We start from the raw sequence: 144179 nt of genomic DNA, 5'->3' as shown, positions 1-144179 counted from the left end.
GTCCCCACATGCTTCAAGAGGGCCACCATTGTTCCTGTTCCCAAGAAAGCTAAGGTAACTGAGCTAAACGACTACCGCTCCGTATCACTCAATTCCGTCATCATGAAGTGCTTTGAGAGACTAGTCAAGGACCATATCACCTCCACCCTACCTGACACCCTAGACCCACTCCAATTTGCTTACCGCCCAAATAGGTCCACAGACGACGCAATCGCAACCACACTGCACACTGCCCTAACCCATCTGGACATGAGGAATACCTATGTGAGAATGCTGTTCATCGACTACAGCTCAGCATTTAACAGCATAGTACCCTCCAAACTCATCATCAAGCTTGAGACCCTGGGTCTCGACCCCGCCCTGTGCAACTGGGTACTGTACTTCCCGACGGGCCGCCCCCAGGTGGTGAGGGTAGGCAACAACATCTCCTCCCCGCTGATCCTCAACACTGGGGCCCCACAAGGGTGCGTTCTGAGCCCTCTCCTGTACTCCCTGTTCACCCACGACTGCGTGGCCACGCACGCCTCCAACTCAATCATCAAGTTTGCAGACGACACTACAGTGGTAGGCTTGATTACCAATAACGACGAGACGACCTACAGGGAGGAGGTGAGGGCCCTCGGAGTGTGGTGTCAGGAAAATAACCTCACACTCAACGTCAACAAAACAAAGGAGATGATCGTGGACTTCAGGAAACAGCAGAGGGAGCACCCCCTATCCACGTCAACGGGACAGTAGTGGAAAGGGTAGTAAGTTTTAAGTTCCTCGGCGTACACATCACGGACAAACTGAATTGGTCCACCCACACAGACAGCGGGGTGAAGAAGGCGCAGCAGCGCCTCTTCAACCTCAGGAGGCTGAAGAAATTCGGCTTGTCACCAAAAGCACTCACAAACTTCTACAGATGCACAATCGAGAGCATCCTGTCGGGCTGTATCATCGCCTGGTACGGCAACTGCTAGTGAGGTCTGCACAACGCATCACACTACTACCTGCCCTCCAGGACACCTACACCACCCGATGTCACAGGAAGGCCATAAAGATCATCAAGGACAACAACCACCCGAGCCACTGCCTGTTCACCCCGCTATCATCCAGAAAGCGAGGTCAGTACAGGTGCATCAAAGCAGGGATGCAGGTTTTGCTCGCCTGAGGTAGAGTATCTCATGATAAGCTGAAGACCACACTATTTATCAAGAGAGTTTTCATCTATATTTTTCATAGCTGTCTACATACCACCACAGTGAGCCTGGCACTAAGAACACCCTCAATGAGCTGTGTTCCGCCATAAGCAAACAGGAAAATGCTTACTCCTACCCTGGGACTAAACACCTCCCTCTGCAACTGGATCCTGGACTTCCTGACGGGCCGCTCCCAGGTGGTAAGGGTATGTAACAACATCTGCCACGCTGATCCTCAACACGGGTGACCCTCAGGGGTGCATGCTCAGTCCCATCCTGTACTCCCTGTTTACTCATGACTGCACGGCCAGTTACGACTCCGACGCCATCATTAAGTTTGCTGATGACACAACAATGGAAGGCCTGTTCACCAACAATGATGAGACAGCCTATAGGGAGGAGGTCAGAGACCTGACCGTGTGGTGCCAGGACAACAACCTCTCCCTCAACGTGATCAAGACAAAGAAGATGATTGTGGACTACAGGAAAAAGAGGACCGAGCACGCCCCCATTCTCATCAACGGGGATATAGTGGAGCAGGTTGAGAGCTTCAAGTTCCTTGGTGTCCACATCACCAACAAACAAACATGGTCCACGACGAAACCTATTCCCCCTTAGGAGACTGAAAAGATTTGGCATGGGTCCTCAGATCCTCAAAAAGTTCTACAGCTGCACCATCGAGAGCATCCTGACGGGTTGCATCACTGCCTGGTATGGCAACTGCTCGGCCTCCAACCGCAAGGCACTACAGAGGGTAGTGTGAACGGCCCAGTACATCACTGGGGCAAAGCTTCCTGCCATCCAGGACCTCTATACCAGGCGGTGTCAGAGGAAGGCCCTACAAATTGCCAAAGACTCCAGCCACCTTAGTCATAGACTGTTCTCTCTACTACAACATGGCAAGCGGTACCGGAGCGCCATTGACTCTGTACCGTTACCCTCCTGCAAATAGTCTCACTATTGTTATTTTACTGCTGCTCTTTAATTACTTGTTACTTTAATTTCTTATTCTTATTTGTACTGCATTGTTGGTTAGGGGCTCGTAAGTAAGCATTTCACTGTTGTATTCAGCATTTCACTGTAAGGTCTACTACACCTGATGTATTCGGCACATGTGACTAATACAATTTGATTTGACATTACCAACCCAAACAGATAGGCATCCTTCTTTCCATTCATCAAAGGCGGGCGGCCGGTAATTGGGGAGGACAGGCTCATAGTAGTGGCTGGAATGGCATCCAGCACTTCTAACATATGGTTCCCATGTGTTTGACACCATTCTATTCACTCGGTTCCAGCCAATTATAATGAGCCGTTCTCCCCTCAGCTACCTCCTGTGTTCAAAGGCATGGATATCACAGGTTATCAGTCCGAGGACAGGACTCAAATCATTTCACAGCTGCAATAGAATGGTCGACCACCTGAATGGTACTGTCTCGCACCATCCTACAGTCCTGCAGTGTCTGACATGCTAGAATTCAAATCGTGCTACAAGTCTTGAATGTAGCAGAATGGATAATAAGCCAAAGGTCACACTACACACACACACACACACACACACACACACACACACACACGCAATTACGGATGATCACAACTGCCGCAATTTGAGTTGTAATATCCTCTACTCACGCACTCTCCTTCTCTCCCATTCGCTGTCGCGCACACACCGGCATCTGACGTTGACTTCAGGCGGTCACGACAATCATCACGCCCTCCCTCTAACCAGACACACGCAGCCTGCCTGCTACAGGTCTACATGGCCTGGGAGGGAAACATGAACCGCTAACCCGGGGATAAAAACACATCTGGACCCGGTCAGAGCTACCAAATCAGCATTTCCCGAGCAAATCCGTGTCCTCACGGCTACCAGCAGAGGCGTTGGATGTCAGATCGGTCGGCCCATTGTAGCCTACGTTATAGCATGTGGAGAGGCGGCAAAGAGTCGCAATAACCACAGCGCTATTTAATTGATGGGCTACGGGTATACTGTTACTTCAACCATCTTCCATACGTCAAATCAAAGGCTATTCACGTCACATCACAATCATATCTTGGCACACAACGGGAAATGATGTGCTGTTTACTGAGAGGAAGAGATTGCCACAAAATAACATAAATGTTACTCACAACATTTTGTAATGCAACAAAAAAAAATTGTGATTCCTCAAAAGTCAACATGCATCCATATTTCTCAGGTAGGGTAAATTAGAGCAGGCTACTATCATTTCTCCGTTATCCATATAAAGACAATGCTGTGTCAGAAATACTTCCATTCTAATAGTTAACCCACTATTCACGTACCGTGTTGTGCAGTTTCCGTTATTTCAGATGGATAATATCTGGGGTTAAAAATAGCTTTTCCCTCTCGTGTCCTTGTCGCTTGACAGTCTGCTTCGCCAACCTGCTGGTGTGTTACTAGCGTTGGTGTCCCTTTGAGGTGAAGAGTAAGGAGAGAGAGGGGGAGCAAACGAGCAACGGAGGGGGGAAGAGAAGGGCTGGTTGGTGATTATGGAAACGACTCGTAAAAAAGGGAATAACAAGGATCTATGTCCTCTAGTGGTAGGTCCAGGGATTTGCATGTACAACCTAACGGTACATTTCCAGTGACCGCAACAGTGTGCGTGTAGCCGAGGAGAAGAGTTGGGAAAAGGGAGGACGTGAAGGCACACCGCATCATCGTGACGATTATTTTAAACCCAGTGACCTTGAGAATAAATGATCAATCGAGAGACTCTTGATAGGGACGCAAAGGATTACCGTCGACTGGATAGAATAGAATAGAATTGGATAGAATGGGATAGAATATAATAGAATGGGATAGGATTGAATAGAATGGGATATAATAGAATGGGATAGGATTGAATAGAATGGGATAGAATAGAATATAATGGGATAGGGTTGGAATAGAATGGGATAGAATATAATAGAATGGGATAGAATAGAATAGAATGGGATAGGGTTCAATAGAATGGGATAGAATAGAATAGAATGGGATAGAATAGAATAGAATGGGATAGAATAGAATAGAATATAATGGGATAGGGTTGGAATAGAATGGGATAGAATAGAATAGAATGGGATAGGGTTGAATAGAATGGGATAGAATAGAATGGGATAGAATAGAATAGAATGGGATAGGGTTGAATAGAATGGGATAGGGTTGAATAGAATGGGATAGGGTTGAATAGAATGGGATAGAATAGAATAGAATGGGATAGGGTTGAATAGAATGGGATAGGGTTGAATAGAATGGGATAGAACACTGTCTGTGTATAGTCTACCTGATGGAACACGGTCTATGTGTATAGTCTACCTGATGGAACACGGTCTATGTGTATAGTCTACCTGATGGAACACTGTCTATGTGTATAGTCTACCTGATGGAACACTGTCTGTGTGTATAGTCTACCTGATGGAACACTGTCTATGTGTATAGTCTACCTGATGGAACACTGTCTATGTGTATAGTCTACCTGATGGAACACTGTCTATGTGTATAGTCTACCTGATGGAACACTGTCTATGTGTATAGTCTACCTGATGGAACACTGTCTATGTGTATAGTCTACCTGATGGAACACTGTCTATGTGTATAGTCTACCTGATGGAACACTGTCTATGTGTATAGTCTACCTGATGGAACACTGTCTATGTGTATAGTCTACCTGATGGAACACTGTCTATGTGTATAGTCTACCTGATGGAACACTGTCTATGTGTATAGTCTACCTGATGGAACACGGTCTATGTGTATAGTCTACCTGATGGAACACTGTCTATGTATCGTCTACCTGATGGAACACGGTCTATGTGTATAGTCTACCTGATGGAACACTGTCTGTGTATCGTCTACCTGATGGAACACGGTCTATGTGTATAGTCTACCTGATGGAACACTGTCTATGTGTATAGTCTACCTGATGGAACACTGTCTGTGTATAGTCTACCTGATGGAACACGGTCTATGTGTATAGTCTACCTGATGGAACACTGTCTATGTGTATAGTCTACCTGATGGAACACGGTCTATGTGTATAGTCTACCTGATGGAACACTGTCTGTGTATCGTCTACCTGATGGAACACTGTCTGTGTATAGTCTACCTGATGGAACACGGTCTATGTGTATAGTCTACCTGATGGAACACTGTCTATGTGTATAGTCTACCTGATGGAACACGGTCTATGTGTATAGTCTACCTGATGGAACACTGTCTATGTGTATAGTCTACCTGATGGAACACGGTCTATGTGTATAGTCTACCTGATGGAACACTGTCTGTGTGTATAGTCTACCTGATGGAACACGGTCTATGTGTATAGTCTACCTGATGGAACACGGTCTATGTGTATAGTCTACCTGATGGAACACTGTCTATGTGTATAGTCTACCTGATGGAACACTGTCTGTGTGTATAGTCTACCTGATGGAACACTGTCTATGTGTATAGTCTACCTGATGGAACACTGTCTGTGTATAGTCTACCTGATGGAACACGGTCTATGTGTATAGTCTACCTGATGGAACACTGTCTGTGTGTATAGTCTACCTGATGGAACACGGTCTATGTGTATAGTCTACCTGATGGAACACTGTCTGTGTGTATAGTCTACCTGATGGAACACGGTCTATGTGTATAGTCTACCTGATGGAACACTGTCTGTGTATCGTCTACCTGATGGAACACGGTCTATGTGTATAGTCTACCTGATGGAACACTGTCTGTGTATAGTCTACCTGATGGAACACTGTCTGTGTATAGTCTTCATGGGTCTTCACAGCCCAGGGATCGAACCCGGGTCTGTAGTGACGCCTCTAGCACTGTGATGCAGTGTTTTAGACCTCTGTGCCACTCGGGACGCCCCCATTTATTTCAGTTGTAGTTCCAGCCCTGCTCAGCTGCAGAGAGGGTGGCCCCACACTAGGCACAGATGGCTGCCTTACACTTGACTAACTGGGACACCCGCCGAGTGTAGTACGGTCTGGATACCACTATAACCCACCAGCCACTATCATCTCCTTCCGCTGTTCAAATGGTGGCTGTAGCACAGAGAAGAAGGAAACCTAAATATGTTCCTGGACTGGTGTTTCATGGTTACTGTCAGCTCCTGTCTCCCGGGAACCTCTAGTGCACAATCTGTGCTTGCCTTGCTGATGAACAGACAGATCCCATTAACGGGCTGATCACCCTTGTGTTCCAGTATTGTTATCATTCCATTAACGGGCTGATCACCCTTGTGTTCCAGTCCTGTTATCATTCCATTAACGGCCTGGTCACCCTTGTGTTCCAGTCTTGTCCTGTTATCATTCCATTAACGGGCTGATCACCCTTGTGTTCCAGTCTTGTCCTGTTATCATTCCATTAACGGACTGATCACCCTTGTGTTCCAGTCTTGTCCTGTTATCATTCCATTAACGGCCTGCTCACCCTTGTGTTCCAGTCCTGTTATCATTCCATTAACGGACTGATCACCCTTGTGTTCCAGTCTTGTCCTGTTATCATTCCATTAATGGACTGATCACCCTTGTGTTCCAGTCCTGTTATCATTCCATTAACGGCCTGGTCACCCTTGTGTTCCAGTCCTGTTATCATTCCATTAACGGACTGATCACCCTTGTGTTCCAGTCCTGTTATCATTCTATTAACGGACTGGTCACCCTTGTGTTCCAGTCTTGTTATCATTCCATTAACGGACTGGTCACCCTTGTGTTCCAGTCCTGTTATCATTCCATTAACGGACTGATCACCCTTGTGTTCCAGTCCTGTTATCATTCCATTAACGGACTGATCACCCTTGTGTTCCAGTCCTGTTATCATTCCATTAACGGACTGATCACCCTTGTGTTCCAGTCCTGTTATCATTCCATTAACGGACTGATCACTCTTGTGTTCCAGTCAGGTCCTGTTATCATTCCATTAACGGCCTGGTCACCCTTGTGTTCCAGTCCTGTTATCATTCCATTAATGGACTGGGCACCCTTGTGTTCCAGTCCTGTTATCATTCCATTAACGGACTGGTCACCCTTGTGTTCCAGTCAGGTCCTGTTATCATTCCATTAACGGCCTGGTCACCCTTGTGTTCCAGTCCTGTTATCATTCCATTAATGGACTGGTCACCCTTGTGTTCCAGTCAGGTCCTGTTATCATTCCATTAACGGACTGATCACCCTTGTGTTCCAATCGTCTTATCATTCCATTAACGGACTGGTCACCCTTGTGTTCCTGTCCTGTTATCATTCCATTAACGGACTGGTCACCCTTGTGTTCAAGTCTTGTTATCATTCCATTAACGGACTGGTCACCCTTGTGTCCAGTCCTGTTATCATTCCATTAATGGACTGGTCACCCTTGTGTTCCAGTCCTGTTATCATTCCATTAATGGACTGGTCACCCTTGTGTTCCAGTCCTGTTATCATTCCATTAATGGAATGGTCACCCTTGTGTTCCAGTCCTGTTATCATTCCATTAATGGACTGATCACCCTTGTGTTCCAGTCTTGTCCTGTTATCATTCCATTAACGGACTGATCACCCTTGTGTTCCAGTCTTGTCCTGTTATCATTCCATTAACGGACTGATCACCCTTGTGTTCCAGTCCTGTTATCATTCCATTAACGGACTGATCACCCTTGTGTTCCAGTCTTGTCCTGTTATCATTCCATTAACGGCCTGATCACCCTTGTGTTCCAGTCCTGTTATCATTCCATTAATGGACTGATCACCCTTGTGTTCCAGTCCTGTTATCATTCCATTAACGGACTGGTCACCCTTGTGTTCCAGTCCTGTTATCATTCCATTAACGGATTGATCACCCTTGTGTTCCAGTCAAGTCCTGTTATCATTCCATTAATGGACTGGTCACCCTTGTGTTCCAGTCCTGTTATCATTCCATTAACGGACTGGTCACCCTTGTGTTCCAGTCCTGTTATCATTCCATTAACGGACTGATCACCCTTGTGTTCCAGTCAAGTCCTGTTATCATTCCATTAACGGACTGATCACCCTTGTGTTCCAGTCCTGTTATCATTCCATTAACGGACTGATCACGCTTGTGTTCCAGTCCTGTTATCATTCCATTAATGGTCTGATCACCCTTGTGTTCCAGTCCTGTTATCATTCCATTAACAGCCTGATCACCCTTGTGTTCCAGTCCTGTTATCATTCCATTAATGGACTGATCACCCTTGTGTTCCAGTCCTGTTATCATTCCATTAACGGACTGGTCACCCTTGTGTTCCAGTCCTGTTATCATTCCATTAACGGACTGATCACCCTTGTGTTCCAGTCAAGTCCTGTTATCATTCCATTAATGGACTGGTCACCCTTGTGTTCCAGTCCTGTTATCATTCCATTAACGGACTGGTCACCCTTGTGCTCCAGTCCTGTTATCATTCCATTAACGGCCTGGTCACCCTTGTGTTCCAGTCAAGTCCTGTTATCATTCCATTAACGGACTGATCACCCTTGTGTTCCAGTCCTGTTATCATTCCATTAACGGACTGATCACCCTTGTGTTCCAGTCCTGTTATCATTCCATTAATGGACTGATCACCCTTGTGTTCCAGTCTTGTTATCATTCCATTAACGGCCTGGTCACCCTTGTGTTCCAGTCAGGTCCTGTTATCATTCCTGTCTGATATACAATATGCACATGTTGAAATCACCAGGGAAAGCCTTTTCTGTTGTCTCTATGATGAAGGGTGAAATGCTTCATTTGTGACGGTAAGCTACAATGATGTGGGGCTCCCGAGTGGTGCAGCGGTCTAAGGCACTGCATCTCAGTTCTAGAGGTGTCACTACAGACCCATGAGGTGGTGCACAATTGGCCCAACGTCTTCCGGGTTAGGGGAGGGTTTGGCCCAGCGTCGTACCTACCTCCTCCCCATACTGGTATTTATTTATTTATTTTGCTCCTTTGCACCCCAGTATCTCTACCTGCACATTCATCTTCTGCACATCTACCATTCCAGTGTTTAATTGCTATATTGTAATTACTTCGCCACCATGGCCTATTTATTTCCTTAACTTACCTCATTTGCACTCACTGTATATAGACTTTTTGTTTTCTTTTGTTCTACTGTATTATTGACTGTATGTTTGTTTTATTCCATGTGTGACTCTGTGTTGTTGTGTGTGTCGAACTGCTTTGCTTTATCTTGGCCAGGTCAGAGTTGTAAATGATAACTTGTTCTCAACTGGCCTCACTGGTTAAATAAAGGTGAAATAAAAAATTTAAAAATTAAACTGACCTGCACTACTGACCTGTACTACTGACCTGTACTACTGACCTGTACTACTGACCTGCACTACTGACCTGTACTACTGACCTGTACTACTGACCTGTACTACTGACCTGCACTACTGACCTGTACTACTGACCTGTACTACTGACCTGTACTACTGACCTGCACTACTGACCTGTACTACTGACCTGTACTACTGACCTGTACTACTGACCTGTACTACTGACCTGCACTACTGACCTGTACTACTGACCTGTACTACTGACCTGTACTACTGACCTGTACTACTGACCTGCACTACTGACCTGTACTACTGACCTGTACTACTGACCTGTACTACTGACCTGCACTACTGACCTGTACTAGCACTACTGACCTGTACTATTGACCTGTACTACTGACCTGTACTACTGACCTGTACTACCACTACTGACCTGTACTATTGACCTGTACTACTGACCTGTACTACTGACCTGTACTACCACTACTGACCTGTACTATTGACCTGTACTACTGACCTGTATTACTGACCTGTACTACCACTACTGACCTGTACTATTGACCTGTACTACTGACCTGTACTACTGACCTGTACTACTGACCTGTACTACTGACCTGTACTACCACTACTGACCTGTACTATTGACCTGTACTACTGACCTGTACTACTGACCTGTACTACCACTACTGACCTGTACTACCACTACTGACCTGTACTACTGACCTGTACTACCACTACTGACCTGTACTATTGACCTGTACTACTGACCTGTACTACTGACCTGTACTACCACTACTGACCTGTACTATTGACCTGTACTACTGACCTGTACTACTGACCTGTACTACCACTACTGACCTGTACTATTGACCTGTACTACTGACCTGTACTACTGACCTGTACTACTGACCTGTACTACCACTACTGACCTGTACTACCACTACTGACCTGTACTATTGACCTGTACTACTACACATTCATAACCCATAGAGATGGGCACCGTGACAATGTTCTATCCTCTAGAGCCCAACAGTTACTCTTTATCAAGTCTTCTTTAATGATGAAACAGGGGGCGTGTTCATTAGGCACCAAACGGAAGAAAACAGAGTGAAACGGGGGAGGGATACGAACATATGTGACGGTCATGTGTCACAGCTGCACATTACATACAGGTAACTGCCAAAATAAAGGAAACACCAACATTGTGTGTTTAAAAAGGGGGTGGATCAGCTTTAATATTGAGGAAAGATTGTTACTTGCATCAATGTAATTGTCTGCATCATTTCCATTGACCTGTACTACTGACCTGTACTACTGACCGGGGCGGCAGGGTAGCCTAGTGGTTAGAGCGTTGGACTAGTAACCGGAAGGTTGTGAGTTCAAACCCCCGAGCTGACAACCCCCGACAAATCTGTCGTTCTGCCCCTGAACAGGCAGTTAACCCACTGTTCCCAGGCCGTTGAAAATAAGAATTTGTTCTTAACTGACTTGCCTGGTTAAATAAAGGTAAAATAAAAAAAATAAAAAAAAACCTGTACTTCTGACCTGTACCACTGACCTGTACTACTGACCTGTACTACTGACCTGTACCACTGACCTGTACTACTGACCTGATTCCTTTCCATGCTCACATGTGTCATAGCGAGCAATGGGCGGAGAGAGAGGGAGGGATTGGAAATGATGCAGACAATTACATTGATGCAAGTAACAATCTTTCCTCAATATTAAAGCTCCCTTTTTAAACACACAATGTTGGTGTTTCCTTTATTTTGGCAGTTACCTGTATGTAATGTGCAGCTGTGACACATGACCGTCACATATGTTCGTATCCCTCCCCCGTTTCACTCTGTTTTCTTCCGTTTGGTGCCTAATGAACACGCCCCCTGTTTCATCATTAAAGAAGACTTGATAAAGAGTAACTGTTGGGCTCTAGAGGATAGAACATTGTCACGGTGCCCATCTCTATGGGTTATGAATGTGTTATGAAGTTCTTATGTAGGTACCCACCTGTATTTGTACTATATGTTGTCCAGCTCCTGGTAGCTGATTCCCAGGTTGATACCGATGGATCTACAGGGCGATGGCCAGCGGGTTCGCCTCTGTCAGGTACCCGCTCTCTGTGTCGCACAGGTTCCGCGGAGGGTACTGGGGCTGCTCCCAGTCCATACCACCGTTCTCTGAGTTCCTGGATAGGAGGAGAAAGAAAAGAATGATGAGGAGAGGAGGAGGAGGAGGAGGAGGAGGAGGAGGAGGAGAGGAGAGGAGGAGGATGAGGAGGAGGAGGAGGAGGGGAGGGGAGGAGAAGGAGAGTAGAGGAGAGGAGAAGGAGAGGAGGAAGGGGAGGAGAGGAGGAGGAGGAGAGGAGGAGGAGAGGAGGGGGAGGAGAGGAGGAGGAGGAGGAGGAACGGAGGAAGAGGAGAGGACAAGGAGAGTTTTAGGAGAGGAGGAGGAGAGGAGGATTAGAGGAGAAGGAGAAGGAGAGGAGTAGGAGAGGAGGAGGAGGAAGAGGAGGAGGAGAGTTTTAGGAGAGGAGGAGAAGGAGAGGGGGATAGGAGTAGGAGAGGAGGAGAGGAGGAGGAGAAGAGCAGAGGATAATGAGAGTTTTAGGAGAGGAGGAGAGGAGGGGAGTTTTATGAGAGGAGGGGATATTACCAGTTCTGACCACTAGATGGTGCTACAGACATTGATTGCCTCAGACAGTACTGGGTACGCCATTCCTGTTGCTTATCCTCCTTAAATAACTTTAATATTACTATGGGAACATCAGATTTCAGACTACAGTATTGTGTGAACAATATGTTGATACGAATTAGTAATCCCTGTGATTTCTGAAATAAGCTCATGGTAAGGATTTAAACATGTTATCAGAGGCAAAAAAATAACTGACAGGAAGTTTGAGGTGTTCAGCCATTAGCTGTTGTCAATCAAATTAAATCAAATGTATTTATAAAGCTCTTCTTACATCAGCTGATATCTCAAAGTGCTGTACAGAAACCCAGCCTAAAACCCCCAAACAGCAAGCAATGCAGGTGTAGAAGCACGGTGGCTAGGAAAAACTCCCTAGAAAGGCCAGAACCTAGGAAGAAACCTAGAGAGGAACCAGGCTATGAGGGGTGGCCAGTCCTCTTCTGGCTGTGCCGGGTGGAGATTATAACAGAACATGGACAAGATGTTCAAATGTTCATAAATGACCAGCATGGTCAAATAATAATAATCACAGTGGTTGTTGAGGGTGCAACAGGTCAGCACCTCAGGATTAAACGTCAGTTGGCTTTTCATAGCCGATCATTCAGAGTATCTCTACCACTCCTGCTGTCTCTAGAGAGTTGAAAAATGCTGGTCTGGGACAGATAGCACGTCCGGAGAACAGGTCAGGATTCCATAGCCGCAGGCAGAACAGTTGAAACTGGAGCAGCAGCACGGCCAGGTGGACTGGGGACAGCAAGGAGTCATCATGCCAGGTAGTCCTGAGGCATGGTCCTAGGGCTCAGGTCCTCCGAGAGAGAGAAAGAAAGAGAGAATTAGAGAGAGCATACTTTAATTCACACAGGACACCGGATAAGACAGGAGAAATACTCCAGATATAACAGACTGACCCTAGCCCCCCGACACATAAAATACTACAGCATAAATACTGGAGGCTGAGACAGGAAGGGTCAGGAGACACTGTGGCCCCATCCGACGATACCCCCGGGGCCAAACAGGCAGGATATAACCCAACCCACTTTGCCAAAGCACAGCTGCCACACCACTAGAGGCATATCTTCAACTACCAACTTACCATCCTGAGACAAGGCCGAGCATAGCCCACAGGTATAGTTGAGTATAGTTGTGTCCTTTCTTCTTCCTGGCCACTTCCTCTGGTAGGTCAATGGGAACCTCCCCTCTGGTAGGCCAATGGGAACCTCCCCTCTGGTAGGTCAATGGGAACCTCCCCTCTGGAGAAGAGCGATAAGAGTTCTCCTCTGACCCGAAGACTCTTGAGATACTGAATAGTATTTTTTTCTAACATTATACATTTTAAATCCCTACTTCCTATATCGTCACATTTCCAGCATTTATAAACATTTCTAAGTATTATATGCATTCAAAACTATCTGCATTAGAACCATTTATGATAATATATAAAGCACTTAGAACCATTTATGATAATATATAAAGCACTTAGAACCATTTATGATAATATATAAAGAGCGTATAACCATTTATGAAAGCTTATTCCAAACATTATAATATCTTCTGCGCTCTCTGTCAGTTGTCCCGACCCTCCAATCTCTCACCTGGCCCCGGGAAGTGCCCCTGCTGTCTCTGCGTAAGACATACGTAGTCTCTCACCTGCTTTCTTGGATATGGTATGAGTGGTGTGGTCGGTAGGGTGTGTGAGTGGGGTGGTCTGTCGACCATGAAATATGCCAGGGATATATGTATACTGTAGCTAAGAAAGTAATACTAAGTGTATGTTGTGTAGTAAGATGTTAGTAGCCCATGTGCCTCACCCTAATAATTTGGTCTATTTTCACCTCTTAATTTCACCTACATTTCTGACTTGGTGGTGCATATGTAGCCTATAACCTGTTCTAGAGAAATGTAATCATTGAATATTTTAAGAGCTTTCATTATCTGCTTATATGCCCCTTTATTTATCATACGGTATTGACTTGGTGTACAGGGAGAATACTGTAAGAACAGCCCATGTTATGTCACTATACATTTCAAAAGTTATATTGACTATGTCCATCCTTGTAAGGGCGTTCGTCTGTAGGAGGAAGAGAAGCGGACCAAAGCGCAGCGTGGTGGTTATTCATGTTTTAATAAATCACTACACATGAACAAACTAACAAAAACAAGAAATGTGAAAACGCAAAACAGTCCTATCCTGTGACACCAAACACAGTGACAGGAACAATCACCCACAAAAACACAGTGAAACCCAGGCTACCTAAATATGGTTCCCAATCAGAGACAATGACGAACACCTGCCTCTGATTGAGAACCATATCAGGCCGAACATAGAACTAGACCAAAACATAGAAAAACAAACATAGACTGCCCACCCAACTCACGCCCTGACCATACTAAATAAATACAAAAACAAAGGAAATAGAGGTCAGAACGTGACAGTACCCCCCCCCAAAGGTGCGGACTCCGGCCGCAAAACCTTGACCTATAGGGGAGGGTCTGGGTGGGCGTCTGTCCGCGGTGGCGGCTCTGGCGCGGGACGCGGACCCCACTTCACCATTGTCTTAGTCCGCCTTATTGTCCGCCTCCGTGGCCTTCTCACCATGGCCACCCCTCTCAATGACCCCACTGGACAGAGGGGCTGCTTGGGACAGAGGGGCAGCTCGGGACAGAGGTGAAACAGCTGCTCGGGACAGAGGGACAACTGCTCGGGACAGAGGAGCAGCTGCTCGGGACAGAGGGGCGGCAGCAGCTCGGGACAGAGGGGCGATAGCAGCTCGGGACAGAGGGGCGATAGCAGCTCGGGACAGAGGGGCGGCTGCTGCTCGGGACAGAGGGACGGCTGCTCGGGACAGAGGGGCGGCTGCTCGGGACAGAGGGGCGGCAGCAGCTTGGGACAGAGGGGCGACAGCTGCTCTGGACAGAGGGGCAGCTGCTCGGGCGGCCCCTGGCTGACTGACGGCACTGGCGGCCCCTGGCTTACTGGCGGCACTGCCGGCCCCTGGCTTACTGGCGGCACTGGCGGCCCCTGGCTGACTGGCGGCACTGGCGGCCCCTGGCTGACTGGCGGCACTGGCGGCCCCTGGCTGACTGGCGGCACTGGCGGCCCCTGGCTGATGGGCGGCACTGGCGGCCCCTGGCAGACGGGCGGCACTGGCGGCTCCTGGCAGACGGGCGGCACTGGCGGCGCTGGGCAGACGGGCGGCGTTGGCGGCGCTGGGCAGACGGGCGGCGTTGGCGGCGCTGGGCAGATGGGCGGCGTTGGCGGCGCTGGGCAGACGGGCGGCGTTGGCGGCGCTGGGCAGACGGGCGGCGTTGGCGGCGCTGGCGGCGCTGGGCAGACGGGAAGCTCAGCTGGCGCTGGGCAGACGGGAAGCTCCGGCAACGCTGGAGAAAAGGAAGGCCCTGGTAGCGCCGGAGAGGCGGGAGACTCCGGCAGCGGCGCCGGACAGGCGGGAGGCTCCGGCAGCGGCGCCGGACAGGCGGGAGGCTCCGGCAGCGGCGCCGGACAGGCGGGAGGCTCCGGCAGCGGGGGAGGCTCCGGCAGAGGCGCCGGACAGGCGGGAGGCTCCGGCAGAGGCGCCGGACAGGCGGGAGGCTCCGGCAGAGGCGCCGGACAGGCGGGAGGCTCCGGCAGCGCTGGAGAGGAGGAAGGCTCTGGTAGCGCCGGAGAGGCGAGAGCCCCTGCAAGGATGGGCCGGAGAGACAGCCTGGTACGGGGAGCTGCCACCGGAGGGCTGGTGCGTGGAGGTGGTGACGGATAGACCGGGCCGTGCAGGCGCACTGGAGCTCTTGAGCACCGAGCCTGCCCAACCTTACCCGGTTGAATGGTCCCGGTCGCCCTGCCAGTGCGGCGAGGTGGAATAGCCCGCACTGGGCTATGCAGGCGAACCGGGGACACCGTGCGCAAGGCTGGTGCCATGTAAGCCGGCCCAAGGAGACGCACTGGAGACCAGATGCGTAGAGCCGGCTTCATGGCACTTGGCTCGATGCCCACTCTAGCCCGGCCGATACGCGGAGCTGGAATGTACCGCACCGGGCTGTGCACCCGCACTGGGGACACCGTGCACTCCACAGCATAACACGGTGCCTGCCCGGTCTCTCTAGCCCCCCGGTAACCACAGGAAGTTGGCTCAGGTCTCCTACCTGGCGTAGCCATACTCCCTGTTAGCCCCCCCCCAAGAAATTTTTGGGGCTGACTCCCGGGCTTCCATCCGCTACGCCGTGCTGCCTCCTCATATCTGCGCCTCTCAGCTTTCGCCGCCTCCAGTTCTTCCTTGGGGCGGCGATATTCTCCGGGCTGAGCCCAGGGTCCTTTACCGTCCAGTTCTTCCTCCCATGTCCATTTCTCCAGGTGGTGCAGCCTCTCCCACTGCAGCTGCTGCTGCTCCTGCTGCTGCTGTTGCTGCTGCCTCTGTTTACCACGCCGCTTGGTCCTTGGTAGGTGGGTGATTCTGTAAGGGCGTTCGTCTGTAGGAGGAAGAGAAGCGGACCAAAGCGCAGCGTGGTGGTTATTCATGTTTTAATAAATCACTACACATGAACAAACTAACAAAAACAAGAAATGTGAAAACGCAAAACAGTCCTATCCTGTGACACCAAACACAGTGACAGGAACAATCACCCACAAAAACACAGTGAAACCCAGGCTACCTAAATATGGTTCCCAATCAGAGACAATGACGAACACCTGCCTCTGATTGAGAACCATATCAGGCCGAACATAGAACTAGACCAAAACATAGAAAAACAAACATAGACTGCCCACCCAACTCACGCCCTGACCATACTAAATAAATACAAAAACAAAGGAAATAGAGGTCAGAACGTGACAATCCTAGCTCGCTCATAAATGTCTTAATCGAAATTACGGATTGTCTCTTATCCACTTGTCATCCCCTCAAGCCATAGTTTGTACATCTCAATTGTCAGTAGAAACCACATTTGTTTAAGCAAGTCAGCCATGTTAGCTGTGTTTTTTAAAAGGCAGTAAGTTAGTCTGAATGAACTGTTTGGCTGCCAGACAAGGCTCCACTGATAGCCAGGTGTAGCAGTGGTAAGGTTGGGACTCTGCTGTTGGGATAGCTTTATGTAGGCCCTAACAGTTTGTGTCACCGTTATAGTGCAATAAATGTATTGTTAAGGGTTGTATAGGGTAGTGGCTTTGCTGGCCCCATCAAGATGTACATGCTAAAATCGGCACTGATCTCTTCAGTGTTTTAATTTCCTGAATGTATAGCCTATCGAGGTCAATATTTACACGAAAGTGGTCAGCTTTGAGCACTTCTCACATCAGTTCTATGGATGTGGTCAACGGCTTACTGTAGATCAGGTCTTTCCTAGAGACCATAAAACAGGGCTATTCAAATCCTACCCAGGAGGTACGTAATTTTCTGTTCTACCTGATAATTAATTGCACCCACCTGGTGTCCCAGGTCTAACTCAGTCCCTGATTAGAGGGGAGTCACACACCTGGTGTCCCAGGTCTAAATCAGTCCCTGATTAGAGTGGAATCACCCACCTGGTGTCCCAGGTCTAAATCAGTCCCTGATTAGAAGGGGAATCTCCCACCTGGTGTCCCAGGTCTAAATCAGTCCCTGATTAGAGTGGAATCCCCCACCTGGTGTCCCAGGTCTAAATCAGTCCCTGATTAGAGGGGAGTCACACACCTGGTGTCCTATGTCTAAATCAGTCCCTGATTAGAGGGTAATCACCCACCTGGTGTCCCAGGTCTAAATCAGTCCCTGATTAGAGGGGAATCCCCCACCTGGTGTCCCAGGTCTAAATCAGTCCCTGATTAGAGGGGAATCACCCACCTGGTGTCCCAGGTCTAAATCAGTCCCCGATTAGAGGGGAATCACACACCTGGTGTCCCAGGTCTAAATCAGTCCCAAATTAGAGGGGAATCACCCACCTGGTGTCCGAGGTCTAAATCAGTCCCTGATTAGAGGGGAGTCACACACCTGGTGTCCCAGGTCTAAATCAGTCCCTGATTAGAGTGGAATCACCCACCTGGTGTCCCAGGTCTAAATCAGTCCCTGATTAGAAGGGGAATCTCCCACCTGGTGTCCCAGGTCTAAATCAGTCCCTGATTAGAGGGGAGTCACACACCTGGTGTCCCAGGTCTAAATCAGTCCCTGATTAGAGGGGAATCACCCACCTGGTGTCCCAGGTCTAAATCAGTCCCTGATTAGAGGGGAATCACCCAGGTCTAAATCAGGCCCTGATTAGAGGGGAATCTCCCAGGCCTAAATCAGTCCCTGATCAAAGGGGAATCACCCACCAGGTGTCCCAGGTCTAAATCAGTCCCTGATTAGAGGGGAATCACCCACCTGGTGTCCCAGGTCTAAATCTGTCCCTGATTAGAGGGGAATCACACACCTGGTGTCCCAGGTCTAAATCAGTCCCTGATCAGAGTGCAATCACCCACCTGGTGTCCCAGGTCTAAATCAGTCCCTGATTAGAAGGGGAACAATGAAAATAAGGAGTAGAACTGACTTCCTATGTCCAGAGTTGAATTTGAGGACCATAGAATAAAAATAATCTCTCTCCTTTGCGTAATCACTGTCTCGGATGAACCTTTGACAGAGTTAAAAAACCAACAACAGAGAGATATTTATTATCGTGAAAGACGAAAACATTTATATGTGTGTGCCAAACGTAAGAATTGGTTCTAGTTAGGATTATGGACACTCAAATATCTATTTCTATATTTTCTATTTCTATACTGAACAAAAATATAAATGCAACATGCAATTTCTAATTTCTGATTTTATTGAGTTACAGTTCAAATGTATTAGGCCCTAATCTATGGATTTCACATGACTGGGAATACAGATATGCATCTGTTGGTCACAGATACCTTAAAATAAAGGTAGGGGTGTGGATCAGAAAACCAGTCAGTATCTGGTGTGACCACCATTTGCCTCATGCAGTGTGACACATCTCCTTCACATAGGAGTTGGTCAGGCTGTTGATTGTGGCCTGTGGAATGTTGTCCCCACTCCTCTTCAATGGCTGTGTGAAGTTGCTGGATATTGGTGGGAACTGGAACACGCTGTCGTACACATCGATACAGAGCATCACAAACATGCTCAATGGGTGACATGTCTGGTGAGTATGCAGGTCATGGAAGAACTGGGACATTTTCAGCTTCCAGGAATTGTGTACAGATCCTTGTGACATGGGGCCGTGCATTATCATGCTGAAACATGAGATGATGGCAGAGGATGAATGGCATGACAATGGGCCTCAGGATTAAGCAAACCCACAGTTTCATCAGCTGTCTGGGTGGCTGGTCTGAGACGATCCCTCAGGTGAAGAAGCCGGATGTGGAGGTCCTGGGCTGGAGTGGTTACACGTGGTCTGCAGTTGTGAGGCCAGTTAGACGTACTGCCAAATTCTCTATAACGATGTTGGAAGTGGCTTATGGTAGAGAAATAAACCTTAAATTCTCTGGCAACAGCTCTACAGTCAGCATATCAATTGTACACTCCCTCAAAACTTGAGACATCTGTGGCATTGTGTTGTGTGACAAAACTGCACATTTTAAAGTGGCCAATTATTGACCCCCAGTACAAGGTGCACCTGTGTAATGATCACGCTGTTTAATCAGCTTCTTGATATGCCACACTGTTAACTAGGGATGTAAACAAATTTCAGATGAATAAGCTTTTTTTAGTGCATATGGAACTTTTCTGGGGTCTTTAATTTCAGCTCATGAAACATGGGACCAACACTTTCCATGTTGTGTTTTATATTTTGGTTCTGTGCATTTACATGTACAGGGACATAAAATAAGAAATGTTTTAAAGCAACTCAAATGACTTTGTCTGAAGGTATTCCCATGGTTGATTATGATGATTGACAATCCCTAACAGCAACATTAGTCATAGGCTATTTAAGGATTCAGATTAGAACTGTTTATGGTAATTGGGAACTACTGTATGTGTGTGTGTCACGCCCTGACCTTAGAGATCCTTATTTATTCTCTATGTTTGGTTAGGTCAGGGTGTGAAAAATCTATGTTTTCCATTTCTTTGTTGTTTTGCCGAGTATGGTTCCCAATCAGAAGCAGCTGTCTATCGTTGTCTCTCTGATTGGGGATCATATATAAGTTGTGATTTTCCTTTTGGGTTTTGTTTTCTGTTTAGTGGTTTTTACAGAACTGTGCGCTTTCGTTTTCACGTTTGTTATTTTGTTTGAGTGTTTTTTTTAATATTAAAATCATGAACACTTTCCACGCTGCGCCTTGGTCCACTCTTCATTCAACAAACGAGAGCCGTTACAGAGTGTGTGTGTGTGTGTGTGTGTGTGTGTCACAGAAGTTTGGTTTCATAATATGATATATTCATAGTGTATACATATGATATCATTATAGAACATATTGATATTCTACTACTACACACACACTCACACGCACGCACGCACGAACACACACACACACACACACACACACACACACACACACACACAAACACACACACACACACACACACAGACACACACACACACACACAAACTTGAACAAATACATATGCCAGTCTGGGAGATGGTTAATAAGGAGAAACAAACAGATGTTATGATATAATATGTTGTTATTCTTGGCAGGAATGTATTCCGTGAATGTCCTAAAATTATCCATTGGAGAATTGCAGCCACGTTACTTCATGATGTGGTAATGTTTTTCCAGGGTTTTTTGACAGTTGTTCACAATTGTTTCACAAGATACAAATATCTTCCCTACACTCTGTTCTTTCCATGTCGTGAACAACACTTAAAATATTGAGAAAAAAAAAAGGGATATATACTGATGAATAAATCATGCAAATTGAGTTACCTGGACCCATACATAACAGATGTTATCGCACTATAAGTAAAGCACAATGCCGTTTTGGATTCTGGCAAAGGTGTCATGGAGGAAAGTTGAAATCAAACAACAGACTTTCTGGTTTGTTGTTTATTTCATGTTTTTCTAGTGGTAGCAGACACTCTACACTGTATTGTTCGTTGTTGTTTGGAAGTAATAGAAAAAACGAAATGTAAACCAAAGGAAGCACAAAATAAGTGTATTATTTGCTTGATAAACACACAGTGCCATCAAAAGAACACTCGTTTTTATGTGGGCCAATGGCTATAAACAACAATATTATTGTCAATTGCGTCTTTAAACTATGTAAACACATTCCTACTGAGGTGGAATATTTTTTTTTTTGTCCCTAGAGGTCTTTGTTGACAATGTTTAAAAAAAATTTTTTTAAATAAATAATTTAACCTTTATTTATCTAGGCAAGTCAGTTAAAGAACACATTGTTATTTACAATGACGGTCTAGTCTATAACAGACAGTTTAATAGCTACACAGCAATTAGATTCCTGAGTATGACGAGAGTATGAATGTATTCTTGTCTCAATTTAAAATAAAATTATGTAAGTAATCTGTTGACCAATTTCATTCAAGAGTAAGAGAAGATATAGTCGAAATGCGACAGGGACAGGTGACAAACGGGGACACCGAAAAGCCCCTCTCAGAAAATCCAAGATATTCTGAGTGACGGCAGATAGAGGGTGAGGAGACCGTCACATGGAACTCAGCCACTGACAGGACGGGTGTTTCAGGGATACAGATTCTGATTGGACATTGCGATTAAACATCACGCCCTTGCTCCTCGCTGTGTACACAAATGCGACCGAGAAGAACGAAAGTGCCAGAGAGGGGACACAGCATTCAATGACAGATGTTGAACAGTTTTCACCTGGATAAAGTGATTGTTTTTTGGACAAATACGTTACTATCGAACAACAGGCAATTGCCTTACAACAAGAATAAACGTGTGAGGAAGGGAATGGTGAAGATGTCTTCAAGAACAGAAAGACAATCAACTTGTTGACAGTCAGTCAAGTGTTGAACTATATGAAAACAAACAGATCGCTCAGGGAACGACAAGGGGACAACAACTACCAATAGCTGACATTTTTCAAAGACTGTGGTATTACCAGCACTTTAGATAACTAGTTGTGAACTTTTGCAGAGCTTTCTGTCTTTTCAGTCGACTGTCTCTCAGATAGTGGCTAGCTATGTTTCCTCTAGATTCTACGTGGAACATTTCCTTTGCAGGTTGTGGTTTCTTGGGGATCTATCATATTGGTGTAGCGAGTTGTCTACTGGAACAGTGTCCTTTTCTAGTCCACAACGCCCGCCACATATACGGGGCATCGGCAGGGGCGCTCACCGCATCTGCGCTGGTCACCGGAGCGTGTTTAGGTAGGCAGTGCTGAACTTTACTCTAATTATTACATAATTTGACTGTGTGTGTGTGTGTGTGTGTGTGTCAGTTTCGTGCTTGTTTTTGCTGTCTGCCCTGTCTTTGCATGTTGATTGTCTACTGTTACCCACCCTGTTCTGCTTGATGGCAACCTTGTGAAAATGATACACATTCATGTTTTTCCAGTTGCCAACAATAGAAACGCCCATTATGACGTCACGACATAAAGTTACCATACACGCGCAGGTCTAATGATCTGTGACCTACTGTATAATAACAATATTCTGTCATCTTCTTGATTCCTCATCAGGTGAGGCAGGCGCCAACATCATTGATGTGGCTAAGGATGCCCGGAAGCGTTTCCTGGGTCCTATGCACCCGTCTTTCAACCTGGTCAAGATCATGCGTAACATGCTGTATAAAACCCTGCCACCCGATTCCCACCACAGAGCCACAGGGAGGCTGGGCATATCACTGACCAGGGTGACCGACGGAGAGAATGTCTTGGTGTCCCACTTCAACAGCAAGGAGGAGCTGGTGCAGGTGAGGGTCTCAAAACATGTTCTGATCGGAATAAATTACCATTGAGACACATAGGACTGGTTTCCCAGACACAGATTAAGCCTGATCCTGTGTAACAGTATAACTTTAGACCATCCCCTCGCCCATACCCGGGCGCGAACCAGGGACCCTCTGCACACATCAACAACAGTCACCCACGAAGCATCGGGTTAACCCAGAACAAACATTTTGGGTAATTTGTCAGATGGTTGATTAAATTCTGGGTCCAGAAGAGATTGGAACCGGAACAAGGGAGCTCCACCCTCTCTCTTTGCATGTCCCCTCCCCTTCCAAAAATTTAAAGAAGCTAACAGCTAACAGCACCTGAACTAATGCTGCTTGTTATCTGACCGTGGTGACCGTATTACCGCCACACCGGCGGTCACGAATCATGAAGGCAGTCAAATACCACGTTCACCTGTTTAGTCACTTTAATTAGGCTTCTTCAAGCTTTGATGTTGCTGATGGTCATTAGTATCCTGCCAAACTGGCTAACTGCCTGATACTCAGCACTCTGTTGTCCCTCTAATCACTCTGACATCACTGCAAATGTAATCGTAAATCTAATCGAACATTTCATTAGAACCCATGAGCTCATGTTGCACAACATTTCTATAGGCTATGCAATTGCACGAGAAAACAGAGTGATGGCCTCTAATAAAAAGAGGAGGATCCCAACAGATACAGTACATGTTCTATATGTATTTCTCAACATTACTAATATGAAGCACATTGCTTCTCTTTACAACAGGAATATAGCCTACCTGGCTGGCATGAAAATGAACAATGGGAAAGCGTCCTCCATTCTCTATGTACAGTGGGGCAAAAAAGTATTTAGTCAGCCACCAATTGTGCAAGTTTTCCCACTTAAAAAGATGAGAGAGGCCTGCAATGTTCGTCATGTGTACACTTCAACTATGACAGACAAAATTAGAAAAAAAATCCAGAAAATCACATTGTAGGATTTTTTATGAATTTATTTGCAAATTATGGTGGAAAATAAGTCAATAACAATCTCAGAACAACAGCAAAGGACCTTGTGAAGATTCTGGAGGCCACAGGTACAAAAGTATCTATATCCACATTAAAACGAGTCCTATATCTACATAACCTGAAAGGCCGCTCAGCAAGGAAGAAGCCACTGCTCCAAAACCGCCATAAAAAAGCCAGACTACGGTTTGCACAAGATCGTACTTTTTGGAGAAATGTCCTCTGGTCTGATGAAACAGAAATAGAACTGTTTGGCCATAATGACCATCGTTATGTTTGGAGGAAAAAGGGGGAGGCTTCCAAGCCGAAGAATACTATCCCAACGGTGAAGCATGGGGGTGGCAGCATCATGTTGTGGGGGTGCTTTGCTGCAGGAGGGACTGGTGCACTTCACAAAATAGATGGCATCATGAGGTTGGAAAATTATGTGGATATATTGAAGCAACATCTCAAGACATCAGTCAGGAATGCTACCAAATACTATTTGAGTGTATGTAAACTTCTGACCCACTGGGCATGAGATGAAATAAATAAAAGCTGAAATAAATCATTCTCTCTACTATTATTCTGACATTTCACATTATTAAAATAAATAAAGGGAATCCTAACTGACCTATGACAGGGAATTTTTACTAGGATTACATGTCAGGATTTGTGAGAAAAAAAATGAGTTTAAATATATTTTGCTTAAACTGTATATTATTTAGTATATGTAAAGGGGCGACAGGGTAGCCTAGTGGTTAGAGTGGAGGGGCGGCAGGGTGGCCTAGTGGTTAGAGCGTTGGACTAGTAACCGGAAGGTTGTGAGTTCAAACCCCCGAGCTGACAAGGTACAAATCTGTCGTTCTGCCCCTGAACAGGCAGTTAACCCACTGTTCCCAGGCCGTCATTGAAAATAAGAATTTGTTCTTAACTGACTTGCCTGGTTAAATAAAAGGTAAAATAAAAAAAATGTAAAGACAAGATTAAATCAAGAATAGTCTGATGGGAGATAATATTAGCCCATCACTTGTGAATTATATATTATCACTTGTGAAGGATGCCCAGCAAAAAAAACAATGCCTTTTTTTGTTGCTACTTGGTTCAAATCATAGTCGCACACCTCATGAAGCCTAACCCACAGACCTATACGTTTTAATAAGGTTAGTATCACACCTCATGTAGCCTAACCCACAGGCCTATATGTTTTAATAAGGTTAGTATCACACCTCATGAAGCCTAACCCATAGGCCTATATGTTTTAATAAGGTTAGTATCACACCTCATGTAGCCTAGCCCACAGGCCTATATGTTTTAATAAGGTTAGTATCACACCTCATGTAGCCTAGCCCACAGGCCTATACGTTTTAATAAGGTTAGTATCACACCTCATGAAGCCTAACCCATAGGCCTATATGTTTTAATAAGGTTAGTATCACACCTCATGTAGCCTAACCCACAGACCTATACGTTTTAATAAGGTTAGTATCACACCTCATGAAGCCTAACCCACAGGCCTATATGTTTTAATAAGGTTAGTATCACACCTCATGAAGCCTAACCCACAGACCTATACGTTTTAATAAGGTTAGTATCACACCTCATGAAGCCTAACCCACAGGCCTATATGTTTTAATAAGGTTAGTATCACACCTCATGAAGCCTAACCCACAGGCCTATATGTTTTAATAAGGTTAGTATCACACCTCATGAAGCCTAACCCATAGGCCTATATGTTTTAATAAGGTTAGTATCACACCTCATGAAGCCTAACCCATAGGCCTATATGTTTTAATAAGGTTAGTATCACACCTCATGTAGCCTAGCCCATAGGCCTATATGTTTTAATAAGGTTAGTATCACACCTCATGTAGCTTAGCCCATAGGCCTATATGTTTTAATAAGGTTAGTATCACACCTCATGAAGCCTAACCCATAGGCCTATACGTTTTAATAAGGTTAGTATCACAACTAAAGTAGCCAAATAACGTATTACATTTAAGAACAATAATCTGCTTTACAACGGAGTGTAGAGCCTAATTTGGCAAACATTTTTTTTATTTTAATTTTTAATTTAAACTTTTTTAAATATTGTTTCGCGTTTAGGGGAAGATAATGTGAGGTCAATCGCATCCCACCACTGTCCCAGAATATGTTTGGAATATTTATTTCTCGCACAGAATTGAATAGGTCGACTTTTGTCCTATGGGTGACAGTAGATTGACATAGACTAGTGCTTTTGCTGTTCGTTAGGTCTTACTCATCTTGTTGGCTGACGAAAAATACATCTTCGATATGTGCTACGGAATCGGATAAGGACGCGCGCGGTTGTAGCCTGTCAGAAAGACCCAATCACATGACGGAGAGCCGCGTTTTAGGGGGCATTGCGGCCACAAAGGGGATGCCACCGTGATATTCGACGCATTATCAAGGGTTTGTCAAATTGTGAATGAGTGACTATTGGAGTGTGCACAGCCTGCGCAAAAAAAAACTAAGCAGAGCTCACGCCTTTCAAGCGACTTTTTTTTTCTAATTATCATTAGAGTCTCATCGTGCAGCCTTACAATGTATTAAACATCTAAACATATAGGCCAACGTTAGTAGAACAACTAAAGTTACATTAATAACTTTAAATGAAGCATATAGCAGTACCTATTTCTCTCGTAACCGCTTCAACACAGAATAGCCGCAGCTGCACAATCCCTCAAATCGTTTGGAGAAAATATTAAGATTTTATTCAGCTTTGTTCAATTGTATTCTTCATAATATAAAAATAATAATATAAAATAATGCCATTGAATTCTACGCAAATCTTGTCTGCTAAATGAACTGGTGTAGCCCACAGCCATATGGCCAGATCAGCCAGATCAGGACATAAAGACAACTCAGAGTATGCTACTCTGTTCTGTTAGGCGACATTTTCTATTATCATGCTTCTTTAGACCGGTCTAAAATAAATAATGGGTTTATTGTGAAGGTGTAGGCTATATTACATGGATTTATTATACTTTTTAAAGTGGCTTTTAGTCTATGTCTGTCTGTGGAGTCCAGGAGATGCTAAATGTGTTTATGTTAATTAACGGTCAACTACCGTGACACTGACCAGTTATTTGCTTCACAATCACCGGCTGATGAAATTTCATGACCGCCACTAGTCAGGACAGTTCTATGGTAACTTCTTTGTCAGTCTGTCTGAGACATTACTATTGGAAGGGATTTTTTTTAGTCCAGACTAGCTTTAACTTCTGTTTGGGAAAGCGGCCAATAGAGAGCTCGTTTTGAGACTGACACGAAACATCTCATATTCATAATGCTAAGTGCAGGTGAGAGTTTTGAAACATTGACTTGCTGTATAAAATTATCTTGTGAATTGAAGCTGATTTGCATTAAATACTTAGAAATGTAGGTAACTAACATTTCTAACTGTTATTGAGACAGACATAGATCATTAAACATCTCATAGCCATATAACCCAGATATCGATACCAACACTCCGACTGACTCATTGATCCTAATGCACGTGAGTGTCTCAAGTCCTCACCTAGAGCCAAAGTATCTTCTGAACTGAAACCAGTAGGCATTAAATACTGAGACGTTCCATTACGATGTCACCGATCGAGACATTGACACACAAGACCAGGAAATTGTGCCACAAACACACACACACACACACACACACACACACACACACACACACACACACACACGCAGGCACGCACACACACACACACACACGCAGGCACGCACACACACACACACACACACACACACGTTTTCATTTGTGTTGTGATGTTGTCTAACAATAATAATGTGCGTACGTGTGTGTGTGTGTGTGTGTGTGTGTGTGTGTGTGTGTGTGTGTGTGTGTGTGTGTGTGTGTGTGTGTGTGTGTGTGTGTGTGTGTGCCTGCGTGTGTGTGTCCTAGACTCATAATAACATGTTGTGTTCTGATCTAGGCCTGTGTCTGCAGTGCCTACATCCCTGTGTACTGTGGACTGATCCCCCCGACACTGCAGGGTGTGGTGAGTACAACTCCCTTCTTATTGGTTGTCACTATCTGGCCAATGTGCAAGCCCGAAGTTTTACAATTTCTCTTCTTAGAATCTGATATTTAAACCCTAACACTAACCACACTGCGAATCTTATGCCTGCATTTGAACCTTTAAATTAAGACCAGAAAAGTGTATTTTATTATTTTGATGTTTACGATATAGCCCATTCTGATTTTCCATCTTGGCCATATAGTGGGAACTCTTCTTATCATTTATCAAGTGGGATTCTACACAACACAAACATACGGAGTACCATTTCAAAACAGATACTTTTCTGTTTCCAGGTGCAAAACATGAGTTTTGAGAAAGCACAGCTGTTGTCTGTAGTGACCGTTTTAGAACAGATGTGATCGTTTTCAAAATTAATTGTTGGCTCTCCCCTCTCCTTGACTCTTAATGGTCAAGCTCTCCCTTTTCCTCACTGTGATTGGTCAAGCTCAAAGTTCGTCCAGCCTATTGACCTTTAATCCCGTTCCCTGACTATGGTTTCCTTGTATTGTTGTTGTCCTTCTTCCTTGGCTCACGGAGAGCCAGTTCTCTACCCTCCTGCACTCGCTGAACCCTCCCTGTCTGTCTCTTTTCCAACCTCTACCCTCCCTCTCCTGTCTGTCTCTTCTCCTCCTCTACCCTCTCCTGTCTGTCTCTTCTCCTCCTCTCTCCTCTCCTGTCTGTCTCTTCTCCTCCTCTATCCTCTCCTGTCTGTCTCTTCTCCTCCTCTCTCCTCTCCTGTCTGTCTCTTCTCCTCCTCTACCCTCTCCTGTCTGTCTCTTCTCCTCCTCTCTCCTCTCCTGTCTGTCTCTTCTCCTCCTCTATCCTCTCCTGTCTGTCTCTTCTCCTCCTCTCTCCTCTCCTGTCTGTCTCTTCTCCTCCTCTATCCTCTCCTGTCTGTCTCTTCTCCTCCTCTACCCCTCCCTCTCCTGTCTGTCTCTTCTCCTCCTCTACCCTCTCCTGTCTGTCTCTTCTCCTCCTCTACCCCTCCCTCTCATGTCTGTCTCTTCTCCTCCTCTCTCCTCTCCTGTCTGTCTCTTCTCCTCCTCTATCCTCTCCTGTCTGTCTATTCTCCTCCTCTACCCCTCCCTCTCCTGTCTGTCTCTTCTCCTCCTCTACCCTCTCCTGTCTGTCTCTTCTCCTCCTCTGCCCCTCCCTCTCCTGTCTGTCTCTTCTCCTCCTCTCTCCTCTCCTGTCTGTCTCTTCTCCTCCTCTCTCCTCTCCTGTCTGTCTCTTCTCCTCCTCTCTCCTCTCCTGTCTGTCTCTTCTCCTCCTCTACCCTCTCCTGTCTCTCCTCCTCCTCTATCCTCTCCTGTCTGTCTCTTCTCCTCCTCTCTCCTCTCCTGTCTGTCTCTTCTCCTCCTCTACCCTCTCCTTTCTGTCTCTTCTCCTCCTCTACCCTCTCCTGTCTCTCCTCCTCCTCTATCCTCTCCTGTCTGTCTCTTCTCCTCCTCTCTCCTCTCCTGTCTGTCTCTTCTCCTCCTCTCTCCTCTCCTGTCTGTCTCTTCTCCTCCTCTAGCCTCTCCTGTCTGTCTCTTCTCCTCCTCTACCCTCTCCTGTCTCTCCTCCTCCTCTATCCTCTCCTGTCTGTCTCTTCTCCTCCTTACTCCTCTCCTGTCTGTCTCTTCTCCTCCTCTCTCCTCTCCTGTCTGTCTCTTCTCCTCCTCTCTCCTCTCCTGTCTGTCTCTTCTCCTCCTCTATCCTCTCCTGTCTGTCTCTTCTCCTCCTCTCTCCTCTCCTGTCTGTCTCTTCTCCTCCTCTATCCTCTCCTGTCTGTCTCTTCTCCTCCTCTCTCCTCTCCTGTCTGTCTCTTCTCCTCCTCTATCCTCTCCTGTCTGTCTCTTCTCCTCCTCTACCCTCTCCTGTCTGTCTCTTCTCCTCCTCTACCCTCTCCTGTCTCTCCTCCTCCTCTATCCTCTCCTGTCTGTCTCTTCTCCTCCTCTCTCCTCTCCTGTCTGTCTCTTCTCCTCCTCTACCCTCTCCTGTCTGTCTCTTATCCTCCACTACCCTCTCCTGTCTGTCTCTTCTCCTCTATCCTCTCCTGTCTGTCTCTTCTCCTCCTCTATCCTCTCCTGTCTGTCTCTTCTCCTCCTCTCTCCTCTCCTGTCTGTCTCTTCTCCTCCTCTATCCTCTCCTGTCTGTCTCTTCTCCTCCTCTACCCTCTCCTGTCTGTCTCTTCTCCTCCTCTCTCCTCTCCTGTCTGTCTCTTCTCCTCCTCTATCCTCTCCTGTCTGTCTCTTCTCCTCCTCTCTCCTCTCCTGTCTGTCTCTTCTCCTCCTCTCTCCTCTCCTGTCTGTCTCTCCTCCTCCTCTATCCTCTCCTGTCTGTCTCTTCTCCTCCTCTATCCTCTCCTGTCTGTCTCTTCTCCTCCTCTATCCTCTCCTGTCTGTCTCTTCTCCTCCTCTATCCTCTCCTGTCTGTCTCTTCTCCTCCTCTCTCCTCTCCTGTCTGTCTCTTCTCCTCCTCTATCCTCTCCTGTCTGTCTCTTCTCCTCCTCTATCCTCTCCTGTCTGTCTCTTCTCCTCCTCTCTCCTCTCCTGTCTGTCTCTTCTCCTCCTCTCTCCTCTCCTGTCTGTCTCTTCTCCTCTACCCTCTCCTGTCTGTCTCTTATCCTCCTCTACCCCTCCCTCTTTCTCTCTTGGTGCCTCTTGCTCTATTTCTGTAATGTTAGCTTTCTTTCCATGTGTTCTGACTCTTGAATGACGTGACATGTGACTTGGCTTTGACTATGCAGCTCAATCATTGTCAATTTAGACTAAAGTCATAAAGGCACAGTTCCACACCGTAATGCTTTGGCCAGAACCCTAGCTAACTTTCTAACAAGGATTAGATTACATTTGACATCAGTGTTTCTCTTTGGCCTTTGGGAAGTGTTAGTGTGTGTGTGTGTGTGTGTGCGTGTGTGTGTGCGTGTGCGTGTGTGTGAACTCCGGGCCTGAGCACCAATGTGACAGTGCCAGATTCATGAGTGTGTTGGCAGAGGTCTCAAGGTTGTCCTCTGCTGGCCTCGTGCTGGCGGGACATTGGGCCCGACGTCACTATAGACACTATCAATTGACATCACATCACATGCCTCCCACAAGCACTTTTACCATACACACTCTAGTATGCTGTTACCATATACACTCTAGTATGTTGTTACCATATACACTCTAGTATGGTGTTACTGTTACCATATACACTCTAGTATGTTGTTACCATATATACTCTAGTATGGTGTTACCATATACACTCTAGTATGGTGTTACTGTTACCATATACACTCTAGTATGTTGTTACCATATACACTCTAGTATGGTGTTACTGTTACCATATACACTCTAGTATGTTGTTACCATATATACTCTAGTATGTTGTTACCATATACACTCTAGTATGTTGTTACCATATACACTCTAGTATGTTGTTACCATATACACTCTAGTATGTTGTTACCATATATACTCTAGTATGTTGTTACCATATACACTCTAGTATGGTGTTACCATATACACTCTAGTATGGTGTTACTGTTACCATATACACTCTAGTATGGTGTTACCATATACACTCTAGTATGTTGTTACTGTTACCATATACACTCTAGTATGGTGTTACCATATACACTCTAGTATGTTGTTACTGTTACCATATACACTCTAGTATGTTGTTACTGTTACCATATACACTCTAGTATGGTGTTACCATATATACTCTAGTATGTTGTTACTGTTACCATATACACTCTAGTATGGTGTTACTGTTACCATATACACTCTAGTATGGTGTTACTGTTACCATATACACTCTAGTATGGTGTTACCATATATACTCTAGTATGTTGTTACTGTTACCATATACACTCTAGTATGGTGTTACTGTTACCATATACACTCTAGTATGGTGTTACCATATACACTCTAGTATGTTGTTACTGTTACCATATACACTCTAGTATGTTGTTACCATATACACTCTAGTACAGTGCCTTGCGAAAGTATTCGGCCCCCTTGAACTTTGCGACCTTTTGCCACATTTCAGGCTTCAAACATAAAGATATAAAACTGTATTTTTTTGTGAAGAATCAACAACAAGTGGGACACAATCATGAAGTGGAACGACATTTATTGGATATTTCAAACTTTTTTAACAAATCAAAAACTGAAAAATTGGGCGTGCAAAATTATTCAGCCCCTTTACTTTCAGTGCAGCAAACTCTCTCCAGAAGTTCAGTGAGGATCTCTGAATGATCCAATGTTGACCTAAATGACTAATGATGATAAATACAATCCACCTGTGTGTAATCAAGTCTCCGTATAAATGCACCTGCACTGTGATAGTCTCAGAGGTCCGTTAAAAGCGCAGAGAGCATCATGAAGAACAAGGAACACACCAGGCAGGTCCGAGATACTGTTGTGAAGAAGTTTAAAGCCGGATTTGGATACAAAAATATTTCCCAAGCTTTAAACATCCCAAGGAGCACTGTGCAAGCGATAATATTGAAATGGAAGGAGTATCAGACCACTGCAAATCTACCAAGACCTGGCCGTCCCTCTAAACTTTCAGCTCATACAAGGAGAAGACTGATCAGAGATGCAGCCAAGAGGCCCATGATCAGTCTGGATGAACTGCAGCGATCTACAGCTGAGGTGGGAGACTGTCCATAGGACAACAATCAGTCGTATATTGCACAAATCTGGCCTTTATGGAAGAGTGGCAAGAAGAAAGCCATTTCTTAAAGATATCCATAAAAAGTGTTGTTTAAAGTTTGCCACAAGCCACCTGGGAGACACACCAAACATGTGGAAGAAGGTGCTCTGGTCAGATGAAACCAAAATTGAACTTTTTGGCAACAATGCAAAGGTGGCGCTACAAAGTATTAACTTAAGGGGGCTGAATAATTTTGCACGCCCAATTTTTCAGTTTTTGATTTGTTAAAAAAGTTTGAAATATCCAATAAATGTCGTTCCACTTCATGATTGTGTCCCACTTGTTGTTGATTCTTCACAAAAAAATACAGTTTTATATCTTTATGTTTGAAGCCTGAAATGTGGCAAAAGGTCGCAAAGTTCAAGGGGGCCGAAGACTTTCGCAAGGCACTGTATGTTGTTACCATATACACTCTAGTATGGTGTTACTGTTACCATATACACTCTAGTATGGTGTTACCATATACACTCTAGTATGTTGTTACCATATACACTCTAGTATGTTGTTACCATATACACTCTAGTATGTTGTTACCAAATACACTCTAGTATGCTGTTACCATATACACTCTAGTATGTTGTTACCATATACACTCTAGTATGTTGTTACCATATACACTCTAGTATGTTGTTACCATATACACTCTAGTATGGTGTTACCATATACACTCTAGTATGGTGTTACTGTTACCATATACACTCTAGTATGCTGTTACCATATACACTCTAGTATGTTGTTACCATATACACTCTAGTATGTTGTTACCATATACACTCTAGTATGTTGTTACCATATACACTCTAGTATGTTGTTACTGTTACCATATACACTCTAGTATGTTGTTACCAAATACACTCTAGTATGTTGTTACCATATACACTCTAGTATGTTGTTACCATATATACTCTAGTATGTTGTTACCATATACACTCTAGTATGTTGTTACCATATACACTCTAGTATGTTGTTACTGTTACCATATACACTCTAGTATGTTGTTACCATATACACTCTAGTATGTTGTTACTGTTACCATATACACTCTAGTATGGTGTTACCATATACACTCTAGTATGTTGTTACCATATACACTCTAGTATGTTGTTACCATATACACTCTAGTATGTTGTTACTGTTACCATATACACTCTAGTATGGTGTTACCATATACACTCTAGTATGTTGTTACCATATACACTCTAGTATGTTGTTACCATATACACTCTAGTATGTTGTTACTGTTACCATATACACTCTAGTATGTTGTTACCATATACACTCTAGTATGTTGTTACCATATATACTCTAGTATGTTGTTACCATATACACTCTAGTATGGTGTTACCATATACACTCTAGTATGTTGTTACTGTTACCATATACACTCTAGTATGTTGTTACCATATACACTCTAGTATGTTGTTACTGTTACCATATACACTCTAGTATGTTGTTACTGTTACCATATACACTCTAGTATGTTGTTACTGTTACCATATACACTCTAGTATGTTGTTACCATATACACTCTAGTATGGTGTTACTGTATACACTCTAGTATGTTGTTACTGTTACCATATACACTCTAGTATGGTGTTACTGTTACCATATACACTCTAGTATGGTGTTACTGTTACCATATACACTCTAGTATGTTGTTACCATATACACTCTAGTATGTTGTTACTGTTACCATATACACTCTAGTATGGTGTTACTGTTACCATATACACTCTAGTATGGTGTTACTGTTACCATATACACTCTAGTATGGTGTTACTGTTACCATATACACTCTAGTATGGTGTTACTGTATACACTCTAATATGTTGTTACCATATACACTCTAGTATGTTGTTACCATATATACTCTAGTATGTTGTTACCATATACACTCTAGTATGGTGTTACCATATACACTCTAGTATGTTGTTACTGTTACCATATACACTCTAGTATGTTGTTACCATATATACTCTAGTGTGTTGTTACCATATACACTCTAGTATGTTGTTACCATATACACTCTAGTATGTTGTTACCATATACACTCTAGTATGTTGTTACCATATACACTCTAGTATGTTGTTACCATATATACTCTAGTATGTTGTTACCATATACACTCTAGTATGGTGTTACCATATACACTCTAGTATGTTGTTACTGTTACCATATACACTCTAGTATGGTGTTACTGTTACCATATACACTCTAGTATGCTGTTACCATATACACTCTAGTATGCTGTTACCATATACACTCTAGTATGGTGTTACCATATACACTCTAGTATGGTGTTACTGTTACCATATACACTCTAGTATGCTGTTACTGTTACCATATACACTCTAGTATGGTGTTACTGTTACCATATACACTCTAGTATGCTGTTACCATATACACTCTAGTATGCTGTTACCATATACACTCTAGTATGCTGTTACCATATACACTCTAGTATGGTGTTACTGTTACCATATACACTCTAGTATGGTGTTACCATATACACTCTAGTATGCTGTTACCATATACACTCTAGTATGGTGTTACCATATACACTCTAGTATGTTGTTACCATATACACTCTAGTATGGTGTTATTGTTACCATATACACTCTAGTATGTTGTTACCATATACACTCTAGTATGGTGTTACCATATACACTCTAGTATGTTGTTACCAAATACACTCTAGTATGGTGTTACTGTTACCATATACACTCTAGTATGGTGTTACCATATACACTCTAGTATGTTGTTACCAAATACACTCTAGTATGGTGTTACCATATACACTCTAGTATGTTGTTACCATATACACTCTAGTATGTTGTTACCATATACACTCTAGTATGGTGTTACTGTTACCATATACACTCTAGTATGGTGTTACCATATACACTCTAGTATGTTGTTACCATATACACTCTAGTATGGTGTTACCATATACACTCTAGTATGTTGTTACCAAATACACTCTAGTATGGTGTTACTGTTACCATATACACTCTAGTATGTTGTTACCATATACACTCTAGTATGGTGTTACCATATACACTCTAGTATGTTGTTACCAAATACACTCTAGTATGGTGTTACTGTTACCATATACACTCTAGTATGGTGTTACCATATACACTCTAGTATGTTGTTACCAAATACACTCTAGTATGGTGTTACCATATACACTCTAGTATGTTGTTACCATATACACTCTAGTATGTTGTTACCATATACACTCTAGTATGGTGTTACCATATACACTCTAGTATGGTGTTACCATATACACTCTAGTATGTTGTTACCATATACACTCTAGTATGGTGTTACCATATACACTCTAGTATGGTGTTACTGTTACCATATACACTCTAGTATGTTGTTACCATATACACTCTAGTATGTTGTTACCATATATACTCTAGTATGGTGTTACCATATACACTCTAGTATGTTGTTACCATATACACTCTAGTATGGTGTTACCATATACACTCTAGTATGCTGTTACCAAATACACTCTAGTATGTTGTTACCATATACACTCTAGTATGTTGTTACCATATACACTCTAGTATGTTGTTACCATATACACTCTAGTATGTTGTTACCATATACACTCTAGTATGGTGTTACTGTTACCATATACACTCTAGTATGTTGTTACCATATACACTCTAGTATGTTGTTACCATATACACTCTAGTATGGTGTTGCTGTTACCATATACACTCTAGTATGTTGTTACCATATATACTCTAGTATGTTGTTACCATATACACTCTAGTATGGTGTTACTGTTACCATATACACTCTAGTATGGTGTTACCATATACACTCTAGTATGTTGTTACCAAATACACTCTAGTATGTTGTTACCAAATACACTCTAGTATGTTGTTACCATATACACTCTAGTATGTTGTTACCATATACACTCTAGTATGTTGTTACCATATACACCCAAGAATGCGAAATGTCAGAATAATAGTAGAGTGATTGATTTCAGCTTTTATTTATTTCATCACATACCCAGTGGGTCAGAAGTTTACATACACTCAATTAGTATTTGGTAACATTGCCTTTAAATTGTTTAACTTGGGTCAAACGTTTCGAGTAGCCTTCCACAAGCTTCCCACAATAAGTTGGGTGAATTTTGGCCCATTCCTCCTGACAGAGCTGGTGTAACTGAGTCAGGTTTATAGGCCTCCTTGCTCACACAAATTTTCATTAGGATTAAGGTCAAGGCTTTGTGATGGCCACTCCAATACCTTGACTTTGTTGTCCTTAAGCCATTTTGCCACAACTTTGGAAGTATGCTTGGGGTCATTGTCCATTTGGAAGACCCATTTGCGACCAAGCTTGAGATGTTGCTTCAATATATCCACGTAATTTTTCTGTCTCATGATGCCATCTATTTTGTGAAGTGCACCAGTCCCTCCTGCAGCAAACCACCCCCACAACATGATGCTGCCACCCCCGTGCTTCACGGTTGGGATGGTGTTCTTCGGCTTACAAGCCTTCCCCTTTTTCCTCCAAACATAACGATGGTCATTATGGCCAAACAGTTCTATTTTTGTTTCATCAGTCCAGAGGACATTTCTCCAATAAGTATGATCTTTGTTCCCATGTGCAGTTGCAAACCGTAGTCTGGCTTTTTTATGGCTGTTTTGGAGCAGTGTCTTCTTCCTTGCTGAGCAACCTTTCAGGTTATGTCGATATAGGACTCGTTTTACTGTGGATATAGATACTTTTGTACCTGTTTCCTCCTGCATCTTCACAAGGTCCTTTGCTGTTGTTCTGGGATTGTTTGCACTTTTCGCACCAAAGTACGTTCATCTCTAGGAGACAGAACGAGTCTCCTTCCTGAGCGGTATGACGGCTGCTTGGTCCCATGGTGTTTATACTTGCGTACTATTGTTTGTACAGATGAACGTGGTACCTTCAGGCGTTTGGAAATTGCTCCCAAAGATGAACCAGACTTGTGGATGTCTACAATTTTTTTCCTAAGTTCTTGGCTGATTTCTTTTGATTTTCCCATGATGTCAAGCAAAGAGGCACTGAGTTTGAAGGTAGGCCTTGAAATACATCCACAGGTACACCTCCAATTGACTCAAATGATGTCAATTAGCCTATAAGAAGCTTCTAAAGCCATGACATCATTTTCTGGAATTTTCTGAGCTGTTTAAAGGCACAGTCAACTTAGTGTATGTAAACCTCTGACCCACTGGAATTACAGAGTGTCCCTCAATGTAGCAACGTTTTAACTGACTCAAAATGGTTTCTACTTTAGTTTAGTATCTCTTTGCCTGACTCTCTCTCTCTCTCTCTCTCTCCCCCTCCATCCATCCCTCCCTCCCTCCCTCCCTCCCTCCATCCTCCCTCCCCCCTCCTCCCCCTCCTTCCCTCTCTCCCTCCCTCCCTCCCTCCGTCCTCCCTCCCTCCCTCCCTCCCTCCCTCCCTCCCCCCTCCAGCGTTACGTGGACGGTGGTATCAGTGATAATCTGCCTCAGTATGAACTGAAGAATACCATCACTGTGTCTCCGTTCTCTGGAGAGAGTGACATCTGCCCTAGAGACCGATCCACCAACATGCATGAACTACGATTCACCAACACCTCCATCCAGTTTACACTCACCAACCTCTACAGAGTGTCCAGAGCTCTGTTTCCCCCTGAGCCACAGGTACACACACACACACACACACACACACACACACACATAGACACACACACACACCTCTACAGAGTGTCCAGAGCTCTGTTTCCCCCTGAGCCACAGGTACACACACACACACACACACACACACACATAGACACACACACACACCTCTACAGAGTGTCCAGAACTCTGTTTCCCCCTGAGCCACAGGTACACACACACACACACACACACACACACACACACACACACACACACACACACACACACACACACACACACACACACACACACACACACACACACACACACACACACACACACACACACACACACACACACACACAGGTACTGTAGTAACTTACATTTATTCATATATACATGCATTTACATAATGTACTAATACTATGATAATACATTAATTTACATAATGTGCTAATGGTATAATAAAATATCTATTCACTTAATGTACTAATGATATGATAATATATGTATTTACATAATGTAATAGCAATAAGATAAGATGCTAATTTACATAATGTGCTAATGGTATGATAAAATATCTATTCACTTAATGTACTAATGATATGATAATATATGTATTTACATAATGTAATAGCAATAAGATAAGATGCTAATTTACATAATGTAATACTACTACTAATAATAATATGATACTGTTGTAATTTACATAATGTGCTAATGGTATGATAATATATGTATTTACATACTGTAATAATATACTAATTTACATAATGTAATAATGTAATAATATAATAATATATGCCATTCATCAGCCATTTTTATCCGAAGCGACAGTACATTGTGTGTTTGTTTTAGTATGTGTGGTGTGATCCGTGCATGAATTGAAACCACGACGAGCTTGGCATTGCTACCACCACACATTCTTACCAACCCGAGCCACACGGGACATTACGTACTGTTATTTACAAGGTGTCTGACGGAGACAGACTCTCTGAATGAGGATATTTACTGTGTCTGTGTTTCTTTGTTTCAGGTTATGAAGACCATGTGTAAACAGGGATATAAAGACGCCCTTCACTTCCTGAAGAAGAACGGTAAGAGACCTTTCTTAGGCTTTGTATTTAATGCTTTAGTATAGACTGATGACCAACCAGACACCAACCAGACAGACTGATGACCAACCAGACAGACCGATGACCAACCAGACAGACTGATGACCAACCAGACAGACCGATGACCAACCAGACAGACCGACGACCAACCAGACAGACCGACGACCAACCAGACAGACCGATGACCAACCAGACAGACCGACGACCAACCAGACAGACCGATGACCAACCAGACAGACCGACGACCAACCAGACAGACCGACGACCAACCAGACAGACCGACGACCAACCAGACAGACCGACGACCAACCAGACAGACCGACGACCAACCAGACAGACCGACGACCAACCAGACAGACCGACGACCAACCAGACAGACCGACGACCAACCAGACAGACCGACGACCAACCAGACAGACCGACGACCAACCAGACAGACCGACGACCAACCAGACAGACCGACGACCAACCAGACAGACCGACGACCAACCAGACAGACCGACGACCAACCAGACAGACCGACGACCAACCAGACAGACCGACGACCAACCAGACAGACCGACGACCAACCAGACAGACCGACGACCAACCAGACAGACCGACGACCAACCAGACAGACCGATGACCAACCAGGTTCGTAACTGTTTTGTTTGTTGATGTTTCAGGACTACTGAATCAACCAGGACCCCACAGACCTCTGATAGCTGACGGCGAGGATGACGAAGATGACATCATGAATGAGGATGATGATGAGGAAGAGCATGAGGAGCATCATGTAGAGAACGAGATCAGACCCAGCGAGGATGGGGTAGTGGTAAACCCCTCCCAATCCAAATCCGCCATTGAGGATCACATCTTTGAACATCTGCCACCCAGACTACACAAAGGTAAGACTAAAGAACAGCAAGTTAATCCCAGTGAGCAAAATTGGTTGAAAAGATGTCTTTTCAAATAAAAATACGTATTTCAACATCTATTAAATGTATTTTAAACATCTTTTACTTGCTAAATAAGGGGTATGAATCGTTGCCCATACATTTTAACATCTTTTACTTGCTAAATAAGGGGTATGAATCGTTGCCCATACATTTTAGAGGCCTACCTCAAGACCCATCTCCAGAACATAGTCTCAGAAAGGCACGAGACAACTGACAAATATCCAATCAACGAGACTGGACTTGAGAAAGGCCTTGTAAGTAAGCCTCGTCTGAGCCAGAACGGCCCATAGGGCAGGAGTCTATCTCCTGTTACTGTAGAGAGGCAGCTTGATGTACCAGAACGGCCCATAGGGCAGGAGTCTATCTCCTGTTACTGTAGAGAGACAGCTTGATGTACAGGACACTAGTCTATCTCCTGTTTCTGTAGAGAGGCAGCTTGATGTACCAGAACGACCCATAGGGCAGGAGTCTATCTCCTGGTTCTGTAGAGAGGCAGCTTGATGTACCAGGACACCCCCTGGACAGGACACTAGTCTATCTCCTGTTTCTGTAGTGAGACAGCTTGATGTACAGGACACCCCTTGGACAGGACACTAGTCTATCTCCTGTTTCTGTAGAGAGACAGCTTGATGTACAGGACACTAGTCTATCTCCTGTTACTGTAGAGAGACCGCTTGATGTACTGGACACTAGTCTATCTCCTGTTTCTGTAGAGAGGCAGCTTGATGTACAGGACACCCCCTGGACAGGACACTAGTCTATCTCCTGTTTCTGTAGTGAGACAGCTTGATGTACCAGGACACCCCCTGGACAGGACACTAGTCTATCTGCTGTTTCTGATGTACCAGGACACCCCCTGGACAGGACACTAGTCTGTCTCCTGTTACTGTAGAGAGACAGCTTGACGCACCAGGACACTAGTCTATCTCCTGTTTCTGTAGTGAGACAGCTTGATGTACCAGGACACTAGTCTATCTCCTGTTTCTGTAGGGAGACAGCTTGATGTACCAGGACACTCCCTGGATAGGACACTAGTCTATCTCCTGTTTCTGTAGAGAGACAGCTTGATGTACAGGACACCCCCTGGACAGGACACTAGTCTATCTCCTGTTTCTGTAGAGAGACAGCTTGATGTACAGGACACCCCCTGGACAGGACACTAGTCTATCTCCTGTTTCTGTAGAGAGACAGCTTGATGTACAGGACACCCCCTGGACAGGACACTAGTCTGTCTCCTGTTACTGTAGGGAGACAGCTTGATGTACCAGGACACTAGTCTATCTCCTATTTCTGTAGTGAGACAGCTTGATGTACCAGGACATTAGTCTCTCTCCTGTTTCTGTAGTGAGACAGCTTGACGTACCAGGACACTAGTCTCTCTCCTGTTTCTGTAGGGAGACAGCTTTATGTACAGGACACTAGTCTATCTCTTGTTACTGTAGTGAGACAGCTTGATGTACAGGACACCCCCTGGACAGGACACTAGTCTGTCTCCTGTTACTGTAGAGAGACAGCTTGATGTGCAGGACACTAGTCTATCTCCTCATTCTGTAGTGTGAGACAGCTTGATGTACCAGGACACCCCCTGGACAGGACACTAGTCCATCTCCTGTTTCTGTAGTGAGACAGCAGATGTTTCAGTAGAAAGGCCTTGTGCTGAACAACTACATCCCCATGTAGCTCCAACGGATCCAGTGTGTAGTGCTGCTGACCTTTGGTACAGTGTGTTCTGCCCTGTATTCAGGAAATGTTTGAGTGAGGGAGTGTCTCTCTTCTCTCTGCTGCTCTCTGTAGGCAGAGTAAAGAACAGCACCTGCTAAATAAAAGCTATGTATTGTTCCCCATGCCTCCCACTGTATCTCCCTCTGTCACTATCTCTTCTTCTCTCAGTATCTCTCTCTGTCACTCTCTCTTCTTCTCTCAGTATCTCTCTCTGTTTGTTACGGTGCGTGAATGAGGACCCAAAAGCGAATCAACTTAAACAGAGCTTCTTTAATTACCAAACATAGGTAGGCTCAGATGGACCGGCAGATTCCGACAGGACAGGACAAGGTTACAGCAAACATGACGACAGTCTGGTTCAGGCATGAATGACACAAACAAACAAGAATCCGACAAGGACAGGAGCAGAAACAGAGAGAGATATTGGGACCTAATCAGAGGGAAAAAAGGGAACAGGTGGGGAACGGGGTGAATGGGTAGTTAGAGGAGACAAGGGACAGCTGGGGGAAAGCGGGGGAGAAAAGGTAACCTAACACGACCAGCAGAGGGAGACAGGGTGAAGGGAAAGGACAGAGACAAGACAACATGACAGTACATGACAGTACCCCCCCACTCACCGAGCGCCTCCTGGCGCACTCGAGGAGGAAACCTGGCGGCAACGGAGGAAATCATCAATCAGCGCACGGTCCAGCACGTCCCGAGAGGGAACCCAACTCCTCTCCTCAGGACCGTACCCCTCCCAGTCAACTAGGTACTGATGACCACGGCCCCGAGGACGCATGTCCAAGATTTTACGGACCCTGTAGATAGGTGCGCCCTCGACAAGGATGGGGGGGGGGGGGGGGGAAGACGAGCGGGGGCGCGAAGAACGGGCTTAACACAGGAGACATGGAAGACCGGGTGGACGCGACGAAGATATCGCGGAAGAAGAAGTCGCACTGCGACAGGATTAATGACCTGAGAGATACGGAATGGACCAATGAACCGCGGGGTCAACTTGCGAGAAGCCGTCTTAAGGGGAAGGTTCTGAGTGGAGAGCCAAACTCTCTGACCGCGACAATATCTAGGGCTCTTAGTTCTACGCTTATTAGCAGCTCTCACAGTCTGCGCCCTATAACGGCAAAGTGCAGACCTGACCCTCTTCCAGGTGCGCTCGCAACGTTGGACAAAAGCCTGAGCGGAGGGGACGCTGGACTCGGCGAACTGAGATGAGAACAACGGAGGCTGGTACCCGAGGCTACTCTGAAAAGGAGATAGCCCGGTCGCAGACGAAGGAAGCGAGTTGTGGGCGTATTCTGCCCAGGGGAGCTGTTCTGACCAAGACGCAGGGTTGCGAAAAGAAAGACTGCGTAAGATGCGACCAATAGTCTGATTGGCCCGTTCTGCTTGACCGTTAGACTGGGGGTGAAAGCCGGAAGAGAGACTGACGGAAGCCCCAATCAAACGGCAAAACTCCCTCCAAAATTGAGACGTGAATTGCGGACCTCTGTCCGAAACGACGTCTGACGGAAGGCCATGAATTCTGAAAACATTCTCGATGATGATTTGTGCCGTCTCTTTAGCAGAAGGAAGCTTAGCAAGGGGAATGAAATGAGCCGCCTTAGAGAACCTATCGACAACCGTAAGAATAACAGTCTTCCCCGCTGACGAAGGCAGTCCGGTGACAAAATCTAAGGCGATGTGAGACCACGGTCGAGAGGGAATAGGAAGCGGCCTGAGACGGCCGGCAGGAGGAGAGTTACCGGACTTAGTCTGCGCGCAGACCGAACAAGCAGCCACGAAACGACGCGTGTCATGCTCCCGGGTGGGCCACCAGAAACGCTGGCGAATGGAAGCAAGCGTACCCCGAACGCCAGGGTGGCCGGCTAACTTGGCAGAGTGAGCCCACTGAAGAACGGCCAGACGAGTAGGAACGGGAACGAAAAGAAGGTTCCTAGGACAAGCGCGCGGCGACGGAGTTTGAGTGAGTGCTTGCTTTACCTGCCTCTCAATTCCCCAGACAGTCAACCCGACAACACGCCCCTCAGGGAAAATCCCCTCGGGGTCAGTGGAGGCTACTGAAGAACTGAAGAGACGAGACAAAGCATCAGGCTTGGTGTTCTTAGAGCCCGGACGATAAGAAATCACGAACTCGAAACGAGCGAAAAACAGCGCCCAACGCGCCTGACGCGCATTAAGTCGTTTGGCAGAACGGATGTACTCAAGGTTCCTATGGTCAGTCCAAACGACAAAAGGAACGGTCGCCCCCTCCAACCACTGTCGCCATTCGCCTAGGGCTAACCGGATGGCGAGCAGTTCGCGGTTACCCACATCATAGTTACGTTCCGACGGCGACAGGCGATGAGAAAAATACGCGCATGGGTGGACCTTGTCGTCAGAGAGGGAGCGCTGAGAAAGGATGGCTCCCACTCCCACCTCTGACGCGTCAACCTCGACAACGAACTGTCTAGAGACGTCAGGTGTAACAAGGATAGGAGCGGATGTAAAACGATTCTTGAGGAGATCAAAAGCTCCCTGGGCGGAAACGGACCACTTAAAGCACGTCTTGACAGAAGTAAGGGCTGTGAGAGGAGCTGCCACCTGACCGAAATTACGGATGAAACGACGATAGAAGTTCGCGAAGCCGAGAAAGCGCTGCAGCTCGACGCGTGACTTAGGGACGGGCCAATCAATGACAGCTTGGACCTTAGCGGGATCCATCTTAATGCCTTCAGCGGAAATAACAGAACCGAGAAATGTGACGGAGGAGGCATGAAAAGTGCACTTCTCAGCCTTCACAAAAAGACAATTCTCTAAAAGGCGCTGGAGGACACGTCGAACGTGCTGAACATGAATCTGGAGTGACGGTGAAAAAATCAGGATATCGTCAAGGTAAACGAAAACAAAGATGTTCAGCATGTCTCTCAGGACATCATTGACTAATGCCTGAAAGACAGCTGGAGCGTTAGCGAGGCCGAAAGGAAGAACCCGGTATTCAAAGTGCCCTAACGGAGTGTTAAACGCCGTCTTCCACTCGTCCCCCTCCCTGATGCGCACGAGATGGTAAGCGTTACGAAGGTCCAACTTAGTGAAAAACCTGGCTCCCTGCAGGATCTCGAAGGCTGAAGACATAAGAGGAAGCGGATAACGATTCTTCACTGTTATGTCATTCAGCCCTCGATAATCTATGCAGGGGCGCAGAGACCCGTCCTTCTTCTTGACAAAAAAAAACCCCGCTCCGGCGGGAGAGGAGGAGGGGACTATGGTACCGGCGTCAAGAGCTACAGACAAATAATCTTCGAGAGCCTTACGTTCGGGAGCCGACAGAGAGTATAGTCTACCCCGGGGGGGGGTGGTTCCCGGAAGGAGATCAATACTACAATCATACGACCGGTGTGGAGGAAGAGAGGTGGCCCTGGACCGACTGAACACCGTGCGCAGATCGTGATATTCCTCCGGCACCCCTGTCAAATCACCAGGCTCCTCCTGTGAAGAAGAGACAGAGGAAACAGGAGGGATAGCAGACATTAAACATTTCACATGACAAGAGACGTTCCAGGAGAGGATAGAATTACTAGACCAATTAATGGAAGGATTATGACAAACTAGCCAGGGATGGCCCAAAACAACAGGTGTAAAAGGTGAACGAAAAATTAAAAAAGAAATGGTTTCACTATGATTACCAGAAACAGTGAGGGTTAAAGGTAGCGTCTCACGCTGAATCCTGGGGAGAGGACTACCATCCAGGGCGAACAAGGCCGTGGGCTCCTTTAACTGTCTGAGAGGAATGTCATGTTCCCGAGCCCAGGTCTCGTCCATAAAACAGCCCTCCGCCCCAGAGTCTATTAAGGCACTGCAGGAAGCTGACGAACCGGTCCAGCGTAGATGGACCGACAAGGTAGTGCAGGATCTTGAAGGAGAGACAGGAGTAGTAGCGCTCACCAGTAGCCCTCCGCTTACTGACGAGCTCTGGCCTTTTACTGGACATGAAGTGACAAAATGACCAGCGGAACCGCAATAGAGACAGAGGCGGTTGGTGATTCTCCGTTCCCTCTCCTCAGTCGAGATGCGGATACCTCCCAGCTGCATGGGCTCAGCACCCGAGCCGGCAGAGGAAGATGGTAGTGATGCGGAGAGGGAGGCGACGGAGAGCGCGAGCTCCTTTCCACGAGCTCGGTGACGAAGATCAACCCGTCGCTCAATGCGAATAGCGAGTTCAATCAAGGAATCCACGCTGGAAGGAACCTCCCGGGAGAGAATCTCATCCTTTACCTCTGCGCGGAAACCCTCCAGAAGACGAGCGAGCAAGGCCGGCTCGTTCCAGCCACTGGAGACAGCAAGAGTGCGAAACTCAATAGAGTAGTCTGTTATGGATCGATTGCCTTGACATAGGGAAGACAGGGCCCTGGAAGCCTCCTCCCCAAAAACAGATCGATCAAAAACCCGTATCATCTCCTCCTTAAAGTCTTGATACTGGTTAGTACACTCAGCCCTTGCCTCCCAGATTGCCGTGCCCCACTCACGAGCCCGTCCAATAAGGAGAGATATGACGTAGGCGACACGAGCAGTGCTCCGGGAGTAAGTGTTGGGCTGGAGAGAAAACACAATATCACACTGGGTGAGGAACGAGCGGCATTCAGTGGGCTCCCCAGAGTAACACGGCGGGTTATTGATTCTGGGCTCCGGAGATTCGAAAGCCCTGGAAGTGGCCGGTGGATCGAGGCGGAGATGGTGAACCTGTTCTGTGAGGTTGGAGACTTGGGTGGCCAGGGTCTCAACGGCATGTCGAGCAGCAGACAATTCCTGCTTGTGTCTGCCTAGCATCGCTCCCTGGATCTCGACGGCTGAGTGGAGAGGATCCGAAGTCGCTGGGTCCATTCTTGGTCGGATTCTTCTGTTACGGTGCGTGAATGAGGACCCAAAAGCGAATCAACTTAAACAGAGCTTCTTTAATTACCAAACATAGGTAGGCTCAGATGGACCGGCAGATTCCGACAGGACAGGACAAGGTTACAGCAAACATGACGACAGTCTGGTTCAGGCATGAATGACACAAACAAACAAGAATCCGACAAGGACAGGAGCAGAAACAGAGAGAGATATTGGGACCTAATCAGAGGGAAAAAAGGGAACAGGTGGGGAACGGGGTGAATGGGTAGTTAGAGGAGACAAGGGACAGCTGGGGGAAAGCGGGGGAGAAAAGGTAACCTAACACGACCAGCAGAGGGAGACAGGGTGAAGGGAAAGGACAGAGACAAGACAACATGACAGTACATGACACTGTTACTCTCTTCTCTCAGTATCTCTCTCTTATTCTCTCAGTATCTCCCTCTGTCACTCTCTATTCTTCTCTCAGTATCTCTCTCTGTCACTCTCTCTTCTTCTCTCAGTATCTCCCTCTGTCACTCACTCTCTCTTCTTCTCTCTGTATCTCCCTCTGTAGCTCTCTCTTCTTGTCTCTATCTCCCTCTGTAGCTCTCTCTTCTTGTCTCTGTAGTTCTCTAATCTTCTCTCTGTAACTCTCATGTATTAAGGTAATGTTTTCAGTGAGTGAATTGTTCTCTATCCTCTCTCTGTAACTCATGTATTTAGGTCATGTATTTAGTCAGTGATGTGTTCTCTCTGTCACTCTCTCTCTGTCACTCTCTCTGTCACTCTCTCGCTCTCTCTCTCTGTCTCTCTCTGTAGCTCTGGTTGAAGCCTGCAAGGAGAGATACAGTCTGGTCCAGTCGCTAAGCAACCTGCTGCCAGTCAGGATGGTGACGGCTATGATGCTTCCCTATACCCTTCCCCTGGAGTCTGCTCTGTCCATGACTGTTAGGTAGGACTAGACCCTATACCCTGGAGTCTGCTCTGTCCATGACTGTTAGGTAGGACTAGACCCTATACCCTGGAGTCTGCTCTGTCCATGACTGTTAGGTAGGACTGGACCCTATACCCTGGAGTCTGCTCTGTCCATGACTGTTAGGTAGGACTAGACCCTATACCCTCCCCTTGGAGTCTGCTCTGTCTATGACTGTTAGGTAGGACTAGACCCTATACCCTGGAGTCTGCTCTGTCCATAACTGTTAGGTAGGACTAGACCCTATACCCTCCCCTTGGAGTCTGCTCTGTCTATGACTGTTAGGTAGGACTAGACCCTATACCCTCCCCTGGAGTCTGCTCTGTCCATAACTGTTAGGTAGGACTAGACCCTATACCCTGGAGTCTGCTCTGTCCATGACTGTTAGGTAGGACTAGACCCTATACCCTCCCCTTGGAGTCTGCTCTGTCCATGACTGTTAGGTAGGACTAGACACTATACCCTCCCCTGGAGTCTGCTCTGTCCATGACTGTTAGGTAGGACTAGACCCTATACCCTCCCCTTGGAGTCTGCTCTGTCTATGACTGTTAGGTAGGACTAGACCCTATCCCTCCCCTTGGAGTCTGCTCTGTCTATGACTGTTAGGTAGGACTAGACCCTATACCCTCCCCTTGGAGTCTGCTCTGTCCATGACTGTTAGGTAGGACTAGACCCTATACCCTGGAGTCTGCTCTGTCCATAACTGTTAGGTAGGACTAGACCCTAGACCCTGGAGTCTGCTCTGTCCATGACTGTTAGGTAGGACTAGAACCTATACCCTGGAGTCTGCTCTGTTCATGACTGTTAGGTAGGACTAGACCCTATACCCTCCCCTTGGAGTCTGCTCTGTCCATGACTGTTAGGTAGGACTAGACACTATACCCTGGAGTCTGCTCTGTCCATAACTGTTAGGTAGGACTAGACCCTAGACCCTGGAGTCTGCTCTATCCATGACTGTTAGGTAAGACAAAGCTCTCTGCTCGTGTCGTTACAAACACACAGGACTACAAACACACAGGACTACAAACACACAGGACTACAAACACACAGGACTACAAACACACTGGACTACATACACACAGGACTACAAACACACTGGACTACAAACACACTGGACTACTAACACACAGGACTACAAACACACAGGACTACAAACACACAGGACTACAAACACACAGGACTACAAACACATTGGACTACAAACACACTGGACTACAAACACACAGGACTACAAACACACAGGACTACAAACACACAGGACTACAAACACACAGGACTACAAACACACAAAACTACAAACACATTGGACTACAAACACACAGGACTACAAACACACAGGACTACAAACACACAGGACTACAAACACACAGGACTACAAACACACTGGACTACAAACACACAGGACTACAAACACACAGGACTACAAACACATTGGACTACAAACACACAGGACTACAAACACACAGGACTACAAACACACAGGACTACAAACACACAGGACTACAAACACACAGGACTACAAACACACTGGACTACAAACACACTGGACTACAAACACACTGGACTACAAACACACAGGACTACAAACACACAGGACTACAAACACACTGGACTACAAACACACAGGACTACAAACACACAGGACTACAAACACACTGGACTACAAACACACTGGACTACAAACACACAGGACTACAAACACACAGGACTACAAACACACAGGACTACAAACACACAGGACTACAAACACACTGGACTACAAACACACTGGACTACAAACACACAGGACTACAAACACACTGGACTACAAACACACAGGACTACAAACACACAGGACTACAAACACACTGGACTACAAACACACTGGACTACAAACACACAGGACTACAAACACACAGGACTACAAACACACAGGACTACAAACACACAGGACTACAAACACACTGGACTACAAACACACTGGACTACAAACACACAGGACTACAAACACACTGGACTACAAACAGGGATATAGTCAAGGCCCGATGGCTCTGTAGCCGCAGTGAACCGCTTACTCCTGTGTTGGGTCGGACCTGTTATAGTTCTGTACATGTAGCTGTGCACTTTCTCTATCTAGGCCTGTGTAGCAAGATAACTCTGTTTCAAATCTTCTGGACTTCCCCCTTCCCCTCAAAGATAAATATTCCATTGACTGGGTCAGGTTCATCATGTGACCAGTGACTGGGTCAGGTTCATCATGTGACCAGTGAATGGGTCAGGGTCATCACGTGACCTGTGACTGGGTCAGGTTCATCATGTGACCAGTGACTGGGTCAGGTTCATCACGTGACCAGTGACTGGGTCAGGTTCATCACGTGACCAGTGACTGGGTCAGGGTCATCACGTGACCAGTGACTGGGTCAGGTTTATCATGTGACCAGTGAATGGGTCAGGGTCATCACGTGACCTGTGACTGGGTCAGGTTTATCATGTGACCAGTGACTGGGTCAGGGTCATCACGTGACCAGTGACTGGGTCAGGTTCATCATGTGACCAGTGACTGGGTCAGGTTCATCATGTGACCAGTGACTGGGTCAGGTTCATCATGTGACCTGTGACTGGATCAGGTTCATCATGTGACCAGTGACTGGATCAGGTTCATCATGTGACCAGTGTCTGGGTCAGGTTCATCATGTGACCAGTGACTGGATCAGGTTCATCATGTGACCAGTGACTGGATCAGGTTCATCATGTGACCAGTGAATGGGTCAGGTTCATCATGTGACCAGTGACTGGATCAGGTTCATCATGTGACCAGTGAATGGGTCAGGTTCATCATGTGACCAGTGACTGGGTCAGGTTCATCATGTGACCAGTGACTGGGTCAGGTTCATCATGTGACCTGTGTTAGGACAGCCAATATCAAACCATTGCAAAAAGTGTTGCTATATGTTTTTCTACAGTGTGCAGTAATGAATACCACCCTGACCATGCAGTGTTATTGACTATCATGACTATTGACATGTTGTTCTGTCTTCCTCTCCTAAACTGTTAGAGTAACAATAATATATTATATATTACTAATGTCCTGTCTCTCCTCCCAGACTGTTATATATTATATACTACTAATGTCCTGTCTCTCCTCCCAGACTGTTATATATTATTATATATTACTAATGTCCTGTCTCTCCTCCCAGACTGTTATATATTATATACTACTAATGTCCTGTCTCTCCTCCCAGACTGTTATATATTATATACTACTAATGTCCTGTCTCTCCTCCCAGACTGTTATATATTATATACTACTAATGTCCTGTCTCTCCTCCCAGACTGTTATATATTATATACTACTAATGTCCTGTCTCTCCTCCCAGACTGTTATATATTATATACTACTAATGTCCTGTCTCTCCTCCCAGACTGTTATATATTATATATTACTAATGTCCTGTCTCTCCTCCCAGACTGTTATATATTATTATATATTACTAATGTCCTGTCTCTCCTCCCAGACTGTTATATATTATATACTACTAATGTCCTGTCTCTCCTCCCAGACTGTTATATATTATATACTACTATTGTCCTGTCTCTCCTCCCAGACTGTTATATATTATTATATATTACTAATGTCCTGTCTCTCCTCCCAGACTGTTATATATTATTATATATTACTAATGTCCTGTCTCTCCTCCCAGACTGTTATATATTATATACTACTAATGTCCTGTCTCTCCTCCCAGACTGTTATATATTATTATATATTACTAATGTCCTGTCTCTCCTCCCAGACTGTTAGAATGGCTGCCTGATGTGCAGGAGGACGTGGGATGGATCGGAGAACAAACGATTAAGATGCTACAGTGTGCTGTGACACGGGCCACCAAGACTGTGTCCAACAGGGTCTCTGCAAAGTGAGATGCCAACCGCACGCACACACACACACCACAAACACCACACACACCACACACTCTGACAGACCGACAGACCGACTCACAGTTTGTACACGTTTGTTCAAGTTAGTTTATTAGTCATATACACCTAATGTACACAGTGCAGTGAAATGCTTCCTTGTAGGTTAACCTCGCGACAACGTAGCAACAATAGAACAAGTCAGTAGCTAAGTGAATGTAGCAACAATAGAACAAGTCAGTAGCTAAGTGAATGTACCAACAATAGAACAAGTCAGTAGCTAAGTGAATGTAGCAACAATAGAACAAGTCAGTAGCTAAGTGAATGAAGCAACAATAGAACAAGTCAGTAGCTAAGTGAATGTAGCAACAATAGAACAAGTCAGTAGCTAAGTGAATGTAGCAACAATAGAACAAGTCAGTAGCTAAGTGAATGTAGCAACAATAGAACAAGTCAGTAGCTAAGTGAATGTAGCAACAATAGAACAAGTCAGTAGCTAAGTGAATGTACCAACAATAGAACAAGTCAGTAGCTAAGTGAACGTAGCAACAATAGAACAAGTCAGTAGCTAAGTGAATGTACCAACAATAGAACAAGTCAGTAGCTAAGTGAACGTAGCAACAATAGAACAAGTCAGTAGCTAAGTGAATGTAGCAACAATAGAACAAGTCAGTAACTAAGTGAATGTAGCAACAATAGAACAAGTCAGTAGCTAAGTGAATGTAGCAACAATAGAACAAGTCAGTAGCTAAGTGAATGTAGCAACAATAGAACAAGTCAGTAGCTAAGTGAATGTAGCAACAATAGAACAAGTCAGTAGCTAAGTGAATAGCAACAATAGAACAAGTCAGTAGCTAAGTGAATAGCAACAATAGAACAAGTCAGTAGCTAAGTGAATGTAGCAACAATAGAACAAGTCTAAAATACACCAAAACAAGCAGAGTGGGGTGGGGTGGGGTGAGGTGAGGTGGGGTGGGGTGAGGTGGGGTGGGGTGGGGTGGGGTGGAAAAAACTAACTTTCTGTATGACCTCAAAATACTCTTCCGTGTCCCTCGTATCCCTCTAGGTTTTCCTACAGACACTTTATAATCCTCCATCAATCTAATGTATTTATAAAGCCCTACTTACATCAGCTGATGTCACAAAGTGCTGTACAGAAACCCAGCCTAAACCCCCAAACAGCAAGCAATGCAGGTGTAGAAGCATGGTGGCTAGGAAAAACTCCCTAGAAAGGCCAAAACCTAGGAAGAAACCTAGAGAGGAACCAGGCTATGAGGGGTGGCCAGTCCTCTTCTAGCTGTGCCGGGTGGAGATTATAACAGAACATGGACAAGATGTTCAAATGTTCATAAATGACTAGCAAGGTCAGGTAATTATAATCACGGTAGTTGTCGAGGGTGCAACAGGTTGGCTTTTCATAGCCGATCATTCAGAGTATCTCTACCACTCCTGCTGTCTCTAGAGAGTTGAAAACAGCAGGTCTGGGACAGGTAGCACGTCCGGTGAACAGGTCAGGTTCTATAGCCGCAGGTAGAACAGTTGAAGCTGGAGCAGCAGCACGACCAGGTGGACTGGGGAGAGCAAGGAGTCATCAGGCCAGGTAGTCTTGAGGCATGGTCCTAGGGCTCAGGTCCTCCGAGAGAGAGAAAGAGAGAGAGAATTAGAGAGAGCATACTTAAATTCACACAGGACACTGGATAAGACAGGAGAAATACGCCAGATATAACAGACTGACTCTAGCCCCCCGAACACATAAACTACTGCAGCATAAATACAGGAGGGGTCGGGAGACACTGTGGCCCCGTCCGACGATACCCCCGGACAGGGCCAAACAGGCAGGATATAACCCCACCCACTTTACCAAAGCACAGCCCCCACACCACTAGAGGGATATCTTCAACCACCAACTTACCATCCTGAGAGCGGGGCCGAGTATAGCCCACGAAGAGCTCCCCCACGGCACAAACCCGGGGGGGGGGGTGCCAAACCGGACAGGAAGATCAAGTCAGTGACTCAGCCCACTCAAGTGATGCACCCCTCCTAAGGACGGTATGAAAGAGCCCTAGTAAGCCAATGACTCAGCCCCTGTAATAGGGTTAGAAGCAGAGAATCCCAGTGGAAAGAGGGGAACCGGCCAGGCAAAGACAGCAAGGGCGGTTCGTCGCTCCAGTGACTTTCCGTTCACCTTCACACTCCTGGGCCAGACTACACTCAATCATATGACCCACTGAAGAGATGAGTCTTCAGTAAAGACTTAAAGGTTGAGACCGAGTCTGCGTCTCTCACATGGGTAGGCAGACCATTCTATAGAAATGGAGCTCTATAGGAGAAAGCCCTGCCTCCAGCTGTTTGCTTAGAAATTCTATGGACAGTAAGGAGGCCTGTGTCTTGTGACCGTAGCGTACATGTAGGTATGTACGGCAGGACCAAATCGTAAAGATAGGTAGAAGGAAGCCCATGTAATACTTTGTAGGTTAGCAGTAAAACCTTGAAATGATACCTAGTCTTAACAGGAAGCCAGTGTAGGGAGGCTAGCACTGGAGTAATATGATCAAATTTTGGGGTTCTACTCAGGATTCTAGCAGCTTTATTTAGCACTAACTGAAGTTTATTTAGTGCTTTATCCGGGTAGATGGAAAGTAGAGCATTGCAGTAGTCTAACTTAGAAGTAACAAAAGCATGGCTACATATTTCTGCCTAATTTTTGGACAGAAAGCTTCAGATTTTTGCAATGTTACGTAGATGGAAAAAAGCTGTCCTTGAAACAGTCTTGATATGTTCGTCAAAAGAGAGATCAGGGTCCAGAGTAACGCCGAGGTCCTTCACAGTTGTATTTGAGACGACTGTACAACCATCAAGATTAATTGTCAGACCCAACAGAAGATCTCTTTGTGTCTTGGGACCTAGAACTAGCATCTCTGTTTTGTCCGAGTTTAAAAGTAGAAAGTTTGCAGCCATCCACTTCCTTATCTCTGAAACACAGGCTTCTAGCGAGGGCAATTTTGGGGCTTCACCATGTTTCATTGAAATGTACAGCTGTGTGTCATCTGCATAGCAATGAAAGTTAACATTATGTTTCCGAATGACATCCCCAAGAGGTAAAATGTATAGTGAAGACAATAGTGGTCCTAAAACGGAGCCTTGAGGAACACCGAAATGTACAGTTGATTTGTCAGACGACAAACCATCCACAGAGACAAACTGATATCTTTCCGACAGATAAGATCTAAACCAGGCCAGAACTTGTCCGTGTAGACCAATTTGGGTTTCCAATCTCTCCAAAAGAATGTGGTGATCGATGGTATCAAAAGCAGCACTAAGGTCTAGGAACACGAGGACAGATGCAGAGCCTCGGGTCTGACGCCATTAAAAAGGTAATTTACCAGCTTCACAAGTGCCGTCTCAGTGCTATGATGGGGTCTAAAACCAGACTGAAGCATTTTGTATACATTGTTTCTCTTCAGGAAGGCAGTGAGCCTTCCAACAGCCTTTTCTAAACATTTTGAGAGGAATGAAAGATTCGATATAGGCCGATAGTTTTTAAAATATTATCTGGGTCAAGGTTTGGCTTTTTCAAGAGAGGCTTTATTACTGCCACTTTTAGTGAGTTTGGTACACATCCGGTGGATAGAGAGCCATTTATTATGTTCAACATAGGAGGGCCAAGCACAGGAAGCAGCTCTTTCAGTAGTTTAGTTGGAATAGGGTCCAGTATGCAGCTTGAAGGTTTAGAGGCCATGATTATTTTCATCAATGTGTCAAGAGATACAGGATTAAAAACTTGAGTGTCTCCCTTGATCCTAGGGCCTGGCAGTTCTGTGCAGACTCTGGACAACTGAGGTTTGGAGAAATATGCAGATTTAAAGTGGAGTCCGTAATTTGCTTTCTAATTATCATGAGCTTTTCGTCAAAGAAGTTCACGAATGTATCACTGCTGAAGTGAAAGCCATCCTCTCATTACTGCTTTTTAGTTAGCTTTGCGACAGTATCAAAAATATTCTGCTCAATTAAGTTGGAAAAATAGGATGATTGAGCAGCAGTGAGGGCTCTTCGGTACTGCACGGTACTGTCTTTCCAAGCTCATCGGAAGACTTCCAGTTTCCAGTCTTTTTTTATTTTTGTAAATTGAAATTTGGTATCGTAAATGTTATGTCCCTCGTATCCCTCTAGGTTTTCCTACAGACACTTTTCCACACTCTCATTTTAAGCCCGTATGCCCTCATAATGTATTGAGTCTCTCTCTCTCTCTAGGTTTTCCTACCAGTTGGAGCTGCGTCACTGCCAGTCCCTGCCTGCCCAGCTCATCCCTGCCAGCCTGCTCCCAAGATGGGTGAGTGGAGGCAGCTCCTCTATCCTGGATGTTATCAGTCGTTTGGACCAGTACCAAAGGCAGCTGCTGCCGGGCTTCTTCTGTGTTAACCTGGACCTCCAGGGTTCCTTCTACACCGGGGGTCCCACAGTCCCAGGAGGGTCCACCAGAGCTGGGGAAGGAGGACCAGGACCAGCCCTGTCTCTTACATCCCCCATCATAAACCCAGAGGAGGTAGAGGGGATGGGGCTGATGATGAGGAGGCTCAGTGAAAACCACAACTCTACTGCGGCTCTTCCAGCCTCACTATAGTAATATAATGTATGCCATTCAGGAGACACTGAGGGCCCCCTGGGGGGGAGGGGGGGGTGACCATTTAGTATTACAGACAGATTCTAATAAAAGCCAGGTAGACAGGTAGAACAGGTATAACAGCCAGGTAGACACCTTCAAATTAAAGGGACAGTACACCAACGTGTGTTGTCTCATCATCGATGACACAGTGCCTTGTTCGCTAACATTTGATTCACTCACCTGCCCATTGGGATGCCGAGGATACCCAGGAACCTACAAGGAGCCGCTGATCTGCATCGTGTCAATGTGACTTTTACAAAACATAAAAAAATATATTCAAGTCATTAAGATAATAAACAGTAAAAAGTCTTTACTGTTGACTGTTGATACCAAACATGTTCAAGGACTAGGGATGTTATCGATGAACCGGTTAGCCGGTTAGCCCGACCGAAAATACATTTCACCCGGGTCATGCTTATCGGTCTATAGGTTCATTTGAATAATTTTGTGGAATTAAAATTGCCACGTGTGTATTTCCATTAGTAATCATGCATTTTATTTGTCACATGCGCACAGCATACAGAGACTAGTTCGAGGAGATGAATACTACCTATCAGACAGCGACAGTAGCTCCTGTAGGCTACTGTAGTGAAGCCTGCTGTTGGAAGCCCAGTCATTGGTCATCCCAGTCATTGGTCATCCCAGTCATTGGTCAGCCCAGTCATTGGTCATCCCAGTCATTGGTCAGCCCAGTCATTGATCAGCCCAGTCATTGGTCAGCCCAGTCATTGGTCAGCCCAGTCATTGGTCAGCCCAGTCATTGGTCAGCCCAGTCATTGGTCAGCCCAGTCATTGGTCAGCCCAGTCATTGGTCAGCCCAGTCATTGCACAACAAATAACAATTCTAAATGCAACCGCTTGTTAAAAACTTGTGGCTATGATTAAAAAGGAATTATTTTTATTTGTCAATATCAACTCATAAAGCGCCTCCCATTCGCCATTCAGATGCATAGGCTATAGTCATAGGCTATAGTCTGCCTACCAGCTGGAGACAGTATAATGTAATGTGAGCAGGAGACAGTATAATGTAATGTGGAGACAGTATAATGTAATGTGGAGACAGTATAATGTAACGTGAGCTGGAGACAGTATAATGTAATGTGGAGACAGTATAATGTAATGTGGAAACAGTATAATGTAATGTGGAGACAGTATAATGTAATGTGGAGACAGTATAATGTAATGTGGAGACAGTATAATGTAACGTGAGCTGGAGACAGTATAATGTAATGTGGAGACAGTATAATGTAATGTGGAGACAGTATAATGTAATGTGGAGACAGTATAATGTAATGTGGAGACAGTATAATGTAACGTGAGCTGGAGACAGTATAATGTAATGTGGAGACAGTATAATGTAACGTGAGCTGGAGACAGTATAATGTAATGTGGAGACAGTATAATGTAATGTGGAGACAGTATAATTGTTTGAAACCTGAACGTGTTACTTTACTTCAAATAATGAGGTGTGTCTTACCTTGCGTCTAAGTAGCCTTGCCAAAAATCATCCGTAGCAACATGGAATCAATTATTATATATAGACTTCCTCATGCCGTTAACTCCTGTTCTATTGGTTTTCATATCAACTTTCTTTCGTTGTCCAGAAGCCAAAGGCACCATCCTGGTCATATTATCAACCCATCCTGGTCATAGTATCAACCCATCCTGGTCCTATTATCAACCCATCCTGGTCCTATTATCAACCCATCCTGGTCATGTTATCAACCCATATTATCAGCCCATCCTGGTCATATTATCAACCCATCCTGGTCATATTAACAACCCATCCTGGTCATATTAACAACCCATCCTGGTCATATTAACAACCCATCCTGGTCCTATTATCAACCCATCCTGGTCATATTATCAACCCATCCTGGTCCTATTATCAACCCATCCTGGTCATATTATCTACCCATCCTGGTCATATTATCAACCCATCCTGGTCATATTATCATCCCATCCTGGTCATATTATCATCCCATCCTGGTCATATTATCAACCCATCCTGGTCATATTAACAACCCAACATGGTCATATTATCAACCCATCCTGGTCATATTATCAACCCATACTGGTCATATTATCAACCCATCCTGGTCCTATTATCAACCCATCCTGGTCATATTATCAACCCATACTGGTCATATTATCAACCCATCCTGGTCATATTATCAACCCATACTGGTCATATTATCAACCCATCCTGGTCCTATTATCAACCCATCCTGGTCATATTATCAACCCATCCTGGTCATATTATCAACCCATACTGGTCATATTATCAACCCATCCTGGTCCTATTATCAACCCATTTTATCAACCCATCCTGGTCATATTATCAACCCATCCTGGTCATATTATCAACCCATTTTATCAACCCATCCTGGTCATATTATCAACCCATCCTGGTCATATTATCAACCCATACTGGTCATATTATCAACCCATCCTGGTCATATTATCAACCCATACTGGTCATATTATCAACCCATACTGGTCATATTATCAACCCATCCTGGTCATATTATCAACCCATCCTGGTTGTTGCTATTAGATTCCTCCTCTTTCTAAGTTACTAATGAAGATGTTCATGTCAGTCACATCTGGAGTCTCTCGCGTCAGGTTCTATTGGTTCTATTGATTGTGGTTCCCCAGTGAATTGCATTCTGGTAAATTAGGGTTTTATTATCTGTTTCATTCCAGGAGTTGTCCATTCAACATAGCCTTTTGACTGTAAGACGATAAGCATCTGGTCATGTATATACAGATATCTGATAGTATTTGCTGTTGATCACGTCATTTTACTGTTGGGAAAGTGTGTCAGTCCTTAAATGAGGGTCAGTGAGTCGGCAGCAAAATCTGATCTCATCTGATCTGATCTCTTCTGATCTGATCTATTTTCCACTGTGTCTTATCATTACCGTGTCCGTCATTGACATGTACTACTTATTATTATTATTATTATTATTAGGGTGGCAGGTAGACTAGTGGTTAGAGCAGGTAGCTTAGTGGTTAGAGGAGGTAGACTAGTGGTTAGAGCAGGTAGCCTAGTGGTTAGAGGAGGTAGAGTAGTGGTTAGAGGAGGTAGCCTAGTGGTTAGAGGAGGTAGCCTAGTGGTTAGAGGAGGTAGCCTAGTGGTTAGAGGAGGTAGCCTAGTGGTTAGAGGAGGTAGCCTAGTGGTTAGAGGAGGTAGTCTAGTGGTTAGAGGAGGTAGCCTAGTGGTTAGAGGAGGTAGCCTAGTGGTTAGAGGAGGTAGCCTAGTGGTTAGAGGAGGTAGCCTAGTGGTTAGAGGAGGTAGCCTAGTGGTTAGAGGAGGTAGCCTAGTGGTTAGAGGAGGTAGCCTAGTGGTTAGAGGAGGTAGCCTAGTGGTTAGAGGAGGTAGTCTAGTGGTTAGAGGAGGTAGCCTAGTGGTTAGAGGAGGTAGTCTAGTGGTTAGAGGAGGTAGTCTAGTGGTTAGAGGAGGTAGCCTAGTGGTTAGAGGAGGTAGCCTAGTGGTTAGAGGAGGTAGCCTAGTGGTTAGAGAGGAGGTAGCCTAGTGGTTAGAGAGGAGGTAGCCTAGTGGTTAGAGGAGGTAGTCTAGTGGTTAGAGCAGGTAGCCTAGGGGTTAGAGAGGAGGTAGTCTAGTGGTTAGAGGAGGTAGCCTAGTGGTTAGAGGAGGTAGCCTAGTGGTTAGAGGAGGTAGTCTAGTGGTTAGAGGAGGTAGCCTAGTGGTTAGTGGTTAGAGGAGGTAGTCTAGTGGTTAGAGGAGGTAGTCTAGTGGTTAGAGGAGGTAGCCTAGTGGTTAGAGGAGGTAGCCTAGTGGTTAGAGGAGGTAGCCTAGTGGTTAGAGAGGAGGTAGCCTAGTGGTTAGAGAGGAGGTAGCCTAGTGGTTAGAGGAGGTAGTCTAGTGGTTAGAGCAGGTAGCCTAGGGGTTAGAGAGGAGGTAGTCTAGTGGTTAGAGGAGGTAGCCTAGCGGTTAGAGGAGGTAGCCTAGTGGTTAGAGGAGGTAGTCTAGTGGTTAGAGGAGGTAGCCTAGTGGTTAGAGGCAGGAAGTCTAGTGGTTAGAGCAGGTAGCCTAGTGGTTAGAGAGGCAGGTAGCCTAGTGGTTAGAGGAGGCAGGTAGCCTAGTGGTTAGAGGAGGCAGGTAGCCTAGTGGTTAGAGCAGGTAGCCTAGTGGTTAGAGAGGCAGGTAGCCTAGTGGTTAGAGGAGGCAGGTAGCCTAGTGGTTAGAGGAGGCAGGTAGCCTAGTGGTTAGAGGAGGCACGTAGCCTAGTGGTTAGAGGAGGCACGTAGCCTAGTGGTTAGAGGAGGCACGTAGCCTAGTGGTTAGAGGAGGCACGTAGCCTAGTGGTTAGCGGAGGCACGTAGCCTAGTGGTTAGAGGAGGCACGTAGCCTAGTGGTTAGAGGAGGCACGTAGCCTAGTGGTTAGAGGAGGCACGTAGCCTAGTGGTTAGAGTGTGGGACTTGTAACCAAAAGGTTGCAAGATCAAATTCCCAAGCTGATAAGGTACAAATCTGTTGTTCTGCCCCTGTTCCTAGGCTGTCATTGTAAAAAGGAATTTATTCTTAACTGACTTGCCTAGTTAATATGATCTAAAGTCAATAAGATGACAAAGGAGGGATATCCCTCTTACTTATTTCTATTGAGTCATGATGATGACCACATCACCTGTTTAAGCCCTCTTTACTTTACTTGGAGCTGAAAATAAATGGGCCAGTCACGAAGATGACCCTACTTTGATGTGACTCAAACGGAACGTTCTAGATTAGAACAGGAGTTATGCTTTGTGATTATATTACATTACTTCTATGGCCAGTTTCCCAGACACAGATTAATTTAGCCCGGAACTTAATTTTTTTTGTTGTTGTTATTTTTAAGTATTTCAATTGAGATGAGTTAGTCCAGAACTCACGTTACATTACTAAATCTAACCGAGGAACCAACCCCACTGTTTCTGCTATTGCTACATTAAAATAAATTACAAATAAATATATATTCTTCAAAAAAAATCAAATTTATTTATAAAGCCCTTCTTACGTCAGCTGATATCTCAAAGTGCTGTACAGAAACCCAGCCTAAAACCCCAAACAGCAAGGTGGCTAGGAAAAACAATCAACCATGAACACACACACACACACGCACACACGCACACAGGCTGAACACAGGAACACACATACAGGCTGAACACAGGCTGAACACACAGGCTGAACACAGGAACACAGGCTGAACACAGGCTGAACACAGGAATACAGGCTGAACACAGGAACACAGGAACACAGGCTGAACACAGGAACACAGGCTGAACACAGGAACACAGGAACACAGGCTGAACACAGGAACACAGGCTGAACACAGGAACACAGGAACACAGGCTGAACACAGGAACACAGGCTGAACACAGGAACACAGGAACACAGGCTGAACACAGGAACACAGGAACACAGGCTGAACACAGGAACACAGGCTGAACACAGGCTGAACACAGTCTCTACTCAAACACAGAACTGTGTTCAGCAGGGCACACCGACGCAAAACTGTTTCCAAACGGACAACGAAAACAAACAAGCATGTCTTATTGGACATTTCACTCTGTTTCAGAGTGTTATCTAATGTTAGGTGCCAAGTGAACTGACCCAGCAGCACCAACAGACCTGAGAAAAGACCAAGAATATAATAAGGGAAAAGAGCTCGGTATGACTAATGACTATAAGGGACTCTCTATTAGAGATCTGTATGACTAATGACTATAAGGGACTCTATTAGAGATCTGTATGACTAATGACTATAAGGGACTCTATACAGTATCTGGCTCTCTGTTAGAGCTCTGTATGACTATAAGGGACTCTATGCAGTACCTGGCTCTCTGTATGACTAATGACTATAAGGGACTCTATGCATGTGCCAACCAATGCAGTATTCACTTTGAACCAATTGTACTGTTTCTTTGTGCCACTTTCTACAGGTCAACTTGTTTTGATAATATTTATTAATAACCTGACAATACCTTGCTATTACAGTATTTAAAAATGTACCACGGACACATGATTCTGTCTTACCAACAAACAATCAGCATGACTCTGAAATATACAATGAGATCCAACGGGAATACATGTCAATAATAATACCAAATAAAATACTTTACATGAACGAACACATGGGATAAATATTGAAAATAGACATGTGTTTTGTTGTTAGTTTAGTATGAATGTTGTTTTTCTTTTTTTTTTTTATTACACACATTGGTCAATACTGAATGGAAATGCCAGTGAATGATATGGATGGTTCACTGCATACAGTATATCCTTTAACTGTAGATGAAATTAAATAAATTATGGGTTCTGGATTTAAAATAAATATAAACGCTTACTTAATTTTGGATTTTTTTTGTTGTCTTTAATTGCTTTCAATAAAATGTTAATTCAGGTTGGACTTTTGATTTTGTATTTTTTTAAATATATATATATATATATATATATATATATATATATATATATATATATATATATATATATATATATATATATATATATATATATATATATATATATATATTGCAGAGAATCATGTGTTTGTCATAGGAAATTATATAAAAAGTTTAACTTTCCATGACCTCGCAAATAATATTCTCCAATTATAGGTTCTCAAGGGCCAACTGTTGACGTCCCAGTTCATGTTCTGTGCAGGCTACAGTCTGTTTCTGTTTTGCCTAGGCTAATGTCGAAGCTTTATCATATTTGCATTACACACAGGACAGCTTATCCATGTTGGGGTAAAAGCCTGCGTGGGAGTTCTGCAACGCGATAGTCATACCTGGGTTCTATTCATTACGCAGATTCTAGTGCAAAAACGTTTCTTAAACGGAAGCAAACTGAACGAAACGGGAGTGAGCTAAGTGAATATGTTCAATAGTAACACGTTTAGCTTTGTTGGCTTCCGTTTGGTTGTTAAACGGTAAACGGTTTCCGTAATGAATACACCTCTGGAGAATGTCCAGTCCTTTCTGAAGTTGGGTTGGTTTCCTACGGTCGTGTTGCTACGGCCAGGGGGCGTAGTCTCTCCGAGAGGAGCTGCTGCTGCTCCACTTTGACTCTACCCGCGACATCAACTGACTCTACCCGGGACAGACCGAAGAAGATGGCGGCCACGGACCGTTCCCGGTCTGAAGCTGCAAAGCAGCGACGGCAGGATCAGTTACAGCGGTGGCTGGGCTCGGAAACCGATCAGACGGGACCGGGGACGCGGGACGGGTCGACGGGAACCGGGACGCGGCGGGCCCGGGTTCGGTTCGCTCAGGGAGCCGTGTTTATGGCAGCCTGTTCGGCCGGGGACAGAGAGGAGGTAGCGGCGCTCCTACGACAGGGCGCTGACATCAACCACGCCAATATAGACGGACTGACAGCGCTTCACCAGGTATTTAACTCGTTACAAAGTAGTTCCATTGTTGCAGGCTGATGTTTGGGGAACCTGGTGGTAATGGCGGGTTGAAACTATGTAACGATCTGTGTTGTATCCTACCGCCAAACAAACATGTCCACATAGCTACTGTAACACAGTAACCCTTTGGTCAAATTAAACATCGACAAGTAACATTAACTCAACTTTTAATCATGCTCAAATCAGTGGTTTGAATGTTTATAAAACTACACAACTTGTTTATCGTGATGTTGGAACATTGTCATGATAATTCCGGTGTGTGTGTGTGTGCGTGCGCGCTAAAGTAGATTGGTTCATTGGAACTGTTGCCTTCCAAGTGTGTGTGTTCTCTCTCTCTCGGATGAACTCGACACAAGACTGGAAAAGGCGGCTGCTAGTCAGATGACTCCTACCCTGCCATTAGGCTTGTTTACACTGAGCTGCACTGGGGTCGGAACGCAATCATGGTTATATTAAGACGCCACAGAACAGGGATACGAGTAGGAACACTTACCTCATTGCAGGGATAGAATCAGGGCCATGAAGGCTTTTCTGCATGCTTCCTATCCAAAAACAGTTCAGAATAGTAGGCGCGTATATTATGTCATTACGACATTTTTATTTTGGAAATTGTTTTTTTGAAGTTCATTTACTGCATTTCTATACAACAACAACACAAATGCTATTTGGAGAGTAGCAACAAATATCCCCAGCCAGTAGGTTCCTTCACCTCAGTCCACCTATAAACATATAGTCTATTAGCTATACAATTGTAAAGTTATATCCCTGAAAGGTGGGGGAAATGATTGACACTTAGCATCAGCGACTGTTCAGTCAGTCGTAATGATGAGAGCTCTTCTTTGTCGACACACCGCATTGTTCACACCCTCTTTAAGCTTTAGCCCCACACATTCAGCATCGTTCACGCCCTCTTTAAGCTTTAGCCCCACCTATCTCTTTAAGGATTTACGTGTGAGGCAACAAAAGCCTCCTTCACTCACGCTGCCAAACTTACCCTCGTAAAACAGACTATCCTACCGATCCTCGACTCCGGCGATGTCATTTACAAAATAGCCTCCAACACTCTACTCAGCAAATTGGATGCAGTCTATCACAGTGCCATCCGTTTTCACCAAAGCCCCATACACTACCCACCACTGCGATCTGTATTCTCTCGTTGGCTGGTCCTCGCTACATATTCGTTGCCAAACCCACTGGCTCCAGGTCATCTATAAGTCTTTGCTAGGTAAAGCTCCGCCTTATCTCAGCTCACTGGTCACGATAACAACACCCACCCGTAGCACGCGCTCCAGCAGGTATATCTCACTGGTCACCCCCAAAGCCAACACCTCCTTTGGCCGCCTTTCCTTCCAGTTCTCTGCTGCCAATGACTTGAAGAAATTGCAAAAATCACTGAAGTTGGAGACTTATATCTCCCTCGCTAACTTTAAGCGTCAGCTGTCAGAGCAGCTAACCGATCGCTGCAGCTGTACACAGCCCATCTGTAAATAGCCCATCCAACCAACTACCTACCTCATCCCCATATTTGTTTTTGTTTTTCTGCTCTTTTGCACACCAGTATTTCCAGTATTTCTACTTGAACGTCCTCATCTGCACATCTATCACTCCAGTGTAAATTGCTCAATTGTAATTACTTCGCTACTATCGGCCTATTTATTGCCTTACCTCCTCACGCCATTTGCACACACTGCATATAGACTTTCTTTTTTTTTCTATTGTGTTATTGACTGAACGCTTGTTTATTCCATGTGTAACTCTGTTGTTGTTGTTTGTGTCACACTGCTTTGCTTTATCTTGGCCAGGTCACAGTTGTGAATGAGAACTCAACTAGCCTACCTGGTTAAATAAAGGTGTTCTCAACTAGCCTACCTGGTTAAATAAAGGTGTTCTCAACTAGCCTACCTGGTTAAATAAAGGTGAAATAACCATTTTAAAAAGACTATTGTATTTTAGTCAATGCCACTCCGACAGAGCTCAATCTAATATTTATATATTTTTTCTTAATAGCAATTTGTTTTACTTGTAGGACAGTGGCATATGCGGTTAATGCATTGAATTGTGGAAATTCCTCTCCGTCCAAGTTGTCAGACTGACATCATTACTGAGAAAAAATAAACAAGTGACGCTTTTAATCAGCATGTTATCTCGGCAGGAGTTTTATTTGAAATTAAAGGTGCTTTAATTGACTCTGGTCAGCCAGTTGACTGCCTGCCCTTTCTTCAAGTCTCTAGTTGACATGATGGAAGATCCCTCAACTTCTAGTGAATCATTTATTTTCATTTCAACAACTTTCTTCTTGTGATGCGCAAGATTTTTTTTTTTTTTTTTTACATCAATCTACTAGAGCTGACTTACTTGATCCTGGTCCACTGATTGTTTTTTTTTTTACATCAATCTACTAGAGCTGACTTACTTGATCCTGGTCCTCTGCAGCATCTTTCAATGCCATGATTCTATACATTCTATACAATGGATATTATTTAATGAGATCTGCCCCCAAGCGAGACCAAATTTGAACCAATCATAGATGTCTATGTTTCACAAGTTAAGACATCAAAGTGCAGTAGAGCATACATAATACAGTACGTTTAAAAAAAAAATTCTACCTTTATTTAACCAGACAAGTCAGTTAAGAACAAATTCTTATTTTCAATGACGGCCTAGGAACAGTGGGTTAACTGGTCTAGGAACAGTGGGTTAACTGGTCTAGGAACAGTGGGTTAACTGGTCTAGGAACAGTGGGTTAACTGCCTGTTCAGGGGCAGAACGACAGATTTGTACCTTGTCAGCTCAGGGATTTGAACTTGCAACCTTCCGGTGACTAGTCCAACGCTCTAACCACTAGGCTACCCTGCCGCCCCGTTATAGTATACTCTAGTGTACTTTACTGAACTACTTTTCCTTTCTGCTGTGCTGAACTCTACTTTTCTATACAATCTTGTGAACCCAACTGTGGTTTGTGACTACTATGATTTTTTTTTATTGCGTCACCAATTCCGTTAACAATTTTCTGTTACCAACACTTACTAATACCTTACTACCTTACTAATTAATACCTTACTACCTTACTAATTAATACCTTACTACCTTACTAATTAATACCTTCCTACCTTACTAATTAATACCTTACTACCTTACTAATTAATACCTTACTACCTTACTAATAGCCTACTACCTTACTACCTTACTAATTAATACCTTACTACCTTACTAATAGCTTACTACCTTACTACCTTACTAATTAATACCTTCCTACCTTACTAATTAATACCTTACTACCTTACTAATTAATACCTTACTACCTTACTAATAGCTTACTACCTTACTACCTTACTAATTAATACCTTACTACCTTACTAATAGCTTACTACCTTACTACCTTACTAATTAATACCTTACTACCTTACTAATTAATACCTTACTACCTTACTAATTAATACCTTACTACCTTAATACCTTACTACCTTACTAATACCTTACTACCTTACTAATACCTTGCTACCTTACTACCTTACTACCTTACTAATTAATACCTTACTACCTTACTAATTAATACCTTACTACCTTACTAATTAATACCTTACTACCTTACTAATTAATACCTTACTACCTTACTAATTAATACCTTACTACCTTACTAATTAATACCTTACTACCTTACTAATTAATACCTTACTACCTTACTAATTAATACCTTACTACCTCACTAATTAATACCTTGCTACCTTACTACCTTACTACCTTACTAATACCTTACTACCTTACTACCTTACTACCTTACTACCTTACTAATACCTTGCTACCTTACTACCTTACTACCTTACTAATACCTTACTACCTTACTAATTAATACCTTACTAATTAATACCTTACTACCTTACTAATTAATACCTTACTACCTTACTAATTAATACCTTACTACCTCACTAATTAATACCTTACTACCTTACTAATTAATACCTTACTACCTTACTAATTAATACCTTACTACCTTACTAATTAATACCTTACTACCTTACTAATTAATACCTCACTACCTTACTAATAGCTTACTACCTTACTACCTTACTAATTAATACCTTACTACCTTACTAATTAATACCTTACTACCTTACTAATTAATACCTTACTACCTTACTAATTAATACTTGTTACTTCTGTGGAGTTTCTTTTTCCTCCCTCCTCATGAAAATATGTGGGTTTTTGTAACGAAATTTCAAGACACAGGACAATGTTTATTTTTATACATTTTATTTTATGATATTTAAAAAATATATTTTGGGGTGATTACGATCTTGTCTCATCGCTGCAACTCCCCATCGGGCTCAGGAGAGCCGAAGGTCGAGTCATGCGTCCTCAGAAACATGACCCCCAAGCCGAGTTTCTTACCACCCACTCACTTAACCCGGAAGCCAGCTGCATCAATGTCCCCGAGGAAACAACGTTCATCAAGAGGAGTAAAACAAGGTTGTCCATTATCGGCATATCTATTTATTATGGCCATCGAAATGTTAGCTATTAAATTCATATCCAACAATAATATCAAGGGCCTAGAAATCCAGGGCTTAAAAACAAAGGTTCCATTGATTCATGTTTTCTTTTAAATCCATAATTAGAATCCTTCCACAGCCTCAGAGGATCTAGATACTTTTTCTAACCTCTCTGGATTACAACCAAATGATGATACAGTTGAAGTCGGAAGTTTATATACACCTTAGCCAAATATATTTAGACTCAGTTTTTCACAATTCCTGACATTTAATCCTAGTAAAAATTCCCTGTCTTAGGTCAGTTAGGATCACCACTTTATTTTAAGAATGTCAGAATAATAGTAGAGAGAGTGATTTTATTTAAGCTTTTATTTCTTTCATCACATTCCCAGTGGGTCAGAAGTTTACATACACTCAATTAGTATTTGGTAGCATTGCCTTTAAATTGTTTAACTTGAGTCAAATGTTTTGGGTAGCCTTCCACAATAAGTTGGGTGAATTTTGGCCCATTCCTCCTGACAGAGCTGGTCAGGTTTGTAGACCTCCTTGTTCGCACACACTTTTTCAGTTCTGCCTACAAATTTTCCATAGGATTGAGGTCAGGGCTTTCTGATGGCCACTCCAATACCTTGACTTTGTTGTCCTTAAGCCATTTTGCCACAACTTTGGAAGTATGCTTGGGGTCATTGTCCATTTGGAAGACCCATTTGCGACCAAGCTTTAACTTCCTGACTGATGTCTTGATGTTGCTTCAATAGATCCACATAATTTTCCATCCTCATGATGCCATCTATTTTGTGAAGTGCACCTGTCCCTCCTGTAGCAAAGCACCCCCACAACATGATGCTGCCACCCCCGTGCTACACAGTTGGGATGGTTTTCTTCGGCTTGCAAGCCTCCCCCTTCTTCCTCCAAACATAACGATGGTCATTATGGCCAAACAGTTCTATTTTTGTTATTATCAGACCAGAGGACCAAAAAGTACGATCTTTGTCCCCATGTGCAGTTGCAAACCGTAGTCTGGCTTTTTTATGGCGGTTTTGGAGCAGTTTGTTCTTCCTTGCTGAGCGGCCTTTCAGGTTATGTCGATATAGGACTCGTTTTACTGTGGATAAAGATACCTTTGTACCTGTTACCTCCAGCATCTTCACAAGGTCCTTTGCTGTTGTTCTGTGATTGATTTGCACTTTTCGCACCAAAGTACGTTCATCTCTAGGAGACAGAACACGCCCTCCTTCCTGAGCGGTATGACGGCTGCGTGGTCCCATGGTGAAGTTTGAAGGTAGGCCTTGAAATAAATCAACAGGTACACCTCCAATTGACTCAAATGATGTAAATTAGCCCATCAGAAGCTTCTAAAGCAATGACATAATTTTCTGGAATTTTCCAAGCTGTTTAAAGGCACAGTCAACTTAGTGTATGTAAACTTCTGACCCACTGGAATTGTGATACAGTGAATTATAAGTGAAATAATCCATCTGTAAACAATTGTTGGAAAGATTACTTGTGTCCTGCACAAAGTAGATGTCCTAACCGACTTGCCAAAACTATAGTTTGTTAACAAGAAATTTGTGGAGTGGTTGAAAAATGAGTTTTGTACTATTCAATTTAATCCACAAGACAAAAACTGAGCAAATAATACAACAAATATTGTGGTATAATCTTTATGAATTATATCATAAATTCGACTGGTGGAGTTATGTCATACAGGTAACTAAAACATATGTAAATTACAACCAACTAATTGCGGCATTTCTGCAAAAATGGAAGTGAAAGTGGAAAAAGTAAGGAACTTTTCTGTCAGCTCTGCATTAAAGACCATTAAAGAAAATGTTGATAAATAAAAAAGTATACCAGTTTCATTTTAAGGACTAAAACATTTACAGCTGTGCCATATAGATTGCAAAATAGTTGGGAATAGATTTTCCTGTGTACTTTGGATGGTGCCCTCATTGATTTGTGTCCTTGTTTATAAATATCTGGGCATCTGGATAGATTTTCATCAATCTTTCAAAAAGCATGTTGATGAGTTAGTTTACAAATTATTATTATTCTTTTTTAAATAGTCTTCTATAGGAAAAGGTTCTGTCTTTCATTAAAAAGCTGAAAACAACTAATTCAACATGCATATCGTCTGTGTGACTATGGGCATATCGTCTGTGTGACTATGGGGATATCGTCTGTGTGACTATGGGGATATCGTCTGTGTGACTATGGGGATATCGTCTGTGTGACTATGGGGATATCGTCTGTGTGACTATGGGGATATCGTCTGTGTGACTATGGGGATATCGTCTGTGTGACTATGGGGATATCGTCTGTGTGACTATGGGGATATCGTCTGTGTGACTATGGGGATATCGTCTGTGTGACTATGGGGATATCGTCTGTGTGACTATGGGGATATCGTCTGTGTGACGATGGGGATATCGTCTGTGTGACTATGGGGATATCGTCTGTGTGACTATGGGGATATCGTCTGTGTGACTATGGGGATATCGTCTGTGTGACTATGGGGATATCGTCTGTGTGACTATGGGGATATCGTCTGTGTGACTATGGGGATATCGTCTGTGTGACTATGGGGATATCGTCTGTGTGACTATGGGGATATCGTCTGTGTGACTATGGGGATATCGTCTGTGTGACTATGGGGATATCGTCTGTGTGACTATGGGGATATCGTCTGTGTGACTATGGGGATATCGTCTGTGTGACTATGGGGATATCGTCTGTGTGACTATGGGGATATCGTCTGTGTGACTATGGGGATATCGTCTGTGTGACTATGGGGATATCGTCTGTGTGACTATGGGGATATCGTCTGTGTGACTATGGGGATATCGTCTGTGTGACTATGGGGATATCGTCTGTGTGACTATGGGGATATCGTCTGTGTGACTATGGGGATATCGTCTGTGTGACTATGGGGATATCGTCTGTGTGACTATGGGGATATCGTCTGTGTGACTATGGGGATATCGTCTGTGTGACTATGGGGATATCGTCTGTGTGACGATGGGGATATCGTCTGTGTGACGATGGGGATATCGTCTGTGTGACTGGGGATATCGTCTGTGTGACTATGGGGATATCGTCTGTGTGACGATGGGGATATCGTCTGTGTGACTATGGGGATATCGTCTGTGTGACTATGGGGATATCGTCTGTGTGACTATGGGCATATCGTCTGTGTGACTATGGGGATATCGTCTGTGTGACTATGGGGATATCGTCTGTGTGACTATGGGGATATCGTCTGTGTGACGATGGGGATATCGTCTGTGTGACGATGGGGATATCGTCTGTGTGACGATGGGGATATCGTCTGTGTGACGATGGGGATATCGTTTTATTATGGTCGATAGGTTCAGTACACATCACTGCATTCTGTATCAGAATGTGGGCTGGCCCTTCTTAAAGTCTCGTAGATCAATGCATTGCACCCTCCTTGTCAATACAGCCCTCTTGCATAAACTTCCTCCACACCTTACCTCGTTGTTAACCTATAGATGTACGGGCCAGAGAGATGGCTAACTCTGGAGATCCCTAACATCTCTACAGAGTTGTTAACCTATAGAAGTACGGGCCAGAGAGATGGCTAACTCTGGAGATCCCTAACATCTCTACAGAGTTGTTAACCTATAGATGTATGGGCCAGAGAGATGGCTAACTCTGGAGATCCCTAACATCTCTACAGAGTTGTTAACCTATAGATGTACGGGCCAGAGAGATGGCTAACTCTGGAGATCCCTAACATCTCTACAGAGTTGTTAACCTATAGAAGTACGGGCCAGAGAAGTGAGAGGATGGGCCTATGACGACCCCCCCCCCCCCCCCTCAGTCCAGTGAGAGGATGGACCTATGACGACCCCCCCCCCCCCCTCAGTCCAGTGAGAGGATGGACCTATGACGACCCCCCCCCCCCCCCCAGTCCAGTGAGAGGATGGGCCTATGATGACCCCCCCCCCTCAGTCCAGTGAGAGGATGGACCTATGACGACCCCCCCCCCCCCCCCAGTCCAGTGAGAGGATGGACCTATGACGACCCACCCCCCCCAGTCCAGTGAGAGGATGGACCTATGACGACCCCCCCCCCCTCAGTCCAGTGAGAGGATGGACCTATGACGACCCCCCCCCCCCCCCAGTCCAGTGAGAGGATGGACCTATGACGACCCCCCCCCCCCTCAGTCCAGTGAGAGGATGGACCTATGACGACCCCCCCCCCCCCCAGTCCAGTGAGAGGATGGACCTATGACGACCCCCCCCCCCCCAGTCCAGTGAGAGGATGGACCTATGACGACCCCCCCCCCCCCCCCCCTCAGTCCATTGAGAGGATGGGCCTGTGACGACCCCCCCCCCCTCAGTCCAGTGAGAGGATGGACCTATGACGACCCCCCCCCCCCCCCCCCCCCCTCAGTCCATTGAGAGGATGGGCCTGTGACGACCCCCCCCCCCCCTCAGTCCAGTGAGAGGATGGACCTATGACGACCCCCCCCCCTCAGTCCAGTGAGAGGATGGGCCTATGACGACCCCCCCCCCTCCCTCATTCCAGTGAGAGGATGGACCTATGACGACCCCCCCCCCCCCCTCCCTCAGTCCAGTGAGAGGATGGGCCTATGATGACCCCCCCCCCCCCTCAGTCCAGTGAGAGGATGGACCTATGACGACCCCCCCCTCCCTCATTCCAGTGAGAGGATGGGCCTATGACGACCCCCCCCCCCCCCCCCCCCCCCCCCCTCAGTCCAGTGAGAGGATGGGCCTATGATGACCCCCCCCCCCTCAGTCCAGTAAGAGGATGGGCCTATGACGACCCCCCCCCCCCCTCAGTCCAGTGAGAGGATAGGCCTGTGACGACCAATCACGGCTGGTTGTGATACAGCCTGGAATCGAACCAGGGTCTGTAGTGACGCCTCTAGCACTGAGATACAATGCTTTAGACCGCTGCTCCACTCGTGAGCCCCTCCCCTATGTAGTGGGTCCAACCTTATGACGATGGTTTAGAGTTTCGTTTGACTCTCTTGGAAACTGTCTAGAAAAAATGGTTGGTAGTCACACATCTCATCAATGCTGGTCTAATGAATATAGAGGAAGACTAAGGTCTGGACATTCACGCTCCTTAAACCATCTACTGAAAACTATCAGTCTGGAGCAATCGCACCATTTTATCTCAAACGTCTTCTGACATTGTTTCTGTATCGGCTATGCTATTTGTCCCCCCCCCCCTTGACACTTGATCCCTCCCCCTTCCATGACACAATCATTATCATCATAATCAATTATAGTAGAATTCTCTTGTCCTTTCACAGCAATGTGGGTTTACCATCCAAAACCAGACTATTTCATCTCCACTTTCCTGTGGCCTGTTGTTCTACTGATGAGAACGTGTCTATGTGAGATGTGAGGTTGCGGTCTTTTGCACGTGTCCTTGCAACTGCTCTCTTCTCTAGATGTACGTACCAAATGGCGCCATGTTCCCTACGTAGTACACTTCTTTTGGCTACGTAGGGAACAGGGTGTTCGTTGGGAAGCAGACTATACATCGGTCTGGTCCTGCTGTCACCCAGTGCCATCCATCCCTTTCTCCTTTGTTGCTCACTAGTTGCATGGCAACGATAATTAAATATAGGCCCTCACTCCAAACTTTCCACCCATTTTCCATCTAAAGCCTGTCTTCTCTCTCCTCTGCCCCCTCATTTCCCTCTTCCCTCTCTCTGTCTCGCTCTCTCCCTTCCTCCCCTCTTCTCTCTCTCTCTCTCTCTCTCTCTCCCTCAGTCTCCCTCTGTTTCTCCCTTTCAAATCCCGATGGTGGGGACTTCCCTCTCTCTGTCTCTCTCTCCCTCTTCCTCCTCTTCTCTCTCTCTCTCTCGCTCAGTCTCCCTCTGTTTCTCCCTTTCCAATCCCGATGGTGGGGACTTCCCTCTCTGTCTCTCTCTCCCCCTTCCTCCCCTCTTCTCTCTCTCTCTCCCTCTGTTTCTCCCTTTCCAATCCCGATGGTGGGGACTTCCCTCTCTCTGTCTCTCTCTCACTCTTCCTCCCCTCTTCTCTCTCTCTCTCCCTCTGTTTCTCCCTTTTCAATCCCGATGGTGGGGACTTTGGGAATTTCAGATGAAGAAATGGAAAACATTCTCCTTCTAACAGCTGCTCAAGCTGCTGCTGCTCCATTTCCACAATGACCGAGTTACTTGATGAACCAGTGAAGGAACCGTTGAACCACTGGTAGAAAACTATGCACAGCCACATTCACAACAAGGAGAAAGAGACGGGAAATGTCCTCTTGTTCATTCAGCTAGTTGGCCCGTGGAGGGGAGTAGTCTGAGTCCCAAATAGAACCCTATTCCCTATATAGTACACTACTTTAGACCAGAGCCCTATAGAACCCTATTCCCTATATAGTGCACTACTTTAGACCAGAGCCCTATAGAACCCTATTTCCTACATAGTGCACTACTTTAGACCAGAGCCCTATAGAACCCTATTTCCTACATAGTGCACTACTTTAGACCAGAGCCCTATAGAACCCTATTCCCTATATAGTACACTACTTTAGACCAGAGCCCTATAGAACCCTATTTCCTACATAGTGCACTACTTTAGACCAGAGCCCTATAGAACCCTATTCCCTATATAGTGCACTACTTTAGACCAGGCCCCTATGGGGAGTAGGTACTTGGACTATGTTGCGGTGAGAGGAGTATAGTATTAGCCTGGAGGGGGTCTCCCTGTTCCTCTCTCTCTCGCTACAGTAAATTAGCTCTAAGTCTATGTAATGTGGTGTAGGGTAAGTTTATTTTTATTGTTCCAGTCAACCAGTTATCTCACTTTATGAACAAGGAAGTGGACCTAAAATAGCTTTGTAATTGGTTGATTTTAAAAGGAAAGCCTCTTAGAGAATGGCTTATTGACGGTTGGCCTTCCCAGTCCGAGTAAATGGCAGAGAGGGGATCTCAGACTGGAACCTGGAGTAAGTGGTTCAGCCTGAGGTCTGGAGTCGTTTATTAGATCAGCCTGAAGTCTGGAGTCGTTTATTAGATCAGCCTGAGGTCTGGAGTCGTTTATTAGATCAGCCTGAAGTCTGGAGTTGTTTATTAGTTCAGCCTGAGGTCTGGAGTCGTTTATTAGATCAGCCTGAGGTCTGGAGTTGTTTATTAGTTCAGCCTGAGGTCTGGAGTCGTTTATTAGTTCAGCCTGAGGTCTGGAGTCGTTTATTAGATCAGCCTGAGGTCTGGAGTCGTTTATTAGTTCAGCCTGAGGTCTGGAGTCGTTTATTAGATCAGCCTGAGGTCTGGAGTCGTTTATTAGTTCAGCCTGAGGTCTGGAGTCGTTTATTAGTTCAGCGTGAGGTCTGGAGTCGTTTACTAGTTCAGCCTGAGGTCTGGAGTCGTTTATTAGATCAGCCTGAGGTCTGGAGTCGTTTATTAGTTCAGCCTGAGGTCTGGAGTCGTTTATTAGATCAGCCTGAGGTCTGGAGTCGTTTATTAGTTCAGCCTGAGGTCTGGAGTCGTTTATTAGATCAGCCTGAGGTCTGGAGTCGTTTATTAGTTCAGCCTGAGGTCTGGAGTCGTTTATTAGATCAGCCTGAGGTCTGGAGTCGTTTATTAGTTCAGCCTGAGGTCTGGAGTCGTTTATTAGTTCAGCCTGAGGTCTGGAGTCGTTTACTAGTTCAGCCTGAGGTCTGGAGTCGTTTATTAGATCAGCCTGAGGTCTGGAGTCGTTTATTAGTTCAGCGTGAGGTCTGGAGTCGTTTATTAGATCAGCCTGAGGTCTGGAGTCGTTTATTAGTTAGGCCTGAGGTCTGGAGTTGTTTATTAGTTCAGCCTGAGGTCTGGAGTCGTTTATTAGTTCAGCCTGAGGTCTGGAGTCGTTTATTAGATCAGCCTGAGGTCTGGAGTCGTTTATTAGTTCAGCCTGAGGTCTGGAGTCGTTTATTAGATCAGCCTGAGGTCTGGAGTCGTTTATTAGTTCAGCCTGAGGTCTGGAGTCGTTTATTAGATCAGCCTGAGGTCTGGAGTCGTTTATTAGATCAGCCTGAGGTCTGGAGTTGTTTATTAGTTCAGCCTGAGGTCTGGAGTCGTTTATTAGATCAGCCTGAGGTCTGGAGTCGTTTATTAGTTCAGCCTGAGGTCTGGAGTCGTTTATTAGATCAGCCTGAGGTCTGGAGTTGTTTATTAGTTCAGCCTGAGGTCTGGAGTCGTTTATTAGTTCAGCCTGAGGTCTGGAGTCGTTTATTAGTTCAGCCTGAGGTCTGGAGTCGTTTATTAGTTCAGCCTGAGGTCTGGAGTCGTTTATTAGTTCAGCCTGAGGTCTGGAGTCGTTTATTAGTTCAGCCTGAGGTCTGGAGTCGTTTATTAGTTCAGCCTGAGGTCTGGAGTCGTTTATTAGTTCAGCCTGAGGTCTGGAGTCGTTTATTAGTTCAGCCTGAGGTCTGGAGTCGTTTATTAGTTCAGCCTGAGGTCTGGAGTCGTTTATTAGTTCAGCCTGAGGTCTGGAGTCGTTTATTAGTTCAGCCTGAGGTCTGGAGTCGTTTATTAGTTCAGCCTGAGGTCTGGAGTCGTTTATTAGATCAGCCTGAGGTCTGGAGTCGTTTATTAGTTCAGCCTGAGGTCTGGAGTCGTTTATTAGTTCAGCCTGAGGTCTGGAGTCGTTTATTAGATCAGCCTGAGGTCTGGAGTCGTTTATTAGTTCAGCCTGAGGTCTGGAGTCGTTTATTAGATCAGCCTGAGGTCTGGAGTCGTTTATTAGATCAGCCTGAGGTCTGGAGTCGTTTATTAGATCAGCCTGAGGTCTGGAGTCGTTTATTAGTTCAGCCTGAGGTCTGGAGTCGTTTATTAGTTCAGCGTGAGGTCTGGAGTCATTTATTAGTTCAGCCTGAGGTCTGGAGTCGTTTATTAGATCAGCCTGAGGTCTGGAGTCGTTTATTAGTTCAGCCTGAGGTCTGGAGTCGTTTATTAGTTCAGCCTGAGGTCTGGAGTCGTTTATTAGTTCAGCCTGAGGTCTGGAGTCGTTTATTAGTTCAGCCTGAGGTCTGGAGTCGTTTATTAGTTCAGCCTGAGGTCTGGAGTCGTTTATTAGTTCAGCCTGAGGTCTGGAGTCGTTTATTAGTTCAGCCTGAGGTCTGGAGTCGTTTATTAGTTCAGCCTGAGGTCTGGAGTCGTTTATTAGTTCAGCCTGAGGTCTGGAGTCGTTTATTAGTTCAGCCTGAGGTCTGGAGTCGTTTATTAGTTCAGCCTGAGGTCTGGAGTCGTTTATTAGTTCAGCCTGAGGTCTGGAGTCGTTTATTAGTTCAGCCTGAGGTCTGGAGTCGTTTATTAGATCAGCCTGAGGTCTGGAGTCGTTTATTAGTTCAGCGTGAGGTCTGGAGTCGTTTATTAGTTCAGCGTGAGGTCTGGAGTCGTTTATTAGATCAGCCTGAGGTCTGGAGTCGTTTATTAGTTCAGCGTGAGGTCTGGAGTCGTTTATTAGTTCAGCGTGAGGTCTGGAGTCGTTTATTAGTTCAGCCTGAGGTCTGGAGTCGTTTATTAGTTCAGCCTGAGGTCTGGAGTCGTTTATTAGTTCAGCCTGAGGTCTGGAGTCGTTTATTAGATCAGCCTGAGGTCTGGAGTCGTTTATTAGTTCAGCGTGAGGTCTGGAGTCGTTTATTAGTTCAGCGTGAGGTCTGGAGTCGTTTATTAGATCAGCCTGAGGTCTGGAGTCGTTTATTAGTTCAGCGTGAGGTCTGGAGTCGTTTATTAGTTCAGCGTGAGGTCTGTAGTCAAATCCTAACCTAGTACCCTGCAACCCCAAATCAAATCCTAACCTGGTACCTTCTAAACATGCTATTAGAGACAGACAGACACTACGGGCCCTTTAGAGACAGACAGACACTCCGGGCCCTTTAGAGACAGACAGACACTCCGGGCCCTTTAGAGACAGACAGACACTCCGGGCCCTTTAGAGACAGACAGACACTCCGGGCCCTTTAGAGACAGACAGACACTCCGGGCCCTTTAGAGACAGACAGACACTCCGGGCCCTTTAGAGACAGACAGACACTCCGGGCCCTTTAGAGACAGACAGACACTCCAGGCCCTTTAGAGACAGACAGACACTCCGGGCCCTTTAGAGACAGACAGACACTTCAGGCCCTTTAGCGACAGACAGACACTCCGGGCCCTTTAGAGACAGACAGACACTCCAGGTTTTAGAACTGTCGCTTGTATTAGCTGCTTGCCCAAGGTTAGTTATCCAGGAGTGTGCTACTAATCAAGAACACCTCTTATTGCCTTACATAGTCCAAAGTTGTCCAGAATAAGAAATATGGTTATTTAAGCAGATGCTTTTATGCGATGGGACAGAAATGTCAACATTGACAGAGACTGTATTTATTCAATGGCCCATCTGGGAATTAAACCCCAAACCCCGGTGTTGCTAGCACCGTGCACTAATCCATTTAGCCATTGAAACCACAATCTCATCTCTAACAAGTCTCTGTTCCCCCTTTCTAGGTCGAGGAAAAATGTTTTGATCAATGTGTAAAGATTTAGCGTTTGATCATGTATTGTTTGATGAAGGCCTCATTAGACCCAAAACTCACAGTATGCTTTTAAAACTTGATTTATAATCAAGGTCACTTACATCTCTCACCTTCCAATGTGTTTCCTCTCTCTCTCTCACCTTCCAATGTGTTTCCTGTCCTCTCATATCTCACCTTCCAATGTGTTTCATGTCCTCTCATATCTCACCTTCCAATGTGTTTCCTGTCCTCTCATATCTCCCCTTCCAATGTGTTTCCTGTCCTCTCATATCTCACCTTCCAATGTGTTTCATGTCCTCTCATATCTCACCTTCCAATGTGTGTCCAGTCCTCTCATCTCTCACTTTCCAATGTGTTTCCTGTCCTCTCATATCTCCCCTTCCAATGTGTTTCCTGTCCTCTCATCTCTCACCTTCCAATGTGTTTCCTGTCCTCTCATATCTCACCTTCCAATGTGTTTCCTCTCTCATCTCATATCTCACCTTCCAATGTGTTTCCTGTCCTCTCGTATCTCACCTTCCAATGTGTTTCCTGTCCTCTCGTATCTCACCTTCCAATGTGTTTCCTGTCGTCTCCAGGCGTGTATAGATGAGAATGCAGAGATGGTCCAGTTCCTGGTGGAGAGTGGGAGTGATGTGAACCGGGGGGACAACGAGGGGTGGACTCCCCTCCACGCTGCTGCCTCCTGTGGGTTCATACAGATCACCAAGTGGGTGTCTATTTAATATTACACCGTTCCACTATACTACTGGTTCTACATCCTGGTCCTGAGGGACCCCAAAGGGGGTTGCACACCTGACTCAACTAATCATCATCAAACCTTTGATCAGTGGAATCAGGTGTGTAGTGTTAAATATGCACCCCTTGGGACCAGGATGAAGAACCGCTGCACTGTGCAATATATTGATATTGATGTGGTGTTGTTTGTAGGAACCATTATGTTGTGAGTAGGAACCATTATGTTGTGTGTAGGAACCATTATGTTGTGTGTAGGAACCATTATGTTGTGAGTAGGAACCATTATGTTGTGTGTAGGAACCATTATGTTGTGAGTAGGAACCATTATGTTGTGTGTAGGAACCATTATGTTGTGTGTAGGAACCATTATGTTGTGCGTAGGAACCAATATGTTGTGTGTAGGAACCATTATGTTGTGTGTAGGAACCATTATGTTGTGAGTAGGAACCATTATGTTGTGAGTAGGAACCATTATGTTGTGTGTAGGAACCATTATGTTGTGCGTAGGAACCATTATGTTGTGCGTAGTAACCATTATGTTGTGAGTAGGAACCATTATGTTGTGAGTAGGAACCATTATGTTGTGAGTAGGAACCATTATGTTGTGAGTAGGAACCATTATGTTGTGAGTAGGAACCATTATGTTGTGAGTAGGAACCATTATGTTGTGTGTAGGAACCATTATGTTGTGTGTCTATGTTGCAGGTACCTGATAGAGCACGGTGCACGTGTGGGGGCGGTGAACAGTGAAGGAGAGCTTCCTCTGGATGTGGTCACTGAGGATGCTATGGAGAGACTGTTGAAGGGGGAGATCAAGAAACAAGGTAGGGTGTTAACACAATGACCCATATAACATAGTATTACCCCCCTGACGGTGCTATAGGGAGAGACCTAGAAGCAGGGTAACTAGAGATTATTATGTAGTCTGGGTGTTCTATAATACTAGAAGCAGGGTAACTAGAGATTATTATGTAGTCTGGGTGTTCTATAATACTAGAAGCAGGTCAACTAGGGATTATTATCTAGTCTTTGTGTTCTAGAAGCAGGGTAACTAGGGATTATTATGTAGTCTGGGTGTTCTAGAAGCAGGGTAACTAGGGATTATTATGTAGTCTGGGTGTTCTAGAAGCAGGGTAACTAGGGATTATTATGTAGTCTGGGTGTTCTAGAAGCAGGGTAACTAGGGATTATTATGTAGTCTGGGTGTTCTAGAAGCAGGGTAACTAGGGATTATTATGTAGTCTGGGTGTTCTATAATACTAGAAGCAGGTCAACTAGGGATTATTATCTAGTCTGGGTGTTCTAGATGCAGGTCAACTAGGGATTATTATGTAGTCTGGGTGTTCTAGAAGCAGGGTAACTAGGGATTATTATGTAGTCTGGGTGTTCTAGATGCAGGGTAACTAGGGATTATTATGTAGTCTGGGTGTTCTAGATGCAGGGTAACTAGGGATTATTATGTAGTCTGGGTGTTCTAGATGCAAGGTAACTAGGGATTATTATGTAGTCTGGGTGTTCTATAATACTAGAAGCAGGGTAACTAGGGATTATTATGTAGTCTGAGGGTTCTAGATGCAGGGTAACTAGGGATTATTATGTAGTCTGGGTGTTCTATAATACTAGAAGCAGGTCAACTAGGGATTATTATCTAGTCTGGGTGTTCTAGATGCAGGTCAACTAGGGATTATTCTGGGTGTTCTAGAAGCAGGGTAACTAGGGATTATTATGTAGTCTGGGTGTTCTAGATGCAGGGTAACTAGGGATTATTATGGGTGTTCTAGATGCAGGGTAACTAGGGATTATTATGTAGTCTGGGTGTTCTAGATGCAGGGTAACTAGGGATTATTATGTAGTCTGGGTGTTCTATAATACTAGAAGCAGGGTAACTAGGGATTATTATGTAGTCTGAGGGTTCTAGATGCAGGGCAACTAGGGATTATTATCTAGTCTGGGTGTTCTAGAAGCAGGGTAACTAGGGATTATTATGTAGTCTGGGTGTTCTAGAAGCAGGGTAACTAGGGATTATTATGTAGTCTGGGTGTTCTAGAAGCAGGTCAACTAGGGATTATTATGTAGTCTGGGTGTTATATAATACTAGAAGCAGGTAACTAGGGATTATTATGTAGTCTGGGTGTTCTAGAAGCAGGGTAACTAAGGATTATTATGTAGTCTGGGTGTTCTATAATACTAGAAGCAGGTCAACTAGGGATTATTATGTAGTCTGGGTGTTCTATAATACTAGAAGCAGGGTAACTAGGGATTATTATGTAGTCTGGGTGCTCTAGAAGCAGGTCAACTAGGGATTATTATGTAGTCTGGGTGTTCTATAATACTAGAAGCAGGTCAACTAGGGATTATTATGTAGTCTGGGTGTTCTATAATACTAGAAGCAGGGTAACTAGGGATTATTATGTAGTCTGGGTGTTCTAGAAGCAGGGTAACTAGGGATTATTATGTAGTCTGGATGTTCTAGATGCAGGGTAACTAGGAATTATTATGTAGTCTGGGTGTTCTAGAAGCAGGTCAACTAGGGATTATTATGTAGTCTGGGTGTTCTATAATACTAGAAGCAGGGTAACTAGGGATTATTATGTAGTCTGGGTGTTCTAGAAGCAGGGTAACTAGGAATTATTATGTAGTCTGGGTGTTCTATAATACTAGAAGCAGGTCAACTAGGGATTATTATGTAGTCTGGGTGTTCTATAATACTAGAAGCAGGGTAACTAGGGATTATTATGTAGTCTGGGTGTTCTAGAAGCAGGGTAACTAGGGATTATTATGTAGTCTGGGTGTTCTAGAAGCAGGGTAACTAGGGATTATTATGTAGTCTGGGTGTTCTATAATACTAGAAGCAGGGTAACTAGGGATTATTATGTAGTCTGGGTGTTCTAGAAGCAGGGTAACTAGGGATTATTATGTAGTCTGGGTGTTCTAGAAGCAGGGTAACTAGGAATTATTATGTAGTCTGGGTGTTCTAGAAGCAGGGTAACTAGGAATTATTATGTAGTCTGGGTGTTCTAGAAGCAGGGTAACTAGGAATTATTATGTAGTCTGGGTGTTCTATAATACTAGATGCAGGTAACTAGGGATTATTATGTAGGCTGGGTGTTCTAGAAGCAGGGTAACTAAGGATTATTATGTAGTCTGGGTGTTCTATAATACTAGAAGCAGGGTAACTAGGGATTATTATGTAGTCTGGGTGTTCTAGAAGCAGGGTAACTAGGGATTATTATGTAGTCTGGGTGTTCTAGAAGCAGGGTAACTAGGAATTATTATGTAGTCTGGGTGTTCTATAATACTAGATGCAGGTAACTAGGGATTATTATGTAGGCTGGGTGTGTTCTAGAAGCAGGGTAACTAGGGATTATTATGTAGTCTGGGTGTTCTAGAAGCAGGGTAACTAGGAATTATTATGTAGTCTGGGTGTTCTATAATACTAGATGCAGGTAACTAGGGATTATTATGTAGTCTGGGTGTTCTAGAAGCAGGGTAACTAGGAATTATTATGTAGTCTGGGTGTTCTATAATACTAGATGCAGGTAACTAGGGATTATTATGTAGGCTGGGTGTTCTAGATGCAGGTCAACTAGGGATTATTATGTAGTCTGGGTGTTCTAGAAGCAGGGTAACTAGGGATTATTATGTAGTCTGGGTGTTATATAATACTAGAAGCAGGTCAACTAGGGATTATTATGTAGTCTGGGTGTTCTATAATACTAGAAGCAGGTCAACTAGGGATTATTATGTAGTCTGGGTGTTCTATAATACTAGATGCAGGGTAACTAGGGATTATTATGTAGTCTGGGTGTTATATAATACTAGAAGCAGGTCAACTAGGGATTATTATGTAGTCTGGATGTTCTAGAAGCAGGGTAACTAAGGATTATTATGTAGTCTGGGTGTTCTAGAAGCAGGGTAACTAAGGATTATTATGTAGTCTGGGTGTTCTGTAATACTAGAAGCAGGTCAACTAGGGATTATTATGTAGTCTGGGTGTTCTAGAAGCAGGGTAACTAGGGATTATTATGTAGGCTGGGTTTTCTAGATGCAGGTAACTAAGGATTATTATGTAGTCTGGGTGTTCTGTAATACTAGAAGCAGGTCAACTAGGGATTATTATCTAGTCTGGGTGTTCTAGAAGCAGGGTAACTAAGGATTATTATGTAGTCTGGGTGTTCTAGAAGCAGGGTAACTAAGGATTATTATGTAGTCTGGGTGTTCTATAATACTAGAAGCAGGTCAGCTAGGGATTATTATGTAGTCTGGGTGTTCTAGATGCAGGTAACTAAGGATTATTATGTAGTCTGGGTGTTCTGTAATACTAGAAGCAGGTCAACTAGGGATTATTATGTAGTCTGGGTGTTCTATAATACTAGAAGCAGGTCAACTAGGGATTATTATCTAGTCTGGGTGTTCTAGATGCAGGTAACTAAGGATTATTATGTAGTCTGGGTGTTCTAGAAGCAGGGTAACTAAGGATTATTATGTAGTCTGGGTGTTCTGTAATACTAGAAGCAGGTCAACTAGGGATTATTATGTAGTCTGGGTGTTCTATAATACTAGAAGCAGGGTAACTAGGGATTATTTTGTAGTCTGGGTGTTCTATAATACTAGAAGCAGGTCAACTAGGGATTATTATGTAGTCTGGGTGTTCTAGATGCAGGTCAACTAGGGATTATTATGTAGTTTGTTGCCTGTGTCCCTCTTCCTCTCTCTTAGGGGTTGACGTGGACATGGCACGGCGGGAAGAAGAGCGGGTGATGCTGGCGGATGCCAACGCGGTGCTGGCAGGAAGTGGCGTGTTGACACCTCATCCTAACACCAAGGCCACAGCGCTGCACGTGGCCGCTGCCAAGGGCTACATAGAGGTCATGAAGTGAGTGGGTCAGGTGCTCGTCAGTGGGTCAGGTGCTAGTCAGTGGGTGAGGTGCTCGTCAGGTGCTAGTCAGTGCGTCAGGTGCTCGTCAGGTGCTAGTCAGGTGCTAGTCAGTGGGTCGGGTGCTCGTCAGGCGCTAGTCAGTGGGTTAGGTGCTAGTCAGTGGGTTGGGTGCTCGTCAGGCGCTAGTCAGTGGGTTAGGTGCTAGTCAGTGGGTTGGGTGCTCGTCAGGCGCTAGTCAGTGGGTTAGGTGCTAGTCAGTGGGTCGGGTGCTAGTCAGTGGGTCGGGTGCTAGTCAAAGTGCTAGTCAGTGGGTTGGGTGCTCGTCAGTGGGTCGGGTGCTAGTCAGTGGGTCGGGTGCTAGTCAGTGGGTCAGGTGCTCGTCAGGTGCTAGTCAGTGGGTCGGGTGCTAGTCAGTGGGTCAGGTGCTCGTCAGGTGCTAGTCAGTGGGTCGGGTGCCCGTCAGTGGGTCGGGTGCTAGTCAGTGGGTCGGGTGCTAGTCAGTGGGTCAGGTGCTCGTCAGGTGCTAGTCAGTGGGTCGGGTGCTAGTCAGGTGCTAGTCAGTGGGTCGGGTGCTAGTCAGTGGGTCGGGTGCTAGTCAGTGGGTCAGGTGCTCGTCAGTGGGTCAGGTGCTCGTCAGGTGCTAGTCAGTGGGTCGGGTGCTAGTCAGGTGCTAGTCAGTGGGTCGGGTGCTAGTCAGTGGGTCGGGTGCTAGTCAGTGGGTCAGGTGCTCGTCAGGTGCTAGTCAGTGGGTCGGGTGCTAGTCAGGTGCTAGTCAGTGGGTCGGGTGCTAGTCAGTGGGTCAGGTGCTAGTCAGTGGGTCGGGTGCTAGTCAGTGGGTCAGGTGCTCGTCAGTGGGTCGGGTGCTCGTCAGGTGTTCGTCAGTGGGTCGGGTGCTCGTCAGGTGTTCGTCAGTGGGTCAGGTGCTAGTCAGGTTCTAGTCAGTGGGTCGGGTGCTAGTCAGTGGGCCGGGTGCTAGTCAGTGGGCCAGTTGCTAGTCAGTGGATCAGGTGCTAGTCAGTGGGTCGGGTGCTCGTTAGTGGGTCGGGTGCTCGTCAGTGGGTCGGGTGCTAGTCAGTGGGCCAGGTGCTACTAAACATAGTAAACATGCTACGCATACTAAACATGCTACACATACTAAACATACTAGACATACTAAACATGCTACGCATACCAAACATACCAGACATGCTACGCATACTAAATGTACTAGACATGGTACGCATACTAAACGTACCAAACATGCTACGCATACCAAACATACTAGACATGCTACGCGTACTAAACATGCTACGCATACCACACATGCTAAACATGCTACGCATACTAAATGTACTAGACATGGTACGCATACTAAACGTACCAAACATGCTACGCATACCAAACATACTAGACATGCTACGCGTACTAAACATGCTACGCATACCACACATGCTAAACATGCTACACATACTAAATGTACTAGACATGGTACGCATACTAAACGTACTAAACATGCTACGCGTACTAAACATGCTACGCATACCACACATGCTAAACATGCTACACATACTAAATGTACTAGACATGGTACGCATACTAAACGTACTAAACATGCTACGCGTACTAAACATGCTACGCATACCACACATGCTAAACATGCTACGCATACTAAATGTACTAGACATGGTACGCATACTAAACGTACTAAACATGCTACGCATACCAAACATACTAGACATGCTACGCGTACTAAACATGCTACGCATACCACACATGCTAAACATGCTACACATACTAAACACGCTACACATACTAAACACGCTACACATACTAAACATGCTAAACATGCTACACATACTAAACATGCTAAACATTCTAAACTTGCTACACATGCTAAACATGCTAAACATGCTACAAATACTATACATGCTACACATACTAAACATGCAACACATACTATACATGCTACACATACTAAAAAGGCTACACATACTATACATGCTACACATACTAAACATGCAACACATACTATACATGCTACACATACTAAAAAGGCTTCACATACTATACATGCTACACATACTATACATGCTACGCATACTATACATGCTACACATACTAAACATGCTACACATACTAAACATGCTACACATGCTAAAAATGCTAAACATGCTACACATGCTAAAAATGCTCAACGTTGCCCTGATTGTTAGTCATCCTCATCACCACCTCACATTTTGCCTTACCTCAACCTCCTCTTTCTAGTTGTCTGCTTCTCTTTCTCCCCTTCCTCTTCGTCTCTCTCTCCCTCTTCATATCTCTCCCCCTCCTGTCTCTCTCCCCCTCCTGTCTCACCCTCATCTCTCTTCATCTCTCTCTCCCCCTCCTGTCTCACCCTCTCTCTCTCTCTCTCTCTCGCTCTCTCCACTTCCTCTCTCTCTCCCTCACCCTGTTCATCTCTCTCCCCCTCCTGTCTCTCTTTCTCTCCCCTTCCTCTCTCTCCCTCACCCTGTTCATCTCACTCCCCCTCCTCTGTCTCTCACCATCATCTCTCTCTCTCTCTCTCTCTCTCTCTCTCTCTCTCTCTCTCTCTCTCTCTCTCTCTCTCTCTCTCCATCTCTCTCTCCCCCTCCTCTCTCTCTCTCTCTCTCTCTCTCTCTCTCCATATCTCTCTCCCCCTCCTGTCTCTCTCTCTCTCTCTCTCTCTCTCTCTCTCTCTCTCTCCCTCCATCTGTCTCTCCCCCTCCTGTCTCTCTCTCTCTCTCTCTCTCAATCTCTCTCCCTCTCCTGTCTCTCTCTCTCCCTCTCCTGTCTCTCTCTCTCTCTCCCCTTCCTCTCTCTCTCTCTCCCTCACCCTGTTCATCTCTCCCCCCCCCCCCCCGCCCCCTCACAGGGTCCTGCTCCAGTGTGGTCTGGATTTGGACAGTGGTGATGTGGATGGCTGGACAGCCCTGCATGCTGCTGCTCACTGGGGACAGCAGGAGGTGTGTTCTCTGCTGGCTGACAACATGTGTGAGATGGCTGCTCTCAACAACGTGGTGAGTGGGAGAAGATACACGCACTCCCTGAATGTACAAAGCATTAAGTACACCCCCCCCCCCCCCAGCATGTTAGCATTAGCATTAGCATTAGCAACAATTAGCATGTTCCAATCTGAGAGTAAATACAGCTGCATTTTATTGATTAAAGTCACCTTGTCCGAGAGAGATTTACACGGTTATCGAAAAGTCACACCTACAGGTTTTCCCCTATCAGGATAATGAATGGTAGAAAAACGATTGGAAGCGTTTCCCTGTTTGACCGCTAGGTTTTATGGGTATTATGACACCTCCAGTCTGGGGCTGTATTAGTCTCCCTATGTGCCCAGACACGGAGCATCTCAATCACGCTGAGTATGTAACGGCTCATGCAATGTAATCACATCTGTACTACATGCTGACTCAGCAGTATTGTTACACAAATGGAACCCTATTCCCTATATAGTGCACTACTTTAGACCAGAGCCCTATAGAACCCTATTCCCTATATAGTGCACTACTTTAGACCAGGGCCCTATAGAACCCTATTCCCTATATAGTGCACTACTTTAGACCAGAGCCCTATAGAACCCTATTCCCTATATAGTGCACTACTTTGGACCAGAGCCCTATAGAACCCTATTCCCTATATAGCGCACTACTAAAGTAGTGTATTATCCAGGGAATAGGGTGCCATTTTGGACACTCATAATGTCAATGCACTAAATGATGTGTGTCCTTGTTCCAGGGACAAACCCCTCTAGAGGTAGCAGATGACACCCTAGTGGACACTCTGGAGGAGCTGACAAAGAAACAAAATTCTGTAAGTCTCTTTCGCCGTCCTAATGGCATCCTATGTCCTATAAAGTGCACTACTATTAATATAAAATATATTTTTGATTTATTTAACTCTTTTTTTTTTTTTTTTTACAACATGATTCCATGTGTGTTATTTCATAGTGTTGATGTCTCCACTATTCTACAATTTTATAAAATAGTAAAACTAAAGGGAAACACTTGAATCAGTAGGTGTGTCCAAACTTTCACTGGTACTGTATGTCTTCCTGTATATTTACTCTGTATATGTCTTCCTGTATATTTACTCTGTATATGTCTTCCTGTATATTGACTCTGTATATTTACTCTGTATATGTCTTCCTGTATATTTACTCTCCCAAAATTGTTGCCACCCCTATTACTAGCCTGTTCAACCTCTCTTTCGTGTCGTCTGAGATTCCCAAAGATTGGAAAGCAGCTGCTGTCATCCCCTTCTTCAAAGGGGGGGACACTCTTGACCCAAACTGCTACAGACCTATATCTATCCTACCCTGCCTTTCTAAGGTCTTCGAAAGCCAAGTCAACAAACAGATTACCGAACATTTAGAATCCCACCATACCTTCTCCGCTATGCAATCTGGTTTCAGAGCTGGTCATGGGTGCACCTCAGCCACGCTCAAGGTCCTAAACGATATCTTAACTGCCATCGATAAGAAACATTACTGTGCAGCCGTATTCATTGATCTGGCCAAGGCTTTCGACTCTGTCAATCACCACATCCTCTTCGGCAGACTCGACAGCCTTGGTTTCTCAAATGATTGCCTCGCCTGGTTTACCAACTACTTCTCTGATAGAGTTCAGTGTGTCAAATCGGAGGGTCTGTTGTCCAGACCTCTGGTAGTCTCTATGGGGGTGCCACAGAGTTCAATTCTTGGACCGACTCTCTTCTCTGTTTACATCAATGATGTCACTCTTGCTGCTGGTGATTCACTGATCCACCTCTACACAGACGACACCATTCTGTATACTTCTGGCCCTTCTTTGGACACTGTGTTAACAAACCTCCAGGCGAGCTTCAATGCCATACAACTCTCCTTCCGTGGCCTCCAATTGCTCTTAAATACGAGTAAAACTAAATGCATGCTCTTCAACCGATCGCTGCCTGCACCTGCTCGCCTGTCCATCACTACTCTGGACGGCTCTGACTTAGAATATGTGGACAAATACCTAGGTGTCTGGTTAGACTGTAAACTCTCCTTCCAGACTCACATCAAACATCTCCAATCCAAAGTTAAATCTAGAATTGGCTTCCTATTTCGCAACAAAGCATCCTTCACTCATGCTGCCAAACATACCCTCGTAAAACTGACCATCCCACCGATCCTCGACTTCAGCGATGTCATTTACAAAATTGCCTCCAAGACCCTACTCAATAAATTGGATGCAGTCCATCACAGTGCCATCCGTTTTGTCACTAAAGCCCCATATACTACCCACCACTGCGACCTGTACGCTCTTATTGGCTGGCCCTCACTTCATACTCGTCGCCAAACCTACTGGCTCCAGGTCATCTACAAGACCCTGCTAGGTAAAGTCCCCCCTTATCTCAGCTCGCTGGTCACCATAGCAGCACCCACCTGTAGCACGTGCTCCAGCAGGTATATCTCTCTGGTGAACCCCAAAGCCAATTCTTCCTTTGGCCGCCTCTCCTTCCAGTTCTCTGCTGCCAATGACTGGAACGAACTACAAAAATCTCTGAAACTGGAAACACTTATCTCCCCCACTAGCTTTAAGCACCAACTGTCAGAGCAGCTCACAGAATATTTATTTATTTATTTTGCTCCTTTGCACCCCATTATTTTTATTTCTACTTTGCACATTCTTCCATTGCAAATCTACCATTCCAGTGTTTTACTTGCTATATTGTATTTACCTTGCCACCATGGCCTTTTTTTGCCATTACCTCCCTTCTCACCTCATTTGCTCACATTGTATATATACTTATTTTTCTACTGTATTATTGACTGTATGTTTGTTTTACTCCATGTGTAACTCTGTGTCGTTGTATGTGTCGAACTGCTTTGCTTTATCTTGGCCAGATCGCAATTGTAAATGAGAACTTGTTCTCAACTTGCCTACTTGGTTAAATAAAGGTGAAAATAAATAAATCAATAAATATTTACTCTGTATATGTCTTCCTCTATATTGACGCTGTATATTGACTCTATATATTTACTCTGTATATGTCTTCCTGTATATTTACTCTGTATATTTACTCTGTATATGTCTTCCTGTATATTTACTCTGTATATGTCTTCCTGTATATTTACTCTGTATATTTACTCTGTATATGTCTTCCTGTATATTTACTCTGTATATGTCTTCCTGTATATTTACTCTGTATATGTCTTCCTGTATATTTACTCTGTATATTTACTCTGTATATGTCTTCCTGTATATTTACTCTGTATATGTCTTCCTGTATATTTACTCTGTATATGTCTTCCTGTATATTTACTCTGTATATGTCTTCCTGTATATTTACTCTGTATATGTCTTCCTGTATATCTCTCTAGCTGCGTACAGAAAAAGCCAAGCTGTCCCAGCCTCCTGTCATCGAGACCAGCCCTCCTATCAATATGGCATCGGTTCGACCACGCAAGTCAGTGCCCCAGCATGTCTGTTGTCTGTGCCAGTCTGTTACCCACCTAGGAATCACTGATACAGAACCACAGACGTAGCTTAGTGTGTTACTGATATGAGCCAAGAGAATCAGCCACTGTCTTTTACCCACCTGACACCTCTCTACCAATAGAATCACACTCTGTTACCCACCTGACACCTCTCTACCAGTAGAATCACACTGTCTGTTACCCACCTGACACCTCTCTACCAATAGAATCACACTGTCTGTTACCCACCTGACACCTCTCTACCAATAGAATCACACTGTCTGTTACCCACCTGACACCTCTCTACCAATAGAATCAGACACTGTCTGTTACCCACCTGACACCTCTCTACCAGTAGAATCACACTGTCTGTTACCCACCTGACACCTCTCTACCAATAGAATCACACTGTCTGTTACCCACCTGACACCTCTCTACCAATAGAATCACACTGTCTGTTACCCACCTGACACCTCTCTACTAATAGAATCAGACTGTCTGTTACCCACCTGACACCTCTCTACCAATAGAATCACACTGTCTGTTACCCACCTGACACCTCTCTACTAATATAATCAGACTGTCTGTTACCCACCTGACACCTCTCTACCAATAGAATCAGACACTGTCTGTTACCCACCTGACACCTCTACCAATAGAATCACACTGTCTGTTACCCACCTGACACCTCTCTACCAATAGAATCACACTGTCTGTTACCCACCTGACACCTCTCTACTAATAGAATCAGACTGTCTGTTACCCACCTGACACCTCTCTACCAATAGAATCACACTGTCTGTTACCCACCTGACACCTCTCTACTAATATAATCAGACTGTCTGTTACCCACCTGACACCTCTCTACCAATAGAATCAGACACTGTCTGTTACCCACCTGACACCTCTCTACCAATAGAATCACACTGTCTGTTACCCACCTGACACCTCTACCAGTAGAATCACACTGTCTGTTACCCACCTGACACCTCTCTACCAATAGAATCACACTGTCTGTTACCCACCTGACACCTCTCTACCAATAGAATCAGACACAGTTGTTATCTACAGTGATGGCCTGGTCATCCAATACTATTCATATAGTTAAGCTGTCCCTCAGTCTCCCACACAGGATCCAGTTACAGTCCAAATCCTGGTTTTGTTTGTTTTAGTTTACGCACACACACGGATTGTCTTCGCCCTTAGTGATCACCGTCACTGATTGGTTCCTCCATGCCTAGCTGTCATCCTCTCCCCTGCAGGACCTCAATCTCTCGTATGAGCAGCCGAGAGAAGATCTGCCTCCACGAGAGGGAGAAGCACCCTCCCCCTGCCCTGACCAGCAGCCCTGCTGAGGATGAGGATGAGGAGGGGGTACAGACTCAGCATGGGACACAGGGACAGGCCCAAGCCTCCAGCAGCTCCAGTTCAGAAGAAGAGGAGGACGAGTCTGAGAGCGATGCAGAATCGGGTGAGCGACTGAGAGAAAATGAAGTTTCCCTGGTGTCAAGTGCATTTCAGTCTAGTCCATTCATGAAGTAACATTTGAGTTTACTGAATTGAAATGGAATGGACCTAAACCCTGTCATGACAGATACCTAAAAGACTGAAACCCATTGTGGAGTTGTTCTATTGTAGGGAATCATGTGGAGTTGTTCTATTGTAGGGAATCATGTGGAGTTGTTCTATTGTAGGGAATCATGTGGAGTTGTTCTATTGTAGGGAATCATGTGGACTTGTTCTATTGTAGGGAATCATGTGGAGTTGTTCTATTGTAGGGAATCATGTGGAGTTGTTCTATTGTAGGGAATCATGTGGAGTTGTTCTATTGTAGGGAATCATGTGGACTTGTTCTATTGTAGAGAATCATGTCATTAACTGGCTGATGGTGATTGTTGCAGAGAATCATGTCATTAACTGGCTGATGGTGATTGTTGCAGAGAATCATGTCATTAACTGGCTGATGGTGATTGTTGCAGAGAATCATGTCATTAACTGGCTGATGGTGATTGTTGCAGAGAATCATGTCATTAACTGGCTGATGGTGATTGTTGCAGAGAATCATGTCATTAACTGGCTGATGGTGATTGTTGCAGAGAATCATGTCATTAACTGGCTGATGGTGATTGTTGCAGAGAATCATGTCATTAACTGGCTGATGGTGATTGTTGCAGAGAATCATGTCATTAACTGGCTGATGGTGATTGTTGCAGAGAATCATGTCATTAACTGGCTGATGGTGATTGTTGCAGAGAAAGCCAAAAACCGAGAGATCATCAACAACTTGAACAACAAACGCAACAGCTCCTCCCCCCATGCTACCTCCATGGCAACCAGCACTTCAGGAAACACTGTTAAAAAGGTATGTTTCTGTTGGTGTTTAAACGCCAGAATGCTGGGTAGGGCAGCTATGACTTGGTATCTCCCTGGTGATGGAGTCAGCTACGGCCTGGGGGGGACTCAGATGAACAACCTGTGCACTCTGCTATTGACTATTTAAAGTGATTTGGTAAATTGTCTTTTATTACCTCTGTTGGCAGGTCATTAATCTAAGTTGATTTGATCAGTGAATCGTACATCTCTCTCTCCTTCTGCAGCAGGACCCAGGGAAGCCCCCAGCCCCAGAGGCAGCACCTAGCTCAGCCCCTGGTGCTGCCCCTGGCTCCTGGAGGACCTCTCTTCGTAAAGCAGGCAGCTCCGTGACCCTGGGGCCTTCAGGTACCACCGACCCAAGCCAGGAGTCCAACCGCGGGGCGCCTCAGTCGGGCCTGGGTATGATCCGCTCTGCCTCCAGCCCACGCCTCAGCTCTGACACCAGTACAGACACGAAGGTACTGGAACCAGACCACATTGATGATAAAAACACACCTTTAAAAGGTACCGGAGCATCACAGGCTGAGAATTATTTGTGACAACTGTTGATTCTTTACAGATACAGTACAGGAGCATCACAGGGTGAATTTGAGTTGTATTCCCTTGATTCGTCTCCTCATTGTATTCCCTTGATTCGTCTCCTCATTGTATTCCCTTGATTCGTCTCCTCATTGTATTCCCTTGATTCGTCCCCTCATTGTATTCCCTTGATTCCTCTCCTCATTGTATTTCTTTGATTCCTCTCCTCATTTCCTTCACAAAACAACCTCTAATCTATTTAGAGAAGTACGCAAGGAGAGAGAACACAAGGAATCAAGGAAATACAACTACATCTTAGACTGGACCAACTACATCACTACCTCTAATGCACTACTGTCCTCTTAGACTGGACCATCTACATCACTACTGTCCTCTTAGACTGGACCATCTACATCACTACTGTCCTCCTAGACTGGACCATCTACATCACTACTGTCCTCTTAGACTGGACCATCTACATCAGCACCTCTAATACACAACTGACCTCTTAGACTGGACCAACGACATCACTACTGTCCTCTTAGACTGGACCATCTACATCACCACCTCTAATACACTACTGACCTCTTAGACTGGACCAACTACATCACTACTGTCCTCTTAGACTGGACCAAATACATCACTACTGTCCTCTTAGACTGGACCATCTACATCACTACTGTCCTCTTAGACTGGACCATCTACATCAGCACCTCTAATACACAACTGACCTCTTAGACTGGACCAACGACATCACTACTGTCCTCTTAGACTGGACCATCTACATCACCACCTCTAATACACTACCGACCTCTTAGACTGGACCAACTACATCACTACTGTCCTCTTAGACTGGACCAAATACATCACTACTGACCTCTTAGACTGGACCAACGACATCACTACTGTCCTCTTAGACTGGACCATCTACATCAGCACCTCTAATACACAACTGTCCTCTTAGACTGGACCATCTACATCACTACTGTCCTCTTAGACTGGACCATCTACATCAGCACCTCTAATACACAACTGTCCTCTTAGAATGGACCATCTACATCACTACTGTCCTCTTAGACTGGACCAACTACATCACCACCTCTAATACACTACTGACCTCTTAGACTGGACCAACGACATCACTACTGTCCTCTTAGACTGGACCAACGACATCACTACTGTCCTCTTAGACTGGACCAACGACATCACTACTGACCTCTTAGACTGGACCAACGACATCACTACTGTCCTCTTAGACTGGACCATCTACATCGCTACTGTCCTCTTAGACTGGACCATCTACATCACTACTGTCCTCTTAGACTGGACCAACTACATCACCACCTCTAATACACTACTGACCTCTTAGACTGGACCAACGACATCACTACTGTCCTCTTAGACTGGACCAAATACATCACTACTGACCTCTTAGACTGGACCAACGACATCACTACTGTCCTCTTAGACTGGACCAACTACATCACTACTGTCCTCTTAGACTGGACCATCTACATCACTACTGACCTCTTAGACTGGACCATCTACATCACTACTGTCCTCTTAGACTGGACCATCTACATCACTACTGTCCTCTTAGACTGGACCATCTACATCACTACTGTCCTCTTAGACTGGACCATCTACATCACTACTGTCCTCTTAGACTGGACCATCTACATCACTACTGTCCTCTTAGACTGGACCATCTACATCACTACTGTCCTCTTAGACTGGACCATCTACATCAGCACCTCTAATACACAACTGACCTCTTAGACTGGACCAACGACATCACTACTGTCCTCTTAGACTGGACCATCTACATCACCACCTCTAATACACTACTGACCTCTTAGACTGGACCAACTACATCACTACTGTCCTCTTAGACTGGACCAAATACATCACTACTGTCCTCTTAGACTGGACCATCTAATACACAACTGTCCTCTTAGACTGGACCATCTACATCACTACTGTCCTCTTAGACTGGACCATCTACATCAGCACCTCTAATACACAACTGTCCTCTTAGACTGGACCATCTACATCACTACTGTCCTCTTAGACTGGACCATCTACATCAGCACCTCTAATACACAACTGTCCTCTTAGAATGGACCATCTACATCACTACTGTCCTCTTAGACTGGACCATCTACATCACTACTGTCCTCTTAGACTGGACCAACTACATCACCACCTCTAATACACTACTGACCTCTTAGACTGGACCAACGACATCACTACTGTCCTCTTAGACTGGACCAACGACATCACTACTGTCCTCTTAGACTGGACCAACGACATCACTACTGTCCTCTTAGACTGGACCATCTACATCACTACTGTCCTCTTAGACTGGACCAAATACATCACTACTGACCTCTTAGACTGGACCAACGACATCACTACTGTCCTCTTAGACTGGACCATCTACATCGCTACTGTCCTCTTAGACTGGACCATCTACATCACTACTGTCCTCTTAGACTGGACCAACTACATCACCACCTCTAATACACTACTGACCTCTTAGACTGGACCAACGACATCACTACTGTCCTCTTAGACTGGACCAAATACATCACTACTGACCTCTTAGACTGGACCAACGACATCACTACTGTCCTCTTAGACTGGACCAACTACATCACTACTGTCCTCTTAGACTGGACCATCTACATCACTACTGACCTCTTAGACTGGACCATCTACATCACTACTGTCCTCTTAGACTGGACCATCTACATCACTACTGTCCTCTTAGACTGGACCATCTACATCACTACTGTCCTCTTAGACTGGACCATCTACATCACTACTGTCCTCTTAGACTGGACCAAATACATCACTACTGTCCTCTTAGACTGGACCAACTACATCACTACTGTCCTCTTAGACTGGACCAACTACATCACTACTGTCCTCTTAGACTGGACCATCTAGTTAGTAGTGATATGTTTGAAACTATTCATAGCTAGATATTGATAGATCATCAAACGTCCTTGTACTTTCAGGAACCCAGGACTGCCAGAGTGAACCCCAGTCCAACCAGACGTCTCTTCAGTATACCAGACACCAACCCAGACAGCACTAGCAGGTTTGTGAACCCCAGTCCAACCAGACGTCTCTTCAGTATACCAGACGGCAACCCAGACAGCACTAGCAGGTTTGTGAACCCCAGTCCAACCAGACGTGTCTTCAGTATACCAGACAGCAACCCAGACAGCACTAGCAGGTTTGTGAACCCCATTCCAACCAGACGTCTCTTCAGTATACCAGACAGCAACCCAGACAGCACTAGCAGGTTTGTGAACCCCATTCCAACCAGACGTCTCTTCAGTATACCAGACAGCAACCCAGACAGCACTAGCAGGTTTGTGAACCCCATTCCAACCAGACGTCTCTTCAGTATACCAGACGGCAACCCAGACAGCACTAGCAGGTTTGTGAACCCCAGTCCAACCAGACGTCTCTTCAGTATACCAGACAGCAACCCAGACAGCACTAGCAGGTTTGTGAACCCCAGTCCAACCAGACGTCTCTTCAGTATACCAGACAGCAACCCAGACAGCAGTAGCAGGTTTGTGAACCCCATTCCAACCAGACGTCTCTTCAGTATACCAGACGGCAACCCAGACAGCACTAGCAGGTTTGTGAACCCCATTCCAACCAGACGTCTCTTCAGTATACCAGACACCAACCCAGACAGCACTAGCAGGTTTGTGAACCCCAGTCCAACCAGACGTGTCTTCAGTATACCAGACAGCAACCCAGACAGCACTAGCAGGTTTGTGAACCCCAGTCCAACCAGACGTCTCTTCAGTATACCAGACAGCAACCCAGACAGCACTAGCAGGTTTGTGAACCCCAGTCCAACCAGACGTCTCTTCAGTATACCAGACAGCAACCCAGACAGCACTAGCAGGTTTGTGAACCCCAGTCCAACCAGACGTCTCTTCAGTATACCAGACAGCAACCCAGACAGCACTAGCAGGTTTGTGAACCCCATTCCAACCAGACGTCTCTTCAGTATACCAGACAGCAACCCAGACAGCACTAGCAGGTTTGTGAACCCCAGTCCAACCAGACGTCTCTTCAGTATACCAGACAGCAACCCAGACAGCAGTAGCAGGTTTGTGAACCCCATTCCAACCAGACGTCTCTTCAGTATACCAGACACCAACCCAGACAACACTAGCAGGTGGGCTCAGCTTGCCTCACATGATGCTGTCACGTACCACAGTATGGAATGGAAGTGAAAGGCTGCTCATCGGCTTCACTGTGTGTGTGTGGCTGAGTGCGTTTGTGAGAATAGCTAAACAGGTTTTGAGCTTCACTGCATCACCCCCCCTTTCTCTCCCTCTCTCTCAGCTGGTTGAGTTGTAGCGCCTCTTACACCCCTCCTCCTCTCTCCCTCTCTCTCAGCTGGTTGAGTTGTAGCGCCTCTTACACCCCTCCTCCTCTCTCCCTCTCTCTCAGCTGGTTGAGTTGTAGCACCTCTTACACCCCTCCTCCTCTCTCCCTCTCTCCCAGCTGGTTGAGTCGTAGCGCCTCTTACACCCCTCCTCCTCTCTCTTCTCTCCCTCTCTCCCAGCTGGTTGAGTCGTAGCGCCTCTTACACCCCTCCTCCTCTCTCTCCTCTCCCTCTCTCTCAGCTGGCTGAGTCGTAGCGCCTCTTACACCTCTCTCCCTCTCTCTCAGCTGGCTGAGTCGTAGCGCCTCTTACACCCCTCCTCCTCTCTCCCTCTCTCTCAGCTGGCTGAGTCGTAGCGCCTCTTACACCCCTCCTCTCTCTTCTCTCCCTCTCTCTCAGCTGGCTGAGTCGTAGCGCCTCTTACACCCCTCCTCCTCTCTCCCTCTCTCTCAGCTGGCTGAGTCGTAGCGCCTCTTACACCCGCCGCCTCAATAGCACAGGATGTGATCTCAGTAGCTCCACCCCCTCCTTGCCTCTCAGGTATGTCCTACAGCCTTGGTTCCGTCCGTCGGTGTGTCTTCCCACTCTTGGGGCTTCTGGTTGAAGTGTGAATTTCCCGTTCTGTGGTGTTTGTGTGTTCAGTATTGTCGCTGGATGTCTCCTGAATATTATGTTCATTCAGCCTTTCTTTAACCAGGTTCAGACAGGAAACTCCGCTTGGTTGGTTGAACCATTTGTTAGATAAGATACACGCAGTACGTCAGAACGTGGCCTGTAGACTCTGCTCTCTCGCTGCCAGAACATGCATCGCGTTAAGATGATAGTAAATCCAGCCAGAGAACAAGGTACTCTGTACCAACTTCCTGCAGGACGGAAAACCAGAACCTAACAGGAAGGTGGCAAAGCAGAAAACAGACATGTATGTTAGAGCAATACAGGATACACCAGGACATAGCCAGGATACACCAGGGACATAGCCAGGATACACCAGGGACATAGCCAGGATACACCAGGATACACCAGGACACACCAGGGACATAGCCAGGATACACCAGGATACACCAGGACATAGCCAGGATACACCAGGGACATAGCCAGGATACACCAGGACATGGTCAGGATACACCAGGGACATAGCCAGGATACACCAGGATACACCAGGGACATAGCCAGGATACACCAGGACATAGCCAGGATACACCAGGGCATAGCCAGGATGCACCAGGACACACCAGGACATAGCCAGGATACACCAGGACATAGTCAGGATACACCAGGACATAGCCAGGATACACCAGGACATAGCCAGGATACACCAGGACATAGCCAGGATACACCAGGACATAGCCAGGATACACCAGGACATAGCCAGGATACACCAGGACATAGTCAGGATACACCAGGACATAGTCAGGATACACCAGGACATAGCCAGGATACACCAGGACATAGCCAGGATACACCAGGACATAGCCAGGATACACCAGGACATAGCCAGGATACACCAGGACATAGCCAGGATACACCAGGACATAGTCAGGATACACCAGGACATAGCCAGGATACACCAGGATCCACCAGGGACATAGCCAGGATACACCAGGACATAGCCAGGATACACCAGGATACACCAGGGACATAGCCAGGATACACCAGGATACACCAGGACATAGCCAGGATACACCAGGACATAGCCAGGGACATAGCCAGGATACACCAGGGACATAGCCAGGATACACCAGGGCATAGCCAGGATATACCAGGGACATAGCCAGGATACACCAGGATACACCAGGACATAGCCAGGATACACCAGGACACACCAGGATACACCAGGACACACCAGGGACATAGCCAGGATACACCAGGACATAGCCAGGATATACCAGGGCATCGCCAGGATACACCAGGGAGAGAGCCAGGATACACCAGGACATAGCCAGGATACACCAGGACATAGCCAGGATACACCAGGACATAGCCAGGATACACTAGGGACATAGCCAGGGTACACCAGGATACACCAGGGACATAGCCAGGATACACCAGGATACACCAGGGACATAGCCAGGATACACCAGGGACATAGCCAGGATACACCAGGACATAGCCAGGATACACCAGGGACATAGCAGGATATACCAGGGACATAGCCAGGATACACCAGGACATAGCCAGGATACACCAGGACATTGCCAGGATACACCAGGATACACCAGGGACATAGCCAGGATACACCAGGGACATAGCCAGGATACACCAGGGACATAGCCAGGATACAACAGGATACACCAGGGACATAGCCAGGATACACCAGGACATAGCCAGGATACACCAGGATACACCAGGGACATAGCCAGGATACACCAGGGACATAGCCAGGATACACCAGGACACACCAGGACATAGCCAGGATACACCAGGGACATAGCCAGGATACACCAGGACATGGTCAGGATACACCAGGGACATAGCCAGGATACACCAGGATACACCAGGGGCATAGCCAGGATACACCAGGACATAGCCAGGATGCACCAGGACACACCAGGACATAGCCAGGATACACCAGGACATAGTCAGGATACACCAGGACATAGTCAGGATACACCAGGACATAGCCAGGATACACCAGGACATAGCCAGGATACACCAGGACATAGCCAGGATACACCAGGACATAGTCAGGATACACCAGGGACATAGCCAGGATACACCAGGACATAGTCAGGATACACCAGGACATAGTCAGGATACACCAGGACATAGCCAGGATACACCAGGACATAGCCAGGATACACCAGGACATAGCCAGGATACACCAGGACATAGCCAGGATACACCAGGACATAGCCAGGATACACCAGGACATAGCCAGGATACACCAGGGACATAGCCAGGATACACCAGGACATAGCCAGGATACACCAGGACATAGCCAGGATACACCAGGACGTAGCCAGGGACATAGCCAGGATACACCAGGGACATAGCCAGGATACACCAGGGCATAGCCAGGATATACCAGGGACATAGCCAGGATACACCAGGATACACCAGGACATAGCCAGGATACACCAGGACACACCAGGATACACCAGGACACACCAGGGACATAGCCAGGATACACCAGGAAATAGCCAGGATATACCAGGGCATCGCCAGGATACACCAGGGAGAGAGCCAGGATACACAAGACATAGCCAGGATACACCAGGACATAGCCAGGATACACTAGGGACATAGCCAGGATACACCAGGATACACCAGGGACATAGCCAGGATACACCAGGGACATAGCCAGGATACACCAGGACATAGCCAGGATACACCAGGGACATAGCCAGGATATACCAGGGACATAGCCAGGATATACCAGGGACATAGCCAGGATACACCAGGACATAGCCAGGATACACCAGGGACATAGCCAGGATACACCAGGACATAGCCAGGATACACCAGGATACACCAGGGACATAGCCAGGATACACCAGGACACACCAGGATACACCAGGACATAGCCAGGATACACCAGGACATAGCCAGGGACATAGCCAGGATACACCAGGGACATAGCCAGGATACACCAGGTTATAGCCAGGATATACCAGGGACATAGCCAGGATACACCAGGATACACCAGGACATAGCCAGGATACACCAGGACACACCAGGATACACCAGGACACACCAGGGACATAGCCAGGATACACCAGGACATAGCCAGGATATACCAGGGCATCGCCAGGATACACCAGGGAGAGAGCCAGGATACACCAGGGACATAGCCAGGATACACCAGGACATAGCCAGGATACACCAGGGACATAGCCAGGATATACCAGGGACATAGCCAGGATACACCAGGACATAGCCAGGATACACCAGGACATAGCCAGGATACACCAGGACATAGCCAGGATACACCAGGATACACCAGGGACATAGCCAGGATACACCAGGACATAGCCAGGATACACCAGGACATGCCAGGATACACCAGGATACACTAGGAACATAGCCAGGATACACCAGGGACATAGCCAGGATACAACAGGATACACCAGGGACATAGCCAGGATACACCAGGACATAGCCAGGATACACCAGGATACACCAGGGACATAGCCAGGATACACCAGGGACATAGCCAGGATACACCAGGGACATAGCCAGGATACACCAGGACATAGCCAGGATACACCAGGGACATAGCCAGGATACACCAGGACATGGTCAGGATACACCAGGGACATAGCCAGGATACACCAGGGACATAGCCAGGATACACCAGGACATAGCCAGGATACACCAGGATACACCATGACATAGCCAGGATGCACCAGGACACACCAGGACATAGTCAGGATACACCATGACATAGTCAGGATACACCAGGACATAGCCAGGATACACCAGGACATAGCCAGGATACACCAGGACATAGCCAGGATACACCAGGACATAGCCAGGATACACCAGGACATAGCCAGGATACACCAGGGACATAGCCAGGATACACCAGGACATAGCCAGGATATACCAGGGACATAGCCAGGATACACCAGGACATAGCCAGGATACACCAGGATACACCAGGGACATAGCCAGGATACACCAGGACATAGCCAGGATACACCAGGGACATAGCCAGGATACACCAGGACATAGCCAGGATACACCAGGACATAGCCAGGATACACCAGGATACACCAGGGACATAGCCAGGATACACCAGGGACATAGCCAGGATACACCAGGGACATAGCCAGGATACAACAGGATACACCAGGGACATAGCCAGGATACAGCAGGACATAGCCAGGATACACCAGGATACACCAGGGACATAGCCAGGATACACCAGGGACATAGCCAGGATACACCAGGGACATAGCCAGGATACAACAGGATACACCAGGGACATAGCCAGGATACACCAGGACATAGCCAGGATACACCAGGATACACCAGGGACATAGCCAGGATACACCAGGGACATAGCCAGGATACACCAGGGACATAGCCAGGATACACCAGGACACACCAGGACATAGCCAGGATACACCAGGGACATAGCCAGGATACACCAGGACATGGTCAGGATACACCAGGGACATAGCCAGGATACACCAGGATACACCAGGGACATAGCCAGGATATACCAGGGACATAGCCAGGATACACCAGGACATAGCCAGGATACACCAGGACATAGCCAGGATACACCAGGATACACCAGGGAGATAGCCAGGATACACCAGGACATAGCCAGGATACACCAGGATACACCAGGGACATAGCCAGGATACACCAGGACATAGCCAGGATACACCAGGATACACCAGGGACATAGCCAGGATACAGCAGGACATAGCCAGGATACACCAGGATACACCAGGGACATAGCCAGGATACACCAGGGACATAGCCAGGATACACCAGGGACATAGCCAGGATACAACAGGATACACCAGGGACATAGCCAGGATACACCAGGACATAGCCAGGATACACCAGGATACACCAGGGACATAGCCAGGATACACCAGGGACATAGCCAGGATACACCAGGGACATAGCCAGGATACACCAGGACACACCAGGACATAGCCAGGATACACCAGGGACATAGCCAGGATACACCAGGACATGGTCAGGATACACCAGGGACATAGCCAGGATACACCAGGATACACCAGGGACATAGCCAGGATATACCAGGGACATAGCCAGGATACACCAGGACATAGCCAGGATACACCAGGACATAGCCAGGATACACCAGGATACACCAGGGAGATAGCCACGATACACCAGGACATAGCCAGGATACACCAGGATACACCAGGGACATAGCCAGGATACACCAGGGACATAGCCAGGATACACCAGGGACATAGCCAGGATACAACAGGATACACCAGGGACATAGCCAGGATACACCAGGACATAGCCAGGATACACCAGGGACATAGCCAGGATACACCAGGGACATAGCCAGGATACACCAGGGACATAGCCAGGATACACCAGGACACACCAGGACATAGCCAGGATACACCAGGGACATAGCCAGGATACACCAGGACATGGTCAGGATACACCAGGGACATAGCCAGGATACACCAGGATACACCAGGGACATAGCCAGGATACACCAGGACATAGCCAGGATACACCAGGATACACCAGGACATAGCCAGGATGCACCAGGACACACCAGGACATAGCCAGGATACACCAGGACATAGTCAGGATACACCAGGACATAGCCAGGATACACCAGGACATAGCCAGGATACACCAGGACATAGCCAGGATACACCAGGACATAGCCAGGATACACCAGGACATAGTCAGGATACACCAGGGACATAGCCAGGATACACCAGGATACACCAGGACATAGCCAGGATATACCAGGGACATAGCCAGGATACACCAGGACATAGCCAGGATACACCAGGACATAGCCAGGATACACCAGGATACACCAGGGACATAGCCAGGATACACCAGGACATAGCCAGGATACACCAGGGACATAGCCAGGATACACCAGGACATAGCCAGGATACACCAGGACATAGCCAGGATACACCAGGATACACCAGGGACATAGCCAGGATACACCAGGGACATAGCCAGGATACACCAGGGACATAGCCAGGATACACCAGGGACATAGCCAGGATATACCAGGACATAGCCAGGATATACCAGGACATAGCCAGGATACACCAGGATACACCAGGGACATAGCCAGGATACACCAGGGACATAGCCAGGATACACCAGGGACATAGCCAGGATACACCAGGGACATAGCCAGGATACACCAGGATACACCAGGGACATAGCCAGGATACACCAGGGACATGGTCAGGATACACCAGGGACATGGTCAGGATACACCAGGGACATAGCCAGGATACACCAGGACATGGTCAGGATACACCAGGGACATAGCCAGGATACACCAGGATACACCAGGGACATAGCCAGGATACACCAGGATACACCAGGACATTGCCAGGATGCACCAGGACACACCAGGACATAGCCAGGATACACCAGGACATAGTCAGGATACACCAGGACATAGCCAGGATACACCAGGACATAGCCAGGATACACCAGGACATAGCCAGGATACACCAGGACATAGCCAGGATACACCAGGACATAGTCAGGATACACCAGGGACATAGCCAGGATACACCAGGACATAGCCAGGATATACCAGGGACATAGCCAGGATACACCAGGACATAGCCAGGATACACCAGGACATAGCCAGGATACACCAGGACATAGCCAGGATACACCAGGATACACCAGGGACATAGCCAGGATACACCAGGACATAGCCAGGATACACCAGGGACATAGCCAGGATACACCAGGACATAGCCAGGATACACCAGGACATAGCCAGGATACACCAGGGACATAGCCAGGATACACCAGGGACATAGCCAGGATACAACAGGATACACCAGGGACATAGCCAGGATACACCAGGACATAGCCAGGATACACCAGGATACACCAGGGACATAGCCAGGATACACCAGGACACACCAGGACATAGCCAGGATACACCAGGGACATAGCCAGGATACACCAGGACATGGTCAGGATACACCAGGGACATAGCCAGGATACACCAGGATACACCAGGGACATAGCCAGGATACACCAGGACATAGCCAGGATACACCAGGATACACCAGGACATAGCCAGGATGCACCAGGACACACCAGGACATAGCCAGGATACACCAGGACATAGTCAGGATACACCAGGACATAGCCAGGATACACCAGGACATAGCCAGGATACACCAGGACATAGCCAGGATACACCAGGACATAGCCAGGATACACCAGGACATAGTCAGGATACACCAGGGACATAGCCAGGATACACCAGGACATAGTCAGGATACACCAGGACATAGTCAGGATACACCAGGACATAGCCAGGATACACCAGGACATAGCCAGGATATACCAGGGCATAGCCAGGATACACCAGGACATAGTCAGGATACACCAGGACATAGCCAGGATACACCAGGACATAGCCAGGACACACCAGGGACATAGCCAGGATACACCAGGACATAGCCAGGATATACCAGGGCATCGCCAGGATACACCAGGGAGAGAGCCAGGATACACCAGGACATAGCCAGGATACACCAGGACATAGCCAGGATACACTAGGGACATAGCCAGGATACACCAGGATACACCAGGGACATAGCCAGGATACACCAGGATACACCAGGGACATAGCCAGGATACACCAGGACATAGCCAGGATACACCAGGGACATAGCCAGGATATACCAGGGACATAGCCAGGATACACCAGGACATAGCCAGGATACACCAGGACATAGCCAGGATACACCAGGACATAGCCAGGATACACCAGGGACATAGCCAGGATACACCAGGATACACCAGGGACATAGCCAGGATACACCAGGACATAGCCAGGATACACCAGGACATAGCCAGGATACACCAGGATACACCAGGGACATAGCCAGGATACACCAGGGACATAGCCAGGATACAACAGGATACACCAGGGACATAGCCAGGATACACCAGGACATAGCCAGGATACACCAGGGACATAGCCAGGATACACCAGGGACATAGCCAGGATACACCAGGGACATAGCCAGGATACACCAGGGACATAGCCAGGATACACCAGGGACATAGCCAGGATACACCAGGACATAACCAGGATACACCAGGGACATAGCCAGGATACACCAGGGACATAGCCAGGATACACCAGGATACACAAGGGCATAGCCAGGATACACCAGGATACACCAGGACATAGCCAGGATACACCGGGATACACCAGGGACATAGCCAGGATACACCAGGATACACCAGGGACATAGCCAGGATACACCAGGGACATAGCCAGGATACACCAGGACATAGCCAGGATACACCAGGATACACCAGGGCATAGCCAGGATACACCAGGACATAGCCAGGATACACCAGGGACATAGCCAGGATACACCAGGACACACCAGGACACAGCCATCAGGGAAGTGTGTGCAGAATCTCGTGGACTAAATAGACAGTCATATTAACAGAGTGATTAACTATTTGGTGCATCTGATTCAGAACTGGAGTTTCCTGTCTGAACCGGCTGCTTGATCTCTTCGTCTGCCATCCAAACTGATTTAACACTGAAACATAGAGTGGCTAAAAAACGTATTTCACAAGGATGCACCAGCCATACGCTATTTATGTGGCTGTTGTAGGGAATATGAAGTAGGGAATATGCTGTAGAGAATATGCTGTAGAGAATATGCTTTAGGGAATATGCTGTGGATCAGGGGTTATGCTGTAGGGAATATGCTATAGAGAATATGCTGTAGGGGTTATGCTGTAGAGAATATGCTGTAGGGGAATATGCTGTAGGGGTTATGCTGTAGATCAGGGGTTATGCTGTAGGGAATATGCTGTAGAGAATATGCTGTAGGGGAATATGCTGTAGGGGTTATGCTGTAGATCAGGGGTTATGCTGTAGGGAATATGCTGTAGAGAATATGCTGTAGGGGAATATGCTGTAGGGGTTATGCTGTATATCAGGGGTTATGCTGTAGGGAATATGCTGTAGGGGTTATGCTGTAGGGAATATGCTGTAGAGAATATGCTGTAGACCAGGGGTTATGCTATAGAGAATATGCTGTAGAGAATATGCTGTAGAGAATATCCTGTAGGGAATATGCTGTAGAGAATATGCTGTAGGGGTTATGCTGTAGGGAATATGCTGTAGAGAATATGCTGTAGAGAATATGCTGTAGGGGTTATGCTGTAGATCAGGGGTTATGCTGTAGAGAATATGCTGTAGACAATATACTGTAGGGAATATGCTGTAGAGAATATGCTGTAGGGAATATGCTGTAGAGAATATGATGTAGGGGTTATGCTGTAGATCAGGGTTTATGCTGTAGAGAATATGCTGTAGAGGTTATGCTGTAGAGAATATGCTGTAGGGAATATGCTGTAGAGAATATGATGTAGGGGTTATGCTGTAGATCAAGGTTTATGCTGTAGGGAATATGCTGTAGGGTATATGATGTAGGGGTTATGCTGTAGATCAGGGGTTATGCTGTGGGGAATATGCTGTAGATCAGGGGTTATGCTGTAGGGAATATGCTGTAGGGGTTATGCTGTGGGGAATATGCTGTAGGGAATATGCTGTAGAAAATATGCTGTAGGGAATATGCTGTAGATCAGGGGTTATGCTGTAGGGAATATGCTGTAGGGGTTATGCTGTGGGGAATATGCTGTAGGGAATATGCTGTAGAAAATATGCTGTAGGGAATAGCATATGGAATATGCTGTAGATCAGGGGTTATGCTGTAGGGAATATTATGCTGTAGGGAATATGCTGTAGGGGTTATGCTGTAGGGGTTATGCTGTAGGGGTTATGCTGTAGGGAATATGCTGTAGGGAATATGCTGTGGGGAATATGCTGTGGGGAATATGCTGTAGACCAGGGGTTCCCAAACATTTTTGCCCCACGACCCCATTTGTGACCCTCACCCATGTGAACAAAAATTATGTAATTAACAGCCAATGTTGACTTTTTTTATTTAGAGCTGTGACTGTCATTGAAAAACATTAACAGTATTTCTGATTGTCTTCTCTACAAATGGACATTAACTGCTGTGAGTGTCCCTCACAGCTAACGTCCATTTGGAGAGCAAAGGTTGGGGAGTTTTTGAGTCAGAGTTTCCTCTTGATTGCTAGATATTGAATAAATGATTTGTTTAACAGTGTTATCTGACAAAGGTATTGCTGTTCGTTTCTGTTCCTCTGCCTCCCAACTCATTGTTTTCACCATATCAATTGCGGCCGGTAATATCAAAGTCTCTGCTATAGTGTGTAGTTTGATAGTGTAGCTAGTCATTCACCATGGGAGTGATTCAATCGTGTGTAGTTTGATAGTGTAGCTAGTCATTCACCATGGGAGTGATTCAATAGTGTGTAGTTTGATAGTGTAGCTAGTCATTCACCATGGGAATGATTCAATAGTGTGTAGTATGATAGTGTAGCTAGTCATTCACCATGGGAATGATTCAATAGTGTGTAGTTTGATAGTGTAGCTAGTCATTCACCATGGGAATGATTCAATAGTGTGTAGTATGATAGTGTAGCTAGTCATTCACCATGGGAGTGATTCAATAGTGTGTAGTTTGATAGTGTAGCTAGTCATTCACCATGGGAATGATTCAATAGTGTGTAGTTTGATAGTGTAGCTAGTCATTCACCATGGGAGTGATTCAATAGTGTGTAGTTTGATAGTGTAGCTAGTCATTCACCATGGGAGTGATTCAATAGTGTTTAGTTTGATAGTGTAGCTAGTCATTCACCATGGGAGTGATTCAATAGTGTGTAGTTTGATAGTGTAGCTAGTCATTCACCATGGGAGTGATTCAATAGTGTGTAGTTTGATAGTGTAGCTAGTCATTCACCATGGGAGTGATTCAATAGTGTGTATTTTGATAGTGTAACTAGTCATTCACCATGGGAGTGATTCAATAGTGTGTAGTTTGATAGTGTAGCTAGTCATTCACCATGGGAGTGATTCAATAGTGTGTAGTTTGATAGTGTAGCTAGTCATTCACCATGGGAGTGATTCAATAGTGTTTAGTTTGATAGTGTAGCTAGTCATTCACCATGGGAGTGATTCAATAGTGTGTATTTTGATAGTGTAACTAGTCGTTCACCATGGGAATGATTCAAGTGCAACAGTGTGGCCGTTAAATTGGAATCATTTTCATTTAGATGTTTTAAGTAAACCACATTTACATTCTTTTGAGATACAAAGAAGATATTATATTTTTTTTTTTTTGTGTTTATTTATATATATATCTTTTGGGGGCGGGGGGTTGCAAATTCTCCCACGACCCCATTTTCATAGCAGTCGCGACCCCTGGTTTGGGAACCACTGCTGTAGGGCAGAGGCTGTATTTATTATTGTCAATAAGTCTGGTTGTATTCCCAGCTCATCCTGTGGACGCAGACTGGATGACCCCACAGTGACCTCAACAACAGGAACTGGAAGTAGCTTCTCTGCTGGACTCAGTCGTCTCAACATCCTAGTGGCCCAGAGGTGGGTGATTGGCTCTTTCTCACGTCTTTCATTGATCTAAAATAACTGTCCAGCTTCCATCATGTACAGGGCTAAGCCTGATGACCAGCTTCCATCATGTACAGGGCTAAGCCTGATGACCAGCTTCCATCATGTACAGGGCTAAGCCTGATGACCAGCTTCCATCATGTACAGGGCAAAGCCTGATGACCAGCTTCCATCATGTACAGGGCCTTCAGAAAGTATTCCCGCCCCTTTAGCTTTTTCCACATTTTGCTGTTACAGCCTGAACATAAACATAGTAATATAAATGACAGAGTGAAAAGAAGGAAGCCTGTACAGAATAAAAAATATTCCAAAACATGCATCCTGTTTGCAACAAGGTACTAAAGGCATTCTGCAACAACAACAAAAAAGGCAACATGCATTTTTTTGTTCTCAACACAAAGCGTGATGTTTGGGGAAAATCCAACACAACACATTACTGAGTACAACTCTTCACATTTTCAAGCTGCATCATGTTATGGCTATGCTTGTCATCAGCAAGGACTAAGGAGTTTTTTTAGGATAAAAATAAACGGAATAGTGCTAAGCACAGGCAAAATTCTAGAGGAAGACTTGGTTCAGTCTGCTTTCCAACAGTCACTGGGAGACAAATTCACCTTTAATTTAAAAAAAAAAAAAATTATTTTATTTTTACCTTTTATTTAACTAGGTAGGCCAGTTGAGAACACGTTCTCATTTACAACTGCGACTTGGCCAAGATAAAGCAAAGCAGTGCGACACAAACAACAACAGAGTTAGACATGGGATAAACAAACGTACTATCAATAATACAATAGAAAATCTGTGTACAGTGTGTGCAAATGGCATGAGGAGGTAAGGCAATAAACAGGTCATAGTAGCGAAGTAATTACAATTTAGCAGTTAATTAAGTTAACAATTTAGCAATTAACACTGGAGTGATAGATGTGCAGATGAGGATGTGCAAGTAGAAATACTGGTGTGCAAAAAAGTGAATAAAAACAACATGGGGATGAGGTAGGTAGGTGGTTGGATGGGCTATTTATAGATGGGCTGTGTACAGCTGCAGCGATCGGTTAGCTGCTCTGACAGCCGATGTTTAAAGTTAGCGAGGGAGATATGAGTCTCCAACTTCAGTGATTTTTGCAATTCGTTCCAGTCATTGGCAGCAGAGAACTGGAAGGAGAGGCGGCCAAAGGAGGTGTTGGCTTTGGGGATGACCAGTGAGATATACCTGCTGGAGCGCGTGCTAGGGGAGGGTGCTGCTATGCTGACCAGTGAGCTGAGATAAGGCGGAGCTTTACCTAGCAAAGACTTGTAGATGACCTGGAGCCAGTGGGTTTGGCGACGGATGTGTAGCGAGGGCCAACCAACGAGAGCGTACAGGTCGCAGTGGTGGGTAGTGTATGGGGCTTTGGTGACAAAACGGATGGCACTGTGATAGACTGCTTCCAATTTGTTGAGTAGAGTGTTGGAGGCTATTTTGTAAATGACATCGCCGAAGTCGAGGATTGGTAGGATAGTCAGTTTTACGAGGGTATGTTTGACAGCGTGAGTGAAAGATGCTTTGATGCGAAATAGGAAGCCGATTCTAGATTTAATTTAGGATTGGAGATGTGAGTCTGAAAGGAGAGTTGACAGTCTAGCCAGACACCTACAGTCGAAGTCTGAAGTTTATGTACACCTTAGCCAAACACATTTAAACTCAGTTTTTCACAATTCCTGACATTTAATCCTAGTAAAAATTCCCTGTTTTAGGTCAGTTAGGATCACCACTTTATTTTAAGAATGTGAAATGTCAGAATAATAGTAGAGAGAATTATATATTTCAGCTTTTATTTCTTTCATCACATTCCCAGTGGGTCAGAAGTCTACATACACTCAATTAGTATTTGGCAACATTGCCTTTAAATTGTTTAACTTGGGTCAAATGTTTTGGGTAGCCTTCCACAATAAGTTGGGTGAATTTTGGCCCATACCTCCTGACAGAGCTGGTGTAACTGAGTCAGGTTTGTAAGCCTCCTTGCTCACACACGCTTTTTCAGTTCTGCCCACAAATGTTCTATAGGATTGAGGTCAGGGCTTTGTGATGGTAACTCCAATACCTTGACTTTGTTGTCCTTAAGCCCTTTTGCCACAACTTTGGAAGTATGCTTGGGGTCATTGTCCATTTGGAAGACCCATTTGCGACCAAGCTTTAACTTCCTGACTGGTGTCTTGAGATGTTGCTTCAATATATCCACGTAATTTTTCTGTCTCATGATGCCATCTATTTTGTGAAGTGCACCAGTCCCTCCTGCAGCAAAGCACCCCCACAACATGATGCTGCCACCCCCGTGCTTCACGGTTGGGATGGTATTCTTCGGCTTGCAAGCATCCCCCTTTTTCCTCCAAACATAACAATGGTCATTATGGCCGAACAGTTTTATTTTTCATCAGACCAGAGGACATTTCTCCAAAAAGTACAATCTTTGTCCCCATGTGCAGTTGCAAACCGTAGTCTGGCTTTTTTATGGTGGTTTTGGAGCAGTTTGTTCTTCCTTGCTGAGCGGCCTTTCAGGTTATGTAGATATAGGACTCGTTTTACTGGGGATATAGATACTTTTGTACCTGTTTCCTCCAGCATCTTCACAAGGTCCTTTGCTGTTGTTCTGGGGTTGATTTGCACTTTTCGCACCAAAGTACGTTCATATCTAGGAGACAGAACTCGTCTCCTTCCTGAGCGGTATGACGGCTGCGTGGTCCCATGGTGTTTATACTGACTCAAATGATGGCAATTAGCCTATCAGAAGCTTCTAAAGCCATGACATCATTTTCTGGAATTTTCCAAGCTGTTTAAAGACACAGTCAACTTAGTGTATGTAAACTTCTGACCCACTGGTATTGTGATACATGAAATAATCTGTGTGTAAACAAGTGTTGGAAAAATGACTTGTGTCATGAACAAAGTAGATGTCCTAACCGACTTGCCAAAACTATAGTTTGTTAACAAGAAATTTGTGGAGTGGTTGAAAAATGAGTTTTAATGACTCCAACCTAAGTGTATGTAAACTTCTGACTTCAACTGTAGGTATTTGTAGTTGTCCACATATTCTAAGTCAGAACAGTCCAGAGTAGTGATGCTGGACGGGCGGGAAGGTGCGGGCAGCAATCGGTTGAAGAGCATGCATTTAGTTTTACTAGTGTTTAAGAGCAGTTGGAGGCCACGGAAGGAGAGTTGTAATGGCATTGAAGCTCGTCTGGAGGTTAGTTAACACATTTTACAATGTCTATGGAACTAGACTCAATTTGTCTCAGTTGTTGAAATATTTACACACGTTAAGTTTGCTAAAAATGAACGCAGTTGACAGTGAGAGGAGGTTTCTTTTTTTGCTTGAGTTATATATTTATTTATTTAACATTTTTCTTCTACTTGTGTAGACAAAAAATGACAATTAACCATTTTAAATTCAAGCTGTAACACAACAAAATGTGTTAAAAGTCAAGGAGTGTGAAAACTCTCTGAAGACTCTGTATACTTCACCTCAAGTCTTTTCCAATTGGTGCTGATGAAGGGAAGTAGACGAGGAGAGGGGAGGAGGAGATTACAGGCAAGGACAGGGGAGGAGATGGGGCGGAGGTGAGGACAGGGGAGGAGGAGAGGACAGGCAAGGGCAGGGGAGGAGTGGGAGGGCACAGGGGAGGAGGAGGAGGAGGAGAGGACAGGGGAGGAGTGGGAGGGCACAGGGGAGGAGGAGGGGAAGGGGAGGAGGAGAGGAGAGGACAGGCAAGGGCAGGGGAGGAGTGGGAGGGCACAGGGGAGGAGTGGGAGGGCACAGGGGAGGAGGAGGAGGGGAAGAGGACAGGGGAGGAGTGGGAGGGCACAGGGGAGGAGGAGGAGGAGGAGGGGAAGAGGACAGGGGAGGAGTGGGAGGGCACAGGGGAGGAGGAGGAGAGGACAGGGGAGGAGTGGGAGGGCACAGGGGAGGAGGAGTGGAGGACAGGGAAGGAGACGCAGAGGGGTGGAGACTGGGAGAGGACAGGGGAGGAGACGCAGAGGGGTGGAGACTGGGAGAGGACAGACTTTTGTAGTGTTTGTTTAAAAACGTATCAAAACCATTTATCTGCCATGCAACCCTAACCCTAACCCTAACCCTAACCCTAACCCTAACCCCTAACCCCTAACCCTAACCCTAACCCTAACCCCTTTATCTCCCTCAGACTGGCTCAGGAGCAGGCAGAGAAGAAGAAGGAGCAGTGTTCTGTCACCTCCAACTCTGTCACCACGACGACCGGCGGTGACTTGGAGACAAAGCAGAGGCGCAAGTGAGTCTGTTTGCCATGATGACAGCGATACAGAGGCAGTCTGTCTAATGGATGTTTGACCTCTTAACCACTGGCGTACTGGGAGTGTTTGCCTGCAGTTGTAGTTGAGTGTTGGTGAATGGTTTATAGTTGAGGTCATCTGCAGTGCCAATGTCTGGTGTAACAGTGGAGACTGCAAACTCTGGGCCATGCATGGTCACCTGTGATGGGGGTTCAAATCGCTGATCTGCAAGTTTTCAATTTTGTCCATTTCTGTTTCCCACTTACCTTTCTATCTGTCTAAATAAAATCCACTTACCTTTCTGTCTAAATAAAACCCATTTACCTTTCTGTCTAAATAAAACCCACTTACCTTTCTGTCTAAATAAAACCCACTTACCGTTCTGTCTGAATAAATAAAACCCCACTTACCTTTGTCTGAATAAATAAAACCCACTTACCTTTCTGTATGAATAAATGTAGATTTATAAATGTAGATTAATGTAGTTATATATTTATAAATATTGTCATATATTTATGAATTTAGTTAAATGTAGATGAATGTAGTCCTTATTATAAATGTAGTCATAGATTTATAAATGTAGTTAAATGTAAGATGAATGTCTTTACATAATTATAGTGTAGTTAAATGAAGATAAATGTAGTTATGTTCTGTGTTCCCCTCTGCTCCTATCTGTAGTCATATAGATTTATAAATGTAGATGAATGTAGTCATATAGATTTATAAATGTAGATGAATGTAGTCATTTAGATGTAGATGCATGTAGTTATGTTTACACATTGGGATCAGATGGGAGATGTCTAAATGGTGTGGTGTGTTATGGGTAATGTTCTGTGTTCCCCGGTCCAGATCCTACTTGACCCCGGTTCGTGATGAGGAGGCGGAGGCTCAGAGGAAGGCTCGATCCAGACACGCCAGACAGTCACGACGATCCACTCAGGTAGGCCCACCTGCCGAGACATTTACATTTAAGGCTCGCCAGACAGATGTATTTATTTTTATTTCACCTTTATTTAACCAGGGAAGCCAGTTGAGAACAAGTTCTCATTTACAACTTCGACCTGGCCAAGATAAAGCAAAGCAGTGCGACAAAAACAACAACACAGAGTTTCACATAAACAAACGTACAGTCAATAACACAATAGAAAAGTCTGTATACAGTGTGTGCAAATGTAGAAGAGTAGGGAGGTAGGCAATAAATAGGCCATAGAGGCAAAATAATTACAATTTAGCATCAATACTGGAGTGATAGATAAGCAGTAGATGATGTGCAAGTAGATATACTGGGGTGCAAAAGAGCAAGAGGGTAAGTAATAATATGGGGATGAGGTAGTTGGGTGGGCTATTTACAGATGGGCTGTGTACAGGTACAGTGATCTGTAAGCTGCTTAACGTTAGAGAGGGAGATATACAGTTGAAGTCAGAAGTTTACATACACTTATGTTGGAGTCATTAAAACTAGTTTTTCAACCACTCCACAAATTTCTTGTTAACAAACTATAGTTTTGGCAAGTCGGTTAGGACATCTACTTTATGCTTGACACAAGTCATTTTTTCCAACAATTGTTTACAGACAAATTATTTAACTTATAATTCACTGTATCACAATTCCAGTGGGTCAGAAGTTTACATACACTAAGTTGACTGTGCCTTTAAACAGCTTGGAAAATTCCAGAAAATTATGTCATGGCTTTAGAAGCTTCTGATAGGCTAATTGCCATCATTTGAGTCAATTGGAGGTGTACCTGTGGATGTATTTCAAGGCCTACCTTCAAACTCAGTACATCTTTGCTTGCATCATGGGAAAATCAAAAGAAATCAGCCAAGAACTCAGGAAAAAATAGTAGACCTCCACAAGTCTGGTTCATTCTTGGGAGCAATTTCCAAACGCCTGAAGGTACCACGTTCATCTGTACAAACAATAGTGCGCAAGTATAAACACCATGGGACCACGCAGCCGTCATACCGCTCAGGAGGGAGACGCGTTCTGTCTCCTAGAGATGAACGTACTTTGGTGTGAAAAGTGCAAATCAACCCCAGAACAACAGCAAAGGACCTTGTGAAGATGCTGGAGGAAACAAGTACAGAAGTATCTATATCCACAGTAAAACAAGTCCCATATCGACATAATCTGAAAGGTCGCTCAGCAAGGAAGAAGCCACTGCTCCAAAACTGCCATAAAAAAGCTAGACTACGGTTTGCAACTGCACATGGGGACAAATATCGTACTTTTTGGAGAAATGTCCTCTGGTCTGATGAAACAAAATAGAACTGTTTGGCCATAATGACCATTGTTATGTTTGGAGGAAAAAGGGGAAGGCTTGCAAGCCGAAGAACACCATCCCAACCGTGAAGCACGGGGGTGACAGCCTCATGTTGTGGGGGTGCTTTGCTGCAGGAGGGACTGGTACACTTCACACAATAGATGGCATCATGAGGATGGAAAATTATGTAGATTTACAGAAGCAACATCTCAAGACCTCAGTCGGGAAGTTAAAGCTTGGTCGCAAATGGGTCTTCCAAATGGACAATGACCCCAAGCATACTTCCAAAGTTGTGGCAAAATGGCTTAAGGACAACAAAGTCAAGGTATTGGTGTGGCCATCACAAAGCCCTGACCTCAATCATATAGACCATTTGTGGGCAGAACTGAAAAAGCGTGTGTGAGCGAGGAGGCATACAAACCTGACTCAGTTACACCAGCTCTGTCAGGAGGAATGGGCCAAATTTCACCCAACTTATTGTGGGAAGCTTGTGGAAGGCTACCCGAAACATTTGACCCAAGTTAAACAATTTAAAGGCAATGTTACCAAATACTAATTGAATGTATTTAAACTTCTAACCCACTGGGAATGTGATGAAAGAAATAAAAGCTGAAATAAATCATTCTCTCTACTATTATTCTGACATTTCACATTCTTATAATAAAGTGGTGACCCTAACTGACCTAAAACAGGGAATTTTTACTTGGATTAAATGTCAGGAATTGTGAAAAACTGAGTTTAAATTTATTTGGCTAAGGTGTATGTACACTTCTGACTTCAACTGTAAGTCACGACGATCCACTCAGGCAGACCCACATGCCTAGACATGTACAGTTAAACACATTAAAGGCTCGCCAGACAGTCAGGACCATCCACTCAGGTCAAAGCTTGTTCAGGAGATGTACAGTGCCTTGCGAAAGTATTCGGCCCCCTTGAACTTTGCGACCTTTTGCCACATTTCAGGCTTCAAACATAAAGATATAAAACTGTATTTTTTTGTGAAGAATCAACAACAAGTGGGACACAATCATGAAGTGGAATGACATTTATTGGATATTTCAAACTTTTTTAACAAATCAAAAACTGAAAAATTGGGCGTGCAAAATTATTCAGCCCCTTTACTTTCAGTGCAGCAAACTCTCTCCAGAAGTTCAGTGAGGATCTCTGAATGATCCAATGTTGACCTAAATGACTAGTGATGATAAATACAATCCACCTGTGTGTAATCAAGTCTCCGTATAAATGCACCTGCACTGTGATAGTCTCAGAGGTCCGTTAAAAGCACAGAGAGCATCATGAAGAACAAGGAACACACCAGGCAGGTCCGAGATACTGTTGTGAAGAAGTTTAAAGCCGGATTTGGATACAAAAAGATTTCCCAAGCTTTAAACATCCCAAGGAGCACTGTGCAAGCGGTAATATTGAAATGGAAGGAGTATCAGACCACTGCAAATCTACCAAGACCTGGCCGTCCCTCTAAACTTTCAGCTCATACAAGGAGAAGACTGATCAGAGATGCAGCCAAGAGGCCCATGATCACTCTGGATGAACTGCAGAGATCTACAGCTGAGGTGGGAGACTCTGTCCATAGGACAACAATCAGTCGTATATTGCACAAATCTGGCCTTTATGGAAGAGTGGCAAGAAGAAAGCCATTTCTTAAAGATATCCATAAAAAGTGTTGTTTAAAGTTTGCCACAAGCCACCTGGGAGACACACCAAACATGTGGAAGAAGGTGCTCTGGTCAGATGAAACCAAAATTGAACTTTTTGGCAACAATGCAAAACGTTATGTTTGGCGTAAAAGCAACACAGCTCATCACCCTGAACACACCATCCCCACTGTCAAACATGGTGGTGGCAGCATCATGGCTTGGGCCTGCTTTTCTTCAGCAGGGACAGGGAAGATGGTTAAAATTGATGGGAAGATGGATGGAGCCAAATACAGGACCATTCTGGAAGAAAACCTGATGGAGTCTGCAAAAGACCTGAGACTGGGACGGAGATTTGTCTTCCAACAAGACAATGATCCAAAACATAAAGCAAAATCTACAATGGAATGGTTCAAAAATAAACATATCCAGGTGTTAGAATGGCCAAGTCAAAGTCCAGACCTGAATCCAATCGAGAATCTGTGGAAAGAACTGAAAACTGCTGTTCACAAATGCTCTCCATTCAACCTCACTGAGCTCGAGCTGTTTTGCAAGGAGGAATGGGAAAAAATGTCAGTCTCTCGATGTGCAAAACTGATAGAGACATACCCCAAGCGACTTACAGCTGTAATCGCAGCAAAAGGTGGCGCTACAAAGTATTAACTTAAGGGGGCTGAATAATTTTGCACACCCAATTTTTCAGTTTTTGATTTGTTAAAAAAGTTTGAAATATCCAATAAATGTTGTTCCACTTCATGATTGTGTCCCACTTGTTGTTGATTCTTCACAAAAAAAAAACAGTTTTATATCTTTATGTTTGAAGCCTGAAATGTGGCAAAAGGTCGCAAAGTTCAAGGGGGCCGAATACTTTCACAAGGCACTGTATATTGTAGATCCACGTTGAGCCAACTGACATTCCAATTCCTACTGTAATCGTACAACTGACATTCCAATTCCTACTGTAATCGTACAACTGACATTCCAATTCCTACTGTAATCGTACAACTGACATTCCAATTCCTACTGTAATCGTACAACTGACATTCCAATTCCTACTTTAATCGTACAACTGACATTCCAATTCCTACTGTAATCGTACAACTGACATTCCAATTCCTACTGTAATCATACAACTGACATTCCAATTCCTACTGTAATCCTACAACCAGACCACTGTGATGTCAGAGACCACTGTGATGTCAGAGACCATGATGTCACACCAAATGTGTTTGATGAATCGTGTGAAAAAAGCAGGAATTTGTTATCTACAGTCCAAGCTATGTCTTCCAATTTAAAACAAATGTTTTACCTTTTATTTAACTAGACATGTCAGTTAAGAACAAATTCTTATTTTCAATGACAGCCTAGGAAACAGTGGGTTAACTGCCTGTTCAGGGGGCAGAACAACAGTTTTTACCTTGTCAGCTCAGGGGATTCGATCTTGCAACATTTCGGTTACTAGTCCAACGCTCTAACCACTAGGCCACCCTGCCGCCCCAATGGCGTGACTGCTGTCGGCATCCATAGATTAGCAGTGGCGTAGTCTACGAGCGATAAGGATATCACTTATTATTGATATCTACATATTGATGTGAATCACACTGCTGCTCTCTCATTTAGCTGTTTCATGTCTTACGAATTGAGGTTGCTGTGTATGTGAACCCAATATAGATTGAATTGAGGTTGCTGTGTATGTGAACCCAATATAGATTGAATTGAGGTTGCTGTGTATGTGAACCCAATATAGATTGAATTGAGGTTGCTGTGTATGTGAACCCAATATAGATTGAATTGAGGTTGCTGTGTATGTGAACCCAATATAGATTGAATTGAGGTTGCTGTGTATGTGAACCCAATATAGATTGAATTGAGGTTGCTGTGTATGTGAACCCAATATAGATTGAATTGAGGTTGCTGTGTATGTGAACCCAATATAGATTGAATTGAGGTTGCTGTGTATGTGAACCCAATATAGATTGAATTGAGGTTGCTGTGTATGTGAACCCAATATAGATTGAATTGAGGTTGCTGTGTATGTGAACCCAATATAGATTGAATTGAGGTTGCTGTGTATGTGAACCCAATATAGATTGAATTGAAGAAGTGTAGGCTGCCTGTCAATCATTGTGCTCCATACTGTCAACAACGAAGACCGGGAAGTGGGGCTTTTATGGCTCAATCAAATTCATGCTGAATAGATAAAATATCCATAGGCCTAATAGACAAATGATCAAAGTCACACGCTTTTTAGAGACTTAAAGGGGCAATCTGTAGTTTCTACATCCATTTTTGGACTTATAAATGAATGATATACATATATACCCATTGATTCTGGAAGTATTTCACTTTAAGATGCCTAATGAGCTTAGTTCAACTGTTATGAGAATCCAAAATAGAAAACAGTTTTTCAACCAATGTTTGTAAACATTGTATATGTAAACAGACATTGTATAGCCTCATAACATGGTTAAAACTAAAATGGCTGGTCAGTGCTTGCATCCGTAGTCATGTCAGTTCATCTGAGAGCGGTTCCATTTCTCCCTCGCTTTATTGTTTCAACTGTGGATTCACCCTTTAAACAGCTTATAGAGATGCCAACAAAACACGGAAACAACAGGACTATTGAAAATAAGAATTTGTTTTTAACTGACTTGTTCAATAAAGGTTACATTTAAAAAAAATGTAATTATCAAAAAGTTACTGATTTAACATGAGCAGCACCTTCTATCTGTTGTCCAATCAGGGCGTGACGCTCACAGACCTGCAGGAAGCTGACAAGACAATGAAGACAGCCCAGACGGACGAAGGGAGAGAGAAGACGAGGAAAGAGGAGGAGGAGGAGGAGGAGGCGGCCAATAAGAGGAGAGCAGAAGAGGGGGTGAGAGCAGTGTTTATATGTGAGGGGGTGTACAACATCATGCAAGTGACGTCACCGACCATGGGACGTACTGCCAGGGTTTGACAACAGGCGGCCCTCGGGGCCTAAACCGGCCCTCGGATGTTTTTTCTTGGTCTCCCCAAGGTTGTTGAAAAAATATATACAAAAATAACTTGAATTTAATTTAGGAAAAATCTGTTCCTAAGTTTTCCCAGGAATAAAAGAGATGTGTCTCAATGTAACCCAGGTATGAAATTACTGTTATTTTCAAATACAATCTCTATTTTGGGGCTTAGTTGTGGTCATCCACTCAGAGAAATATCGTCCCGCGGCTGAATCTAGTTGCCTACCCTGGGATTTTCTTGGTCAGTGGTATTGACGGTGCTGAGTTGTGTTGGTTGTGACTGTTACACCTGTATGTTGGATGTGATCTGTGTTTATGTATTCTGTTATGATTGTATTATTATTGTAGTATTATTGTCTTCAGGAGGTAAGCTGGAGGTCCCGTATCGCCAACCTGCAGAAGTCTGACCTGCTGGGGCTGACTCAACCGGATGGTACCTCTCGCCCCCCGACCTCTAGCCAGGAGACTAGTGGAGGGGAACGTGAGAGCGACCGTATCGCCAGGGAGAGACGGAGGACCAGGAGGAGAGCTCAGAGGGCTGGAGAGGTGAGTGCATTGTAATCTGTCATAGCCATGCTTTATAACCAGGGGTTAGAACTGGTTCAGGGAACAGAACCAAAAACAGGTTCCCAGGCTACTGTAGCCCCTCCCCCCTCTGAATCCCAGGCTACTGTAGCCCCTCCCCCCTCTGAAACCCAGGCTACTGTAGCCCCTCCCCCCTCTGAATCCCAGGCTACTGTAGCCCCTCCCCCCTCTGAATCCCAGGCTACTGTAGCCCCTCCCCCCTCTGAATCCCAGGCTACTGTAGCCCCTCCCCCCTCTGAAACCCAGGCTACTGTAGCCCCTCCCCCCTCTGAATCCCAGGCTACTGTAGCCCCTCCCCCCTCTGAATCCCAGGCTACTGTAGCCCCTCCCCCCTCTGAATCCCAGGCTACTGTAGCCCCTCCCCCCTCTGAATCCCAGGCTACTGTAGCCCATCCCCCCTCTGAACCCAGGCTACTGTAGCCCCTCCCCCCTCTGAATCCCAGGCTACTGTAGCCCCTCCCCCCTCTGAATCCCAGGCTACTGTAGCCCCTCCCCCCTCTGAATCCCAGGCTACTGTAGCCCCTCTCCCCTCTGAATCCCAGGCTACTGCAGCCCCTCCCCCCTCTGAAACCCAGGCTACTGTAGGCCCTCCCCCCTCTGAATCCCAGGCTACTGTAGCCCCTCCCCCCTCTGAATCCCAGGCTACTGCAGCCCCTCCCCCCTCTGAATCCCAGGCTACTGTAGCCCGGTTAAAAAAGGTTAAGGTTAAAAAAGGAACCGAAAGGAACGATATAAACCGGTACTTTTGGGGGTTCAAACCGGTTCAGAACTTTATATTGCTGTTCAGAACAGTGAAGAGAATGGTTCTGTTCTGAACGAAACGATTGGTAAATAATGTCGGTTCCAACCCCTGTAACCCTATTAAAACCTTGCTCATAAGGATGACATCGCCGTCATATATGGGCAGCAGGAAGCAGAGCAGTTAAGAGCTTTGGGCCAGTAACCAAAAGACGACTAGGTAAAATATCTCTCTGTTCCCTTGAGCATGGCTCATAACCCTAATTTCTCTTGCAAGGTGAGTGCATGAGCTAGTCCTGGTTATAACCTTCCAACAGGGCATTATAACCTGTCATAGTCCTGTTTGTAACTGGTTACTAGGTTATATCCTGGTAATAACGTGTCGTAATGAGGACATTGACATCCATAATGAGTGGTTATAAGGTTACTAGGTTTATATCCTGGTAATAACCTGTCGTAATGATGACATTGACATCCATAATGAGTGGTTATAAGGTTACTAGGTTTATATCCTGGTAATAACCTGTCGTAATGATGACATTGACATCCATAATGTATTGTGACCTGCTGATGTCTGTGGTCCTGTAGACTGATGACAACGAGCCCAGTGGAGAGGAGGGGTTTGGAGGCAGTGGGCGCGCCAGCACCAGGTATGGATCTGACCTTTACACTGAACTGTCCTGTTTCCTGACTGTCATACTAGTGAGTCATTATAATATCTCTGTCCTGCTTCCTGACTGTCATAGTAGTGAGTCATTATAATATCTCTGTCCTGCTTCCTGACTGTCATAGTAGTGAGTCATTATAATATCTCTGACCTGTTTCCTGACTGTCATAGTTGTGAGTCATTATAATATCTCTGTCCTGTTTCCTGACTGTCATACTAGTGAGTCATTATAATATCTCTGTCCTGCTTCCTGACTGTCATTATAATATCTCTGTCCTGCTTCCTGACTGTCATAGTAGTGAGTCATTATAATATCTCTGTCCTGCTTCCTGACTGTCATAGTAGTGAGTCATTATAATATCTCTGTCCTGCTTCCTGACTGTCATAGTAGTGAGTCATTATAATATCTCTGACCTGCTTCCTGACTGTCATAGTAGTGAGTCATTATAATATCTCTGTCCTGCTTCCTGACTGTCATAGTAGTGAGTCATTATAATATCTCTGACCTGTTTCCTGACTGTCATAGTTGTGAGTCATTATAATATCTCTGTCCTGTTTCCTGACTGTCATACTAGTGAGTCATTATAATATCTCTGTCCTGCTTCCTGACTGTCATTATAATATCTCTGTCCTGCTTCCTGACTGTCATTACAATATCTCTGACCTGTTTCCTGACTGTCATAGTAGTGAGTCATTATAATGTCTCTGTCCTGCTTCCTGACTGTCATAGTAGTGAGTCATTATAATATCTCTGACCTGTTTCCTGACTGTCATAGAAGTGAGTCATTATAATATCTCTGTCCTGCTTCCTGACTGTCATAGTAGTGAGTCATTATAATATCTCTGACCTGTTTCCTGACTGTCATAGTAGTGAGTCATTATAATGTCTCTGTCCTGCTTCCTGACTGTCATAGTAGTGAGTCATTATAATATCTCTGACCTGTTTCCTGACTGTCATAGAAGTGAGTCATTATAATATCTCTGTCCTGTTTCCTGACTGTCATTACAATATCGCTGACCTGTTTCCTGACTGTCATAGTAGTGAGTCATTATAATGTCTCTGTCCTGCTTCCTGACTGTCATAGTAGTGAGTCATTATAATATCTCTGACCTGTTTCCTGACTGTCATAGAAGTGAGTCATTATAATATCTCTGTCCTGTTTCCTGACTGTCATTATAATACCTCTGACCTGTTTCCTGACTGTCATAGAAGTGAGTCATTATAATATCTCTGTCCTGTTTCCTGACTGTCATAGTAGTGAGCCATTATAATGTCTCTGTCCTGTTTCCTGACTGTCATAGTAGTGAGTCATTATAATGTCTCTGTCCTGCTTCCTGACTGTCGTTATAATATCTCTGACCTGTTTCCTGACTGTCATAGTAGTGAGTCATTATATCTCTGACCTGTTTCCTGACTGTCATTATAATATCTCTGTCCCGTTTCCTGACTGTCATAGTAGTGAGTCATTATAATATCTCTGTCCTGCTTCCTGACTGTCATAGTAGTGAGTCATTATAATATCTCTGTCCTGTTTCCTGACTGTCATTACAATATCGCTGACCTGTTTCCTGACTGTCATAGTAGTGAGTCATTATAATGTCTCTGTCCTGCTTCCTGACTGTCATAGTAGTGAGTCATTATAATATCTCTGACCTGTTTCCTGACTGTCATAGAAGTGAGTCATTATAATATCTCTGTCCTGTTTCCTGACTGTCATTATAATACCTCTGACCTGTTTCCTGACTGTCATAGAAGTGAGTCATTATAATATCTCTGTCCTGTTTCCTGACTGTCATAGTAGTGAGCCATTATAATGTCTCTGTCCTGTTTCCTGACTGTCATAGTAGTGAGTCATTATAATTTCTCTGTCCTGCTTCCTGACTGTCGTTATAATATCTCTGACCTGTTTCCTGACTGTCATAGTAGTGAGTCATTATATCTCTGACCTGTTTCCTGACTGTCATTATAATATCTCTGTCCCGTTTCCTGACTGTCATAGTAGTGTCATTATAATATCTCTGACCTGTTTCCTGACTGTCGTTAAAATATCTCTGACCTGTTTCCTGATTGTCATAGTAGTGAGTCATTATATCTCTGACCTGTTTCCTGACTGTCGTTATAATATCTCTGACCTGTTTCCTGACTGTCGTTATAATATCTCTGACCTGTTTCCTGACTGTCGTTATAATATCTCTGACCTGTGCTTTACCCAGGTCTAACGTGTCATGTAATGACTGTATCGACAGAGGAGGCTCTGAGACCAACGATTACAAGAAGGTAGGGACATGGAATAAAGTTTGAATGGTTGGAAGGGTCTAGTCAATATTTGGGAGTCTGTTTGTTTTCAGACTCTTTCTCTCTCCATGTCTCCCGCTCTCCCTCCCTCTCTGTTTCCGTTTCCCGCTCTCTCCTTCTCTCTCTGTTTCTGTTTCCCTCTCTCCCTTCCGCTCTCTCCTTCTCTCTCTCTTTCCGTTTCATGCTCTCTCTCAAATGGATTGGCATTGTTTTTGCTATATATATATATAGTGGATGAAATTCTATTACAAACATTGCTTGTTATAGTAGAGTGAATTAAACATTTAAAAAAACATTTGTATGAATGAAAAAGTAATGTCTTTCTGTCCCAGCTGTTTGAGGTGGTGTCCAAGGAGAATGGTCAACTCCAGTCTCAGCTGCAGGACACCCAGAGGACCGTCTCTCAGACTAGACTGGACCTGGACAAGGCTACCCAGGTCTGTCCCTCTCACTCACTGACTCACACACACCACTCACCCCGCCCCCCCGGAGTGGACAAGGCTACCCAGGTCTCTCTCTCTCACTCACTGACTCACACACACCACCCACCCCGCCCCCCCCCGGAGTGGACAAGGCTACCCAGGTCTCACACACAGAGACACAGACAGACAGTGGACAAGCCTGCCCAGGTCATACGTTAAGGTTACATTGCTGTGTGTCTTCTATTGAAAATAACCAGGTAGTTTGGTCACCTTCAAGTCGACCTGGGTACAGGAAGGGTGTACGGATAAGCAGTTTAGGTCAAGAGACTGTATAAAATCTTCGCAATGCGCTCGTTAGCATTTGGTTCACATTCTCTATGGGATTTTACATGTACTTGTTGGCATTGCTAACCTTTTGGTGGACTGAGGCTGTGAGGTTAGAAAATAGTGCCCCTTGTGTTCAGTGGCGGTATTACAGAACATCCCTGAATGACAGTGTGGAGACAGCTCAAACACTAACATACATTATATGTTTCATAATGACCGTGATAAACAGTCTCCTACAGCCTTTCAACTTGAACTGCATACTGTATAACACGTATTGACATGAACAATGTTTCTGCTGGTCTGTGTGTTGTATCCTACAGAGACAGGAGCGCTTTAGTGATTGTTCAGCAATGCTAGAGATGGAGAAGAAGGTAAGTCTCTCCTTCCTGCCGTGTGTGGCTTGTGTTGTGTTATATGTACAGTAACTAGTGTCAAACACCTGATGCTGAGCCTAGCCTCATGACTGGCTACTGCTGCCTGAAGCGCTCTCTCTGTCTCTCTCTCTCTCTGTCTCTGTCTCTGTTTCTCTCTCTCTGTCTCTCTTTCTCTCTCTGTCCCTGTCTCTCTGCCTCTCTCTCTGTCTCCGTTTCTCTGTCTCTCTCTCTCTCTCTCTCTGTTTCTCTGTCTCTGTTTCTCTCTCTCTGTCTCTCTGTCTCTCTCTCTCTTTCTCTCTCTGTCAATGTCTCTGTTTCTCTGTCTCTCTTTCTCTCTCTGTCAATGTCTCTGTTTCTCTGTCTCTCTTTCTCTCTATGTCAATGTCTCTGTTTCTCTGTCTCTCTTTCTCTCTCTGTCAATGTCTCTGTTTCTCTGTCTATCTTTCGCTCTCTGTCAATGTCTCTGTTTCTCTGTCTCTCTTTCTCTCTCTGTCAATGTCTGTTTCTCTGTCTCTCTTTCTCTCTTTGTCAATGTCTCTGTTTCTCTGTCTCTCTTTCTCTCTCTCTCTTTCTCTCTCTGTCAATGTCTCTGTTTCTCTGTTAATGTCTGTTTCTCTCTCTCTCTCTGTTTCTCTCTCTCTCTCTCTGTTTCTCTGTCTCTCTTTCTCTCTCTCTCTATCTCTTGTCAATGTCCCTGTCTCTCTCTCTGTCAATGTCTGTTTCTATTTCTCTCTCTCTCTATCTGTGTCAATGTCTCTCTCTCACGTTCTCTCTGTCTCTGTCTCTCATCAGGAGCGTCGGATGTTGGAGCGGCGTGTGGCTGAGCTGGAGGCAGAGTTGAAGGTGAAAATATATAATCTCACCTGGGTTCAAATAGTATCCGAAATCTTTCAAATCCATTATCTGGGCTTGATTGAGATTGCCTGTTGCAATGGAACCAATAGAGAAGCCGTTTGCTAAACGCTCAAAGTATTTGAAAGATGAGCAGAAAGATGAGCAGAAAGATGAGCAGTAAGATGAGCAGTAAGATGAGCAGAAAGATGAGCAGTAAGATGAGCAGTATTTGAAAGATGAGCAGTAAGATGAGCCGTATTTGAAAGATGAGCAGTAAGATGAGCAGTAAGATGAGCAGTAAGATGAGCAGTAAGATGAGCAGTAAGATGAGCAGAAAGATGAGCAGAAAGATGAGCAGTAAGATGAGCAGTAAGATGAGCAGAAAGATGAGCAGTAAGATGAGCAGTAAGATGAGCCGTATTTGAAAGATTAGCAGTAAGATGAGCAGAAAGATGAGCAGAAAGATGAGCAGTAAGATGAGCAGTAAGATGAGCAGTAAGATGAGCAGTATTTGAAAGATGAGCAGTAAGATGAGCAGTATTTGAACCCAGCATGTATTCCACACAGACACTGCATGCACACGCCTGATTACTGCTCACTGTGCTGCAAATCACCAGTGTTGTAGGAGTACGTTGAGCCTGAGTCCGAAATTTCACCCTATTCCCTATATAGTGCACTACTTTAGACCAGAGTCCTATAGAACCCTATTCCCTATATAGTGCACTACTTTAGACCAGAGCCCTATAGAACCCTATTCCCTATATAGTGCACTACTTTAGACCAGAGCCCTATAGAACCCTATTCCCTATATAGTGCACTACTTTAGATCAGAGCCCTATAGAACCCTATTCCCTATATAGTGCACTACTTTTGTCCAGGGCCCTACAGAACCCTATTCCCTATATAGTGCACTACTTTAGACCAGAGCCCTATATAACCCTATTCCCTATATAGTGCACTACTTTTGTCCAGGGCCCTATAGAGTACCACAGTATGACTCATAATACCCATAAAACCTAGCAGTCAAATAGGGAAATGGTTCCAATTGTTTTTCACCATTCATTTTCCCATAAGGGTTCTTAGAAACACTTTGATAATTGTGCAAATCTCTCTGTCATTATAATATCTCTGACCTGTTTCCTGACTGTCATTATAATATCTCTGACCTGTTTCCTGACTGTCATTATAATATCTCTGACCTGTTTCCTGACTGTCATTATAATATCTCTGACCTGTTTCCTGACTGTCATTATAATATCTCTGACCTGTTTCCTGACTGTCATTATAATATGTCTGACCTGTTTCCTGACTGTCATTATAATACCTCTGACCTGTTTCCTGACTGTCATTAAATATCTCTGACCTGTTTCCTGACTGTCATTATAATATCTCTGACCTGTTTCCTGACTGTCATTATAATATCTCTGACCTGTTTCCTGACTGTCATTATAATATCTCTGACCTGTTTCCTGACTGTCATTATAATATCTCTGACCGGTTTCCTGACTGTCATTATAATATCTCTGACCTGTTTCCTGACTGTCATTATAATATCTCTGACCTGTTTCCTGACTGTCATTAAATATCTCTGACCTGTTTCCTGACTGTCGTTATAATATCTCTGACCTGTTTCCTGACTGTCGTTATAATATCTCTGACCTGTTTCCTGACTGTCATTATAATATATCTGACCTGTTTCCTGACTGTCGTTATAATATCTCTGACCTGTTTCCTGACTGTCGTTAAATTATCTCTGACCTGTTTCCTGACTGTCGTTATAATATCTCTGACCTGTTTCCTGACTGTCGTTATAATATCTCTGACCTGTTTCCTGACTGTCGTTATAATATCTCTGACCTGTTTCCTGACTGTCGTTATAATATCTCTGACCTGTTTCCTGACGTTTTGATAACCGTGCAAATCTGTCTCGGACAAGGTGGCTATTATTTAAGACCCAAACTGATCCTAGATCAGCACTCCTGATACTTAGACGCTTTGGGAACCCAGGCTCAGGGTGGTAGATCACTGGTACTGCTATCCAATGGTCCTCCTTTCTGTCACATGTATTTCAGCCCAACAAACAGCTGAAGTCAATGTTAATTGGTTTTCAGCCCAACAAACAGCTGAAGTCAATGTTAATTAGTTTTCAGTCCAACAAACAGCTGAAGTCAATGTTAATTAGTTTTCAACCCAACAAACAGCGGAAGTCCTGACACCTACTACCATACCCCGTTCAAAGGTACCTACTACCATACCCTGTTCAAAGGCACTTAAATCTTTAGTCTTGCCCATTCACACTCGTCTACTCCCCTTCATCTACACTGATTGAAGTGTATTTAACAAGTGACATCAATAAGGGATCATAGCTTTCACCTGGATTCACCTGGTCAGTCTTTGTCATGGAAAGAGCAGGTGTTCTTAATGTTTTGTATACTCAGTGTGTAGGATGCATTGGCTGCATCTATCGTCAGTTTCTCAGCCAATAACAACGCTGCTCCTCTAGGTGCTCGGTGACCTGAGAGCTGACAACCAGAGGCTGAAAGACGAGAACGGCGCGCTGATCAGAGTCATCAGTAAACTCTCCAAATAGATGGAGAGAACGAGCTACAACAGGGATGCCCCCTTGCTTCCTCCCATCATCTCTCACTCCTGTCCATCCACTCCTCCCAGTGCCAAAGAACAAGATGGAGAGAGAGGTGGCGAGGGGGAAACAGATGAAGAGCAGCAGGATAATGTGGTAATCTAAACAGCTTGATTATTACGTCTCTTATTCCTTAGTCCTCCTGACCGGTTGCCGTGGCTTGTTGTGTGTGTGTGTGTGCCTTATGCCCACTTTGAGGACAGCCATGACAACTGTGGTCATGACAACAACTCGCATAGTAGCAACGAGACGTGACAACAGCCAAATGCCCATGACGATGTGCAACGGGGAAAAACACCAATATGCACACAGACATATATACTTCACACACACACACACACACACACACACGACACACCCCTCCATGCACATTGGACCGGTCCAAGGCATCTTGTTCCCTTTACATCGACTCCATCCATAACATGGATCCATACCATAGACCATACCCTGGATCTATACCATAGATCATACCATAGCCCATACCCTGGATCCATACCATAGACCATACCCTGGATCTATACCATAGACCATACCCTGGATCTATACCATAGACCATACCCTGGATCTATACCATAGACCATACCCTGAATCTATACCATAGACCATACCCTGAATCTATACCATAGACCATACCCTGAATCTATACCATAGACCATACCCTGGATCCATTCCATAGATCATACCCTGGATCTATACCATAGACCATACCCTGGATCCATACCAAATATCATACCCTGGATCCATACCATAGACCATACCCTGGATCTATACCATAGACCATACCCTGGATCTATACCATAGACCATACCCTGGATCTATACCATAGACCATACCCTGGATCCATTCCATAGATCATACCCTGGATCTATTCCATAGACCATACCCTGGATCCATACCAAAGATCATACCCTGGATCCATACCATAGACCATACCCTGGATCCATACCCTGGATCTATTCCATAGACCATACCCTGGATCCATACCATAGACCATACCCTGGATCTATACTATAGACCATACCCTGGATCTATACCATAGACCATACCCTGGATCTATACTATAGACCATACCCTGGATCCATTCCATAGACTGTACCCTGGATCTATACCATAGACCATACCCTGGATCCATACCATAGACCATACCCTGGATCCATTCCATAGACCGTACCCTGGATCTATACCATAGACCATACCCTGGATCCATTCCATAGACCTTACCCTGGATCTATTCCATAGACCATACCCTGGATCTATACCCTGGATCTATACCATAGACCATACCCTGGATCTATACCATAGACCATACCCTGGATCCATTCCATAGATCATACCCTGGATCTATACCATAGACCATACCCTGGATCCATTCCATAGACCATACCCTGGATCTATACCGTAGACCATACCCTGGATCCATACCCTGGATCTATACCATAGACCATACCCTGGATCTATACCCTGGATCTATACCATAGACCATACCCTGGCTCTATACCATAGACCATACCCTGGATCCATTCCATAGACCATACCCTGGATCTATACCATAGACCATACCCTGGATCCATACCCTGGATCTATACCATAGACCATACCCTGGATCTATACCCTGGATCTATACCATAGACCATACCCTGGCTCTATACCATAGACCATACCCTGGATCCATTCCATAGACCATACCCTGGATCTATACCATAGACCATACCCTGGATCCATTCCATAGACCATACCCTGGATCTATACCGTAGACCATACCCTGGATCCATACCCTGGATCTATACCATAGACCATACCCTGGATCTATACCCTGGATCTATACCATAGACCATACCCTGGCTCTATACCATAGACCATACCCTGGATCAATTCCATAGACCATACCCTGGATCCATACCATAGACCATACCCTGGATCCATTCCATAGACCATACCCTGGATCCATACCATAGACCATACCCTGGATCCATTCCATAGACCATACCCTGGATCTATACCATAGACCATACCCTTGATATATACCATAGACCATACCCTGGATCCATTCCATAGACCATACCCTGGATCCATACCATAGACCATACCCTGGATCTATACCCTGGATCCATTCCATAGACCATACCCTGGATCTATACCATAGACCATACCCTGGATCTATTCCATAGACCATACCCTGGATATATACCCTGGATCCATTCAGTTGTCCGTACCCTGGATCCATTCCATAGACCATACCCTGGATCTATACCCTGGATCTATTCCATAGACCATACCCTGGATCCATTCCATAGACCATACCCTGGATCTATACCCTGGATCCATTCCATAGACCATACCCTGGATCCATTCTATAGACCATACCCTGGATCTATTCCATAGACCATACCCTGGATCTATACCATAGACCATACCCTGGATCCATACCATAGACCATACCCTGGATCCATACCATAGACCATACCCTGGATCTATACCATAGACCATACCCTGGATACATACCATAGACCATACCCTGGATCTATTCCAAAGACCATACCCTGGATCCATACCATAGACCATACCCTGGATCTATACTATAGACCATACCCTGGACCCATTCCATAGACCATACCCTGGATCCATACCATAGACCATACCTTGGATCCATTCCATAGACCATACCATGGATCCATTCCATAGACCATACCCTGGATCCATTCCATAGACCATACCCTGGATCCATACCATAGACCATACCCTGGATCTATACCCTGGATCTATTCCATAGACCATACCCTGGATCTATTCCATAGACCATACCCTGGATCCATACCATAGACCATACCCTGGATCTATACCCTGGATCTATTCCATAGACCATACCCTGGATCTATGCCATAGACCATACCCTGGATCCATTCCATAGACCATACCCTGGATCCATTCCATAGACCATACCCTGGATCCATTCCATAGACCATACCCTGGATCTATACCATAGACCATACCCTTGATCTATACCCTGGATCCATTCCATAGACCATACCCTGAATCCATTCCATAGACCATACCCTGGATCCATACCATAGACCATACCCTGGATCCATTCCATAGACCATACCCTGGATCTATTCCATAAACCATACCCTGGATCTATTCCATAGACCATACCCTGGATCTATACCATAGACCATACCCTGGATCCATTCCATAGACCATACCCTGGATCTATTCCATATACCATACCCTGGATCTATACCCTGGATCCATTCCATAGACCATACCCTGGATCTATTCCATAAACCATACCCTTGATCTATACCCTGGATCCATTCCATAGACCATACCCTGGATCTATTCCATAAACCATACCCTGGATCTATTCCATAGACCATACCTCTTAATCTGGTAGTGTCTTTCATCAATGTGTTTTGAACCCACCCTTCCTCCTCCTCACACACTACTAAAGTCCACATCCCAAATAGCACCCTATCCAATATGTAGTGGATTACTTTAGGCCTCTAGTCAAAAGTAGTGCACTAAATAGGGAATAGGGTGCCTTTTGAGGACGTTTCCAGACCACAGACACACTCCATGCTCCTTTAAATGACCACAGACACACTCCATGCTCCTTTAAATGACCACAGACACACTCCATGCTCTTTTAAATGACCACAGACACACTCCATGCTCCTTTAAATGACCACAGACACACTCCATGCTCCTTTAAATGACCACAGACACACTCCATGCTCCTTTAAATGACCACAGACACACTCCATGCTCCTTTAAATGACCACAGACAGAGCAGTCTGTTGACCACTGCACTTTACTTACAATCAGGCAGGCAAAGCTAAGCGATCACAGATCAGTGCAGCACCAGGCAAAGCTAAGCGATCACAGATCAGTGCAGAACCAGGCAAAGCTAAGCGATCACAGATCAGTGCAGAACCAGGCAAAGCTAAGCGATCACAGATAAGTGAGGCTTCGCCACCATCCTGAGTCATACTATACAAAACAGCTCGTCTCCTACACGAATCTGCATCCCAATAATCTCTCCTATCTCCTGACGTGTGCACTCCGTCACTAATGTAAAAGTATTGGAAAGGTGCAGGCCTGGGCTTCAAGATGGTTTCACCATGTTCTTTGTACCAGGATGCATAGGACACCCTCCTCAGGTTTCTATTGGCTAGGAAGGAGGGGGGTGAGAGCTAGTTTACCACCTCAGACCTGATGATAGAGACTTGCTGTTCTGGAAAAGCCTATATACTATGCATTGTTTTTCATTATTATTATTATTATCATGATAAAATATTATTTTCATATTTTTTACATTTATCTGATGTCAATCTCTCCCGCTTTGAAAGGGAGGCAAATAGTTTGTTATCTATATTATATTACACATGTATAAATAAATAATATTAGTCATGAATGAATAATAACAACCTTCAGAAGTGAATTCCATGTGTCCCCCCCATGTTGGTCTAATATATTAAATGATGACGAAACCTAATAAACGATGTGTGTGTGTCTGCATCCAGTGTTTGATTTCATTCTCTGTCTGTCTCCAGGGGTTGACTGTGTGTCTGTCTCCAGGGGTTGACTGTGTGTCTGTCTCCAGGGGTTGACTGTTAATCTGTCTCCAGGGGTTGACTGTCTCCAGGGGTTGACTGTCTCCAGGGGTTGACTGTTAATCTGTCTCCAGGGGTTGACTGTGTGTCTGTCTCCAGGGGTTGACTGTTAATCTGTCTCCAGGGGTTGACTGTCTCCAGGGGTTGACTGTCTCCAGGGGTTGACTGTTAATCTGTCTCCAGGGGTTGACTGTCTCCAGGGGTTGACTGTGTACCTGTATCCAGGGGTTGACTGTATGTCTGTCTCCAGGGGTTGACTGTGTACCTGTATCCAGGGGTTGACTGTGTGTCTGTCTCCAGGGGTTGACTGTTAATCTGTCTCCAGGGGTTGACTGTTAATCTGTCTCCAGGGGTTGACTGAGTGTCTGTATCCATGGGTTGACTGTTAATCTGTCTCCAGGGGTTGACTGTGTGACTGTCTCCAGGGGTTGACTGTTAATCTGTATCCAGGGGTTGACTGTCTCCAGGGGTTGACTGTTAATCTGTATCCAGGGGTTGACTATCTCCAGGGGTTGACTGTGTGTCTGTCTCCAGGGGTTGACTGTTAATCTGTATCCAGGGGTTGACTGTATCCAGGGGTTGACTGTGTGTCTGTCTCCGGGGGTTGACTGTGTGTCTGTCTCCTTGGGTTGACTGTGTGACTGTATCCAGGGGTTGACTGTGTGTCTGTATCCAGGGGTTGACCGCAAGACTGTCTCCAGGGATTGACTGTGTGTCTGTATCCAGGGGTTGACTGTATCTAGGGGTTGACTGTGTGTCTGTATCTAGGGGTTGACTGTGTGTCTGTATCTAGGGGTTGACTGTGTGTCTGTATCCAGGGGTTGACTGTATCCAGGGGTTGACTGTGTGTCTGTATCCAGGGGTTGACTGTGTGTCTGTATCTAGGGGTTGACTGTGTGTCTGTATCCAGGGGTTGACTGTATCCAGGGGTTGACTGTATCTAGGGTTTGACTGTGTGACTGTATCTAGGGGTTGACTGTGTGTCTGTATCCAGGGGTTGACTGTGTCTAGGGGTTGACTGTATCCAGGGGTTGACTGTATCTAGGGTTTGACTGTGTGACTGTATGTAGGGGTTGACTGTGTGTCTGAATCCAGGGGTTGACTGTATCTAGGGGTTGACTGTATCTAGGGGTTGACTGTAAGACTGTATCTAGGGGTTGACTGTGTGACTGTCTCCAGGGGTAGACTGTGTGTCTGTATCCAGGGGTTGACTGTATCTAGGGTTGACTGTGTGTCTGTATCCAGGGGTTGACTGTATCAAGGGGTTGACTGTATCTAGGGGTTGACTGTGTGACTGTCTCCAGGGGTAGACTGTGTGTCTGTATCCAGGGGTTGACTGTATCTAGGGTTGACTGTGTGTCTGTATCCAGGGGTTGACTGTGTGTCTGTCTCCAGGGGTTGACTGTATCTAGGGGTTGACTGTGTGACTGTATCTAGGGGTTGACTGTAAGACTGTATCCAGGGGTTAACTGTGTGACTGTATCCAGGGGTTGACTGTGTCTGTCTCCAGGGGTTGACTGTATCTAGGGGTTGACTGTGTGTCTGTATCCAGGGGTTGACTGTGTGACTGTATCCAGGGGATGACTGTGTGTCTGCATCCAGGGGTTGACTGTGTCTAGGGGTTGACTGTGTGTCTGTATCCAGGGGTTGACTGTGTGACTGTATCCAGGGGTTGACTGTAAGACTGTATCCAGGGGTTGACTGTGTGTCTGTATCCAGGGGTTGACTGTGTCTAGGGGTTGACTGTGTGACTGTATCCAGGGGTTGACTGTGTGACTGTATCTAGGGGTTGACTGTGTGACTGTATCCAGGGGTTGACTGTATCCAGGGGTTGACTGTGTCTAGGGGTTGACTGTGTGTCTGTATCCAGGGGTTGACTGTATGACTGTATCCAGGGGTTGACTGTGTGACTGTATCCAGGGGTTGACTGTGTGACTGTATCTAGGGGTTGACTGTGTGTCTGTATCCAGGGGTTGACTGTGTGTCTGTATCCAGGGGTTGACTGTATCCAGGGTTTGACTGTGTGACTGTATCCAGGGGTTGACTGTGTGTCTGTATCCAGGGGTTGACTGTATCTAGGGGTTGACTGTATCTAGGGGTTGACTGTATCTAGGGGTTGACTGTGTGTCTGTCTCCAGGGGTTGACTGTGTGTCTGTATCCAGGGGTTGACTGTATCCAGGGGTTGACTGTCTGTCTGTATCCAGGGGTTGACTGTATCTAGGGGTTGACTGTGTGACTGTCTCCAGGGGTTGCCTGTATGTCTGTATGTATGTCATTTGTAATATTTGTATTGGTTGAGGAAAATGTCTTCCATTTTGAGTAGTTTTGTTCAAGCTCCTTCAGAGGTAGCCTTAGAGTTGTGTACTAAGGAGCAATTCATTGAAATTGCTGAACATTATCAGATTGAGATTGTTGATAAAACAATTAAAGAGACTGTTAACTAGATTAAAGCAGGGTCTTAGAGAAATGGGTGTTTTTTGGGGTCAGTCTGCTAGTAGTGAGGGTGCAGGTTTTCAGTCTAGCCCTTCATTAACTTTTGAGCCGCAAAGGGAGCTGTTGCAAATGCAGTTAGAGAGAGAGCGATTGAGAAATGTTAATAGACCAGAAGGACTACCACAGTTTGATGGTTCACAGAATCTTTGTTTGTTGCCTAAATTTGATGAGTCAGATCCAGACACATACTTTGGTTTATTTGGGCGTATTGTGGAAGCTAGAGCTCGGTCAGATTTGGACATGACTGTTGTTGCAATGTGTACTTACAGGTAAAGCACGTGAGGCTTTTACAGCACTGAGTGTAGCTGACAGTAACATTTTTGCTAAGGTTAAATCAGCAGTTCTGAAGGTCTACAAGCTTGTGCCAGTGGCATATCGTCAACGTTTTCGTTACAGGAGAAAGTTAGATTCACAAAACTGTTCTAAGTTTGTTCGTGATTTTGACTTCTGCATTTAATCGTTGGTGTACAGCTTCTGAAGTTAGTACTTTTGAGGGTCTGTCTAATTTGATTGTGTTAGAACAGTTAAGAAATTCTGTGTCTGACCAGGTTGCTACATACATGAATGAACGTGAAGTTAATAAGTCTCCAAGTGATGCAGCAGTCCTTGCAGATGAGGCATACACACATACAGTAAAAACCATTTTGAGACAAACAGTGACATGTACCATAAAAATAACTTTACTCCTAGAAATAGTAGGTCACCTTTTTTTGGGGCTTCTTTCCAAAGGCCTCAGCAGATGTTTGGGTCTGGAGGACTTAAAGCACCGGTTAATGCAAATACCTGTCGCTGCTGTTTAGTTGAAGGACATTGGAAGAAAGATTGTCCTCTGCTTAAATCAAAAAAAGTCAGGTCAAGTTAAACCTGCTGTGATGGCAAGTCCTGTTACAGCCTCTGACCACCAGGGTGAGCTTTTTCAGCCACTCGTTGAGTTTGATTCTCAGTCTTCCCACTGTGATTTTTTTTCAGCCTTTATTTCAGATGGTGTAGTGTCCCTGGTAGATGGCAACAAAAATGTTTAAATCAAGATCTTAAGAGACACTGGAGCTTTAGATTATTTTATTCTGGAATCTGTTTTGCCGTTCTCTAAAGAGTCTGATACTGGCAGTTGTGTAATGGTATGTGGTATTGGTTTAGTTCCATTCTCTTGTCCTTTACATGAAGTTACCCTAAAATGTGGTCTGGTAGAGGGTGATGTAGATGTTGGGGTTAGACCCCATTTGCCAGTAGAGGGAGTCCACATGATTTTGGGGAATGACTTGGCAGGTAGTAAGGTGTGGGCAGATGGCAAACTAAACATCTGTAAGAAGCAACCTTCAGTGTCACCTGCAAGGGAATCGCCGGATCAAAACTATGTCTCCTGAGGTATTTCCAGTTTGTGCGGTTACCCGCGCGGCCTCTCGTAAGGAGATTGAGAGTAAACCAGAAAGTCTTGAGTTGCCAGTCAAACTCCAGACAGAACAGTTGACTAGTTCTAGAGATTCATTGATGGCTGAGCAAAAGGCCGATACTACCTTGGCTGATCTGTTTTTGATAAAGTTGTTCCTGATTCAGTGGTGACGAATAGTGCTCAGTGTTATTTTCTTCTTGATGGGCTGTTGGTCAGGAAATGGGTTCCACACTATGATCAGGGTCCAGTCTTTCAAATAGTTGTACCTACTACTTTGCCAAATAAAGTGTTGCAAACTTCACATGGTGATGTGGCAGGTCGTGTGTGTGTGTGTGTAAGTAAAGAGATGTGGCAGGTCATATGGGTGTTCGTAAAACTTATGATTGCATACTTCGTTATTTTTTCTGGCCACGTTTAAAGCGGGATGTAGCTCAGTTTATTAAAACTTGTGATACGTGTCAGCGCACAAGCAAGCCAAACCAGGTTGTAAAGCCAGCACCTTTGTATCCAATACCAGCCGTAGGGCAACCTTTTGAGCATCTTATTATCGATTGTGTTGGGCCTTTACCAAGGTCCAAGTCAGGTCATAGCTACTTATTAACTGTTATGTGTCAAGCAACCAGATGTCAGGCAGCTTTTTCCTTGCGTACCATAACTTCAAAATCAGTAGTTAAAGCGTTAACTCAATTTATTTCAACATTTGGGATTCCAAAAATCATCCAGTCAGATCAGGGGTCTAACTTCACCTCCCATTTATTTTCTCAGGTTCTCAAACAGCTTAAAGTTAAACACAACAAGTCTACTGCGTTCCATGCCCAGAGCCAGGGAGCTTTGGAACGTTTTCATCAAACTTTAAAATCCTTGCTTCGTGCATACTGTACAGAACTGTCTGCAGATTGGGAGGAGGGGTTACCTTGGCTGTTACTAGCTGCTCGTGAAGTAGTGCAGGAAAGCACAGGGTTTAGCCCAAATGACTTAGTGTTTGGTCATAAGGTGCGTGGGCCTTTAGCAGTGTTGCAGGATGGTTGTTTGCCTGAGGAACCACCTCAGAACCTTATTGACGATGTAAATGGTTTTAGGTTGAAGTTGTATAGGGCTGGTGAACTGGCGAAAGAAACTAAAATGTTCTCAACGGAAAATGAAAGTGAGATATGACGGCCAGGCTGAGCTGCGTGAGTTTAGTCCCGGTGATCGTGTACTTGCTCCTCTGCCTCTTGTCAGTTCACCTTTTCAGGCAAAATACTGTGGTCCTTTCACTGTGTTGCGTAAAGTGTCAGATTTTAACTCTTATTGAAACCTCTAGTCATAGGAAGTCCTCTAAATTATGCCATGTTAAAATGTTATCACTCCCGGGATCTAAGCAAAGCAGAAGGCACTCCAGCAATGAGGTCAGCGTTGACTGCTGCTCCAGTCACTACATCTTGTGGCTTTAATTTGGTGGAGGGGATGAGAAGAGGAGGACGTTAGGGTTTCGGATTAGGTCTTACAGGGTCGGTTGAAAAACTCCCAGACTTTGCAAAACCTTGGGGTTTTGGTAGATCATATAGACTCTGAGAAACGTGATGAATTGGTAACTCTTATTAGAAACTACCCAGTTTTGTGTTCTGAAACTCCATTGCAAACCCACTTAATTGAGCATGATATAGACATCGGGGATGCTAAGCCTATCAAACAGAGATTTTTTTTTTTTAACTCTGTTTATTAAGTTTTTAACATACACACACACAGACAAGACAAAGCAATATAAATAATATACTCAACTAGAAAAAAAATACAAATAAAAATACAAATAAAAAATAGCTTTAAAGATACCATACTTTAGACAAGTTAAACACACCAGGCAGAAGGCTACAGAGGTTAAAGGGCAATCTATAGTACAGGGACAGAGCAAACACCTCACCATTGTTCCTGTAAACAGTCAAGGGATAAGGGTGGAGAAATGCAACCACTCACAGACAGTCATGGCCACAGACCGACCATCCACTGGACAAAAAAAAAGTTTACAATGCTTTAAAATAAAATGATTATTCATGTAGGCGTGAACAAAATGTAAAAATAACTGGGAAAAACAAGCTCACACTTCAGTCTCTGCCTGGGCAAGATGAACAAGGCATCTGCGGATCACAATCAATAAGCACATGGACCTTAATGCCCCCCCCAGCAAAAACACAGAGAGAAGCTCCTCCAACCCTTAAGTCACAGACTTATTTTAGTATTAATTGGAATGCCATCAGAGGATGGACTGTTTAAAGTAAGACCAGAATGGAGCCCAAGCCTCATCAAACCGTTTGGGGTTCCCACGTGAATTTAATTTAATTTTTTCTAGTTTCAGAGAGCACAACACATCCCTCACCCAATATTTATAAGATGGGGGAGCTGCCATCTTCCAGTTCTGTAGTATTAGCCGTCTAGCTAAAAGAGTTGTATAAGCAACAGTGTCCGACTGGATTCTTGATAGGGGGGGTACCCATGGGCAATACAAAAAGGGCTGTAAGGGGAGACGGATCTATAACAGTGTCATACATATCAGAGAAACATTTAAATATTAATTCCCAGAAACCTGACAGTTTATGACAGCCCCAAAACATATGCAACAGTGTGGTTGGTTCCACTTTACATCTGACACAGGTAGGATCAAAATCAGAGAATATTCTTCCAAGTTTGGCCCCCGACCAGTGGATACGGTGAACCACCTTGAATTGAATGAGGCTGTGTCTAGTGCTAAAAGAGGACGAGTGCACCCTGTGCAGCACAGATTCCCAGGCGTCTTCCCCAAGTTCCTCCCCCAAATCCTTTTCCCATCGAGTCTTTAAAGGCACCAGAGAAGGGTTCTGTAGGTCATGAATGATTGCATATACATCTGAAATTGCGCCCCTAGGAAGCTTGTTCAGCTCCAAGATGCTCTCTATAGCTGTATTCGCAGGCCTATTGGGAAATCCAGGTGTTAGCCCTGACAAAGTTTCTAGTCTGGAGATAGCGGAAAAAGTGGGATTGGGGGAGATTGAACTTTTCCTGCAGCTGAGAAAAAGAGGCAAATGTATCATCAAAGAATAATTGGGCTAGCGAGGAGAGGCCTAGTGAGTGCCAAATGCCAAAAGCCCCATCATTCAAAGATGGAGGAAATTAAATGTTCTGATTGATTGGGCCTGATAGAGAAAAGCCTCGGAGGCTAAAGGCTAAACGGAACTGATTCCACATTTTAAGAGACTGCTTTACAATTGGGTTGGCACACCTTTTGCCTAGGGACACTGGGAGAGACGAGCACAGCACAGAGGAAAGTGCTGCAGGTTTACACGATTCAGACTCCATCTGGACCCAGAGTGGTCTAGGGCCAGTAGGATCAGTCTGCAGCCAGTACAGAACAGCTCTGAAATGTGCAGCCCAGTAGTATGTCTGAAAATTTGGTAGTGCTAAACCCCCCAATGACCTAGGCTTCTGTAAATGTTTTCTACCAATCCGTGGTACCTTGCCATCCCAAATAAAATGCATGAATTTTGATCCAGTGAAATAAAAAAAGATTTTGGAATAAACATGGGTAAACATTGAAATAAATATAAAAATTTGGGCAACACATTCATTTTAATGACATTAATCCTTCCGATAAGAGAAAGGGGTAGCGAATTCCAAAAAGTAAAAGATTGTTTCAATCTGTCTGCTAGAGCAACAAAGTTTTCCTGAAACAAATTTGAATATTTCCTTGTCACTTTTACTCCCAAGTAAGTGAATTGATCCCGGACAATCCTAAACTGAGAACTTGTAAAAGAGCACTTTAAAGCAGCCTTGTTTACCGGAAAAAGCTCACTCTTGCCTAGATTCAGCTTGTACCCTGAGATTGATCCAAACTTTTTAAGAACAGATAGGGCACGTGGCAATGAGGTATCGGGGTTGGAGATAAACAAAAGGAGGTCGTCAGCATATAGCGAGACTTTCTGCACCCAGCCCGCCCTGATTATGCCTTGAATGGCATCATTAGAGCGTAGTGCAATGGCGAGAGGCTCGATTGCCAAAGCAAACAACAAGGGGGAGAGTGGGCAGCCCTGTCTGGATCCGCGGTGCAAGGGAAAATAGTCAGAGGACAAGTTATTAGTCCGTACCGAAGCCATGGGGGAAAAATAAAGAATCTTTATCCACGCAATGAATTTGGGGCCAAATCTATAAAGGGCAGCTGTTAGGTAATCCCACTCAACGCGGTCAAACGCTTTTTCGGCATCAAGTGAGACCACCACCTCCGGGTCCTCCGACGCTGGGGAGTACAGTATATTCATAAAGCGCCTAATATTGAAAAATAAATGCCTATTTCTCACAAAGCCAGTCTGGTCAGAGTGTATTACTTGGTGCAGCAAGCCTTCCATACGGATGGTGAAAAGCTTAGCTAGGATTTTGTAATCACAGTTTAAAAGCGAGATTGGGCGATAGGATCCACATTCCAGGGGGTCTTTTGTTTTCTTTAGTAGTAATGAAATTGAAGCCTGATAAAGACTAGGCGGTAGCTTTGAAGTATTGAGGCACTCTGCAAATAGTCGAGACAAGAATGGGCAAAGCAGACCAGAAAACTTCCTGTAAAATTCGGTTGGAAAACCGTCCGGACCCGGTGATTTACCACTTTTCATTGCCGACACTGCTGTTGCAATCTCCTCAAGCGTAAATTCTTCTTCTAGACTGTCATGGGAGTCTGTATCAATTGAAGGCATATTCAAGCCATTAAAGAAGGAGTCAATCAGCAAGGGGTCTTGAGGGGATTCAGAGGTGTATAGCGCAGAGTAAATTTTTTTAAATTGATCATTGATCTCTTTATGTATAACTGTGGTGGCACCAGATGGGGTCCTTATTTGTGGGATTAAACGTGAGGCCTCAGATTTACGGATCTGATGCGCAAGGACTTTACTGGCCTTGTCGCCTTGTTCATAGACTTTGTATCGAGCTCGCAAGAGTAACTGTTCAGCTTGCCTGGTAGAAAGCTCATCAAATTCAGATTGGAGTAATTGGCGCTCTTTATGCAGATCAGACGTTTTTGGTGAAATTTGAATTGTTTTGAATATGTTGGGTTGAGGGTGTGACCCTCATTTTAAGGAGGGGGGGTGTCACGGCTCCTCCTCTGCATTGCAGGGGCGGTTCCTCCTGCAGGTAGAGGGTGGTTAGTGATTGGAGTCACCTGGGATCAGAGT

General features: G+C 45.1%; 2 protein-coding genes and 1 long non-coding RNA gene across 6 annotated transcripts; all 3 read left to right on the top strand.

The window, feature by feature from the left end:
- The first annotated feature begins 21790 nt into the window (after nt 1–21790).
- On the top strand, nt 21791–56910 carry LOC110512506 (patatin-like phospholipase domain-containing protein 2). Its single transcript, XM_036961083.1, has 9 exons — nt 21791–22370; nt 22682–22914; nt 27858–27923; nt 38108–38317; nt 39312–39372; nt 40056–40277; nt 47718–47850; nt 51645–51767; nt 56017–56910. The coding sequence occupies exons 1-9, from the start codon at nt 22184–22186 to the stop codon at nt 56384–56386; spliced, it is 1605 nt and encodes a 534-aa protein (XP_036816978.1). The 5' UTR covers nt 21791–22183; the 3' UTR covers nt 56387–56910.
- Nucleotides 56911–63426: 6516 nt separating this feature from the next.
- Nucleotides 63427–135035, top strand: LOC110501253 (protein phosphatase 1 regulatory subunit 12A). 4 transcript variants are annotated; one of them, XM_036961016.1, is made up of 23 exons: nt 63428–63822; nt 79427–79557; nt 80292–80410; nt 84306–84462; nt 87338–87482; nt 88210–88284; nt 90815–90900; nt 92173–92381; nt 93163–93272; nt 93508–93741; nt 96826–96908; nt 98679–98765; nt 110299–110406; nt 114610–114714; nt 115565–115655; nt 121375–121509; nt 121997–122179; nt 123545–123606; nt 125838–125901; nt 126252–126356; nt 126989–127039; nt 127835–127885; nt 130380–135035. In XM_036961016.1, the coding sequence occupies exons 1-23, from the start codon at nt 63547–63549 to the stop codon at nt 130464–130466; spliced, it is 2754 nt and encodes a 917-aa protein (XP_036816911.1). In that variant the 5' UTR covers nt 63428–63546; the 3' UTR covers nt 130467–135035. The 4 variants fall into 4 exon arrangements, with proteins under 4 accessions (XP_036816928.1, XP_036816911.1, XP_036816921.1 ...); XM_036961033.1 differs by lacking the exon at nt 110299–110406 and having other exon boundaries at nt 63427–63822; XM_036961026.1 differs by lacking the exon at nt 98679–98765.
- On the top strand, nt 80423–81147 carry LOC118944013. Its single transcript, XR_005039304.1, has 3 exons — nt 80423–80589; nt 80633–80855; nt 81072–81147. It is a non-coding gene; the product is annotated as an uncharacterized LOC118944013 (long non-coding RNA).
- Nucleotides 135036–144179: the final 9144 nt, after the last annotated feature.

This window comes from Oncorhynchus mykiss, chromosome 2 (assembly GCF_013265735.2).
Source record: "Oncorhynchus mykiss isolate Arlee chromosome 2, USDA_OmykA_1.1, whole genome shotgun sequence".
NCBI lineage: Eukaryota > Metazoa > Chordata > Actinopteri > Salmoniformes > Salmonidae > Oncorhynchus > Oncorhynchus mykiss.
The sequence above is the reverse complement of the archived record's forward strand: the minus strand, read 5'-3'. Positions and strand labels throughout refer to the sequence as shown.

Excerpts from the sequence above, each read along its gene's own strand:
- LOC110512506 (XM_036961083.1), top strand. The coding sequence starts at position 22,184 with ATGTTTCCTCTAGATTCTACGTGGAACATTTCCTTTGCAGGTTGTGGT. Across the intron at positions 38,318-39,311 it reads TGTTTCCCCCTGAGCCACAG|GTTATGAAGACCATGTGTAA; the intron begins GTACACACACAC and ends TCTTTGTTTCAG. Across the intron at positions 47,851-51,644 it reads GCTCTGTCCATGACTGTTAG|ACTGTTAGAATGGCTGCCTG; the intron begins GTAGGACTAGAC and ends CTCTCCTCCCAG.
- LOC110501253 (XM_036961016.1), top strand. The coding sequence starts at position 63,547 with ATGGCGGCCACGGACCGTTCCCGGTCTGAAGCTGCAAAGCAGCGACGG. Across the intron at positions 93,273-93,507 it reads CAGGAAACACTGTTAAAAAG|CAGGACCCAGGGAAGCCCCC; the intron begins GTATGTTTCTGT and ends CTCCTTCTGCAG. Across the intron at positions 114,715-115,564 it reads GAGACAAAGCAGAGGCGCAA|ATCCTACTTGACCCCGGTTC; the intron begins GTGAGTCTGTTT and ends TCCCCGGTCCAG.